Source organism: Gorilla gorilla, chromosome 14, assembly GCF_029281585.2.
Source record: "Gorilla gorilla gorilla isolate KB3781 chromosome 14, NHGRI_mGorGor1-v2.1_pri, whole genome shotgun sequence".
NCBI lineage: Eukaryota > Metazoa > Chordata > Mammalia > Primates > Hominidae > Gorilla > Gorilla gorilla.
This window is the reverse complement of record NC_073238.2, coordinates 97,618,936-97,763,114: the sequence shown is the minus strand read 5'-3', so window position 1 is coordinate 97,763,114 and position 144,179 is coordinate 97,618,936. Positions and strand designations below refer to the sequence as shown.

At 34.7% G+C, this 144,179-nt stretch overlaps 1 long non-coding RNA gene across 1 annotated transcript; it reads right to left on the bottom strand.

Moving 5' to 3' along the window:
* Positions 1-42,766: 42,766 nt before the first annotated feature.
* Positions 42,767-45,414, bottom strand: LOC134757085 (uncharacterized). Its single transcript, XR_010130690.1, has 3 exons — positions 45,332-45,414; positions 44,937-44,964; positions 42,767-42,790 (listed from the first exon to the last, which is right to left on the bottom strand). It is a non-coding gene; the product is annotated as an uncharacterized lncRNA (long non-coding RNA).
* Between the last annotated feature and the right edge of the window lie 98,765 nt (positions 45,415-144,179).

Here is a 144,179-nt window from a genome sequence, read left to right as displayed (position 1 = left end):
ATTTAAATAACTGTATGCCATTTTCTTAAAAGAGTCATGTTTGGAAAGAAGAAATGGCATGACATTTATAAATACATTGTTTTTTAAAGTAGATGATGAGACACAAGAAATATATTGAATGGTAAATTACCCAAAACACAAGTTATAACATACTCTTTTTCTCATGAATATGTAAAGATGAATTCTGATGAATATTTTTGGTAGCAATCACATTTTTTTTGTAAACTCAATGCTATCCAATTGACATTCCATCAAATAAAAATAAAACATAGTACATAAACAGCATTTTAAAAGCTGTATTACTGTATGTGACTCTGCACAGTATGGTAGCCATTCTGTAAGGTCATTTTGAACTAAATGAAAAGGTGACCTGAAATGAGATTTGATGTTGCTCTTAACAGTATGATGCCACCAATTATATTGCAATAGATGCATCATTTTAAAGGTTTTAAATTACTTTATTTGCCTTTTTTGTCAAAAGAGCATACAGAATAAAAATGGCTTTGTAAAAACAATGTGAACACTTTTTAAATAACCAGTTCCACAGAAATAAACCATATCACAGAACACATTAAGTCTTTGCAGCTGAAATCAGCCCACTCATTTTTTGTGTCATTTAAATTCTATACATTACCCGTGAAATCATTGAAGTTATCAGATTTTCTGCACACTAGGATGTATCAATAACTAGATGGTTAGACAGATAGATGCATAGGTAGACAATATGGATAATTACATATAGATGTATAATAATAGATATATAGACATCATATACAAGCATACACATACATGCATATGTACATAGTGGAATGGTGCCAATTAAGGAGACCAGAGAGAATAACCTTTTTCATCTTTGAACAGAATGAATCTTACTTCATTCTGTTTTCTGAAGTGCTTTGCACTTATTGTATGGCTTAAGTAAATATTTCTTGATTAATTTGTCAAAGAAAATTTGAAAATTTGAGCAGTTTAACAGGCTTACTATTTAGGACCAAAAATTATTAAATAGAAAATTCTGCTTTAAATTTCTCTATCATCTAGAACTTGCATTCACTTATTTTCTTCAACAATACTTAATTTTAGATCTCCTATCCTTTCTCTTTTCTATTAATAAATTCTGTTCTTATATATGCAATTATTTGCTTACTATCAGACTCTTGGGCCTCAATGGAAATACAAAAACAAAATATTTAAATTAATTCATGGGACACCCATCAATTTAATCTGCTGATCTTCTGTCATTGATACACATACCTGGAAAACTTAGTTGAAATCTCAACAAAGAGTAGTCTTCTGTCGGAAACTCATAACAAATATTTGGGAGTAACTGCTATCTCTCTTTCTCCACACAATCACCTTTTATTTCTTTATTCCATCCATGAATTATTTTTCAAATTTGTCTGTTTTTCATATAGAGTGACATGATACTGGTTTGAGCCACTATCCTCTCACTTAAACCTCTGTAATATGCTGTAAACCTATCTGCCCTGTCCTTTCTTATGACTTTTCGTTTGATTCATCACTGAATATCAGAACAATCTTTACAACTATGATTTAGGTAAGAGTATGGTCTTGCTGTAAACTTTACAATGGCATCCTCTTTTCATTACAAAACCTTGTATTAAATGGCTACAAATTTTATCTTCGAATCCACTTCATTCTGTTTTAAAAGGCTTTCATTTCCTAACATATACAGGCTTCGTATTTCCAGAATTTCAAATCCTCCTCTGCCAATCATGCTTTTTCTCTTCTCCCCATGGACTAATTTTTCTTTACCTTTACTCTTTAAAAATCCCTTCACAAGAAGTCATTCTTAAACTCCATACTAGTGTAGGTCACCTCGTTATATGTACAATCTAATGACATGTATTTTAACATGAATTGTTTGCATACATTTTTAAAAATATGCCTCTCTTACGAGATTCCCAACGTCTTCAAGCCAAGGACAAAATCTGTCTTGTTACACTTAATTCCAGCACCCAAGTTGACCACCTTGTAATGGGAAAATACTCATAATGTTTGTGGAATAAATGAGTCCATCAGTCAATCCCTTATTAGTAAGGAATACAAGTGAGAAAATAAATCAAATAAAATTTGACAAAATGGGAATGTATATAGAGTTCCTCTAGCACTCCCACAATTGTAATGGCTACTGTTTAAAAATTGTCTTTTCACTCAATTCTACTTACTTTTCTGAGAACGCTTATGTTAAACACTAGCAACAGGGAAAACAAAGCTCTCTTGTTGATTTCATAAGACACAGATGCACTGATATTAGGGAAAATAATTTAAACCAAGGCAAATACCATTTCTTCCCACCAGTTCTAAGCTTAATGTTATTTCATTCTGAGAACCTCTGCAGGTTCTGGGATAAAGAAGTATAAGCAGTGTTGACAAATTAATGGAAATTTCAAACACAGAAAATCAATTCTGTGGGCATTTTGTTGAACAGCTGGATAGGCAAAGCCCTGTGACAGTATGTGTGGAGGTACACTGGCAAATAAAGAGCGCATACAGCTGATTGTCAAAGTGATTGTAATTAGGTCCTCCGATTTCATCTGCAGTACTTCGCTTTTATTTGTTGTATGTTGATTCTTTCAAAACCTCTCCCAAAATTGGTATACTTGACTATGCCATGGTAAGTATTCTTATGAGGGGCGATTATGGAGTAATGGAGATGCTACAGTATAAAAACAGAGTCCTGTTGTGTCTGGAGTTTTCACATGCAGCCTTTATGATTTCTAAGTTTAGTTTGCTCAATATGTAAAATGAAGAATGCTGTTTCTCTTTAAGGCCACATTTAGCAGTATAATAAAAAGTTTTAATGCTGTTGATGTTACACATTAAGCCGTCTTTCACCATTTAATCATAACAAGTTTGTTCCTAAAAGTATGCCTGAAATTTAGAGATTTAGAGGGAAAGAAAGGCTAATATTTTGCGTTGGCCAATTCTACTCCAAATCCTATAGATTTAGAACAAACCTGAAATAGCGTGGACATTGGAACTGTCTAAAGGTCAGCTATGGCCTCATAAGTAACAGTAAAGGACACTATATTTTTATCTTGGATGGCATGACATCCAATCTCTTACTTTTTTATGTTTTGCTTTCTCTTTAGAATCCTCACCTACATTTTTCAGAAACTCCATTGCCCTGAATTAATTATTTCCAGTTCTCTGTTATACTATTTTGTGCCTCCTTTTGACGCAATATATTTCAATTAGGTAGCTGAAACAAGATCTTATCTTCATAATCACAGAAAGTTTACTGTACTTACCACATAATTTATGGAATTATCTTTGCACTATATTATACTTTCAAATTTCTGCCTAGCGTCTATAAGTGTCATTTTTACTTTGTAATCTTTGTTCCGTTTTCTTCAGAGGTAGCTACGCCAAGAAGATTACTCTGTTCTCTGAAATAATAATAATGCCAATATGGTAGTTCCTCCTATAAATAAAGTGGATACAATTACTCCAGTATAGTACTATGCACTTCACATGCATAAATGTGTTGTATACTCACAAGAAATGTTAGTGTAAGGGCAAAGTCCATTGATATTTTACAAGAGGGGACTCAGAAATTAAGAAACTTGTCTAATGTCATAGAGCTAGTAAGTGGTAGTGGGTTCAATCTGAGACTAATTCTAGTGACAAGTGTCTGAATTATTATACAGTAAGTACATTAATACTATTGCTTGGAAAGACTATTTGCATAATTTATAAAGTGAGACTACTCTTCTTGGATGATTTACTCAATTACATATGTAAAATTACAGTAAATGTACATTCAACTAAAATGCAATTAAATTGAATTATTAGCCTTATAATAGTGATTTTCTTAAAAAAGTGACCAGCTTAAGTAATGAGGGCAAACCAAAAGGCAATTACAAATTAAGAGAAGCTTGCTTGAAACATTTTTCAACCTTCTTTCCAGTGCTCTTATCATGACTTCATACAACACTCTTTCCCAGATGATTGTCACAATCATTTTTGAGTACTCACCACTCTCTGGACATGCCTGGATCCTCTGAGAAATTTCCTGTGTCAGACTTTCTTTTTATTGTCCCCATTTTTAAAATTTGTTTTCAGTTTAGGTCCACATTGGCAGATAAAATGATGCCTGAAGAATGTTAACATATTTATGTAAGGCACCAGTTGGCTGAATTGTGTTCATTTTAAACAAAATATGCATTCTTTAAAAATGAGTTAATTTAATGCAATTATGTATGATGAGTGGTCAGTAAATGCTTAATAATTAATTAATTTAAAGTAGAATTTCCAGGATAAGCAATTGGAAACACAGATAGATTTTTGTCCAAGTTCCATTCTCACCTCCAAGATCCCCACTGATATGGTTTGATATGGTTTTTCCCCACCCAACTTTTATGTTGAATTGTAATCCCATAATTTCCATGTCTAAGGGAGGTACCTCATGGGAGGTGATTGGATTATGGGGGTGGTTTCCCCCATGCTTGTGATGGTGAGTGAGTTCTCCTGAGATCAGATGGTTTTGTAAGTGTTTGCTCTTCCTTCATGCACTTGTCTCTCTTGCCACCATTTGAAGAAGGTCCTTGCTTCTGCTTTGCCTTCCACCATGATTGTAAGTTTCCTAAGGATTCGCCAGCCATGTGGAACTGTAAGTCAATTAAACCTCTTTCCTTTACGTATTATGCAGTCTCAGCTAGTATCTTTTAGCAGTGCAAGAACAGACTAATACACCCACCATTCATTCATACCATACAATCAATTGTCTTTTCCACTGTTGGGAAGTAAGTATCCATGGTGTCTTTAACATTTCAGTAACTCCTACAAATAAAAACACAAACAGCCTTTTTCCCTCCTCTGTCTTCATTACTTTTCAAGGATGTTATATAATGAACAGCATTGGAAGATAAAAGCAGTGTTTTCTTCCAGGGCTAAGGGCAGGATTATTTACTACTCAATTTAATAAAGATAAGTTGTCCATCTAGGAAACAGATGGGGAAGGTTTATTTGCAGTTTGTTACAAAAGACTGGATTTTCTAATATTGAGGTATACCATCTGTGACACAAACCCACTGTGTGTGCTGAGTACACCTCAACATACGTGCATCATATGCTGAGGATCTGGGTTGTAGTAGAGATGCAGGAGTGGAAGAATTGATGTAATTATGAAGTTTGTCCATCTTGCTATTCAGAAATTTAAAAAAAAATCCTTTGTCTCTGATATGGAGTGCCTCACACGTTCTCTAAGCAAACCATAAAACTATGGAAGGATAACTTGTTAGCTTGAAAGTAGGGTAAATGTTAGAGCCTTCACCCTTCTTGACACCATCCTATTTACAAGTGAATCCCATGGTGATCATGAAATAAGCCTAGGAGAATGGCTATACTTGCAGTATCCGTCTGTGCATTTCTCTTATTTTAGCTTTCTGTATATCTAAGACTTGTATAGCATGAAATTCTGGTTATTTAAAAAAAATTTAATAATTTAAAAAGAAATGTAATAGGTGATGGTGGAAAATTCATACAGGTAAAGGAAATATTGCCAAATTTAAACTGAGGAATTGATATTGCATGATGTATATATTTCTTTTCATATTTTGAAGGCAAGAGTTCAAATAAGCTAGTATAATCTATATTCATGATTTTCATATTATTCTTTATATTTGCCAGGGTACTTTGATGATACTTATAGGTTAGTAGAAAAAGTGGAAATCTAAATATAGTACGGGAACAAATTAATCTCCATTTAGATACACTTTGCCATTATTTCCACTGAAATGGAAGGTAAGGGTGGAGGGTAAAGTATTTTTCCCCTATTAACATTCCGGAGATCCTCAAAATTTCTTCCAGTGGGATTCATACAGTAAGATATTGAAAGGATGCAGAAAGATCTGACGATCTCCACACTTCCTTTTTGATGGTGCAATATATCATAAAAGTCACTGAAAGAGACAGTGGCAGAATCCATTCTCTTCCTGGATTTGGCAAAACAGAGGAAAGATAATCAAGTGATATTGACTTTTTTCCTCCGACAAGCAATAACATTTGCAAACATTAGTGGAATTTTGAGACCCCAGGATCTTCTCTGAGCAGTGGTGGCCACATAACATTCAGCTTATAAAGCAAAGTTTTGCCTCTGATACATATGCTCCCAAGGAGAGACTATCAGCCATTACATTGCATTACAGAGATTGACCTGTAGCCAGTTTCCTGAGATGGTCAGATATTACCAAAGTCTCAATGTCAACGTATTTTAGAACTTCTTAATTTATCCTTTTTTTTGATTCTAAACCCCTTTTGGTAATAATTTTTTCATTTATGAGTCTTTCTACCCTCTTACATTCCTGTGTCTTCTTAAGGAAACTAAAATGTTTATCCTCTTACCAGGCTCAATTATACTGAAATTGTCACTGGAATGAACCAGTGTGATTTTCTGTGGAATATTATGCTGAATATCAAAGAAAAAAATTAATAGCGAGATTGGAACTGAAATCCATGTATCTGTCTTTACAAGCCCATATGTTTAACAAATTAGAGTATTTCTTAATGTATTTGTAATATTTAAAAAGCTGTAGTTTGAAATACTTCATTTAATTATGATTTTTAAATTTATTTCATTAATATTTTGAAAAAAAAACTGAAGTAGGCCTGAGGGTCAAGAAAGAGATAGTATAGAAAAATGCATCTGTTTTCAATGAGCGCATGTCTAAAAGAAACAGACAAGAACTGATATAGGGATGCTAACACAAGCATTTCTATAATCATTCAAATTCATGTTAAATATTTGTTATCTGAAAGTAATTAGAGAGACTTTGAAAGTCTTTTCAAAATGTGAACAGATGTTTATTTTTAAAATATCATTTTTCATTGCAATGTCAAAAATGGATACTCCTTATGCAGATGGCATAGCAATTCATTTGAAAATTGACAGCATTTTAAGCATAGGTATAAACAGTAGTTAATAAAGGATTACAGAAATATTTAAAATTAAAATAAAATAAACTTTATATATTTTTAAAATGAGAAGGTGAGTTCATGAGAAAGAAGGAGAGATTAAGAATGACTTCTAAATCTGAAATACTATCAAAGGAAACTAGTTTGATTAAGGTTTCATCACATGCAGGCAAACTTTGGGGGAAAATAGTTTAATTTTGTTTATATTGACATTGTGGTATATAAGAGGTATGAAGTAGAGACATAAAATGAGAATTTTAAAATATGGGTATGAAATCAGTATATCAAAGAGATGCTTGCTCTTTCATGTTTATTGCAGCACTATTCACAATAGCCAATATATGGAATCAACCTAAATGTCCACTAAAGGATGAATGGATAAAGATATATTTCTAATTATTACTATAGAACAACTCCTTTTCTATCTTTTATCCAGCTGAATAGTTTCAATACATTTGCTATTTTAAATTATTTTTCTTATTAATATATACACATATTTAATATATTATGAAAGCTTTTCACATATGGCTATGTTTCTATTCCAACCCAAACTTGCACAGCTAACACTAGTAAATTAAATCCAAAGAAATATAAATCAGAAGGCGTTTCCAAGATGGTCAATGTTATGTTTAAGAACTCTACAGTGGAACCACAGGCTACAGAACTCAGGTTGAATTGGAAAACTAGCAACTAACTACAAGAAGAATGTCTAATTAAATAATATTACTTATTTGATTCACTCAGTTCTATGATTCATTCCTTAATTGTGAATTTCTGGCCAGAAGGCAATAGGACTTTGCTATAGCATCATGTAATCACAGAAAAAATTGATCTAGCTTAGCATTAATTTATTAATCCATCCTTAAGTATATTAAAAACAATTCAGTTTAATAGTTCAATAGGTGATTGACTTCATGGTATTAATGTGACCAGAATTTTAAATTTCTTTTTAAGTACTTCATTGTTAATGCACAGAAACAAACTGGTTTGTGTACAGTGATTGTGTGTCTTGTAATTTTAATTTATTAGTGCTAACAGCTTTTTGTGGTGTCTTCAGTGTTTTCTATATATAAAATCATGCCACTCTCAAACAAAAATAATTTTACTCCTTCATGTCCAATTTCAATGCATTTTACTTCTTTGTCTTGCCTAGTTGTTCTAGCTAGGTCTTGCAGTACTATTTTGAACAGAAATGGCACATCTGCATCCTTTGCCTTCTTCCTAACTTTAGAAGAAAAGATTTCTCTTTTTCAATATTGAGTGTGATGTTAGCTGTGGGCTTGTGATATATGGCCTTTATTATGTTGAGGTAAACTTCTTTTTTGCCTACTTTTATTTTAGGTTTGGGGGTACATGTGCAAGTTGTTGCATGGGTAAATTGTGTGTCATTGAGATTTGGTGTATACGTGATCCTGTCACCAAGGTAGTGAACGTAGTGCCTGATAGGTAGCCAGTACATTCCTTCTATACCTAGTTTATTCGGTTTTTAATCATAAAAGTGTGTTAATTTTTGTCAAATTGCTTTTCTACATCTATTGAAATGATCAAGTAATTTTTATCATTTATTTTGTTAATACAGCATATCACTCAATTTGTGTTTGTTGAACTATACTTGCATCCCAGGGATAAATTCCACTTAGTCATGGTATATGATCCTTTTAATGTGTTGTTGAATTTAGGTTGTTAGTATTTTGAGAAAGATGTTTGCATTCATATTTATCATGGATACTGACTTATAGGTTTCTTCTCTTGTAGTCTTTGTGTGGCTTTCATACCACGGTAATGATGACCTCATAAGATGAGTTTGGAATTGTTATTACCTCTTCAATTAGAATTGGTATTAATGCTTCTGTTAAGTGTTTGGTAGAATTACCAGTGAAGCCATTTGTTCCTGGTTTTTCTTTGTTGAGAGGTTTGGATTACTAATTCAGTCTCTTTACATATTATTCATTTGTTCAGAATCAAGTTTACAATAGCTTCATAAAAGTATAAAGTACTTAGGAATAAGATTAACCAAGAAAGTGAAATACTAATATACTGAAAACTGCAAAACATTGATGAAAAAAATTGAAGTCACAAATAAATAGAAAAACATTCCGTGTCCATGAATTGGAAGATTTAAACTTGTATAAATATCCATATTACACAAAATTGTCTACTAATTAAATGTTATTCCTATCAAAATCTCCAATGACATTTTTAAGGAAATAGAAAAGCTACAATTATAAAAGTACAGTATTATAATAAAGACAGACATATAGACTAATGAAACAGATTAAAAGGTTCAAAAATATATCTGTGCATATATATACAACTGTCCTCTGACAAGGGGGCAAACAATACCCAATGGGGAAGAAATAGTCCCTTCAACAGAAGATGTTGGAAAAATTGGATATCCATATGCAGAAAAAAAATTGAAAATTTATCTTACACCATACGAAAAAATCAACTCAAACAAAAGATTTAAACATAAGACTCGAAACTCTACAATTTCTAGAAGATAACAGAGGAAAAGCTTCTTGACACTGGTTTGAGCAATGATATCTTGGCTGTGACAGCAGAAGTACAGATTATAAAAACAAAATTAGACAAGTGGGACTACATCAAACTGAAAAGCTTCTACACAACAACAACAACAAAAAAATCCAGAATGAAAAGGCAACCTAGGGAATGGAAGAAAACATTTGCAAAACATGTATATGAAAAGGGGTTAATTTTCAAAGTAAGTAGGGAGTTTCTACCACTTAAGAGCAAAAAAAAAAAAAAAAAAAGCCAAATAAAAAATAGTAAAAAGACTTGAATAGATATTTCTCCAAAAAAGACATTAATATGGCCAACAGGTATATGAAAATATGCTCAATATCACTAATCAGGGAAATACAAATCAAAACCACAATGAGATATCACTTCACACCTATTACTATGGCTATTTCCAAACAATAAATAAAACAAATAAATAAATAATATGTGTTGAGGATATGGAGAAACTGGAAGCTTTGCACACTGTTGGTGGAAATGTAAATAGTCCAGACACTATAGAAAAGAATATGAAGGTTCCACAACAAATTAAGAATCGAACTACCATATGATTCAGCAGTCCTAATTTCCAGTATACATCAAAAAAAGTTTAAATCAGTACCTCAAAGAGATATTTACAGTCCCATGTTCATTGCAACATTATTCACATTAATCAAGCTATGGAAACAGCCTAAATTTTTTTTTTACATTTTTCTATTTTATTTATTTATTTTTTTGAGACAGAATCTAGCTCTGTCATCCAGGCTGGAGTGCGGTGGCGCTATCCCCGCTCACTGTAAGCTCCGCCTCCCGGGTTCACGCCATTCTCCTGCCTCAGCCTCCCGAGTAGCTGGGACTACAGGCGCCCGCCACCACGCCCGGCTAATTTTTTGTATTTTTAGTAGAGACGGGGTTTCACCGTGTTAGCCAGGATGGTCTCGATCTCCTGACCTCGTGATCCACCCTCCTCAGCCTCCCAAAGTGCTGGGATTACAGGCGTGAGCCACCGTGCCCAGCGGAAACAGCCTAAATTTTTTACTCATCTATAGATGAATGGATAAATAAAATATGGTATGTACATATAATGAAATACTGTTTACTATTTTAGTAGGAAAAAAACTTCTCCATATTTAACAACATAGATGAACCTGGGGAAAATTATGCTAAGTGAAATAAACCAGGCCCAGAAGGATAAATATCACATTATTCCACTTATGTGAGATATCTTAAATAGTCTAGTAGAATCAGAGAGTAGAATGTTGTTGCAGAGATTTGTTTAGTGGTCATAAAGTTTCAGTTTTGCTAGATTAATACATTTTAGATATCCATAGTACAATACAATACCTGTAACTAACAATATCATATTTATCATTTAAAAATCTTGAGTGTAAATTTCATAATAAGTCTTCTTGCCAAAAAACAAAAACATAGGCAAAAACAATAAATGAAAGGGCAAGAGGAAACTGTTGGGGGTCCTGGATGTATTTATTCACTTGATTGTATAGTTGGTCTTATGGGTGTATGTCTGTGTCCAAACTCATCAAATTGTATGCATTATATATATGCAGTACATTTTTTTATATACCAAATGTACTTCAGTAAAGTTGTTGAAGATAAAAAAGATATTATTTCTTGGCAAAGTTTTGGTCATATGCAGCAAAATATAAATTTAAATTACTACTCTTTTATATCTGATTCATGTACTGGTAAAGATTCCCAGGATAAATAATTTAAAGACAATTATCATTAAAATTGGTAGTTAAATAATTTAAAAATTTGGTAGTCATTTTAATAAATATCTTCATAAAATGTTATCTTATACTAGGTGAAATGATAAATATACAAATAATTTCATATTTTAGGAGGTATTTAGGTTCATGTCTCACTGCATACTTCCAAAATAGAAATGTACTGTAAAGGGTTTAAAATGCAAAATTTTTAATTTCATATATTTCATAGATAAACTGGTTGTCATCAAATTTCTATTTTGAAGACATGTTTGATATCTTATCCAACATTTATTTTATATCATATATAAGTTTGATCAAATAATATATAAGAAAAATAAGCAAAACAAACAATATGGGATGCTTTATTGGAAATATCAACTAAATATTATAATAAATAATAAAAATTTAGGCTAAAATACATTTAACAGACCATTACAGAAGCATAATTCAAATGTGCAAAGAATTAGTTGAAAATAACTTCAGTAACTGTATCTGTGATAAATCATATCCATAGAAAATATTAGAGATAGAGAAGAAAGATAATGGAGCAAACTGAAATTAAAGCAACTATGAAAACAGTAATTTTATTCTAAATGATATTTCATTTTAGTCATTTTGAAACAGTCGAAACAATTTCAAGCATAAGAAAATTTAGATATAAATGAACTCAGAAAAGTCACTTAATGTGGTTATGGCTGTAAAATAATGATTTTTTAGAATAATTACCCTAACATTTGGCGTTAAAATTATTTTACTAATATTGAAACTATATTTTAAACGTCAATAAGACATTCTGAAGGATATTTTGGATAGATGATTAAAAAATCTAGTTTTTTAATATAATGTACAGTCACTCCTGGATGCTTGAAGACAATAAGAAAGCCATAGAATTCTGCTTTATTACAAAACTGAATCTGAAATTAATTTTGAAAGAATTGAATTAATTATACAAAAATATTTTTAAAATGTTAATAGGAATTTTTACTTAGGAATAGAGAAATACTGGGACAATTTAAAACACTCTGTTGATGTTATATTCAGTGCTCTATCCAAATAGTTTAGGTCTCACTACTTGCTTGTGCCTTTACACATCAGCATCTCTTGGCCTGTAGGCATTTTCCAAAGCCTCAAGTTCTCTGCCTACTTGCTCTGCAAACTAATACTACTGTTGGAAAATGCTTCCATATATTTACATTTTAATTGTGTTCCTGTAATGGTCTATTTGATCTATTTTAGCAAAAACTTTTATTTTTTATTATAATAAGTAATTATTTGACATCTCTGAGACCATCTTCTCTAGTGACTGGTAATAGTTTATATATATATATATATATACCAGCTCTCTTCAGAAAGAATAATTTAAAGGCATGTGCTTTCCACCATTTTTGAGAACTTACCTTTTAATTTAAATTCCAGACATTTATAATAGTAACTGGATAGATAGTGCATCCATTATTAACTTTAATTTCTCTCGTTACTAACTTTTCCATGCTCATATTGATGTTTTCTGCCAAATAAATGATTTTCACTTATTTTCTTCTCTCTGGATCTTGTTCTGGGAGAAGCCAAATCAAGATGCAAATAATAAAAGTATATCTGTGCTCAGTCACATAATTTCAATAATAAGGAGTCTATATTAAACATCAATAGACATGTCCAATTATATGTTCCTTAGGCAGCTGAAACTCAAAAGGTGTAATATGTCAATCATTACTCCAAATCCATACCACTTGCCCTTTTTTTCTTGTATGTGGAACATAAAGTTTTCCTAATAAAAACCTTAGATTTTATTCTTGATTTGGTTCTTTTCCTTACTCCCATGTAGAATTCATTGAAAAGCATGTACTTTTATTTTTAAAAGACTCTTGTTATCTGTACAATTTCCAACCCACCATGTCTCTCTGAGCATACTACCGTAATCTCTCATTAGGAATACCACCAGATTCTCCCAACTGACCTATGTGACTCACTCTTTTCTCTTCCAGTCTATTTTGCCTGAATTAATTTTTAATCAGGTGATGCTTGATTTAATAATAAAGTTAAATTTCAGCCTCTTATCTTGCCCCTGTAACACCAATTCCTGACTTCACATTCAAATTATTCTTTGTTATACATCTCTTCAATGCCATTGTTTGTGGGGTTTTTTTTAGAGTTATTCATTTTTAACCTCAGTTTTTTTTTTAACTTGTATTTTAAGTTCAGGGGTACAAGTGCAGTTTTGTTACATAGGTAAATTTGTGTCATGTTGTACAGGCCATTTCATCACCCAGGTATCAAGCCTAGTACCCATTAATTATTTTTCCCAATCCTCTCCTTTCTCCCACCACCTACTCTCTGAAAGACCCCAATGTGTGTTGTTTCCCTCTATGTGTCCATGTGTTCCCATCATTTAACTCCCACTTATAAATAAGAATAACATGTGGTATTTGTTTTCTGCTCCTGTATTAGTTTGCTAAGGATAATGGCCTCCAGCTTTATCCATTGTTTTTTATTGCTCTGTTTATACTGACAGATAAAATTGCATATATTTATCAAGTACAATGTGATGCTTTGAAATGTAACTTTTGGAACAACTAAATGTAGCAAATAACCTATGCATTGCCTAACATACGTGTCATTTTGTTGTGAGAATACATAGCTATCTTAACATTTTTAAAGAATACTATATGTTTTTAACTATAGTTACCATGTTGTAAAATAGATCTCTTGAACTTATTCTTCCTATCTAACTGAAATATTGTATCATTTGACCAACATCTTGCCACTTCACTCCCAACCACCCCAGTCCTTGGCAAACACCATACTACTGTCCAATTCTATGAGTTCAAGTTTTTTAGATCTAACATATAACTGAGATCATGCAGTATGTGTCTTTCGATGCCTGGCTTATTTCAATTAAAATAATGTCCTCCATGTTGTTGAAAGACAGAATTACCTTTTTGTTTTTTAAGACAGGGTCTCCCATAGCCCATGCTGGAGTGCAGTGGCACCATCTCGGCTCATTGCAGCCTCAGCCTCCTGGGCTCAAGTGATCTGCCCACCTCAGCTCCCCAGGTAGCGGGACTACAGGTGTGTGCCCCCATGCCTGACTAATTTTTGTATTTTTTGTAGAGAAAGGGTTTTGTCATGTTGCCCAGACTGGTGATCTGAGCTCAAGTGATCCACCCACCCTGGCTTCCCAAAGGCTGGGATTATAGGTGTGAGCCACTATATTTGGCCCACTTTCTTGTTAATAGCTGAATAGTACTCCATTGTGTGTATATACCTCTTTTTCCTTATCTATTTATCTGTTGATGTATACTGGTTGATTCCAAATCTTGTCTATTGTGAATAGTGCTGCAATAACATCAGAGTGCAGAGATCTCTTCAATGTGCTGATTTTATTTCTTTTAGATACATATACAGTAGTGGAATTTTTGGATCTTATGTTATTTCTGTTTTTCACTTCTTGAGGAACCTCCATAATATTTTCTAAAGGAGAATACTAATATACATTTATACCAACAGTATCTGAGGTTTTTGTTTTCTCCCCATCCTTCCCAATAGTTGATATCGTTTGTCTTTTGACAATAGCCATTCCAGCCGGTTTAGGTGATATTTGATTTTAATTTTCATTTCCCTGATGACACATGACATTGTGCATTTTTCCATGTATCTGTTCACCATTTGTATGTCTTCTTTTGAGAAATGTCTATTCAGATCTTTGTCCACTTTTAAATTATGTTATTTGTTTTCGTGCTATTCACTTGTTTGGATTGCTTTTATATTTTGGACATTAATTCCGTATCAAATACATAGTTTGCAAATATTTTTCCCATTCTGTAGATTGTTTTCTAGGTATTAAGTTTTACTTTATGTATTCTGGCTATTAAACCCATTTTAGATATTTTGTTTGCAAATACAGTCTTCTCTTTTGTAGTTTGTCTCTTTACTTGGTTGAATGTTTTCTTTGCTGTGAAAACAACTTGTTTGTTTGATATCATTCCATTTGTCTATTTTTGCATTTATTGCTTGTACCTTTTGTGGTCATATACAAAAAAAAATTGCCTAAACCAAATTTACAGAGATTTACACCTTTGTTTTCTTCTAGTAGCTTTTTAGTTTCAGATTTACCTTTAAGTCTTTAATTCATTTTTAGTTGACTTTCATATATGCTGTGAGATAAGGGTCTAGTTTTATTCTTCCATATGTGGCTATCCAACTTTCCCATGTGTTGAAGGGACTGTTCTTTCCCATTTTGGGTTATGGGAATTTGTCAAAAATCAGTTGACTGCAAGTGCATGGATTTATTTCTGGGATCTCAACTCTATTTTATTAGTCTAAGTGTCTGTTTTTATGCCAGTGCCATGATGTTTTAGTTACTATAGTTTTGTCATATTTTTTTAAAGTCAGGCCAGAAGTTTGATGATTCCAGCTTTGTTCTTTATGTTCAAAATTGCTTTGTCTATTGAAGATCTTTTGTGGTATCATACATGTTACAGATTTTTCTATTTCTGTGAAGAACATTATTGATATTTTTATAGTAATTGCATTGTCATTCATATATTGATAGTAAATCAATTGCATCAGTAGATTGCTTTGGTGTACATATTTTAATAATATTAATTTTTCCAATCCATAAACACAAGATATTTGTATATTTATTTTTGTCTTTTTCAATTTCTTTCATCACTGTTTTATAGTTTTCAGTATTAGGGCTTTCATTTGTTTAGTAATCTTATTTCTGCATATTATATTTTTATTTTAGGCAATTGAAATTATTTTCCTTGATTTCATTTAGATAGTTTGCTGTTAGTGTATATAGAAGCACTAGTACTTTTTGTATGTCAATTTTGTATCTTGAAACTTTACTGCATTTTTTATTAGTTCTAAGAGTTTTTTGCTGGAGTCTTTAGTGTTTTCTATATATAAGTTCACATCATCTGCAAACAAAAATGATTTTAGCTTTTTCTTTCCTATTTTGTTGCCTTTTATTTCTTTCTTTTGCGTAATTGCTCTGGCTATGACTTCTAGTACAATGTTGAATAAAAGTGTCAGGAGTGGGCATTCTTGTCTTGTTCCAGATTTTTGTTGTTCCAAAAAAGCTTTCAGTATTTCCCTGTGAAATGGGAATGGTCTTGATAATGGTGAATGGTCTTTTAATGAACTGTTTGATTTGGTTTAATAATATTTTGTTGAGAATTTTTGCATCTATTTTCGTATGGAATATTATCCTGTAGTTTTCTTTTTTTACAGTTTTCTTATATGGCCTTTGTATCAGGCCAATCTGGGTCTTTAAAATAAGTTTGGAAGTAGTTCTTCTTTCTCAGTTTTTTTGGAAGAGTTTTAGAATAAATGGTATTACTTTTTCTATGATTGTTTAATAAAATGTATCAGAGATGTCATTAGCTCTTAGGCTTTTCTTTGATAAAATATTTTTAGTGCAGATTTAATCCTATTTCTTGTTAATGTCCTATTTTGGCTTTCCATTTCTTCATAATTCAGTGTTTACAGGTTGTTTGTGTCAAGGAATATATCAATGTATTCTAAGTTTACAATTTTGTTGTTATATAATTTTTCATAGTAGCCTCTTCTGATTCTTTGTATTTCTGTAGTGTCGGTTGTAATGTCTGCTTTTTCTGGTTGTTTTGTAGATTCTTTGTTCTCTTTTCCTCTCTTGCTGTTTCATATATGGCTAAGTGATTTTCTTTAATGGAATGTTTTGATTCCCTTGTCTTTTTGTACCTCTGGTATTGGTTTCTGTTTTGTGGATACCATTAGGCTTAAAAGGAAATCTTATAATTACAGCAGGTTGTCTTAAACCTGCTGTTTAAGATATCTGATAACAACTTAACTTTGATTAGAAAATTTAAAAATCACTTGTGCAGTAATACTCCACTATCCCCACACATATTTTGAGGGTCTAATATCATAATTTACATCTTTTTTGTATTTTTCTTAATAAATTATAGTGGTTATGATTTTAATAGCTTTGTCCTTTAACATTTATAGAAAAAAGTATAAGTAATTTACACACCACCCTTAAAGTATTATTCTGTGTACTTGCTTTTACCAGTGTGTTTTACACTTTCCTTTTTTTCATGTTATTAGCATTTTTTAAATTTCAGCTTAAAAACCTCCCTTTAGTGTTTCTTGCAAGACAGACATAATAGTGATGAATTCCCTCAGTTTTTCTTTGTCTGGGAATGTCTTTATTTCTCCTTCAGGCTCAAGAATATCATTGATGAGTAAACTATTTTTGATTGACAGTTTTTAACTTTTACTTTTTTGTATTTTTCTCAGCACAATGTTTATATTATTCTACTCTTTCCTGGCTTCAAAAGTTCCTATAGAGCAGTCCGCTTCTAGCTATATTGAAACTCTTTTTTATGTTATTTTCTTATATGCTGTTGCAGCTTTCAGTATCCTCTTTGTCTCTAATTTTTGACATCTTGATTCTAATATATTTTAGGGTAGTCTTTTGTGAATTGAATCTGACTGTAGACCTTTGACTACATTTTACCTGGATGAGTACTTCTTTCATTAGGCTCGGAAAGTTTATTGCTACTATTTTTTTTAGAAAAGCATTTTATTCCTTTATTTTTCTCCTCTCCTTATTAACTCCTATTACTCATACATTTGCTCTTTTTAAGCTTTCCTATAAATCTCATAAGCATTCTTCAGTTTTTTTATTCTTTTCTATTTTTTCTCCTTTGATATATTGTCAAGTAATCTGTCTTTGAGTGAACAGATTCTTTCTTCTGCTAAATCAATTCTGCTGTTTATGCTCTCTATTGCATTTTAAAATATTATTTATTGTATTTCACAGCTCCAAAATTTGGTTTAATTTTTTGTCTCAATCTCCATATTAAATTGCTCATTTTGATCGCTTATTGTATTCTGATGTTGTTGAATTGATCCTCTTTATTTTCTTGGAGGTGGCTGAGCTTCCTCAAAAAAAGTTACTTTGAATTTTCTCTCAGGTAGTTCATAAATATTTATTTCTTTAGAGTTGGTTACTGATACTTTATTTTGCCCCCCTTTTGTTGATATCCTGTTTTCTTGGTTGTTCTTGATCCTTGTAGTCATGTGCTGTTGTCTGCACATTCAAATAAGTAGCTTTTTACTCTATCTTCTATATAGACTGTCTTTATCTGGGAAAGCTTATCAATTGTCAGCCTGTCCAGAGATTATGGACAAGCCATTTGGTGTGGTCTCAAAGCCTAAGGTCTCTGTGGTTATTATGGCTCTTGAGCAGACCAAAACCCTGGGGAAACTGTGGCCAGGGTGGCACTGGAGCACACCAGGAGTCCAGGGATTTACACGGCTTTTACAGCACTGAGTAGTGCCTGGATCCTGGGGCCACTGAAGCCTGCTTGTCACTGTTGTCTGTCAGGAGTTTGGGGCCACTACAGTTGGCCCAGTGGTGGTTCAGGCTGGAGACAGAGTCTGCCACTCAAGCCTAAAGCCTGGGGCTTTGTAATCCCACCTGGTACTGGGGTGGGCTTAGATGCTTAGTCTACAGTTATATTCCTAGAATATGGAGCTCTAGGGGTCTTCCTGGTGCTGGGTTTTACTGTGCGGGACTCACTGTTGAGGTCCAAGGCCAAGTCCTGTGCTCAATTCCTCATTTCTCCCTGGAGCAAATGTTATCTCTCTGTTTATTGTGCTGAATGTGCCTGGGGAATGGGTGACTCAATACTATAAAACTGTCCTTCCAACCTTCTTCAAAACATCTTTCTTTTTAATTGTGCTACAAAAAGGTATTGTCACTTTTCAACTTATTTCTTTAACTCTTGTAAAGATATTTTTGCACATGGATAGTTGTTCAAACTGGTATTTGTGTGGCAGATCATTATCACCGGACAGACCTATTCTGTTATCTTACTCCATCTCTCTCAACAAAATTGTTTTGAATGCCTACAATGTGTTAAAATTTACTGTAGATACTAAGAAAAAATACATTGATAAATAATACAAGTAAAATTTATGCTTTCCTTGGTCTCACACAAATGCATACAAAAAACTAAGTGATATCAGGCACTGTGATGAAAAAAATGAATTAGAGTAAGGTGAATAAATATCATGAAGAGATGAAGTGATAAGGCAAATGACTCTAATGAGATGGATTTCTAAATAGATATCTGCATGAACTGAGGGGATAAACCATACAATTATTTAGGAGAAGCAGTTTCCAAGACATGAGAATAGCCAGAATAAATCTGCCCTTAGGAAAAGCAGGGATCCCACTATCTTGACATTTTTGGTCTCTATTATATAACCCTCCTCTGAGCTCTTAAAAAATATACTTTCCCAATCATGTAAACTGATACACTTTTTATAACAGTCTGCTTGGTTGACTATTTTTTTCAACTGTTATGCAAGCACTTAGACAGCAGAGTCCTTGCCTAAATTTTTCCTGTTCTTGGTACACAGTGTCTATGTAAAAAAAGCTAACAATATATTTTGTCAAAAATGAAAATATAAGCATACATTCATCTATCAACACAAACACACAACATGCATAAATATATTCATTTAATGACATGGATACCTTATGTGGCCTGTGTCTTTTGGCAATTTCATTGGTGTGTGAACATCACAGAGTGTACTTACACAAACGTAGGTGGTGCAGCCTACTATACACCTAGGATAAATTGTGTAGTCTATTGCTCTTAGGCTACAAAACTGTACAGCATGTTACTGTACTCGATACTGTATGCAATTGTAACAAAATATTAAGGATTTATGTATCAAAACATATTTAAATATAGAAAAGGAACATTGAAATTATGATATAAAAGACAAAAGCTTTCATACTTATATAATGCATTTACCATAAATGGAGCTTGCAGGACTGGAGGTTGTTCTGGATAAGTCAGGGAGTTAATGGTGAATGACTGTGAAGGCCTAGGACATTACTATACAGTACTGTAGACTTTCTAAACACTGTACACCTGTGCTACACTAAGTTTATAAAGTGATCTCTTTACTTCAATAAGTTCACAGTAGCCTACTGCAATTTATTTTACCTTATATACTTTTAATTTAAAAAATGACTATTTTATAATAACACTTAACTAAAAACACAAACACATTGTACAGCTGTACAAATCTTCTTTATTTGTATTCTATAAGCATTTTTCTATGTAAACTTTTTTTTTAACTTTTGTTTTGTCTTGAGATGGAGTCTCACTCTGTCGCCCAGGCTGGAGTGCAGTGGCGCAATCTCAGCTCACTGCAACCTCCGCCTCCCGTGTTTAAGTAATTATCTGCCTCAGCCTCCTGAGTAGCTGGTATTACAGGCATGTGCCACAATGCCCAGCTAAATTTTTTTGTATTTTTAGTAGAGACGGGGTTTCAACATCTTGGCCAGGCTGGTCTTGAACTCCTGACCTCGTGATCCACCCACCTCGGCCTCCCAAAGTGCTGAGATTACAGGCATCAGCCACCTTGCCTGGACCTTTTTTTACTTTTTAAACTTTTTTGTTAAAAACTAAGACACACACACACGCACACACACACATTAGACTAGGCCTACACAGGGTCAGGATCATCAACATCACTGTCTTCCACCTTCACATCTTGTCCCACTTGAAGTTCTTTAAGAACAATCATATGTATGGAGCTGTCATCTCCTATGATAAGAATATATTCTCCTTAAATACTTCTTGAAGAACTTGCCTGAAGCTATTTTACGGTTAACTTTTTTAAGAAAAGCAGAAGGATTACAATCTAAACAAATACAACCTAAAAATATAGTATAGTAAATAAATAATTAACATTGTTGTTTATTTCATTATCAAGTATTATACATTGTACATGATTATATGTGATATACTTTTATACTACAGGCAGTGCAGTGTCTTTGCCTACATGAGCATCACCACAAATTCATGAATAAAGAGTTGCACCACCACATTATGACAGCTCTAACACCGTTAGTGATAGAAATTTTTTAGCTCCATTATAATCCTATGGTACCACCATTGTATATGTTGTCCATCATTGACTGAAGCATTGTTATCCAGTATAAGACTATATATATATATATATATATATATATATATATATATATATAAAATACACATACATACATACATTTATATATATACACACACATACACACCCCTATGGATATGTATTATGTTTTACACACACACCTACAACGTATTGGTTATGTTTCTCTCCCTGAAAAAAATCCTGAATGACATAGACTTTGATATTGAGAGTCGTTATAAATTATGTTTTCTGAATTGCTTCCAGGGTCTCTAGAATTGATTCTTTAATGTGATTAGATTTAAATTCATTAGTGACTGTTACCAGTGGTACAGATGGACAGTTTCCACTGGTAAAAATGGCACTGATGGCAGTATTGTGCTGTGGCAGTAGAGATAAGCAAAATATTATCATTAAATGCTCCTAATCAAAAGGTAAGTTTTGGGTGACCATACACTTGACACCTTACAACACATTTGTCAAAATAATAGGTATAATCAGATTGGCTAATTGCTAATAATTATCCTGGGAAATGTGGAGAAAAATTAAAGAATGTATTTAAATTTCTAGTTCCAACTGAACTTACACAACCTGAGAATTTCCATATCTGGCCTGAAATAAACCTTTATCTCCTATAGCCAGAGAAGAGGTTTCTGATAACTCAATCCAAATCTTACAAATGCTGTAATTAGCAAATCTTACAAATGGGTAAATTATGATCGAAACTGAATTCCCATCCATAAAAGGTACATTCTTTTAAAGTTACAGCATTGATTGAGTAGGAAGGGTATCCCGGAAATTGGAATGGGGGACCTGGGAAGGATCCTGATCAATCTAGGAATATTGAACCCCTAAATTCTACTGAGTTCTTGTCAGTAGATGCAGCCCTTCTATCCCTTTCTGAATTTGTTAACCCTCAATTGCCTGAAGAAGCTGTAATGACCTCTCCTAAGGTAGTTGCCTCAAGTATCAGGTGACCAAAAGATGAAATTTAAAGAATGACCCATAAGAGAATGCACACAATCCAAAAGAACTGAATGATTTTTTCTTCTTCATACTAACAGCAATGAATATTAACAGAATTAAACATTTGGGATAGTGGTTGAATGAATACAGCATTGGATCAGACCAAGTTTATTCATGTGAGCCAAATGGAGATTCTAGATTCAATGATATAGCTAAATTGGTTAGAAATGACTATAGCAGTTTATTTGGCTGGTTGTCTTGGACACAGAAAGACGTTACCCTATACTATATTTAATTGTAATGCCAGGAGTGCCTTGGTGTACTGTAGAGGAATGTGTAGTGTCACAGGTCTTCCAAGAGGCTAATAGGTGTGCATGTCTGATACCTAAACCCTGAAGGCTGGGCAGCGGGTCAAAACCATGGTGCCGAACCAAGGAGCAGGTGTCCCTGAGAACCCACACATACTAGAGAGTATTGGAGAACCTACCAAAAAAAAAAAGTATCATTGCTCAAGCCATAAAATTAGCTTAAAAGCAGGTTAGAGATGGGAGGTGGTGCAGATATCTAGACCGCTACTGCCGCCGTCCAGGAGTGCCTTGTATATAAGTCCTAATAAACTCATCTATCCATCAAATTGGACTTGCCTGAGTCATTCTTTGGTTTCATGGTTTCTTCTCAGTTTTAGGGGGATATTACAGTCTCAAGTTTTTTTCATAACACAAGGTATTAAAAATTTAAGGGAGATTGGAATGTTAAAGTGAATTTATCATGTAAGGCCTGCTCACCCAACCTAGGAGGATCCAAAGGATACATTCTTTGCCACAGTTGTGGGAAATATATTTATTAAGGATTCCCAGAGTCCTTGAAGAGCTCTGGGGTTGCTGTTCTTTGCAGGCCAGAAATTATAATGGAAACTGTTGTCACTGAACTGGGATATTTAAATACAGCAGTGATAATTTGATCCTGGGATAATAGGAGCTAACTTAATTACTGAAGATAACATTGAAGTAATTACCGTAATGAATACACGGAGTGGTTACCATAATGAACACACTTACAGAGACCTATAGTATTAAGTTGTTTATTGTGGTGTCCATAGAAGAGAAGTAGGTGAGAAATTGATTAAATTTTTTCTTGATCTGTATAAGTGGAAGAACTCTAGTTTAAGTTAACAATCGTGTTCCTTGATCATTAGAACGTAGAGCCACAACCTCAGATTTAATTTTAAGACTTGAGCAATAAAGTCATAAAGTCTATAAGATTATAAGACTTATAGACTCAGAACCCCTTGAGTGAAAAAACTAGGTCCCCTAGAAGAAAGACCACACAAGGCTCAAAATCTGTACTTGTTATCTTTTTCCCAGTTTTCTCAAAAAAGACTTAGGATTTACCATGGTCACTCTGCATTGAGGAAAAACAAATAGTTAGATTTGGGGAAGGTTATCAGACACTGGCTCTGAACTGACATGAATTTCAGGAGACCCAAAGTGTCACTGTTGTCCATCAGTCAGAGTTGAGGTTTATGGGGCTCAGGTGATCAGAAGAGTCTTAGTTCAAGTCCATCTCACGATAGATCCAATGGCTTTCTAAGCCCATCTTGTGGTTATTTCCCCAGTTCTGGAGTGCATAATTGGAATAGACATATGCAACAAGTGGCAGAGTCCCCAGACTGGTTCTCTGATTTGCAGAAAGAGAGCCGTTGCGGTTGAAAGTTCAAATTGGGACACTAGAACTGCTTCCACCTACACAAAGATAGTAAGCTAAAAGTGGTAACACATTTCTAGAAGAATTGTAGACATTAGTACCATCTTACGGAAATGAAAGCTACAAAGGTGGTATTACCATTGTCTCCCCATTCAGTCACCTATTTGGTCTGTGCACAACACAGAGGGACCTTAAAAAATAATAATGGATTATCTTAAATTTAACCAGGTAGTGACTCCAGTTGCTGCTGGTGTTCAAATGAGTTTTCACTTCTTGAACAAATTAACATACCTCCTGGTACCTGGTATGTGGCTATTCACCTAGCAAGTGTCTATTAGTAAAAGTCAACAAAAGCAGTTTTATTTCAGCCAATAAGATAGCAGTATACCTTCCCTCTCCTACTTAAGTGTTATGTAGACCTATGCTATAATTTAGTGTGCAGGGATCTATTATGTTGGTGCAAAAGTAATTATGGTTTTTGCTATTATGAGTAATTTACTCTTTTGCATCAACTTAATACTTTGCCTTTTCTGTTCACAAGACATTACACTAGTTCATTTCATTGATGACATTATGCTGTTAGGACCTAGTGAGCAAGAAATAACAACCACCTTAGACTTATTAGTAAGACAATTGTGTGTCAGAATACAGGAAATAAATCTCAGAAAGATGCAGGAGCCTTCTACCTTAGTGAAATTTCTAAGGATACAGTGTTTTGTGGCAGATGGAAAGATACCATCTATGTGAAGGATAAGTTGTTGAATCTGGCCTCTTCTTTTTTTTTCATTTTTATTAATTTTATTCTTCCTTCGAATCTTGGTAACACTTCTGAAATATAAATATTTTCTATTTCACCTGAATCACAGGGTTCACAGCAATATCTTTATGCCTGATCCATATAACTTTCTCTCAATTTCTTCACACCTGGATGGTATGAATGTCTCTACCCATTTCTGATATGAAATAACAGTATCAAGTGTTTTATTTGTTTTTATTTTTATTTTTTTGTTATACCTTAGAATCTGGCCTCTTCTACAATCAAAATAGAGGCACAGATCTCAGTGTGTCTGATTTTTGAAGGCAACATGTTTCTCATTTTGGTGTGCTATTCTGCCCCATTTACCAAGTGACACAAAAAGATTCTTGTTGGCCCCACAATAAAACAAAGTTTTGCATAAAGTTCAGGGTGCAGTGCAAGCTACTCTGCCTCTTGGGTCATATTAGCCAATCTATCCAATGGTTCTTGATGTGTCAGTGGCAGATAGAGATGGTGTTCTAAGCCTTTTACAGGCTGATATAGCAGAAGCCCCTAGGATTTTAAAGGAAATTGCTGCCATCTTCTGCAGACAAGAACTTTGTTTTGAGAAGCAGATTTGGACTTGCCACAGGGCCTTAGTAGATAATGAATGTTTAATCACTGGTCATGAACTTACCATACAACCTAATCTGGTTATCATGAAGTGAAAGTTTCCTCAACCCTCAGTCCATTGAATCAGACATGTGCATCAGCATTCCATAATCAAAAAGAAGTGGTATATATGGAATTATTCTTGAGCAGGTCCTTAAGGCAAAAGCCATTTACATGAAAAATTGGTGTAAATGTTCATGGTTTCCACTTCTGTTACATTACCTTCTCAGTTCCAATTCACACCAACAGTGTTATGCATATTCCCTATAATCAACTGACTCAGGAAGAAATAATTGGGGCCTTGTTTACAGTTGATTCTCCATGACATGCATAAACTACTTGAATGTAAACTGCTACAGTACTGCAATCACACTCTGAGATAACTCTGAAGGACAGTGGTGAAAGGAAATCCTTTCAATGGACAAAATTTTGAGCAGTGCACTTGGTTGTTTATTTTTCTTGGAATAAGAAATAATCAAATGGACAATTGTATACAGATTCATGAACTGTGGCCATTGATTTGTCTGACTTGTCAGGGACTTGGAAGTAACATGATCGGAATATTGGAGACAAGGATGTCTGGAAAAGAGAAATGTATATAGATCACTTCAAATGGGCAAAATGTGAAAATAATATGTGTGTTCTATGTAAATGATCACCAAAGGGTTTCCTGAGCAAGGAGGATTCCAGCAATAAAGTGAGTTATAATGACCCTCTCTCTGGATGCCAGTCAGTCTCTTTCCCCAGATATGTCTCACATTGTTCAGTCGGTTCATGAACAACGTGGTCATTGTTGAAAGGATGGAGGTAAGGCATGGGCTAAGAAACATGGGCTTCTATGACATGACAGATGACATGATCTGCCAACAGCAGAAATTAAAACTGATTCTCCGATATGGCACCATTCTCCAGAGTGATTAGATTATCTTGGTGGCAGTTTGATTGCATTGAATGGCTTCCATCCTGGAAGTGGCAGCATTTTGTTCTTACTAGAATAGACACTCACTCTGGATATGGATTTACCTTCCTTATATGCAGTTAGCAAAAACTTCCATGCATGTACTTACAGAATGACTTATTCACTACCATTGTGTTCTGTACAGCTGTACAGTTCTAGCTTGCTTCTTTGAAGTAACTCACTGCATGGCAAAGAAAATATGGCTATGAGCCCACGCTCATGGATTTCAATGGTTTTGCCACTTCACTTATCTTCCTGAAGCAGCTGGCTTGGAAGAACAATGGAATGATTTTTGAAGACTCACCACAGCACCAGCTTGGTGGCAATACCTTGTAGATATGGGACAATATTCAGCAAAGTTTCTATGTGCTTTAAATCAGCATGTCGTGTATGGTAACGTTTTACCCTGTAATCAGAATTCATGAGTTCAGAAATCAAGGGATGGATTTGGAAGTGGCTCCACTCACTATTTCTCCTAGCAATGTGCTAGAAAAACTTTTGCTTTCTCTTCCCACTGCATTAACCTGCATTAGTCATCTGAGAGGTCTTAGTTTCAAAAGCCTTCCACAAGGAGGTACAACATTCATTTCACTGACCTGGAAGTTAAAACTGCTACCAGGAACGGTGGGCTCTTTATGCCTTTGAATCAACTGGAAAAAAGAAAGTGACTATCCTGGCTCAAGTGATTGATCCTGATTATTAAGAAAAAATCGGACAGCTGCAGCGCAGTGGAGATAAGGAACAATATGTCTGGAATACAGAAGATCCTGTAGGGCATGTCTTAGCATTCCCATGCCCCGTGATTAAAGTCATTGGTAAATTACAACCACCCAGTTCAGGCAGCAAGACTAGTAGTGGCCCAGACTATTCAAGAATAAACATTTGGTCACCCCACCAGGTAAATTAAATGGCCAAGGTACTTGCTGAGGGCAGGAAGAATGTGGACTAAGTAGTGGAATGTGGTAGCAGCCATGAGCACGTGACCAGTCACATAAATGAGGGCAGCTAATTGTTATGAGATTTATTTCTTATTTTGTTATAAGTAATATGTTTCTCCCCCACTTTTTTTTATTACATAACATAAAACATATTAATAATAATTAACTTTACATCACAGTATTTAATTTACAGGATATTAAGGAGAAGGGTAACCATCACCCAAGGACTTCACATCCTCTTTTGGGAAAAAGGTTAATGTGTCTTCTATTGTATGCAGAATTATTGTGTCATGTCAGGTAAATATATGACTTCGTTTCGGTCTTCATTTGGATATTTAGTATGGTTTAAGTAGATGGATACAGATGTTAAGTTGACAAAGGGAGGACTATAATGACAAATTTCATGCCAACCTGAGTAGGCAATTATACACAGTTATTCAGTGAAACATTAATATAGGTGTCACTGTGAAGATATTTTGTACATTGGTTAACATCTAAAATCAATTGACTTTAAAGGATATTATCCTGCATAATGTGTGTGACCCTCATCTAATTATTAAAAGGCCTTAGGCTGGGTTTATTGGCTCACACCTGTAGTTCCAGCATTTTAGAAGGCCTAGGCAGGAGGATCATCCCATTCCAGGAGTTGGAGGCTGCGGTGAGCCATGAGTGCACCATTGTACTCCTGCCTCACCAGACCGAGACTCTATCTCAAAAAAAAGAACAAAAAGTCCGGTCGCAGCTGCTCATGCCTGTAATCCCAACACTTTGGGAGACCAAGGCCAGTGGATCACGAGGTTAGGAGATCGAGACCATTCTAGCTAACACGGTGAAACCCTGTCTCTACTAAAAATACAAAAAATTAGCAGGGCATGATGGCAGGTCCCAGCTACTCGGGAGGCTGAGGCAGGAGAATGGTGTGAACCCGAGAGATGGAGCTTGCAATGAGCTGAGATCATGCCACTGCACTCCGGCCTGGGCAACAGATTGAGACTCAGTCTCAAAAAAAAAAAAAAAAAAAAGAGAAAAATGTAAGATTTTCTACAAAATAAAAAAAAATTCTGCTCCCCTGACTGCAGCCTCAACTTCTGCCTGATTTTTCAGCCTGTTTCTGACCTCCCTACGGATAATCAACTTGACAGACCCAACAATCATGTGAGATCTGATCTAATTCTTTTAAACTCTCTTTCTCTTCTTTCAGTATACCCTATTCGTGGTTACTTTTCTCTAGGGGACCCTCTTCGATATGATGATGTAAATACATATGATATTTCTTCAGAGAAAAAGCAATTTAAAAAGGAGCAAACACCCCTAAAACTGCAGTGGAAAGCATTATCGTTAATGGGAATGTTCAGACTCTATGTTATCTGCTCATCAATATTTATGACATTGATTTTCTTTTATCTCTTACTATAAGCTTTATTCATAGGGCTTTTCCTCTTAAAGTTGCAGATGCACTATCCTCTAAACAAACCTTGTGCTTGTTTACATTACTGGCATCGTTTCTGTCATTTGAAATCTCCTCCCATGGTTCAGTGCCTATTCAAATGTTATGTACACTTCAGGGTCCATATCAAATACCTCCTTTGCCAGAATGCCTCTCCAGTCAGTCTAGTGATAAAGCAATACTTATGTTTAAGCCATTATATAGCCATAGTACTTACTGCTAGGACAGGCATCGAATCCTTTTTCTGGCTTTTAAAAAAATCTCTATATTTCTTGGGTATTAGTACTTGTACTTTCTGTAGCTATCTATTTACTCAAAAGTCTTTAGGTTAAGTGGGAAAATATGTAAATATAACAAGCTACAGATATACCCTGTCTATAGCTGATGACTGTCATAATGCTGGAACTACAGGCAATCTCACTTATCTTCAAGTAAATCAAATCGCCTATTTTCAGCATGCAATACTTTTTGCTCTAATCCACCCTATTTTGCTGGTACTATTCACACTATAAGACATCTACATTTTGAAATGTTCTTCCTCGTAGAATCTTTATAATTCAACGCACTCTTTCCCATTAGTATCTTCCCTCTAGGTAATCTTATATAATGGCCTGTCCAGATAACTGTAATATGACCCTCTGTACCTCTGATTTTTCCACTGAGCTCCAATAAGACATTTGATAGACCTCTCAAAATTGCCACAGTAAAACAGGAACAATGATGCCTTCTACTGCTTAAGTAGAATATGTTGCCATCTTCTATCTTTTTTATCTCAGTCGACGGGGCCAACATGAACCCAGTTATCCTCCTAAAATCCTAAAAAAAAAAAAATTCTTTTTTCTGCATTATTTTCCATACCATATCAAGCTTATATTGTTGATTTTCTTTCCCAAATTATTGTCTTATCTATTGAATTACTATAGTCTTCAGTGCCAATGTCCCAGTGTAAACCACTATCACCTTCTATCTAGGCTACTAAAATAGAGAGTGGTCATATTTGTTTTCAACCTACAATGCTACGATGACTCAAAATTATATTTTTGTAGTACAAAACAAATAATATCATTCTCTTTCTTAAGCCCTCAAATGGGTTTGCAATGCACTTAAAAGAAAATTTGACCAACTTTATCTGGTACTGCTTTTCAGTCTCTGAGTTCTTTATTCGTTGGTCCATGTTCAATTTTCTGAACACATCAAGCTCTCCCTTGGCTAGAGGTTTTAAAATTGCATAATCCAAGTTCTTTCTATAACTGACTACTTTCTGCTGTCCATGTCTTAGAATCAAATCTAAATTAGATAGATATTTCCTCTACTTTTTTTGTCACTTCTTCCAGCTATATTTCTAAAAAGCTATGATTATCATAAATAAAAGCACATTTAATATAAATTTGCTGTCTGTATCTCTCCCACAAAACTGCAATATCCAAATTTAAAATTCATGAGAGGAAGATTTCATCTGTCCAACTGAATCACTAACAAATGAAATAGATCTGCCAGGCACAGTGGCTCACATTTGTAATCCAGCATTTTGGGAGGCTGAAGTGGGTAGATTGCTTGAACCCAGAAATTCAAGATTGACCTGAGAATCATAGAGAAACCCCCTCTATACAAAAAACAAAAACAAAACAAAACAACAACAAAAATTAGCTGGATGTGATGGTGTGCACCTGTGGTCCTAGCTATTTGGGAGGCTGAATTGGGAGGATCACTTGAGCCTGGGAGTCTGAGGCTGCAGTGAGCCATGATCATGCCACTGCACTCCAGCCTGGGTAACAGAACAAGACCCTGTCTCAAATAAAATAAAATAAAATAAAATAAAATAAAATAAAATAAAATAAAATAAAATAAGCTGGGCGCGGTGGCTCAAGCCTGTAATCCCAGCACTTCGGGAGGCTGAGGCAGGTGGATCACGAGGTCAGGAGATCGAGACCAACTTGGCTAACACGGTGAAACCCCGTCTCTACTAAAAATACAAAAAATTAGCGAGGTGTGGTGGCGGGCGCCTGTAGTCCCAGCTACTCGGGAGGCTGAGGCAGGAGAATGGCGTGAACCCAGGAGGCGGAGCTTGCAGTGAGCCGAGATTGTGCCACTGCACTCCAGCCTGGGCGACAGAGCGAGACTCCATCTAAAAAAATAAATAAATAAATAAAAATTAATTAATTAATTAAATAAAATGGATCTTGATACATGTATCTATTCAGTACATGTATATTTAAACAAGTAAAAATGAAGTTCCAAGTTATGCATATAAGATAACACTATTCTACAGTAGACATAATTCATAGTAGCTTCTGAAAATTATTTATTGTAATGTTTTCAAACTAAGCATGGCATACTAAAAATATTACATAAATATTCACATTCACAAATTACATACCTGAACTATGTAATTAATGTATGTGAATTCTTTGAGTTGTAGAGAATAACATATTTCAGAAATTAAATTAAATTATTAAAAAAATCTTCAGTAGCTACTTCACAAACATAACATTGGCAACTATACATGTAGTGTCATTGGCAAAAGCTTGCAGAGGTCAGCTGTTTACAAACTTTCATTAGAGGAAAATATTGGTTTCTATATGTAAATGGGTAGATTTAAGTAGTTGTTATTTTGTTCTTTTATACAATTTTATTCATATTTTTAGCATAGGTTCAGATATCTATCTTCTTCAGAGCTCTAACAACTTTTTGAAGCTTCAATAATTACATCTTTAAGATAAAGTATAATGCTTCAAAAAGCTATAAGAGGGATTTAGGAATAATTATGTCTATTTTTTTAAAGGGGATCTGGTAACAGACAAAACAAGCAACAATAACAAAAGAAAATAACAACAGAATCAATCAAATGTTCACCAACAGAGAAAACAGAAATATTGCCTAACACCAACTTTCTTTATTAAGATATAACAAAAAATAACACGAAGTTTACCACCTTCAAATGACCTGATAATGGAGGGATTCAGAGCACTGGGATTGAAGGGTTGCTGGGTACTAACCTGGGTAGAACCAAGGGTGTAGACAAAGGAAAGTGGTTTTTATTTATGTCTGTATGTCTGTGTTTAATAAATAAAGGGATTAAATGAAGCTACAGGTTTGAGAACTATTGATTCTCTTACGTTGGCCAAGTATTGTAAACAATGTAACTGGCTATAATATTACTTATGTCTTCTAAAGACCACCATAGGGCCAGGTGCAATGGCTCACACCTGTAATCCCAGCACTTTCGGAGGCTGAGGCAGGTGGATCACCTGAGGTCAGGAGTTTGAGACCAGCCTGGCGAACATGGTGAAACCCTGTCTCTACTGAAAATATAAAAATTAGCCAGGCATGGTGGCGTGTGCCTGTAATCCCAGCTACTCAGGAGGCTGAGGCAGGAAGAGGCAGAGGTGGCAGTGAGCCAAGACTGCACCACTGCACTCCAGCTTGGGCGACAGAGCGAGACTTCTTCTCAAACATAAATAAATGGCCGGGTGCGGTGGTTCACGCCTGTAATCCCAGCACTTTGGGAGGCTGAGGTGGGTGGATCAGAAGGTCAGGAGATCGAGACCATCCTGGCCAACATGGTGGAACCCTGTCTCTACTAAAAATACAAAAATTTGCTGAGCATGGTGATGCACACCTGTAGTCCCAGCTACTCTGGAGGCTGAGGCAGAAGAATCGCTTGAACCAGAGAATCGGAGGTTGCAGTGAGCCAAGTTCGCACCACTGCACTCCAGCCTGGCGACAGAACGAGACTCCATATCAAAAATAAATTAGTAAATAAAAAATAATAAATAAATATTAAAATTAAAATAAAAAAATAAAGACCACAATAGAAAACATGAACTGGGGACATGCCAAAATATCATTCACATTGTATGTGCTTTCTGGTCAAAGATGGGCAAGCAGTAGCTTAAAACATGTACTTTTTTTTTTAAGTAAAACTTTTCAAGTTCTTTCTAAAGTAAAATACGTATTTATTAAAATATGTTCAAGGTCTTATTGAGGACTAGAAGCTAAGCCCAACATATGTATTCTAGTCACATATTCAATTCTGAATCAAGGCAGGTGAAGATACACTTCCATCACGTCCTTTCGGTTTATTAGAGCCTCCAAATGAAAATGGAAAAACATGATCTAGGACAACACGTAATGCTTTCTTAGTATCACCCACAACAGCCATAGGAGGAGGTTATGGAGTAATACCTGAACAACAAAATAATGACATGGTCAACTTTTGTATTGATTTATAAACTATGGAATGATTGACTTATGATGCTATTATTAAAATACTACTTATCAAATTTGGTGGGTGATGGTTACAAAGAAACTTGTTTGAGATATTTTTAACCAGTGGCATATTCACTTTAAGTTAAAGGTTCTTCAACAGGTTCATATATATATTTGGATATATGTGTGGGTATGCATACGTGTGTGTATGTAGAAATAATGTGAATATAAAGACGATGACACAGTTAAAGTAACTATTTCATCACTGTAATTCTACTGCATCATAAATGTTTTGAATACAACAGTGCCACGTACAGTGGAAACAGATACTTTGTTGACTGATGACATGATTTGGATTCTAGAATTTTTAAAAATACAGTACATATTGATTTTATTATTAAGAAATTGTTTGTATGATAATTATCTGGATAAATATTGACACAGTAAATCTCTGGTGATCTTGTAGCCCTGAGTATGGAATTTTAGTGGCACTCAATTATGATATTGTTAACCATAGATGGCTTATTTAAATTTCTATTGAGATGCTGAGTTTAGTCTCAGCTTTTTTTTTTCTGTCCAAAATAGAAAATGAAAAAAAAAATCACTTAGGCAGACTTTTCTAAATAAGAAACAATTCCGTGGAAGTGAATTAGATTCTCTATCCCACTTGTGCACAGAAACAATCTATTACTATACATTTATCCAATTTTTATTTTAAAAAATTTACCTTATCTCAAAGAATCCATAGTCAATAAACTTACGTTGTATGATTTTTGTATACAGAAAATCTTAAATAGTAACTGTATGTTTACTCTTGTTACATCATCAAAACTAAAACAGAATGTGATGAGAAAAAAAAATAAGTAACTTAAAAGCTGTATTGACTACTGTTTGTCCAGAGCAGTGTGTTAAAAATAGTCCTGTCATGCAACATGACTGGAACTGGAGAACATTATATTAAGTGAAATAAGCCAGGCACAGAGAGGCAAGTACCCTGGTTTATTATTAATATGTGGAACAACGACAACAAAAAGCTCATGACATAGAAAATGGAATGATGGTAGCCAGAAGCTGTGAAGGGTAGTAGGGAGGGGAGGGATAAAGTGGGGATGGTTAATAGGTACAAAAATACAATTAGAATGAACAAGATGATGTATTTGAGAGCACGAGATGACTAGAGTAAACAATAATATATTTTATATTTTAATATAACTGTAAGAGTGGAATTGGAATGTTTCTAACATAAATGATAAGGGCCTGAGGTGATGAATACCCACATTACCCTGAGTCAGCCACTGCACCTTGTATGCCTGTATTAAAATATTACATGTTCCCCATAAATATATACAATTATTATGTATCAAAATATTTTTTTAAAAAAGGGTATTCTTACTCTATGTGTGAGATATTCCTAAATGTGGAAGGTATCAATCATATTATAACTATAATAATTTAGCACTGTGGAAAGATCACATACCTCCAAAGGTGGTCTTCAAATACTAATAGAAAAAAAGAGTTGTGAAAGTGTACACTTGAGTATTCAGTTGAGACCTAGTATATGGTTATCTCATCTCTGTAAATGATCAGATAGATTAGGCTTCCTTATGCAAACCAATCAACTAATTGACAAAATTGAAGAGGATGACAACGAAACAACAAAACCTTGTTAATTATTCACCATAAGAATTATGTCCAATGAGAAGAGATAGATAGCAATGACCTCTAAAAGAAAAGTATATTCAATTGCTTTTGAGAAAGTAAGTTTTTCTTTGGTTATCTCTACTATCCCTGTGTATAGAAGTCTCCTCTTCCAAGACAGACTTAACATGTAAAGGAAAGAAATGAGAAAAAAGTTCTAGTGTCTCTGCCCATAAAATGTTTCTATTAAACACTAAAATTCAACATATGTCTTTTGATATTTCTGATTGTTTTTATTTTGAGGAAATAGCTAAGAGTAAAACTGCAGCAAATGATATACATTTTAAAACAAATATCATTTATTCAATACTCAGTTGATACAGAGAAAAGATACAAATTGTTTTACTTTCAATATAGTTTAATTCATCAAGGAATCATTGATTTTTTTCTTCTGTGCAAGGTTTGGTCCTTGGTATTATATGAGGTAGAAAAATGAATGACATGTAATCCCTAGTTACAATGAGCTCATAGTCAATAGAATAATACAGATTCATAAACTGGCACACAAAATATTAAGTAGTGATATCCTAAAAAAGAGCAATGCCCTCAAACTTAAGCAGGCATTAGAATTACCAGGAGGAATTATTAAAACATAGATTGATTGATTCCACCCCCAGAAGTTATGATTTGGTAGGTATAATGTAGGACCCAGATAATTTGAATTTCTAACCAGTTCTCATATTATGCTTATGCTGCTGGTTGTGGAATGACACTTTAAAAATTATTGCTTAAAATGATGACAGAGGGAGATATTTATTTTGACTTAGCTGTGAAAGTAATAATTCCCAAGGGATGTGAACTTACTGTTTGATAAATTATTAGAATTTGACAGGAAGATGAGAAAGTAGAGACTAATATAGAAAGAAAATAAGTCAATCACATATACCAATGAAACAGAATGTTATAATTGTGTGTAGAATGTGTGGTTGGAGTATGAATGAGTTGATTTGATTAATAAAATGAAAACCTAGAAAATTGTGCAATAAATATTTACTAAACATTTATATATGACTATCACAATACAACTTATATTTAGTGAGGCAGTGCATCACACCAGTATGGCTAGAGTTACATCAAATAACAATATCAAGTTCTGACGATAATCAGTTGTAACTAAAACTTTATCCATTTCTGGTTGATGTGTAAAATATCACACCATTTTTCAAAAATTCTTTGTCAGACTTTTATAATGTTAAACGGACCCTTAGCCTATGACTCAGACATAGGCTGCATTTTATCCCTAGATAAGTTGCCAAGAGTAATAAAAAAGTCAACAAAAAGACAAATGCATAAATGTTCAAAGAAGGTTAATCATATCAGATCTTAATTTCAAATTGTAATCAACAAAAGTTCATCAAAGGGTGAATGGGGAAAGAATGCACAAATATGAGTAAATCTCAAAATTATTATGCTGGGACTACAATGGAGTATAAAATGTATAATTCCATTTTTAAAAACTTTTAGAACAGGTAAAGTTAATCTATGATGATTGAAATCACATTACTGGTTTTCTAGGATAGCGAGTGGGGATACATAAATAGAAATCTACATGACAAAAATTTCTGGGTTATGGAAAGCTTCCATTATTTGATAGAGGTGGTCACATGGAGTAATCTTACTAAAATGAAATTAATAGAATTTATTAAAAGAATAGCTGTTGTTCATAATGGTGAAAAAAGAAAAATTTAGGATGACTTATGTTTTAAGCCTACATAGTGAATGTATGTTATTAGTAAGTAAAGTAGAAAAACCAAAATCCAAAAGTAAAAGTAGTATTTGTAGATATCTTGGATTTCTATTGTTGTATGATAACTTACAATAAATGTAGTGGCTTAGACAACACACCTTTACTATTTCATCACTTCTGCAGTTCAAGAGTCCAAGCAAGACTTAGCTGGGCTGTTTCAGGACTCCCAAGGCTGATGTCAAGGCATTATTTAGGCTGCACTCTCATCTTAAGGCTTGCCTGGGAAATAATTGACTTCTGTGCTCTCTCAGGTTGTTGTCAGCATTTATTGCCTTGTAGCTATAGGACATGTGATAACTTGCTTCCTCAAAACCAGCAATGAAAAGAGAAAAGGAGAAGAACCCAGTGAGAAAGAGCATGCCTGTATGAAAGAGGAAGAGAGAAAGATGCTTGCCAAATAGGTTTTACAATCTTATCAATCTTCTGTAATCATGTCAATACTATCACATATTTCTCATCACCTTTGTCATGTTTCATTGGTTAGCAGTAAATCATATGTCTTTACACAACCAAGGGAGGGATTATCCAAGAATGTAAAGACCAGAAACCAGGAATCATTAGGTCACCTAAAAGTCTATTCTCCATCTTCCATACCAGAGGAAATAAAAGTACAATTTTGGACTTGAATTTCTGTGTCTTTTCTGTACCTCTATCAAGAAGATAGTAGAAAATACTATCTTGATTGGAGATTTGTGATTAAGACTACAAATATTACAAAATACGTAAATAGCATGCTGATTACTGTTCACATTTCACATTGATTTCATGTTGTTCTAATTACTTTCTGGATTATAAAAGAGACTAAAATATAAAAGTATAAAATGCACAAATAAAATGTTACATAAATTTCTATTTTTATAATAAAATACGTTCATTTTTAGTACAATGCAAACAAGGAGAGGAATAAATTTGCCTACTTATATCAATTGAGGCATGGAATTTAAAATTATTTTTTCCTGGAAATGATGAGAGACAAAGACATGCACTGCTATAAAACAAGAGCAAGAGAGCAAAGATGGATGTCCATTCTGAGCCAGTAGAGTCATTGAACATATGTTCTCGTTTCTGAGTGCAGAAATAAGGTAAATCATTGTCACAGCGCTGATAATGAGGCTGTCTGTCAATTCTCTGGAGTACTGGCCCAAATCCATCCTAAAGGTTATTATTTAAAAAAAAATTATGACCACTTGATCCAAGATTAACTAGTTAGAAAAATAACACTTAGCTCTGGACTTTGTAAACTCTCTGGCAGTTTGGATAATATGAGAAAATAAACTTTGCCTTGGGTCATGAAATTTGTGGAATTTTGGTTGGCATATTTCGGTCATAGTCATTTACCAGAAGGAGGTTAATAAAAGAGCAGATTTTTGGTGGAGTAACTGGATTCTACTTATATAAATAACGCAACTCTAGGTAGGTTCTTTCTAAGGTTGTGAGTATGAGTAAAAATGTAACACTCAAGAAGATAATCATTAAAAAATTGAAAATATTTAATGACAGTTTAAGAATAAACTTAGCTAAAGCAGATATAACAGCCTGGTTAAGATTTTGTAGAACAACAGTTTTAATAGAAAATCTTATTGAAGTGATCTGCAACAGTGAAGAAGTTACAATTTCAAGTAGAATTTCACTCACTTTTTCTGAAAAGTGTCATTGTCTTTGGAAATACAATATTATAGAAAAAGTGTCTCTGAACTTATGGGAGGAGTTATAAGAGGTAGAACCAGATTAGTATGAAACTATTACCTTCATTTACTCATGTAGTTGAGAATATTAAGCAGTAACATTAGAAGAAAACAGGAACTAATATTGGGGCAGAGAGGAGCTGTACTCTTTTATTAATTCAAGATGGAGAGAAGTTGCTGTTGGGAGTAGAATGGTATTAAATAATATGCACCTCACAGCAAAGAGTTTCATCAACCATCTGAAATTTAAATAGACATTCAACTGTCTATGTATGGGTACATTTTTCAGAGAATAATTTCAGAAATGTACAGAAAGTGCTCATTGGGATACATTACCCCTAACAAGTGTGAATGAGGACACACACTTTCAGTTGTAAGATGAAAAAGTCTTGAAGATATAATGTACACCATGGAAATTTTACACTGGAAATTTGCTAAGACGGTAGCTTTTAGCTATTCTTACCATGCATACACACACATACACACATGCACACAAATGGTAATCATGTGAGTTCATGGGTGTGTTAATTAGCTTAATTATTATAGTAATTTCACAATGTGTATTCATATCAGCTCATCATATTGTACATCTTAAATATGTACAATTTTTGTTAGTTAAACTTCAATAAAGCTGAAAAAAATGATGAGACTTTTCAAACAAAACGATGAAAAAAATCAAGTGTAAGATCTGAAACTGTATTAAAAGTTACATTTTGTTAGAGAAACCTTCTCTTTTTAAGTACAGGGAGGACCAAAGACATCTGATGGGCCCACATGAAGAAGATCCAAACTCTAGCCCTTGTCATATACTTGTCAAGGAGAAACCCAGGAAAATTGTCATATACTAGTCAAGGAAGAAACCTAGAACAATTGTCACATGTAGACTGATGTATCAGAATACAAGTGGTGACTTTCTTCTGCAGATGTCTATTTTTTTTTTCTTGGCTAGAGAATAAAAACTAAGGGATGACTGGCTACAGCTCCTGAAAATAAAATACATAAATAAAAATAATTAAACTTCTAACTATTAGCAAGTTCTCAGGCAATCTGAAAAGCCCCAAATTACCACGCTCAAATATAGTCAGACTATGAAGTTAAGGTTTTGTAGAAACAGACTCTCCAGAGATTGTTCTATATAGTGGTTTTAGACAAAGACTTGGTAAAGAAAATTACACTGAATGAAGTTAAACAGGCAAAGATGACATTTGTCTAAGATTATTGCAAAGGAGTAAAAGATTGTAGAAGTAGGGTAGAGAAATTGAATTCAACTCCCCTGAACAAAAGACAGAAGGAATTTTAAATGCTGGTGGATTAGTGGGAAAGTATTAGGGGATGTTAGGGGAAAGGAAGGTTCGTTATTGTGCTTAGTCCATCTATGTTTGCTAGCTGGTGCTTATCTAAGTTAGGTTCTGACACTTCAATCAAGATTGACAGGTTGGAATGCTACTATTTCTTGATGATAACATTTCAAAGTGATGAGTCCCAGGTCCTTGAGAAACCCATCCGTCGGTTTACACAACTGGAAAGAAGCTGAGAGAAGATTTACTTCTCAAAAGAGGAGAGACAATGATATAATTGCAACTTTCTGAAGTAATCTATGAGAAGGGAGGTGCTGTGATCTAAATGTATGTGTCCCTGCCAAATTCACATATTAAAACCTAAAAACCAATGTGATAGTATTTAGAAGTGGAGACTTTTGGGAAATGATTAATTCGTGAGGATTACACCCTCATGAATAGGGACAACCATATAAAAACATTTGAGGAAAGCATCGTAGTTTCTTCCTCTCTTTCTGCCATGTGAGGACACAGCAAGAAGGCACCATCTTTGAAGCAGAGAGCAAGCCCTCGCCAAACAATGAGTCTGCCAATACTTTGATTTTGAACTTTCTGGTTCCAGAGCTGTGTGCAATAAATTTTTGTTGTTTATAAGTTACCCAGTTTAATATATTTTGTTACAGCAGCTCAAATGGACTAAGCCAAGAGGTCAGAGGTCTATAGTCAGGGAAAAAGCTATCTAAAGTTTAGTTGAGCTGAGGGGAACTACAGAACGTCTTGGTCAGACTCCTGTTTTTCAACACCTTCTCTGTATGAAAGCTATATACCCAACTGAAATAGCTTCAACCCTTATGTGGAAATTTAAAATTAGTATTGTCTTCTTTTAAACAAATCCCATGGAAGAATTTAGACTTGGAGCTACCATACTAAACACGGTTACTGTAAATAGAGGGCACCTTGTGTTTGTACTTGCCACTTTCAATTTATTAAAAGATTCAGTTTTCTCTGAAGAAAAAAATGTATATATATACACATATGTACAAATGTATATATATACATATAAATATATATATATACACACACACACATACACATACATATTTGAAGGGCTTGTTTTAACACATATGCAGACTGTGAAAATATTTCCACTAGACTTTCAAAGCTTTTGCTGAATTGGCTGAATGTTGTACTTTGCAGTAAAGCTAACTATTCTTTTGCCTACACTGCTGTAAATTTTGCTTATTGTCATGTATAATGTATGAAGAAGCACAAATATACATTGTATCTTCTGCAGGAAGATTATGAACTAAATCAAAAGTATTTCCAATATAAATAATAAAATAGAAAAGACAATTTACAATAGAGCTAGAAAAGCTTAGGCAAACAAATATAATTTCCAGAGCCACTTCTGAAAACAAATTATCTAAGGCAGACTTGTGGGGACAGTGTTGTTATTAGAATTTATTGGATCTATTTTTCAGTTGATATGTACAATTTAATGTTAAAACTTACCTTAATTTATGATGAAAGTTAATCACTCAATTTTTTGGCCTCACACTAACATTTAATATCTGATTGAAGGAAAATAATAACATATTATCCACTGAGGAAAGGAAAGGGTATTTGCGAGTGAGAAAAGCTTTCTAAACCATAACAAGTAACACTTAATACTCAAACTGCAAGAAGGAAAAGCCATTCAAATATGCATCTGGGAGAGTGCCTTGTTAGACACTGGGTAAGGCCAATATGACGTTATGTTTAGCATGTTATGGAAAATGACAAAGGAGCAAATGACTCTGAATAAAACTGACTTTTAACATAACTTCTCTCAATTTAATATTGAAGTAATCTTGAAATATAACCAATTCTGAACTGCACTTTTGGAAGCGTTATTTCTCAGTGTAGTAACATTGTTGTCTGTGTAATCTGGACAACGGGTACTTAAGCAGCAATCCAAATTGTCGTGCTGCATTTGCTAAATGATGGATGGTGTCCAGTTCTCTCTTGGCTAATATTGATTAGAAATATTGAAAATACTTTAATGGTATTTCAGAAAGAGAAGCTTTAGTCATGAATCTCAATGGTACTCTTTCAAATTAAATATAAACGAACCAATTGTCCTTGAGAAGGGCAATCTGAATAACAGCCAAATTAACATTTTACGAGTGAAACAGGCTAGTATCAAACGAATGTTTCTGGAACATTGTACTGTACTAAGAGACTGAAAGATATGTGTGTGTGTGTGTGTGTGTGTCTATATACATATATGCATAAATATTTATAGTTTTTATTCTGTTTTCTTTTTTACATATATTAAATTTTTTCTTGGAATGCATGCATTAAAATTTCAGTATTATTATTCTTCTGTTTTACTGCCTCTATACTTTGCTACTTACTTATAGTCATTTAATGTTTGAGTCTGTAACAAAGATGACGTCGGTATTTCCTTCCACTTTTAAATATCTTGACTTCTGCCTAAATTCCCCCTTTTTTCCCTTCCAAACATTTGTGGGCGCTTCATTTCCTTTCTTCATAGATGCTCCAGGAATTCATGTTTCATTTTATATGATTATGTGGAGAAATTTACCTCCTCTCATTTGTTTATGATAATCAGGCTTATCCTTCTTAAATTAGCTTTATGAAAAATAAGCTTCTCAATATTTTTCTCAATGTATTTTCCCTAGTAATAGAATTATATACTTGGATACCATTATCCACTTTTGAAAAAGAAGAAATCAATGACATTTACAATTTTGTATTAAAGACGAACTTGGCAATTTTTTTCATATTTTATGATGTTAGTTCCCTTAATATATTCTTATGATCTGATATCTATATGTTTTATTTATTAACATTCACTATTTATTTCCTTATAAATTTTACAGATATTATTTCTTCCAAAAGAAATAACAATCATAATTACAAACAAGTGAGAACTTTATACATATGCATATAAAGAAGGGATTCTTTTATTTAAAGAGTTTTAAATGTTGAGGTTACCAGTGGAACAAAGTTGAAATTATTTTCACGAAGCCCACAATGTATTTAAGTTTGACATAAAGCCTATGTTGTTAAGACAAAAAGAAAACTATTGACTATTAAACAAGATATATTCTACTGGATTTTCAGATTTATGTCCATCTTTTCATTGGTTCTCAGAATTCAACTAACATTGCTCACATTCTACTTATTATAAGTGTAGGTGACATTTTAAAAACATGAGAAAGGAAGGGAATACTTTGAAATTCAGCTGAGGGAAATAATGCAGCAGAAGAAATTGGTAGGGGAAAAAAAATTACTAAAAAAGGGTCGGGCATGGTGGCCCATGCCTGTAATGCCAGCACTTTGGGAGGTCGAGGTGGGCAGATCACCTGAGGTCAGGAATTCAAGACCAGCCCGGCCAACATGGTGAAACCCAGTCTCTACTAAAAATACAAACAAATTACCTGGACGTGGTGATGTGCGCCTGTAATCCCAGCTACTCATGAGGCTGAGGCAGGAGAATTGCTTGAATCCAGGAGGCGGAGGTTGCTGTGAATCAAGACCACACCACTGCACTCCCGCCTGGGTGACACAGCAAGGCAAGACCCTGGCTCAAAAATAAATAAATAAATAAATAAATGAAGAAGAAGGAAAGTCAATGTCAATGTCTTGAATAGTAAATCTGAATAATCCGTGCCGTGAGTTGTGACATTATAATGGTTGGATACTGTTTTCATCAGTGCTGTATGTTTAATTATTTGTAGTAAGAGAACAAGTAATATAGAATTTGATACAATGTTGATGCATAATCTGAAATTAGATCTTGGGATAATATCATATTCTGCCACTGAGGCTAATCTTCTAGCATTCTCTTTTTTTTTTTAATTTGAATTTAAGTATATTATACAGTTCCTGAAAATATTTGATACCTTAAGCAACTGAAATTACTATGTTTGTTTACAAAACACATTTTTACTTTTCAGTCATGGAGTAGAAAAGAGTTTAATATGATGTGGATACAAAACATTTCACTAAGCTTTAATCTATCACTGAATTATAAACTTTCCTTTTTATACCTTAATTTTTATCTGCAAAGTAAATTATACCTTGTGCATTAAACCACTGAATCTATATGTCTTTTGGTGAAACTAGTGGGCATAAGACACCAAAATATTATATGTATTTGTATGAAATTTTAAAAATAAAATAACTATTATATTGGAGAATAATATGTTAAGAATTTATATATTTAATAATAGATATTTTTCTGATTCTAAACATATTGCATAAAACTTCTATGGAATTTTCAAAATTCAAAGTGTGAAAGGAAATATTAAAAAATATAAGCAAAACAATAACACCGCTGATATGGTTTGGCTGTGTCCCCACCCAAATCTCATCTTTAACTGTAGCTCCCATAATCCTCATGTGTCGTGGGAGGGACATGGTGGGAGGTAATTGAATTATGGATGTGGGTTTTTCATGTTCTCTTCTTGTGATAGTGAATATGTCTTGAGATCTAATGGTTTTATTAAAGCAGTTCCCCTGCACACACTCTCTTGCTTTCTGCCATGTAAGACATGCATTTGCTCCTTCCTCACCTTCCACCGTGATTGTGAGGCCTCCCCAGAAACGTGAAACTGTGACTACATTAAACCTCTCTTTCTTTATAAATTACCCAGTCTCAGGTATTTCTTCATAGGAGTATGAAAATGGACTAATACAACCACAACGCACTACTCAGTTGTTCAAAGACTTATGACTCCATGACCTTATGCATATTAAGTGTTGTTTACTATAGTCACATAAGGATGTACAGGTATGTACATGTATTATGTAAGTTGTAAGAGCACTTGGATTGCCAGAAGAGGATGAATTACCGCCTCTTGACTCCACTTTTAACTTAGGAAGCAGGTCACAGAAACATTAGAATTTTCTACCTGGCAGAAGATTAGTAGCCGTGGTATGAAATTGTTCCCTCTATATGCAATAGAGAAGGGAATGGTATATACAGCATGCTCCTTCCAACCCACACACCATAACCAACTAAAGAGAAATGCTCCACAGAAATCTCAGTAAGCTTGAGAATGTCTACAAGGTGAAAAGGGATCATTTTCAGTCTTGAAAGAATGACAGTGAATGAATAAAATAGTCCCCTGGCTATCTGAGCGGCAAAAATTAAAATAAATAAAGCTTATTTATATACATATATGCTTATGCATATACATACAAATATACATATATACATACACATATATACACACATCTATATACATATACATGTATACACATATCCATATACAAGACCTGAGAAGTTCTATAGTTACTCTATCAAAGAGGGCTACTGACATTTTCAGTAAACCTTAGCAGTTAATGAATAATTTGAGTCAGAGGTTCAAAGTGATGGAATTTTCACTTCATGGAACCAGGCAACACCAAGGCCACCGAGGACTCTGTTAAGTACTCACACTTATACCCCCTAAAACAGCAGTGCCTGGCTAAGCAGCCATTAACAGAGAAATAGCCACCCAGAAGAGTGATGTGGGAGAGGGCTGCTGTTTTTCCAGTTACTGTTTTCAATTTGCTACTGAGAAAATTTACTTTTAAACATAGGGACAGACAAGGAGAAAAGGAATGGATTATTTTGCTCTCCAAACTCCAAGTCCCTAAAGCCACAAGTTTGGACAATCATGATAGAAATGGAAAGCTTTGAGTTTTGATATCACAAAAAATATGAAAACAATTATACATACCTTAAGTGACAGAGGAAAAATGGCAAAGCTGAAATCAGGGGTCAGAGAAAAAAAGTTGATAATTTATTACTAATGTAGTTGAAACAAACAAATCCCTGCAAATGTAAAACTGAATATGTTGAAAAAATATTAGAATTGTTGTCATGCAATTGTTTCACTTACAATTAATTGAAATTTATTACATATTCTTGATACTAAAATTTTAAAGTCAAGTTTCTATGATATACATAAAGATAAATATTTACAATATTTCTTATTCTTTGATATGTAAGTAGTTTCAAATATTTTGCCATTATATATAACACAGCCACGAACACTGTATTAGTTTGCTAGGGTGGCCACAACAAAGTATCACAAGCCGGAATGCTAAAGCTAATAGAAATATATTGTCTCACCGTTCTGGACACTAGAAGTCTGAAATGAAGATGTCTGCAGGTCCATACTCCTCTCAAACCTTTAGAGAAATACTTCTTTGCTTCTTCCTGACTTCTGATGGTTTGCTGCCAATCTTTGTATTCTTGGTTTGTAGCTGCATAACTCCAATCTCTGCTTCCTAGTCACAGAGTATTCCCTCTGCATGTCTGTCTCATATGGCCATCTTCTTTTAAGGCTACCCAGTCATATTAGAGCAAGGTCTTACCCTACTCTAGTACGACCTTATCTAAGAGAATTGAAGTTAGTATGTCAACATAGCTTTTTGGCAGGGAAAGCAATTCAACACATAACAAATACCTTTGCAAATTTTGCATATATTAGTGCTCACATTTCTGATGAGATTCCTCAAAACAATCCTAGAACTGCAATGCAGTTATAACTAATGGGTTGATTTATCAGATTGGCTTTCAAAAGAGATGTAGCTTTCTAACATATTAGCAGGGTATTAAATGTCATACCGTTAATAGAAGTTGGCTATAATTTGTTATATTTATCAATGAAATAGAAATGAGATCCTATGTCAGTTCAATATTATTTTTGATTCTTCAACTTTCTTGTCAGATAATTGCATTTTTAAGATTTTTTGCATAATTACATTGATGTCAGTTATGTATTTCTTATGAAAAACAAATATGCCCTCCAGCTATTTTATCTTTTAGGTTAGCTGCTTTAGGATTCTGGTCTGCTAAATATTTTCATTATGATTACTTTCTTCCATTTTTGTAAATTTTTCTCACTCAGTATCACATATTCTCCTCTTTTTTTAACATTTAACTATTTAATCTATATTATATATATGGTGTATGTGTATATTAAGCATACCTATATTTAAGTATATTTTTTCATGCAGGTGACAAAATGAACTAGCATCATTTAAGTAAATTTACCACTTTTTTCAAAATAGCAATGATGTGACAAGTTATGCATAGCACAATTGTATAGGAAAATGCATATGCATATACATATCATAGATTGGTTCTGAAATTTCTGTTCTCTTTTATTATTTGACGATCTGTTCTTGAGCAATTGCTACACTGCTGCACTATAAAATAAGGTATGTTTTTGAAATAAAATTTGGTGCAATTATTGCTGACAGAATTATTTTTCCCTCAAATTTTGGGGTCACTTATTTCAATTTATCAGACTTTAAAATTACCTTAATAAAGTAATTAAATGTTAATAAAACATGGTTAATTACTAGAATATTAACTTTACATTATTGAGTGTTCTGATCTAGGAACATATTGTGTATATAATTATCAGGTCTATATTTTTAGTTCTTTAATATTATAATATTTCATAATTTCTTTTATAAGAAACCACATTTTATGCAAATTTTAAACCTAGACATTTTATATTTTATGTTTTAGTGAATTTTGGACAATTTTTATTGCAATTCTAATGAGAAATTGATATTATATGTAAGAGCAACTACTGATAGAATTTGTATTTGGTAATCATAATAAACTCTTAAAACATATTTTGGCGGTTTTCTTGGTTTCCATGGCACTTATTTATATTAATCAAAAATGTGTGTCTATGCCATTGCAATTGGAGATATTTTATTTATTATATTTTTACATGTTGCAAAAAGCATGTATAACAAATCTACATAGTATTATTGATACTTCATCTCTCATTCTGTGTTTCTGTCTAGTGAAATTATCTTAATTGTATTATTAAATATAATGTAGGCATTTTATTTCATATTTATTTTATCTTCTTAGTAATTTGTTTTTATAATTCTACTTTTCCAAGAATATATATTTTAAATTGATTATGTAATTTATTTATATCATACATTGGGATGATCACAAGATTTCTTCTTTTAGTTTTCAATGTGATGGAATAGATTTTAGAAAAAATGATTATGGTGTATGATTATTTTATAGGTTGCTAAATTTTATGGAATGGAAATTATTTAGCAGCATTACATCTATAAGATTGACTTGATTTAAATTATAATGTTTTAAATATTTAGATATATAAGGGTACATCAGTTTCAATGGATATTAAATTAAACATATATTTTTAAAATTATTACATTAAATTGTGAGACACCGGGTCACAAATGTGAATTTCCAAGAAAATAGCAATTCGTGCACTATTTATTTGAATACAAAGATATTTGGTTGTCTCTTGTGTTTCATCCGATTTGGGAATTAACATAAATTCATCAGATGAATCGAGAAGTTTCCTTCCTTTATGAATCATATAATGCTCAAAAATTGGGAGTTCTACATTTTACAGTGTTATAGACATTTTCATTTTCTGGTGATAATTCCTCAGATAATTTTCTTACATTTTTGTATTACCGTGTTTTCTGTGTTCTGTTTACAGTTTGGACAATCAAATGGAGCAAATTGCATTATTAACCACATTATTTAATATTTTCTTTAATAATTCCTTCTTTTTTCTCTTGAATTTTAATTTACTTCAATCTACTTTTTCATATGTAAATTTGTAGAATTAAATAGTTCGTTACTTAGTTCTTTTTAAAAAATGATTAAACTGCCTAAAGCTCTGAATAAACACTCAAGCCAATCCACAATCATTTTTTATTCATTAAATTTCTAATAAAATTATTAAAGCATAACTTATATGTAGTAAACTTGACCCATTTGGTGAGTTTTCAAAGATGTCTCATGAAAATTGCACCACGATCACAATGAGAAATATTTTGATCTTCCAGAAAAAATTTGCTCATGCGCATTTGCAGTCAATCTATTTCCAAACCCTTAGCCATATGAATATGCCTTATCACTATGTAATTTTGTTTGTATTTTCTAGAATTTTATATGAATGAAATCATACAGTAAATATTATTTTGTGTCAGATTGCCTATATTTTCTTTTGTCAGTTTCAGCAACTTACAATTTCTATGTCATTCCTGTATTTTATGTAATTGGCATTAAGTTGTTTATAATGTTACCTTTCTATCATTATAGTGTCTAAAAGATCTTAAGTGGTGCCTTTTCTATAATTGCTAATAAAATGATTTGTCCCTTGCCTCCTTTTTTCTCGATCAATTAAAAATAAGTTTTATCAATTTTATGGACTTTTCAAGTAACAAACTTTTAGTGTTATTCATTTTTATCTTAAACAGTTGTCACATTTAGCAAAGGAAAAATACAGAAACCTGTTTAAAGTTTAATTCAGATAAAGAATATACATAAAGTTTGAATGTTTAATGCATACATGTGTCCTTTATGATATTTGGGATTTCTTATTTTTGAAGATAAATACAATTTTAGATGAAACTCAAAATTTCAATTTTTTTTTGCATGTGTAATTATGTCCTGTAGAATATTTATGACATACTTAGACAAAAAAACAGTTAAGCTGAAATTCAGACTTAAGTGTTCTTTTACTGAGCAGTTCTACTTTATTTTTGCTTGCTTTTTATTGTGTTGACTTGTTCTCCTTATTTTTATTACACCCTTCCTTCCGCACACTCTATTTTTTATTTGCTGGTTTTTTTCTAGTTTCTTGTGTTTGAAGGCTTACATCATTGATTTAAGACATTTCTTTTTGTCTTATATTTGCATTTAACATAGAAAATGCTCCTTTATACACATCTTTAGCAGCTTCACATACATTTTGGTATACCATTTTTATTATCATTTCATTAACGTATTTTATAATTCCCTTTTGATTTTTGTGTTGACCTAGTGGCTGGTTAAAATGAGTTGTTTAATATTTGCAGCGTTACTACTTGTATTTTTTTATTTCTCATTTAATTATTCTGTAATCAGGGAACATAATTGTAAAGAGATTTTTTATTTTATTTTATTGGAACTCGTTCTGTGGATCAATATGTGGTCAGTCTTGGTGAACATTCCATATATGATTGAAATAATGTTTATCCTGCAGTTGTTATCTATAGCATTCTACAAATAACAATAAGGTTATGATGGTTGACACTGTCATTCATGTCTTCTATATTATGTTTTTTGTCTGGTTGTTCTGTACATTAATGTGAGGTGTATCTTAAAGTATTCCACTATGTAGATTTAACAATTTTGCCAGAAGATCCTGATTATGCCTTATTTATACACTTTACAGTGTATTTAAATAATTATTTTTATGTTTTATGTTGTATTAATATTTTCTAATTGCTATGTATAGGAAGAGAATCGTTCACACAACCACAGCGCTTTTTGCTATTGTGGGTATGATGTCAGCTTAAATGGGTTTAACAAATGTGCAGTTTTCAATCAAAGGCAGTTATAATTAGTGCTTGATGGATGTTTTCTTGGATTTTAAAATGGGATTCTCATTATGTAAATGTAAAATCTATATTTTTTGTATTGATTTTATTTTGAAACAAATACTCTGAATTCTTGTTAAGAATTTTGTTATAATGTTAGGTTTAAGGCATTATGATTATGAAATTTTGACTTGTGGAACATATTAATTTTGTGGAACATAATAATTTATGACTTGTGGAACATATTAATGATTTAGTTATTGAATTCATTACTCCCCAGTTGAATCTTAGCCTCCTAGCTCATATTCATATGATTTTTTTACTAGTGTTTGCTTCACAAACTTTTCCAATAGAGAAACAATTAAGGTGGTATGTAGATGAGAGTTTTCTGCTTACTGATAGACATGAGCTAACACACTTCCGTATTAATCTTCTCCCATTCCTTTCATCAATATAGAAAAGAACCATATCATTTATTCATTTAGGTGATTTATCTCATCTTCTTAAGTAAATTAATCAAGGCAAAATGGGGAGACAAAATAGGTTCTCTTTACAGTCAAAACCTTAGGATTGTGTGCATGAAAGTGAGCATGTGTGCTTTATATACTCAGCAACAAAGGCAGTCTTTATATAGGATGCAAATAATACATATATTTTGAATATTTAATGGATAATCTACATATGTCCTATGAGGTATTTTGGATTTCCTGCATTTTGGAGATGAATATAATTTTAGATAAAATCCAAAATTCCAAGTACTTTGAAAGTCAAGTCTTTTTCATTATTTTTCACTAATTTCTCATGTCCTCCATGGCACCCACATTAGCAAGTTCTATGACTGGTTCTTCTTGTCTTTTATATTATAGTCTCACTATTTTTAAATCAAAAAAGAAGCTTAGCTAATTCCTTGACCACATTATAGAGCACATAGACATCCACTATTCATTTTGCTAATACTACTTGATCTCTCTTTTGGCTTCTCAAGTTAGTTTCATAATGATTTCTTGTTTAATTTCCTTCTTGGGGGTTAACATTTTCTGCTTTCTTATTTAGAGAAATTCAGTTTCCTCTCTAGGGGCTTCCTCATTTTTCAGGACAAAATCATTAGTATTCTAAACAGCAACTTTTTTTTATATGCCAACAAGAAATATATTTATATATCTCCATATATGTTTCAGAATTACCATCACTGAAATAAAATTTGAAAGATAATATGCAGGAATTACTAAAAATGTGATTTTTTTTCTTTTTCTATGTTATAGCATATGACAAAAATTCAATCTAAAGGAAGTAATATTTATATTACATACAATTTTAATTTATGCTCTCTCTAAAAATTATGTTGCTTTACATAATGTATTGGTCATTGTATTAGTCAGCTCAGGTTTCCAAAACAAAATACTACAGACTGGATGGCTTAAACAATAGAAATTTGTTTTCTCACAGTCAGGAGGCTGAAAGCCTGAGATCGGTGTGTCCACATGTTCAGGGTGGTGAGGGCTCTCTCACTGGCTTGCAGATGGCTGCCTTCTTACTGTGTCCTCACCTGGTGTGGAGAGGGAGAGAAAGAAAGAGAGATCTTTTTGTTCTTATAAGGCCGTAGTCTTTTGTAACCTCTGTCTCCGATACAGTCACACTGGAGGTTAAGGCTTCAACTTACGAATTTGGGAAGAGTACTGTTCAGTTCATAGCAGTCATTTCTGAATAGTTACTACCAAAATAGTAACGTATTGGCCCTTGATGAATATTTATTCTCTGTATAGTTAACATTTATTGTTACAGTTTTCCTTCATTTTGTATTTTAATGTTTTGAAATATTTGTAACTGTTTGCTCTGAAAATGTAAGAATACTTTTTATGGATCAATGTCATGAAAATGTGTGCAAAAAATTATTTATATTATTTAAATAACAGAAAAATATTTAAATTATTTTTAGTTTTTCATATTAAACTCCTTTTGGATATACATTCTAGTAAATAAATTTGTTAATAGTTAATAAAAGTCAGTTTTTACATAAAGTAATGATGACTCCTAAACATTCTTACTTTAAAATGTCCATCAGTTTTTCTTCATTTACTTACTTCTTCTGAAGCATCTATTAGTAAAGTGACACGGTCTGTGAAAAAAATCACCTAGGGAAAGAGCAATGTTAAGTGATGTTAGGATGTAGTCACCTATGGTCCAGTCAACAAAGAATATCTGCAAAACTAAATGTGCACATCAACTACTCAGAAAGCATTTACAAATGCTTCCTAAAGTCCATTCTTTCAGGATTCTCAATAGCCAATATCTACATAGGCAAATTAACAAATAAATTTGATATTTTTATTTTAAGATTGTATTACAATTGTAAAGAGAAACTCAGTGCTTCTGGATCTTTATAAACTTCAAATTATTTTATTTCATTAAGGCAAGTACACTTTGTGAAGAAAATATGTAAACATTCAGGTTAAACAAAATTTGAAAAACACATGCATGATCATTTTATAGAGAGATTTTCTTACATAAATTATTCAGATATGATAGCATCACAAAGAGGAAATATGTTTATATTTGGTATTTTCTGGGTAAGAGAGCTAGTGGCATTTAGTCACTAATTCTAACTTGTAGAGTTTTCTGTTTTCTAATACCTTCAAGACAAACAAATTAGATTTTAAAAAAGAAAATAGCTTTTCTTGCACATGTCTGTTCTCACATACTAACTTTCCATTTGTCTTCTTTTTCTTTATTTTTAAAACAAATATGATTATTTGCTCAGCTATTTTCTCCAAAATGAAAGTTTACCTTGCAATAAATTTTAAATGTGCTGTATTTTAATTTTTCTTCTTTTAAAAATAAATAGATAGACTATTGGGGACTTTCTTTTAAAATCTTGACATTATGAAGTGTCTATAAAATTGCTAATACCACAAAAGCTTTTGAATTTCATGAAAGCATTTTATCAAATGCCTATGAGAGACTGTGCCACCATTGGTAAATAAGGATATAACAATGTCAAGAATTAAGAATTTCTTATTCTTAATGAGAAAAAAAGGATATTCATGAGCACATGAGTTATTATAGTTGAAGATAAATTATGTGTAACTTATAAATGGTATAATAAATTGTGTAATGCTATTTTAAAATGGCACACTTTGTCTTTTTGCAGAAAACATAATATTAAATTTATGATACTAAATAAATAAACAAGTAACATTTGAGATAAATCCAAACAATATAAGGTTATTGTGAGAATTGCCTACGTACAATACAGTATTGACACTAACTTGTGTTCAGTGGACCAATTTATTTGGAAAGCCATGTGCGAATTCAGAGGTTATCTATTCAAGAATGAATGCTATGTGTAACAGTAATTATTTAGTCATCTAAGGGAAAGCGGATTGCATGATCTCCAGTTTCCTTATCTTTCATATCAATTGTATCTCTCATAATCAACTCACATCTTATATGGGAGAAACATAGGATCATATTTAATATCACATGAGAATAAATATTTAACTTAAAGGCATTGACACGAATTACTAAGGAAGGTGTAACTCCTTAAATAGGAAGAACAAGAAGTTTCAGAAAAATATGTTACCATGGAATCTGCTTAATGCATTCAGCATTCTATAAAGAAAAAGAAACTGAAGAAAATATACACACACGGTTTCAGATGGAAGCATGGAGGGTGTCGGAATTATATTGCAAATGGGAACTTTGAAAATACAGAGAAATTCTGAAAATCTGCAGAATTTTTTTAAAGAAATATGAAGAAAAATGTTAAAAAGCTTGAGAAAAAGAGAAAAGGCAGATATTACTGATCTGTTTGTTTCATCACAAAAATCATTACTTGAGACAAATGAACAAATAAGATGCAAGCACTTGTAGAAAAAATGTTGTTTTAGGATCACACATCCCAAATATGAATGCAGGTATCATGGCCATGTCTGGATTATTGGGACTTAGATTGTCACTGAAAATAAAATGTATCAAAGGTTCATGTTTGCCCTAACTTAAATTCAATAAATATGAGATTTGATGTGGTCTTTCAAAGGGGAGAGAAATTCTTCATTTTACTCTATATCTTTTATGGTATCCCAAATACAAACTTGGAGCAGAAAATTTTGACCCACTTCATCGTAAAGATAAGTCCTTTGTGATAGCTGTTTCAGTGGCAATCTATTGTGTTTCTAGCAATGTACTTTATGCATTCTTTATCTAAATAATGTTTCCTCAATTCAAATGACATAGAAATATCTAGATATTTTGTATTAGTATTATTTCAGTCTTTGAGATGGCTGGCAGGAACCTGAGGCAGCCAGAGTGCCTCATGTGTTTAACCCATTGGGACATAAATATACTATCCTGTTCTCTGTGTGCAGGAAAGTGAAAAGTTAGAAAATAATGATATAATTCTCTCAACTGTCCTATCGAGTAGTTATTGTTGTTATCTTCATCTTGTTTATATATGTGCTGAAAGCAGTTTGGTTATATATATATATGTGTGTGTGTGTGTGTGTGTGTGTGTGTATATATATATATATATATATAGTTGTTGTTGTTGTTGAGACAGGGTCTTGCTCTGTTGCCCAGGCTGGAGTGCAGTGGCACGATCTTGGCTCACTGCAACCTCTGCCTGCTGGGTTCAGGTGACTCTCATGCCTCAGCCTCCCTAACAGCTGGGATTACAGGTGCCCACCGCGACACCCGGCTAATTTTTGTATTTTTAGTAGAGTCGGGGTTTCACCATGTTGATTAGGCTGGTCTCGAATTCCTGACCTCAGGTGATCTGCTCACCTCGGCCTCCCAAAGTGCTGGGATTACAGGCTTGAGGCACTGTTCCCGGCCAGTAATTTTGTTTAAAGAAGTTAAGTAGCATTATCTAAGTCACGTGGTTAGTGAATCGTGTACACTCTGATTCTATCTGACTTAATCTTGGCCTTCCAAGGACTGGTTATAGGCTATGAGTACAGAAAACAGAGCCTCTCTAAGTACATTTGTCCTCTATTTCCAAGTTTATTTGTATCTACTCTCCCATTTCTCAATTCTTATTAGATAAATGTAGTTATGGATGTTTTCATAATTCATATCCACTACTTTATTTGTAATTCTTGTTTCATAAAGTGAAATGTAGAAAAATGATCATAGACTTCAGAATCAAAAAAAAAAATTTGGGTTGCAGCCCAAATTGTAAATGAGGATTACTGCAAAACTTTTATGTGGATTAAATTTATACCTACAAATTTTGTAGAACTGTAGTTCACCCTAATTAATGGAACTTGCAAAATTTCACACTATAGTGGATAGTCTAGTTTAAATATGATATGTCAATAAAGATGGCTCAGAACAGAGTTATCAGACAGAAATCCCTATAAGAATCTTCATTGGCATCCATTGTCCCTGATCAACCCTGTAACTCCACCAAGAGCCAGTCTTCTCCCCTACCACTATGATTTGAACTTACTATTGTTTTCAGCTACATGACCACAGGTCCTGCTCTTTCTAAGTGAACATAGTTGCTCTCAATTTTTATTTGGCTGATGTCTTCTCCAATTCTATATGAAACAAGCCCTACTCTGTTTTCTTCTTGTTTGAATTCCCTTTTGTTTTCCTTGAAATGAATTTATTTTTGAGGCTATCCTCTCTTTGTCTGTATGTTTTGCCACCAAACTGAGCCTTTGAAGGTATTCAATTATTGTTCCCCAACAGCTAATATTACATCTGCCTTACAGTGGATTCCAAAAGAAATAACTGCTTCACAAATCAAAAAAAATAAAGAAGGCATGCAAAGTTGAATGCATGGAGTCAAATATTGGAGAGCCAGAAATTTGTAACACAATATCTTTTAAAAATGCATTAAAGGCCAGGCGCGGTAGCTGACGCCTGTAATCCCAGCATTTGGGGAGGCCAAGGCAGGCGGATCACGAGGTCAGGAGATCGAGACCATCCTGGCTAACACAATGAAACCCCGTCTCTAATAAAAATACAAAAAATTAACTGGGTGTGGTGGCAGGCACCTGTAGTCCCAGCTACTGGGGAGGCTGAGGCAGAAGAATGGCGTAAACCTGGGAGGAGGAGCTTCCAGTGAGCTGAGATAGCACCACTGCACTCCAGCCTGGGCAACAGAGTGAGACTCTGTCTCAAAAAAAAAAAAAATGCATTAAAATATATCCTAGGGAATTTAAATTGGTTAAACACCGTTACTGTGTGGCCTGAAAGTGATTTTGTACCCTGGCAGTAGACTACCTGGTAGTAGATACTGCAACCAATTCCATTATTCACTGATGTGCTGAGGTCATGTATTTTGAATTATAAGCACTGTATCCAGATTGTATGAAGAGTTACATTAGGTAGGAAAATGGATGACTGTCAAAATCATATTACTAGTTTCCATGCAAAGATATTATGAATGGTTTTCTGAATTTATTGAAGAACATGCATTAGAAAGATAATCAAATAATAACTTTCACTCAGATAACTCTCCTTGTATTTGACCCCAGTCAGTGCATACGTTACATTATTCTATAATATGAAAGAGAGTATTCACTAGTTCTTATCGAAATTTTCCACATAAGTTGCTGGGTAATAGTGAACTCTGAAATCTAGGAAAGGTGTGGAAGTAAAATGCATATTTTCTATAAGGCACACAAAAGCATTTTTTGTGGATCATAGTTTCTCCAAATTGACAAATCAACAACAATGACCTCTTGGACAAGAATGGTCTACAGTAGGATATGCAGCTGCTGCGACACTATTATAATAACAAAATTAAGCAACACCCTTGAATCTTACACAGCTCATTCATTTAGGCAGGTATCCTCTAATTTCAGACTTAGAAAAACATTGTACTCACAGGATTTTTCTTTTCTTTGAGTAGGAAATAATTTATAATAGCTTTTATTTCAGATACCAGTACAGTAATACAGTTTCCTTGTCTGGCATTTTACTAGCTTTCTAGACATGCCTCTGGCAAGGCATCACATAAAGGGATGAAGTCTGTAAACTCAGTGTTTGAGAGACTGGTAAACCCTGGTTATAACATTGTTTATGTGGCTTCTGAAGCCCTCTGAGAACTAGTCTCAGTTTTAGTATATTCTGCCCGCTCGTGATATCTATGACCACTAGGATGAGGGTCCTCCCTCTTGAAAGATCCAGAAAATCATGCCAGCATACATTCAATAAATATTTGTCAAGTGTCTGCTATGCCACAGTTTTGAAATAAAACAGCAAAAAGTGAAGACAAAGATCTATAACACCCATGAGCTTAACTGTAGTTGGAAAAGGCAGAAAGCAAACTATTTTTTTAAAGGAGATTTCTTCTGATTTTCAGTCCAATATGTAAAGAGTTGGGAAGCCATACTCCTATATTCACTACTGGAAAAAAATCTGAACAAACTGATATTCAACAACTCTTCTTAGGTTTATGAAATAATTGGAGTCACCAGGCAAACCATTGCCATGAAAACTGAAGAGAAAGGCCAGTACGAAGAATCACAGCTTACTGAGAGTAGATGTCCAGAAGCAGAAACCAGCCAATGGCATCAGTGCTGTAGGAATACTTCAACTGAGAGGGCAAATTGCTGAAGGCTCATTGTGAACTAGCTTGGGAATTAAAAACTCAGTGACCCAGTCACAAGGGCTCACTAGTTTTAGTTCCAAGAACCCCATCATGTTTCTAAGATGAACACCAGAGAAAAATCTCATGCTTCGGGTATTTTGAAATTGCTCAGTATATTTTTTCTCTTTAACAAAGGGCTTCCCTCAGAAGAAACAATTTTATCAAAATCTAGTCAATATGTGTTTTATCAGAACCTAATTGAGTAGAGGAAGGAAAATAACTCAACTCCAGATCCTTCTAGTCTTCATTTTCACATAAAGATGGAAAACAAAATGAAAAGCTGAGAAGGACATTTGAAAATCACAGCCAGAGGCTCACTAAGTCAGAGACCTAATCACAGGATTGCAGAGTATCACTCTTCCGTACACACCTTACCACCACACCAACTATCACAGAGAAAAAGAGACAAGGTGAGTTAGATAGGCAGTAATAAATATGATAGAGTTTGATATCCTATATAGAATGGTTAGAAATGGTAATGGATGACCTTCATTAAATAAAAAATAATAAGCTAACAAGAAAGTTGAAGAAATTGAGAAGTGAGCCATGTGGCTGCCAGAAAGCAAATGTTACCAGCATAAAAAAAAAAAAAAGTGTAAATTATCTGAGGATTGAGTTGCTTGGTGTGTTCAAGGAAGAACAAATATGACACTATCACTATAATGAAGAGAATATGGTAAAAGTTAAGATCAGAGCCATGATTAGAGGCAATCATGAAAGATGTTGTAGGCCATCATAAGGAATTCAGCTTTTAATTGCAATGAGCTAAAAAGTTATAAAATGACTTTTAATAGAGCAGTTATATGACCTTACCACTCTGGATACAGTACAGAAATTAATTCATAGGGGCAAGCTGAAACAAAAATCTAGTCGAAAGATCATACAATATATATCTTTTACTACTTAGATCAGATGTTAAGGAGTTTTTTTTTTTCTGAGAAACACCATCATTTATTCAAGTGCTTATAGAGAATAAATAAATAAATAAAATGTATTATTGTCATTAATATATATGCATACTTACATGTACATGCGTATCTAGCAAGAAAAACACAAACCTGACAACATTTATCACTAAATAGATATGAAAAATTTCTCACAAAATGTTCTTGTGTGCTATAAAGACCTCCTCTAAAATGATTAGGATATAAGATGATTATTATGTTTGCTTTCCATTATCTTTCCTATTAAGGGATTCTGCTTTTTTTCTAACACAAACTCTAATGGCAGACAATTTACTAGTTTGCTTTGATCATAAAATTTCAGATTGCTATAGGACCTTAAATATCATCTAGTGTTTGTCACACTTCATTGATCATTGGAGTCACCTGGAACAAATAAAAGCACAAACTTCCCAACTCCTGGAGTTTGTGACAGTAGTTGAGGGTAAAGACTGAATCCCCCTTTTTAAATGTGCCTTAAGATGATAGCAATGATCACTCAGATTTGACAACCATTCATTACAGAGTTGAGTACTCTCTGCTTCATCTGTGCTGATTGTTATTTGATTTGTGATTGAATTATTTACACAGTGATTGAATACTTTTGGTGATAGAGAGATTTTATCTTAATAAGATGCTTTTTCTTTTGGGATATCTCTTTTGTGTGTGTTTGTTTTTAATTTTAAATATTAAACCCTTTGCAGAATATTTATCAGTTTAGTCATTTTTTATATATCTCTTGCCACTTCTCATATTCAATAAAACTTAAATTCCAAATTGATTCTAAGCTATATTTTGAATTTGTCAAATATGCTTTATTTCCTCTGCTCCACCCTATATCCGGCCCACATCTTTGCCTCGTGTACCACAATATTACCCTTATATTTTCTTTTAAAATGTTACATCTATAATCCCATATTCACATTTACTCAATTCATTCTCCATACAACATTTGAAATGATCTATCAGTGATCCAAATAGTTGTGTGCATTATTCAGACTCCTCTCTACTGCAAGCATGCTTTCTCTCTCCATACCTATCTGCTACTATTTTCATTCATTTCTTCTGTCTCTGGCTTATGTTGATTATCTTGGCAAATAATATTTTCTCAGCTAAGATCACTCTCCTCTTCCTTTTAACTTGTTTTGCAAGCATTATATCTTCAATATTAATGTTAATACCTTAGGGAATTATTTCTTTATTATAAAGGGTAGTGGAGTTCCCCTCATACTCTGGTTTCTCTTCAGATCGTATAAATCTTTCGCCTTTTGGAGTTCCCCTTATTACTTAATGTTCTAAATGTTCTTGTTGTTCTTTTTTCTTCTGCTCCTTCTCCTTGTTGTTGTTTCTCTTCCTCCTCTTCATTTTTCTCTTCTCCTCTTTCTTCTTCTCCTCCTCCACTATACCTAAAGCTAAATAAGGAGTGAAACTGCATAATTTTGCATTATTACAGATTTCCTCAAAACACTAGGAACAGTCCTTGCCACATATTTTGTATTTAATAACAAATTGGTATGTCCCAAGAGATTCTAGAGAAAAAAACCTTAAGGGAGAAGATGCTGTATTATTCATGGTCCAGTCATACAATAAAAAACACATAATGATTAGAACATTAAATTTTTAATCTAAAATTTATTTACTAGTTAATAGCAGATTAAATATTAGGGAAAATGAAGTCATAAAACAAGTGTAGTGTATATTGAGAAAAATTATTGCCTTTATTGCTGAGGCAGAGTACAAAGGAAAGAACAAATTTGGAAGATCCCCAATCCAAGGTTGAAATTTAGATGTGACAATAGTATACGAGAATGTCTTCTACTGCATGGCAGAGAAATCGTGTATGACATCGCAAGTCAGGATTGGCAAAGGACAAATGTCTATGTAGATGTTAAAACACTTGCTGATAAACTGACTGAGGTGAGAGGAGGAACTCACTGAGAAACTTCCGCTGGGGGTACTATAGAAACTTGCTGGATATCCTCATTCTAGAGCACCTGCAAAACTCACTTGGAAGCTGTCCAAGTAGAATCTGCTACAACTTGGTTAGCATATATAAATAAAAATATATATTACAACAAAAAATAATTATAACCAAGCTTAGGCAGGTCCAGAACTTACTGTAAGTTTCATGTTCAAGTGGCTCAGTTGCTTTCAACACTGATTGCTATCGTATTAGATCCTTTCCCACAATTTATGCCTACAGTTCCCTGGGATGTTCCTTATGACTAATTGGCTAAAAAAAACCCACTCAAAATGGCTGCTTTACATATATGTTAACCTGATATGCTGCTACCACCCAAAAGTGGACAACAGTGGCACTACAGCCTCACACAAGAATGTCCCTAAAGAATAACGGAAAGACAAAATTATCCCAGTGGGCAGAACTTGAAGCAGTGCATTTAGTTGTCCAATACGTCTAGAATGACAGAGGCCAACAGTACAGATCTACATTATTTATGAAAAGTTGATAATGATTTGATTGAATGTTCAGGACTTTGGAAAAAATGGGATTGGAAGATTGGTGACATAGAAATCTGTAAAAGTATATGGATGGATATTTTATAATTGGCACAAACTGTGAATATATTTGCTCCAGTGTGAGTATCCACCAAAGGACATTCCCAGGAGATAAGATTCTAAAGTATCAGGTGGGTAAAATAAAATGCTCTATGGATATTAGTTGGCTTCTTTTCCAAGCCCATCCAATGCTATCTCAATAGGCCCATGAACAAAATGATCATTGTGGTAAAAATAGAGGCTACACATTAACTCAACAACATGAAATTTCTGTTAGTAAAGCTGACTTGACTAACAATAATTCTGAGTGCCTAATACCTTATTATGGAGGCTAACAGTCAGGACTAGATTTAACATCATTGCCTTGGTAGGCTAAATATCCTCATAGCTGTTGATTAGATTGGACCTCTTCCATCATGGAAGGGCAGAGATTTGCTCTTATTTAAATAGGTATATTTGGGATATGAATTGCCTTCTTCCCACATAATACTTCACCAACACCACCTGTTTTTAGTTGGTTCAGGCTGCTATTACAAAGTACTATAGACTAGGTAGCTCACAAACAACAGAAATTTATTTCTCACAGTTACGGAGGCTGGGAAATTCAGAATCAAGTTGCTGGCAGATGTGATGCTTGGTAAGGGCCCATTTCCTGGTTTGTATATAGCACCTTCTTACTGTGTCCTTACATGGCAGAAAGGGTAAATTAACTCCTTTGAGTCTGTTTTAAAAGGGCACTACGTCCATTCATGAGTGCTCTGCCCTTGTGACCTAAGTACCTCTCCTAAGCTCCACAAGCTCCACTGCCTAATACTGTCACATTGTGGATTAGAATTTCAAAGTATGAATTGGGGGTTGGAGGAAAGGGACAAAAACATTCAGATCATAGCATCATCATTCATGATCCTCCAGAATACCTTACCCATATTTACGATATTCCTCATGAGAACATTGATGAAGAAACCCATTTCTCAGCAAAGGAAGAGCAGAGATTGGTTCATGCTCATGAAATTAACTTCTTATAACATGTAGCCCAACACACTTTTGGATGAGTATTGGCTGAGTTAATTTAAAAATAAAATGGTTTATTGAAGATTTAGTAATGGTACCCACTGGGAGATAACATTCTAAAGGGATATAATATGTGACTCGAATTATTTTAATCAGAAGACATTATAGTTGTTTGTCTTCCCAGAAGTCACTATGCATGAGTTCAGAAGTCAAGTAGTGGAAGTAAGGGAGACTATGCTCACTCTTATTTCTAAATATCTTCTCTGAATATTTGCATTCTCTCTTGGAAACCTTGGGCTTTGCCTGTTTTTAGAGGTGTTAGTTCCTAAGGCATGGATGCTTCAGCTAGGAGATGCAACACTCATTCAATTGTAGAATGAGACTGCCTTTAGGCAATTTGGGAATCCTTTTGCCATTGAACAAACAGGCAGAAAAGAAGGGTTACTCTGCTAGCTGAAGTTATTAATTCCAATTACCAAGGAGATATTTTGTTGCTGCTACACTGTGAAGGCAAGGAGGACTAAATCTAAAATCTCCAGGTGCTTTTTAATACTTCTGCACACAGTAGTACAGGTTAATGAAAAACTGTGACAATCAAAATAATGACTAAATTAAAATAAATAAAAAGATGGTTGTAAACTTAGACCCTCAATAAGAGTTTTACATCGCAAGTTTTACATTACTAAACAAGACAAAAACTTTCAGCTGAGGTACCGGCTACATGCAGGGAATATACAGAATACATAGTGGAAGAAGAAAGCTGTAGATATCAGCTACTACATTGTGACCAATTAGAGAGATAATAACCATAATAGCCGTGCATATTTTCTCTTCTCTCCCCCGCCCCACTCTGTGTGTGTGTGTGTGTGTCTGTGTGTGTGTTTGTGTGTGTGTATCTCTTTTATATACATGAAGGAAGAGGGTAGCAAGGAAGGAAGCAAAGGTAAACAATAAATATTTATCTTCTTCCTTCCTAAAATTGTTAGAACTACACATCTGCTTTTGAGGAGGTAAAAAAGGGGTTTCTTCCTCTTCTACCCATTGTGCCTCAATCTCTAGTCTCCTTTAGGTCAAAGCTTTCTTCAGTGCTAGTGCCCTTCATAGCACAATTAATCCCATGCTAGCCTCCTTTCTGGGTGATGTTTTGTCAGTGACACACTACTTTAGGGTATGGCTTCATCCAATTCCAGCTCCTGCAGAGGGTAAGTTCTCTGGTTCCTGGTTTCTGAAGCACTTAGTTTTAGTAGTATCCTTAGGACATCCTACAATGGCTTCACAGTAGCATGTCACCAGTGAGGCCCCTTCCTCCCTGCAAATGTTCCCTTTTGGCTGTTTTATAGGTGGTATTGTAATGCATTCTAAGGTGACAATCACCCCTGTGAATGGCTTCCCCCGTTACCAGAGATAATATATTTTCAGAGACATCCCTAACATTTTCAACATCCAGCAAGCCACAGAAATACCTCCCTTCAGCCTTTGGTTGGTGTGGCAGGGAGGGGGAGCACTTCTTTAAGCAACCTGTTACAGTTCTATTGTTAATGGCTGCCTCTTACATCTTCTTTTTTTAAATCTATCTATCTATCTATCTATCTATCTATCTATCTATCTATCTATCTATCTATCTATCATCTATCTATCTATCTAATCTCCCTATATCTGTCTTAGTTAATTTTGTGCTGCTATAACAGAATTTCTGTGACTGGGCAATTTATAAAGAACAAATGTATTTCTCACAGTTCTGGAGGCTGAGAAGTCCAAGATCAAAGTGCAGGCAGGGTTGGGTGTCTGGTGAGGGCCTGGTCTCTAGTTCCACAAATAACACCTTGAATGCTGCATCCTCTGGGAGGGAGAAACACTGTTTCTCACATGGCAGAACCCACCACTCCCATTAGTTCATTTTCATAGTGGCATCAGTCTATTCATGAAGGCAGAACCCCCATAGCCTAGTCACCTCTTAAAGGTCCCACCCTTCAGAACTACTAACATAGCAATGAAATTTCAATGTCAGTTTTGGAGGGAACAAGCTTTCAACCTAATATTGTACTATCTATCTCTCTTTTTAGTTTTCTTTAAGTCTTACCAAATCTTGTGTCATCAATCCCTCATTAATAATTCTTTACATCAAAGGTTATGTACTCAAATTATTGTGTCATTTATGTCAACTGATTTGAAGGCTTTCATTCAAGAGACTTTGGATCTTTGAATTATCTTAGGTCTAGAAATAGAGGAGATATGGTGACTCTCTACTGTGGCAACAGGGTTTTTATTACCAGATTGAAACTATTTTTTTTGTTATTTTCTAATGTTAATCAAGCTGTATTCCAGTAAGACATCCATCTATTTCTATCTTAGGAACACCATAATCAATTAATTAAGCAGGACCACAGTTCCTTACTGGGTAAGTCTTTATGCATACCAGTACATCCTTGAGCTGCCCCTTATGATTAATACATCAACCTTGTCTTGGCAGTTAAGTGCTACGACTTGGCCTCTGGTACCTCTGGATCCAATCTTCCATATTGAAATCAGAAAGAACATATCAGTTGCAGTATCTCCCATAGTCACAAATAACCTACAAAGGAAAGCAATCACGGGGCTTTTCATGGATTCAGGTGTTTCCCTCATGAGTACATTTCTCACTACCTTAATAAAGGGGGTGACTGCTAGACTTTCTCTTAAACATACAAATTGGGACTACATGTTTCACATGCTCATTGTACTTCAACATACCTATCTACTAAAGCCCCAGGATTCCCTCTTCCACATCGTACCAGGGAAGCTCTAACATATAAATTCTCATGAAACACTGTTTTTTCCAAGTTTTTCTTAAATAAAAAATCCATGGTTAAATGTAGCTCCAGGTCCACAATCTACCTACCACATTATATCCAGAATCTGTAGTAAGTATGCCTGTATTAATGAATTCAGTCCAATTTTGTGTTTGTATCCCAATGTCCTTTGTCTGAAACCCTTAGAATCAAGTTCAAGAATGGGCTAGGCATGGTAAATCCTTAGAATTGGTAGGCTTGAACAATATGAGTAAGCTCTCGGCTATATAGGTATTCCCAGTTGTCTAATACTTATCCCTGGAATAATTTAGAGCAGATACAGTATTGATTTGGTGTGTGAGAGTTAAATAAAGGAGGTGGTTGCGGGTATAGACTTTGGATTTCTTGGTTTGCATGTAAAAGATGTGCTGGTAGACAAGTTGATTACTGTCTCTAGGAACTAGCTAACCACGAGAGGAACAGTATTTCTAGCATTAGCAAGACCCTGAGATGTCAAAGCATCATAAATTACAGAAAATCACAAATAATTCATACAATAGACAGGGACTGAAAAGCAGAAAACTTCCCACTGGGATGCCAAAGGAATGCACTGATTCTGGCTGGTCTCCAATTGAACCCACTGAAAAGCCACCTTTGTGGTGCTGTTGAAACTAATTATGAAGCCACCTTCTGACATGCTGGTGGGACTCCCTGGGAAGCCATCCATGGAAGTATAACTGAAACATGCTGAGAAACTACCTGCTAAGATGCTTGCAAAACTTGTAGGAAGGCCAGCTGTAGTTCTAACAAAATGCCAGGAAATTGTCTGGGGCTAGGTCACTGAAGAGCCATCTGGAAGGTCAGCTTCACTGGATATCTCCCAGGAACTGGTCTCCACACACTGCAGGAGCAAAGAAGACAGAGAAACCAATCAGACCAGCACTCTTTACTGACCCAGCTTGATATTATGTCAGCTGGCAAAAGAGAAATGTTTACAAGGTCCGTTTCCAGTATCACAAAGCAGTAAAAGACAGGTGGGTTTCATCTATGAGGGAATAATTTCCTACATGCTAATCTGGCATGTGATGTTGTAAGCACATTAATATTAGGAGTGATAAGTTAAACGTCAGCCAAGTATTTACTCTGTGATACAAAACCTGCTACATACCCAACACACATGTACCCACACACACACACACACACACATAATTCCTGATAGATTCTCACACAAGCTGAAGTGTGTGTATTTTAGTTCTCTTTTTCTCTAATTCTTTGCACTTGTAGTTTAACAACCTATCCAGTTTGAACTAGAGAATTTGGAGTCATCTAAGATTCCTTACTTTTTCTTTTATGCCTCATCCAATTTGTTACCAATCCTGGCCAATGCTAGCTCTCCTCATATTTATCAAATGATTTGAATAGCATAGAGTATAAAATAGAGTACAGTAGCAGCTTTGTTCAATGAAATGTTTGAAGTGGCATGAATCAATTCCACTGTAGTTTTACAAAGCCTGAGAATAAATGATCACATCTTTTCCTTCTGCTAAGGTGATCTTGGAAGCAAATGCTAAAATAAAGCTACTGTCAGCTGGAATCTGAGAATAACTATAATGATCTAAATATGCTGCTCATATGACAGATTCATAGTGTGAATGGGAAATAAACTTATGTAGTGCTAAGCCATGAGATGTTAAGATTGCTTATTACTATATCATACCCTGAGATATACAATGGCCAATTCCTCATTGTGTTAACTCTATGAACATTAAGAGTAGGATTGAGATGTATTAACAACTTCCAAACAACCCATCATTTCTCCCAGTCTGTGTCTGCTTATCTTCAGGGGCATTCTAGTGTTTTCATGTATTATTACCCTTCCAGCACTTTCTTTTAATAAAGGCATCTCTTTCTCTTCTTTAATATTTTTTTTCTTCATCTTGTCTTCTCTGCCTTACATCTTAACCACTTTTCCCAGATTATTCACAATTCAGGTTCATTTGCTATTTTATGCAGTGTGCATGACTAACTTAGGGGAGCTTCAGTCTTTTGTTGTATTGTTACCTTCAACTGATTGGATGAGGCCAACTATGGAGAGCAATGTGCTTTACTCAGTCTACCTATTTAATTGTCATTCTCATCCAAAACCACTCCCATAAAAACACCCAGAATAATGTTAGACCAAATATATGGGCACCCAGTGACCCAGTCATGTTGCCGCTTAAAATTAAGCAACACAAAGTATAATTACTTTTATATCACTACCTTCTTTGTTATTTGGAAAATATACTTTCAATTATCTCCTGTATCTAAAAGTCAAGTTTTATGTCAAAAATACTTCATTTTCACTATTTCAAAGGGATAATGCAAGATTAATGTGACAGTTTTATAATATACATTGAGTTCCTCTCAAGAAATAAACAAATAATTTACATTTTAACATACTATATTATAGTTTTTTAATATAGTCAACAGAGATTCTGTCATTCACTATATGACATGAATAATGAAAAATGTAGGAAAAAAAGAAAAACAATCTCTAAAATCTTTTGAATAGTTTCTGAATAGATATGTACACATCCTCTGTTTTATAATACCAGATACAGTATTGTAAGAGATGATAAAAGGAAAAAAACAGATATATTCTAGTCCAATTTGATTGTAATGTTTTTACTGTAAATGTTACCTTGATGTATTTGTCAATATTTACTTTATCAGGGGAAATAAGATTAAGGCTCAAAAGATCTAATTTCTAATCCAGGAACTTTGACACTGTTGTCAAATTAAATTCATTTAGAATATTCACTTACAAAATTGTTAGAAGGGAGCTATAAACCATAAAAAGAATCCTTAAGATTCTATAATTCTATACCATAGGTGGCAGACCAGTTTCCTACAGTTTTAAAAAGAAGAATAAGACATTTGTTTACAAAACAGAAGATATTACATAAAAAATCAACTGGCTATATATATATTTTAATTAAGTATAGCAATTCCACCCTATATTTGCCCATATCATTTTATATCAAAGGTATGATTTTGCCATACTATTTGTCATTCACTATTTCAACAAATATGTATTAAGTACAGGCGTTAACCATTCCCATATTGCTATTAGCTTGCCTTTTCTACGTTGATACCAAGCAAAATTGCAACTCATGTTCTAAAAAATGCTAAAAATATTTTTAATGAATTTTTGTATAGTTTTGCCTAAAGTGATAAATCAGCATATGAAACTATATACATATCATATTGCAAGATGCATTAAGCCCCTAGATATTACCAAGTATTATAATATTGTCTTCTTTTAAGAACAACATGGGTATTCTGTTTCTTCCTTCCGTTGCTATGCAGAAATAACTCAATTAAGGAAATTTTTAATAAATAATCATAATTTACCCCTAATGAAAATACTACTATTACTACTTTTTTTTTACTCAATATATAAATTTCCATTACTTGTTGTGTTAGTGACACAAAAATAAAAAGGAACAAGTTAGTTATTTTATACTAAGAAACTGTTTACCATAATCTATTAATGAGAGGAAAATAAGTACAAATGAGTTTAAATACTTGATGTACCTGAACCTACATAAGTAATCTGATGCTATTAACTATTAATTTAAAAAGCAATGAATATATACTACTAATATATAATAGTATGTATATATTTAATATATATGAGTAGTATTAGTACATACATATTAGATTATATATTATACTAGTAAATACTAATACTATTATTATACTATATATTATACTACTACTAATACCATATTTCCTTTGCATTTTATATATATGTAAAACACATTATATATTATACTACTAATACTAATGCCAGTGTTAGTATTATTAGTATTTGTACCAGTAGTGTTAGTATTAGTAGTATAATATATAACCTAATATATAGTTGTATATATATATATATATATATATATAAAATGCAAAGGTAAAGGCACTTATCTTGCTACTCCACTTATTACCAAGAGGTGTCACTACCATATCTCCTACATTCATAAATTAATAAGAATTATTTAATATTGATTTAATGTATTATTTTTCTCTGTTTGAAAATTATCAATACAAATGTGTGCTTATGTTATTCCCACAGAACATCATCAATGTGTATAATTATTAGAGTATATTCTTTGTAGTCCATTATTAATCTTCCTTACAGAAATTATCTAGGGTGATTTCTATTATGAAGAGTGTTCTTTCATGGTTGCTAGCACAATTCATGTCAAGCTGTCTCACCCTAATACTCAGTTCTTACATGCTTGAGGAATGACAGGTATATTACAAAGGTAAATAAAACAAAGTCTATTGTAATGCAGTGGCCTGCATGGGTATTGGCTCAAAATATATAATATTTGTATAAAATGAAGAAAATTTGATTTGAATAATGCAGACCCTTGTTTACCAAAGTGTGATCCACATCAGTCACTATATTAGTCACCAGGGAGCTCATTATGAATGAAGAGTCTTAGGACCAACACAAACCTACGTGATCTGATGTGCATTTTACCAAGATCCCCAAGTGATATGTGGGCACATTAAATTGTGAGAAGCATTCGTCTGCACTGACGACTACAAAAATTAGCACTGATATTCACAACTGGCCTCAAAGAGCCTCACTGGCTACCATGGAGAGAAAGAGAAATCCTACACTTGAGCAATTCCACCCTCGTCTGGTTTTTATACAGTTGAGTTGTCATTTAATGCAGTGAAAAGCAAAATTACTATTAACTTATACTGAATACTTGTAAAAAGTCACTTATACTGAATACTTCTCACTTATACTGAATACTTGTGTTGCGAACCATGAGAAAAATAATTGCATTCAAATCATCCCTAAAGTATTTTGGACCAGGCAGTTTTTATTTTTGAAATAGATCATTGGTTTTGGATTGAGAACCACATGAACTAATTAAGTTACCTTTATACACTATTATAAATAGAATATGTCTTTATATATTGAAGTTAGACATGGCTCTGTACAAAAGGTAAAAGAGAATAACTTGGCTAATGAAAACAAACAAATATAGGTACATATCTCTCCTCACCTGTTTTCAAGAAACACTGGTTCTGACTCCAATGACAGCAAAAATTACAAACCACAATGATCATCCAGTTATTTTTTCTTTTTCATTTTTTTTCTCAACCAGTATTTGTTAATGTAAGGTTAAAGTATCAACATGGTAGAGTTCTACTTCGAGATTCTCTTTAAGCTCTTTACTAAAATATGGGAGGCTGAGCATATTACTTGAAGTAGATTAACAGGTAATCCACCTCTTTTATTCATGTTATATTTTCACCTAAGTTGGTATCAATTGTTATCCATGCAAAATGTAATTTCATACTGATAACAGGGTGTTTTAAGTCACAAAAGAGAGGATTTGAGGACAATAGAGAAAAGGGGCACATATAGTATGGGATCTATTACTATCAGAATCAGGTCTTAACTTAGTTCATTTTCCAAATTAATAGATGAGCGAGGGCTCAGAATCTTCTGCAATCCACGTGAGAAGGTTTTTTGAGACATGGATTTGTGATTGCAGGTATTACTAATTCACAGTTCATGTATTTAAAAAAAAAGTCTTCACCTACAAAATCAACCCAGCAATGTACTATCCACAAGATAAGAGTATACAGATTCAAAGTGTTGTTTGTTGGTAATTAGGTAAACATTAGCATCTTCATGATGTGGAAAGTGACTGAAATGTTTGACACCAGTTTGGCAGATGGTCAGCAGGTACAGAGAAAGGGCAGTGATCTTGCATGGAGACTGCTGCTAATGGACCATTTTGTGGGCACAGGTAAAGTAGCCCTTTGGGAACTCATAAATAATGGGAGAGGGGTGAACGTTGAATGAGCTAGTCTCTATCAGGCTGCTAGGAATTCCATTAACTATAATGTGATCATAAATAGCAATGAATGCAGTGGTGCGATCTCAGCTCACTGAAGCCTCCACTTCCCAGGTTCAAGCAATTCTCCTACGTCAACCTCCCCAGTAGCTGGGATTACAGGGGTGCCACAACACCCAGATAATTTTTGCATTTTTTGGTAGAGATGGGGTTTCACCATGTTGACCACGCTGGTCTTGAACTCCTGACCTCAGGTGATCCACCTGCCTTGACCTCCTAAAGTGTTGGGATTACAGGCATGAGCATTGCAGCCTGAGTGACAGAGAGAGACTCCGTCTCAAAAAAAAAAAAAAAAAAAACTTATGAATGAAGGGGAGGTTGGGTCCCCTTAAGGAAGGACCCCACTACATTACCAACAATTTATGCATTGAATCTTTCTCCCATCCTTCTCCAAGGAGACCTCCAAACTGTTACCAGGGTAACTGTGCACTGCGGAAAGGGAAATGATCAGACATTTCGGGGACTACTGGACACTGGCTGTGAGATGACATTGATTGCTGGGGACCCAAAACATCACTGTGATCCTCCAGTTAAAGTAGGAGCTTACAGAAGTGAGATAATTACGGAGTTTTAGCTCTGGTTTGACTTACGCTGTGTCCAGTGGGTCCCTGGACTCATCCTTTAGTCATTTCCCCAGTGCCAGAATGCATAATTGGCACAGGCATACTTAGCAGCTGGCAGAACCACCACATTGGCCCCCTGACTGGTAGGGTGAGGGCTATTATGGTGGGAAAGGCCAAATGGAAGCCATTAGAGCTGCCTCTACATAGAAGAATAGTAAATCAAAAACAATGTCACAGCCTTGGAGAGATTGCAGAGATTAGTGCCACCATCAAGGACTTGAAAGACACAGGGGTAGTGATTCCCACCACACCCCCGTTCAACTTTCCCATTTGGCCTGTGCAGAAGACACATGGATCTTGGAGAATGACAGTGTATTATCATAAGCTTAACCAAATGGTGACTCCAATTGCAGCTGCTGTACCGATGTGGTTTCATTGTTTGAGCAATTAACATGTTCCCTGGTGTCTGGTATGCAGTCATTGACTTGGCAAATGCCTTTTTCTCCATTCCTGTCCATAAGGCCCACAGAAGCAATTTGCCTTCAGCTGACGAGGCCAGCAATATACCTTTACTGTCCTACCTCAGGGGTATATCAGCTCTCGGCTTTGTGTCATAGTTTATTCAGAGAGAACTTGATCACTTTTTGCTTCCACAGGATATCGCGTTGGTCCATTACATTGAAGACATTATGCTGATTGGATCCAGTGAGCAGGAAGTGGCAAACACACTGGACATATTGGTGAAACATTTGCATGCCAGAGGATGGGAAATTAGTCTGACTAAAATTCAGGGACCTTCTACCTCAGTAAAATTTCTAGGGTTTTAGTGGTGTGGGGCATGTTGAAATATTCCTTCTAAGGTGAAGGATAAATTGCTGCATTTGGCCCCTCCTACAATCAAGAAAGAGGCACAATGCCTAGTGAGCCTGTTTGGATTTTGGAGGCAAGACATTCCTCATTTGGATATGTTTGTTACTCTGGCCCATTTATCAAGTAACATGAAAGGCTGGGAGTTTTGAGTGGGGTCCAGAACAGGAGAAGGCTCTGCAACAGGTCCAGTCTACTGTGCAAACTGCTCTGCCGCTTGGGCTATATAACCCAGCAGATCCAATGGTGCTTGAGGTGTCAGTGGCAGATAGGGATGCTGTTTGGAGCTTTTGGCAGGCCTCCACAGGTGAATCACAGTGGAGACCTCTAGGATTTTGGAGCAAGATCCTGCCATCTTCTTCAGATTAACTACCCCCAGTTTGAGAGACAGCTCTTGGCGTGTTACTGGGCTTTCGTGGAAACTGAACATTTGACTATGGGTCATCAAGTCACCATGCAACCTGAACTTCCTGTCATTAATTGGGTGCTTTCTTACCTATCTAGCCATAAAGTGGGTTGTGCACAGTAGCATTCCATCATCATATAGAAATGGTATATATATATGAGCAGGCTCGAGCAGTTCCTGAAGACACAAGTAAGTTACATGATGAAGTGACTTAAATGCCCATGGTCCCTACTTCTGCCACCTGCCTTCTCTTCCCCAGCCTGCACCGATGGCCTCATGGGGAGTTCTATATGATCAGTTGACAGAGAAAGAGAAGACTAGGGCCTGCTTCACAGATGGTTCTCCACGATATGCAAGCACCACCTGAAAGTGGACAGCTGCAGCACTATAGCCCCTTTCAAGGAAAATCCCTGAAGAACAGGGGGGAAGGGAAATCTTCTCAGTGGGCAGAACTTTAAGCAGTGAACCTGGTTGTGCACTTTGCATGGAAGGAGAAATGGCTAGGTTTGTGATTATATACTGATTCATAGGCTGTAGTCAATGTTTTGGCTGGATGGTCAGGGCCTTGGAAGAAACATGATTGCAAAATTGGTGACAAAGAAATTTGGGGAAGGGGTATGTGGATGGACATCTCTGGTGGTCAAAAACTGTGAAGATATTTGTATCCCATGTGAATGCTCACCAATAGGTACCCTCAGCAGAGGAGGATTGTAATAATCAAGTGGATAGGATGACCCGTTCTGTGGACACCACTCAGCCTCTTTCCCCAGCCACCCCTGTAATCGCCCAATGGTCCCATGAACAAAGTGACCATGGTGGCAGGGACAGAGGTTACACATGGGCTTAGCAACATGGACTTCCACTCACCAAGGCTGACCTGGATATGGCCACTGCTGAGTGCCCAATTTTCTAGCAGCAGAGACGAACACTGAGCCCTTGATATGGCACCATTCCTTGGGGTGATCAGCCAGCTACCTGGTGGCAGATTGATTGTATTGGACCTCTTCCATCATGGAAAGGGCTGAGGTTTGTCCTCACTGGAATAGACACTCCGAATATGGGTTTGCCTATCCTGCACAAAATGCTTCTGCCAAGACTACCATCGGTGGATTCACAGAATGCCTTATCCACGGTCGTGGTATTCCACACAGCATTGCCTCTGACCAAGGCACTCATTTTATGGCTAAAGAAGTGTGGCAGTGGGCTCGTGCTCATGGAATTCACTGGTCTTACCATGTTCCCTAAGATCCTGAAGCAGGTGGATTGATAGAATGGTGGAATGGCCTTTTGAAGTCACAATTATGCCAACTCTGTAACAATACTTTGCAGGGCTGGGGCAAAGCTCTCCAGAAGGACATATAAGCTGTGAATTAGCATCCAATATATGATACTGTTTCTCCCATAGCCAGGATTTATGGGTCCAGGAATCAAGGGGTGGAAGTGGAAGTGGCACCACTCACCATCACCCCTAGTGATCCAGTAGCAAAATTTTTGCTTCCTGTTTCTCCAACATTATGTTCTGCTGGCCTAGAGGTCTTAGTTCCAGATGGATGAATGCCGTCAAGAGACACAACAACAATTCCATTAAACTGGAAGTTAAGATTGCCACCTGGACCCTTCGGGCTCCTCCTATCTTTAAGTAAGCAGGCTAAGAAGGGAGTTACAGTGTTGGCTGGGGTGATTAACCTGTACCATCAAGATGAAATCAGTCTACTACTCCATAATGGAGGTAAGGAAGAGTATGCATAGAATACAGGAGATCCATTGGGGTGTCTCTTAGTATTACCATGCCCTGTGATTAACGTCAAAGGGAAACTACAACAGCCCAATCCAGGCAAGACTACAAATGGCCCAGACCCCTCAGGAATGAAGTTTTGGGTCACTCCACCAGGAAAAAAAACATGACCTGCTGAGGTGCTTACTGAAGGCAAAGGGAATACAGAATAAGCAGTAGAAAAGGGGAGTCATCAATACCAGCTACAACCACGTGACCAGTTGCAGAAACCAGGACTATAACTGTCATGAGTGTTTTCTCCTTCTTTTGTTAAAAACATATTTGTGCATGTATAAACTGTAATAAGAAAATGTCTTAATTTTATTTCCTTTACCCTTATCATGTGACATAAGATTTATTGACTTTGCCTGAGCATTTATGTATTATTAACTTTATGTAATAGTATTTGAGTTGGGGATTGGTGTGTTTCCAGTTGTACACTTGTATTCAGTTATATTATATTGGGAATAATTATGACTTTATTATTATCTTTATTTCAATATTATATATGATCTCAGGAGATGTATATGGGTTCAGGTTGACAAGAGGTAGACTTGTGATAGTTAACACTGAGTATCAACGTGATTGGATTGAAGGATACAAAGTATTGATTCTTGGTGTGTCTGTGAGGGTGTTGCCAAAAGAGATTAACATTTGAGTCAGTGGGCTGGGGAAGGCAGATCCACCCTTAATCTGGTGGGCACAATCTAATCAGCTGCCAGCAAATATAAAGCAGGCAGAAAAAAACATGAAAAGGAGAGACTGGTCTAGCCTCCCAGGCTTCATCTTTCTCCCATGCTGGATGTTTCCTGCCCTTGAAACTTGACTTCAACTTCTTCAGTTTTGGGACTGGGACTGGCTCTCTTTGCTCCTCAGCTTGCAGTCAGCCTAGGACCTTATGATCATGTAAGTTAACACTTAAACTCCCAAATTTATGTGTGTGTGTGTATATATACATATATATATATATATATAAATACACATATATATGTGTATTATCTATATATACACACACATATATATACACACACAGATATATATATATACACACACACACTCTAGGGATCTCTAGAGTGACAGAACTAATAGGAGATATATATATGTGTGTGTGTGTGTATATAGATAATACACATATATATGTGTATAAATCCCAAATAATGTGTGTGTATATACAGATATTTGGGAGTTTATATATATATATATATATACACACACACACACATTATTTGGGAGTTATACACATATATGTATGTGTATTATCTATGTGTACACACATATATATTATATATATATATATATCTCCTATTAGTTCTGCCACTCTAGAGATCCCTAATACAACAATAATAAAATTTTTTCTAATAATCTTTTCATATTCAATAAAATTTTCTTAGACCATCTAATTTCATTTTTCTTTTAGAGAACATAAAAATATGAAAAGAAAACATGGTTCTGTAACTCAATCCAGCCGTAGAATAGTTTGAAAATACATCAGTACTGACAAACCAGGGAAATAATAGGCCTGAAATAGTGTATGAAACACAAGTGAAGTTATGTGATAAGAAAAATAAACAATTATCAAGTCATAATAGCTAACCTCAGGGAAATTAAGACAATATTTTGCCAGAATATATGAATCAACTTAAAATATTAATAGCTTTAACATACCTAAATGATAAACTTAAATATTAAAATTTTTTCTGAGAAAATGAACTAAATGAATAACTTTAAAGATTATACAAAATAGGGCTGGGTGCAGTGACTCACACCTGTTATCCTAGCACTTTGTGGGGCCGAGGCAGATGGATCACTTTAGTTCAGAAGTTTGAGACCAGCCTGGCCAACATGGTGAAACCCCGTCTCTACTAAAAATACAAAAATTAGCTGGAAATGGCTTGAATCCGGGAGGCAGAGGTTGCAGTGAGCCGAGATCATGCCACTGCACTCCAGCCTGGGTGACAGAAAGACTCTGTCTCAAAAAAAAAATAATAATAATAAAATAAAATGTTTCAGGTATTATCTCACAATTCAGAGCTAAACAAAAACATTAAAGTTAAAAATACATTTTTCTTCCATTTTTGGGTCAAATGCATTTAAATGTATTTGAGCTCATGCTCTGCATATTCTCTACAAGTGATTGTGTCTTTTCTCATTTGAACCTACAGTATAAACATTTTCAATTGCTGTCTTATTCAACTTGAACTGTTATAACAAACTACTATAGACTGGTGGCTTAAACAGAAATTTATTTCTCAAAGTTTTGGAGGCTGGAAATTTGATGCCAGGATGCCAGCATGGTTGGGTTCTGGCGATGGCCCTATCTTGGGTACCAGCCTGCAGATTTCTTGCATCCTCCTTATGTAGCAGAGAGAGAGCAAGAGAGCCTGTTGGGGTCCCTTTTACAAAGGCACTAATCTTATTCATAAGGTCTCCACCCTCATGATTGCCCCCAAAGACTCCACCTCCTAAAACCATTGCATTAGAAGTTAGCATTTCAATATATGAATTCTGGGAGGACTTATTCAATTCCGAACAACTGCATTTAAAAATAATTTGGATATAAAGGTTTTATGTATTTGTTTAGTTTTTAAATAGACTGCTGATTTTGTTGCAGTGAAGAGGGAAAAACTGAGGAAATACCCCCAGCGCCAGTAGGTACAGGGGAGGGAGGGCATTGATGATATCTTAGACAGGCATTCCTACTTTAGCCTTCCTTTAAAACAAAATGCCATTTCATTGTTTTCAAAAAGTTTTGCAATGGCTTTCAATTTAACTAGCTGTAGGATTTGTCATCCCCATCAGACAGTTTGTACCATGATTTGATAGTTACTTTCCATAACTTTAATAGTACTTCTATTAAAAACAGTAGGAGTTGGCCCTAGCTTCTGCATCTTTCATGAAAAACACCCACAGATATCACTGGATATCTTCCCACACACATTCCCATAGTTATCACTCAGTGATTCAGTGATGTGGATATATATATATATATACACATACACACACATATACATACACACACACACACAAACACACACACACACATAAATGTTGTCTGGAATGGGTTGGAACCTTCTGCCTGCCTAGCTAGGATGAAAATTAATACTAGTTGTTACAAAGGGGTGGACCTGAAGCTATCACATTAACAAGATCTAAACCAGGAAGAGTTAGTAACAACTAGGACAAAATTTTGCCACCAGTATTTGAACCTATTGTTGTCCAGTGTACATCCTGCAATCTCAGCCCAAATTCTCCCATATTAATATGTAATAAAGAAGATTGTCTAGTACACATCCTACAATCTCATTCGAGAGTTGTCCATACTAACAGGAAATAAAGAAGATAATTTCTTCCCCAGTAGATCATAACATTTTAGACATGTTCATGACCAATTCCCAAGGAATTTCATCAAGTCCCATTAATCAGCCCCCAAAGAGCCAATATTCTTCCCTTTTCATAAATGTTTATCTATGTCAGTATTCCATCTTCATAGCTAAAATTGTCAAGATCTGGGAAAGATTTGTGATTTTATTCGACTTGCAAGCTAACAGTTTAGGTGGCTACGGTTTTATAGATGCTGGCAGAACACACATGAGACTCATGGTTCAGAGACATGGAATTTTATTGCTTTATGATAATGCAAGCAGCATGAGCATCCGTGTATTTACTCAGTCCCCTTTGCCACTAAGTCTCTTGAGAGCAACCCAGCTGGACCCAGATGGATGCCTGTAAATGTAACTGTTTACACATTATATGGAAGAAATCATTCATTTAGGAAACTAATATTTTATAATGGGTAGTAAGTCAGCCTACTCCATGGTTAGACACTTTGTCTTCCTAACTACTAAACAAACTTCGTTAAAAAGACAGTCTAGAACAAAAGCAGTCAATGTTTCTGCAAAATGACAAGAAACCAGAGAGATTCATAAATAGTTGCCTCTCAATGTTGGCTTATTAGATTTATCTACTCTTCTATTTTTCCATCTTCCCTCATGTCCCTCCTTCCCTTTGTATCCCATGCCTCCCTCTCCTTCCCCTTTCTTCTTTCCTTCCTTCCTTCCTCCTTTTCTTCCTTTCTTCTTTCTCTTTTTCCAGATGAAGTTTTGAACTTGGCTTTAATTCACTGCACAAAGAGAAGACGAATACACATTGAAAATTCAGATTCTCAGAGCATTTCTGTACAAATTATATTCAATAGGCCTAAGATGATACCTCAGATATTCTATTTTTAAGATGGGGACATGGGAAGTAAATATATTGAAGATATATGAAAGCAAATGAAATAAACCTGTATGTGGGTCTACCAATGAGAAATACAAGTTCAGCCTAAATTAACCTGCTTAAATAATGAAGTTAAGGAAATAAAATAGTAGACAATTGGCTGGGCACTATGGCTCATGCCTGTAATCCCAACACTTTGGGAGGCGGAAGCGGGTGGATCATGAGGTCAGGAGTTTGAGACCAGCCTAGCCAACATGGTGAAACCCCGCTTCTACTAAAAATACAAAAATTAGCAGGATCTGGTGGCCACGCCTGTACTCCCAGTTACTTGGGAGGCTGAGGCAGGAGAATAGCTTCAACCCGGGAGGAGGAGTTTGCAGTGAGCTGAGATTGTGCCACTGCACTCCAGCCTGAACCATAGAGTGAGACTCTGTCTCAAAAAATAAAAATAAAAATAAATAAACAAAGTAGACTATCAGAGGATAGATATCTAGCAATTAAGAAACATTTTGCTGTTTAAATATTTTAGAGAATCAACAGGAGGACTTAGTCTTTTCCACTCTTTGTTTCAAAAGATGAAGATGTAAATATATGCTGATTATCATAACTTATGTTTCTTAACGATGACAGCCTAGTGTATATAGATGTAACTGTGTTTTGATCAGTATGATTTATCATCTCATAACATTCAAAATATTCAGCTATTCAGAAAGGAATTTTTTCTTATTAATTACACTGAAGTGGTATTGTCTCAGTATTTCTGAAGTAGTAATTAAAGGACAAATTTTGTCTTTAGAGAAGTGTTGGAGACAGCACAGATTTTATTTTATTGTGTTCTTGGTTTGTATAACTATATCTGATTGCTTTCAAAGTAAATGGAAAAGGCCATTGTTCCAGCATATTATGATTAAATGAAAATATTACTTTATATTATTTCATAAAAACTGTGGATCTCACACCATAAATCCAATGTGTGAATTCTCACAGAATTTTCCTTAGAATATTAGATTTTTTAAATATTGTCTGAAGTGTTACCCAAAAAATACAAGCTGCAAAGTTTAGTCACTTATGTTACAGTGATATCAAACATATAATTTTTAGTTTTCATAAATGTTGTGTAGGTCACTTAGCAGAGTAAAATGGTGTCGAAAATAATGATTCCTTTCAAGTATAAAATATAAAAGAATATATCATTTTTATGAAAATATTATTTAAGCTTTTACTTGTGAAGAATGTTAATAAAACACATTATACTATGTCAAATGTATAGGTAACTATTTGTAAGCTATCAGAATTTCAGAAGGAACTGTACTGTTAGTAATCAAATAATTTATGATAGCCCTATTACACACAAATCTAAAACTATACTTGTTAGATCTTTATTAATATTTGGGATAGTCTCTTTAGTAAGAGAAAACTCACAAAATTAAACCACTTAAATTTTTGAAATTTATTTTTAGATTTCCCTTTCAGCTCCAGTCTTGACTTTTAAATTTATATAATTAAAGAGCCATTGCATTTCATTTATGATGAATATGACACATAATAAGGGACAACAGCTGACCGGAAGAGCATTGTTATCAAGAAAATTTGTTTTAATTCAGATGAATAAATGTAGAAAAGTATTTCACTTTAATACAATTTTATAAAGAGGTTAAGTTTATGTTGTGTTTTAATCACAAAGAAAACAGAGTTTCCCCCTTATTCTATCTATTTGATAACTAACCATTGGTTATTGAATGAAATTAAGTGGAACTGATTTCTCCTTTCTCAAAATATTCTTAGAGTACATATGGGGTTTTAAGAAGTAAGATGTGTCTGTGTGTGTGTGTGTGTGTGTGTGTGTGTGTAATATTTTTAACTTAAGTGAAGAATGCAAACATGAAAAACTAGAATTATTTCTTGTGTAAAAAGAAGGGAAACAGCAAAGCTAATAAATCCAACATACTCTCAAATCTAAATTTTGCAAGTTTTATTGCAGGAGCTTAAGGACAACCCTAGCAAAAATGATTTCATATTTTAAACACCTATTTTTTGGGGGGCAGGGGGGCACAGAATCTCACTCTATCACACAGACTGGAGTGCAGTGGTGTGCCCTCCACTCACTGCAACCTCCACCTCCCTAGATCAAGTGATTCTTCTGCCTCAGCCTCCCAAGTAGCTGGGATTACAGGTGCCTGCCACCATGCCTGACTAATTTTTGTATTTTTAGTAGATGGGGGGTTTCACCACATTCGCCAGGCTGGTCTGGAACTCCTGACCTCAAGTAATCTTCCTCCCTTGGCCTCCAAAAGTGCTGAGATTACAGTCATGAGCCACCACCAGGCCTACCCTTTTTTAATCAAATGGGAGTAACAAAAGAATAGTCCACCACTTGTGATATAGATCAAGAATGTAGTAAAAAAAAATTAGTCTTATAGACCTATCTTCAATTAATTGATTAGAGATTAATCAATTTGATTGATTAGAGTGTTAAAGCTTTTGATTTCTATTTCCTTGTCAGTTCAAAGCACGGTGATTTAGAAAATATCATCCTATCTTTAGATCCAGAGAAAGTATTCTCTATAAAGATTCTTCATCATAGATATTTTCTTTTGACTTAAATGGTGTTAAAAAAAGGTTTTATTGCACAAAGCAAAATTCACTTATAAGTATGTGTATTTTGACATGATATGGAAGATGGGATTGGTTTTGAAAAGACAGAATTGAGAAGACATCATAGCTCAAGAAACAGAATGATCTATGGTAACTTACCTTAGGGCTATACTCTATTTTTTATGAAATTGTTAAAATGCTAAAGGAGAAAAAGTAGAATGCATAGATAAACTTGGATATAATACAGTAAGCTAGGAATTGGTCATAACAATTCTTTAATATTTGTATACATAGAGTTACTTTAACACTTAACTATTTTAGCCATATGTAAATATACCCTAAAAGTCTAAACACACACACACACAGCATCTAAATTTTTATGCTTTGGTTTAGGAAAATACCTTAATGTACCATAAGGGCTAAATAAAGGAAGGCATAATGATAAAGGCATTGAAATCCTTTGCATAATTTAAAGATAGTCATGTATTATTTTCATTGGGTAGGGGTTGTTGCTATGGAAACGGGAAGAAGAAAATAAAGCCAGTTTGTCAATTATACCTTAATAAAACTGAAAAATAAAAAAAAAATAGAAAGGAAAAGAAAACAAAGCAAGGTCCTGAAAGAATAATGAGTAATATGGTGATAGAGTGATACGGCTTTTGAAAAATGTCAGATAATGGGGTTCTTTAGATGACGTCAGCACAATGTTTTTTTAAATTACACGTGTCTTTAAAAACACGTTTTTCGTCATGATAGTGTGGTGAACGCGTTCTTAAAATAACATTGATGTCAACTTTGTGTACGAATAGCACTCTTATTAATATCTTATATGTATATCTTTAAACAGTTTTTTGACATGCAGAACATTGTAGTCAACACATCCATTCACCACAATAACACTGTTCTCAACTTTCCACTCAAGTAGCATTCCAGGAAATATTTTGTACAGGCATACATATATTAATACATTTTAAAGCTATTTGAAATGTTGCAATATATGTTTCTGTCATTCCAAAGCCTTATTTATGCTAAAGGAATGAGTTCTCTCTTGATTGTTATTTTTGTGACTGTTTTGAAAAATAGACAAAGAGATCAGTAGTACTTTGTCAGAGTATACATTATAGACAACATAAAACAAATGTCATGAAAATCAGAAAACAACTAATTTAGTTTAAGAGCGCATAATCTGCCAGATCCTATAAATTCACAGAAATATGGGGAAGCCTTCAATATTCTTCAAATTTTCCAATGAGGTTTCAGATGCTCTTACCACACTTTAAAATACTGCGTCATATCTTGGGTTACATATCAATTAGATTTTTTTAAATTCAAACAACATTTTTAAAAATTATTTCACTGTGTTGCATCCCTTTGTGTCATTATCCCTTTCTTTAGTCTAAGCACTTGGATTTATATTTATACTTAGTATTAAAAAGAAACACACACACATCCTGAGCCATCTCTAAGTGCACTTGTAGAATCAGGATACTATTCTATCTGTGACTAATGTTCAGTTTCTGCTTAAAGTCACTTTTCTCTTAGTTTCACCACCTGAACTATTGTTTTCCAGTAGACTTTAATCAAATGTTAGCTTGGTAGTCCAAATTGAAAAATGATCACTACGATGCAGCTATGTCGTTTTCAAAACAGGAAATAGGAGGGAAAAAACCATTTTCTTTTACCAAATCAGATTTAGTGGTTGGGGCTGCAAATGACCTGACAAAAGATAGATAGACAGAAGAAATGACAAAGTTTACTCATGCACGTGGGAGGTGCACCAACAAGCAGCTCACTGAACAGCTAGAGTTAGTGGTTTATATATCATCCTTATAAGAAGGGGGTTAAGACTTCAAGGGAAAACAAATGGTGGGAAACTAATGAGAAACAAGTTCAGGGAAACAAGAGGAAGTTACAAAAGGTTTTCATAGGGCTTTGCCTGTGTAATTTCTCATCCAAGTATAAATGTTCTCTCTCCTTTCTGACTGTAAACCTCCCAAAGAGGGCATTTATGGTGGCTTCAATTTGGGGAAAATTTACTTAAGTCAGCAAAAGAAGTTAAACTTAGTTATTTTGGGTTTTGTGGGTTTTTTTTTTCCTTAGAGCTGATGTTTATTCAGAAGTTTTCATCTTAAAATAATCTTCACGTCACATTAGTGGGTTCAAGTGAATCCTGTCACAAGTGATGTACTCTCAAACTCGTTGAGACAATAGAATGGTGTTTATTAGAGATGAGCAAAAACACATTTGATTTATTTGGTTATGTCTTACTTACATTAGCATGATTTAGATACTCATTGGAGCATTGTAACTGAGAACAAGCAATTTCAACCACCCCTGCCTTCACCACTCACATAATTTGTGAATGTAGGGATGTTTTCTAACTTTGCTGTGTTTCAGTTACTTATCAGGAAAATAAAATTGAATATATGTTAAATAACCAAATAATAAGGATTTAAATGGACTATGAAATAAATTAGTATTTTAATTTCCAAATAAAATAATAATTAAAAAGGTAGGTTTTATACCAACTAATATGTGCCAAATATTTTTAAAGTACATAATTTTGCATGTGTGTTTTTTTATCAGAAACACATATGGTTGTATTTATTATAATTTTATCATCATGAAAGCTTTACATGGGAGAGTTTCACTTTTAAAATGCTTTGTGAAGAGCTACAGGGAACTACTCCCCGAAGAAACAAACATAATTCGTGAAAATTATATTTTAAAATGTGATAACAAATAAATTTCTGGAAATTGATCTAAGGGTATGCTGAAACTAAAGAAGGTTTTATTTTATAAATATCTTCTAAAGCCAGTAAAATAAAACAGTGGCATTAAACCAAATCTGTTCCTTCTCTCTGGCCTCTTCACACAGCATGATTGAAATTCCACTGTGGGTGGGTAGAGTCAGGAACACAGGGATTCTTCCAGCTTGCAAGTGAAAGATATGGTATCTCCAAGGGAGGCTCAGGCAGCTAGCACTTCTCATCCCACCCAGCTATGTGTTTCAGAGGCTCAATTATAGGTGAGTGTAGCCAAGAGGTGTAGTATCCCATCTTCTACCCAGCTCTCACTTGTAAAGCTAAGGTTCTACCATAAGTTTGGCAGGCTAAGGATATTGTGGCACTGGAGGCTATCATAGCACCTTACTCAGTGGGCAAACGTTCCATTTCAAAGGAGGAAAACCAAGAAGACAACAGTCTATCAATCCCATCTAGTGTCTCGTTTGTAATAAAAGAGACACTACCAAAAGAAGTAGGCCCCTCTCTTATCCCCCACTTCCAGAACAGCAGCTCAGACATTTTGCACGGGGGGAGTGATAATCTACAAGAATATTGAGCTCTAAAGCTGTAATTACCACTCTAACGTAATATAGTATGAGGCTGAGCAGGGCACTTTCTTGCATCAAAATCCGTGGACACCTTATGGCCATCATGGGCTATCCAGATACTCCAGAAGACATGGGAGTAGATTGCTAAAGCCTCTGCAACAAAGAAGGCTTGCAAGAAGAGGCAAAGAGCACAAATAGGATGCATGCTATATTGCAACTGAGCCAGATTCCACAGCCTTTTGTTGTAGGGGCCTCATTTATGGTGGACTGATTTGCAAATAAATACATAAATGAGTTTAAATAAAACGTGTGTGAAGAATATGTTGCCTTATCTTGAAGTCAATTTTCATGTTTTATTCATAAATAAATGACTCTAGCCATTATTATCTTCACAAATTAATTATAGCTTAATTACTATAATTCCAGTCAAAAATAGAAACTCTGTACTTATTATGACAAATCAAGATGCAATCACTTTCAAAAGTTAAAAATTGGATATATACCTGAAGAAAGTTCAGCTCTGACTTTAAAATTAGGTTGATAGTTCATGCCTTTCTGCTTTCATATATATTGTTCATAATAAATTCTGTTTATTTGGGACAGATTTTATTATTTGTTTAAAGAAGCTTGCACATAAAATATTTGTTCTTCAAAATATTTTTATTTGATACTGTTAAAATATTTTAAATGCCAACATTTAAGAAACTATAAACTACATTACTTAAAAATTCTTTTTTCATATGTAACACATGGTCAAATAGTATAGTGTGTCCTAACTTGTATAGTCTTCCAAAAAATATTAATGCCTAACTTAATTCGTAAAAGCTCTAGGTAATTCTCACATTTTCACATGCTCCAAGGAGTCCCACTATTCTTTATGTATACATCAATGTATCATTATCATGCAATAGTTTGATCTGACTCTTCAGAGATATCAACATATTCTCATGTCTGGACCTTGTTTTTTCCCTTGTTTAATTGATTACAACATATCAAATATGTCATCAGATATATCTTAATGAATCGAGTTCTGGTGACCCAACACAAACATTAAAAAGGCAACTGTTTTATCTTAATCAGCTCCAGAGTAAGCAAACAGCAGATACACAGAAAAAAATCAATGGATTAATGGAGACTGGACTCCCAATACTAAGCTGACTGCTGGAATTTGCTCAGTTGTCCCTACCCAGCATCTTCCCTTCCCATGTGTGTTGTTGATGTTGATATTGTTGTTGCTAAGACTAATGAGTCCATAAATTATTTGAAATTATTTTGCTTCTGGAGTTCATGGACCATAATTCATAAGACTATTTCTCAACCTATCTGAAAGCAGAATCTCAAAATTTTAAAATAAGAAAGAATGTCTTCATCTGAAGATGTAATGAAGAAGAATACTGAATATGATACTCTAAACTATCACTTTGGTTGTACTAACCTGCACCAAATGCAGGTTAAATGGTTAGTTAAATGTACTAACCATTTAACTAACCTGCACATTGTGCACATGTACCCTAAAACTTGAAGTATAATAATAATTTAAAAAAAGAAATAGAAAAATATACAAAAAAAAAGAAAGCAGAAGAGAAAATGGCATTTTGAAATTCCTTTATGGATGGAAGCAATATGAAGAGATATTTAATAGAGGTTAAGTCAATACTGGCTCAAACAGGAATAAAAGATATTTCAATTGTTATAGATACAATTGAACTGTCAAATAATTTCAAACATAGTCAAACTCAATCACTATTTTTTTAAATTTTACTTCAGTTCTGGGATACATGTACAGAACGTGCGTGTTTGTTACATAGGTATACATGTGCCATGGTGGTTTGCTGTACCTATCAACCCATTATCTAGGTTTTAAGCCCCACATGCATTAGGTATTTGTCCTAATGCTCTCTGTCCCCTTGCCCCCCAGCCCCTGACAGGCCCCAGTGTGTGGTGTTCCCCTCCCTGTGTCCATGCGTTCTCATTGTTCAACTCCCATTTATGAGTGAGCATGTGCAGTGTTTGGTTTTCTGTTCCTGTGTTAGCTTGCTGAGAATGGTGGCTTTCAGCCTCATCCATGTCCCTGCAAAGGACATGATTTCATTCTTTTTTATGGCTTCATAGTACTCCACGGTGTATATGTGCCACATTTTATTTATCTAGTCTATCATTGATGGACATTGGGTTGGTTCCAAGTCTTTGCTATTGTAAATAGTACTGCAGTAAACATATGTGTTCATGTGTCTTTATAGTAGAATGATTTATGATCCTTTGGGTATATACCCAGTAATGGGATTCCTGGATCAAATGGAATTTCTGGTTATAGATCTTTGAGGAATTGCCACACTGTCTTCCACAATGGTTGAACTAATTTAAACTCCCACCAACAGTGTAAAAGCGTTCCTATTTCTCCACTGCCTCATCAGCATTTATTGTTTCCTGACTTTTTCATAATTGGCATCCTAACTGCTATGAGATGGTATCTCATTGTGGTTTTGATTTGCATTTCTCTAATGATCAGTGATGATGGCTTTTTTTATATATTTGTTGGCCTCATAAATTTCCTTTTTTGAAAAGTGTCTGTTCATATCCTTTGCCCACTTTTTGATGGGGTTGTTTGTTTTGTTCTTGTAAATTTGTTTAAGTTGCTTGTAGATTCTGGATATTAGACCTTTGTCAGATGGGTAGATTGCAAAAATTTTCTCCAATTCTGTAGGTTGCGTGTTCACTCTGATGCTAATTTCCTTTGCTGTGATCTTTACTTTAGTTAGATACCATTTGTCAATTTTGGCTTCTATTGCAATTCTTTTTGGTGTTTTAGTCATGAAGTCTTTGCCCATGCCTACGTCCTGAATGGTATTGCCTAGGTTTTCTTCTAGAAGTTTTATGGTTTTGGGTTTTACATTTGAATCTCTAATCCATCTTGAGTTAATTTTTGTCTAAGGTGTAAGAAAGGGGTCCAGTTTCAGTTTTCTGCATACGGGTAGCCAGTTTTCCCAGAACAATGTATTACATTGGGAATCCTTTCTGCATTGCTTGTTTTTGTCAGGTTTGTCAAAGATCAGATGGTTGTAGATGTGTGGTGTCATTTTGGAGCTCTAGGTTCTGTTCCATTGGTCTATATATCTGTTTCAGTATGACTACCATGCTGTTTTGGTTACTGTAGGCTTGTAGTACAGTTTGAAGTCAGGTAGTATGATGCTTCCAGCTTTGTTCTTTTTGCTTAGGATTGTCTTGGCTATACAATATTTTTTTTTGGTTCTATATGAAATTTAAAGTAGTTTTTTCTAATTCTACAAAGAAAGTCAATGGTAGCTTGATTGGAATAGCATTAAATCTATAAATTACTTTGGGCAGTATGGCCATTTTCACAATATAGATTCTTCCTATCCATTGTTGGGAATAGGCCCCCAAAATCTGGCCATAAATTTGCCCCAAAACTGGCCATAAACAAAATCTCTGCAGCACTGTGACATGTTCATGATGGCCATGATGTCCACGCTGGAAGGTTGTGGGTTTACCAGAATAAGGGCAAGGAACACTTGGCCAACCCAGGGTGGAAAACCGCTTAAAAGCATACTTAAACCACAAACAATAGCGCGAGTGACATGTGCCTTAAGGACATGCTCGTGCTGCAGATAACTAGCCAGACCCATCCCTTTATTTCGGCCTATCACTTTGTTTCCCGTAAGGAATACTTTTAGTTAATCTATAATCTATAGAAACAATGCTTATCACTGGCTTGCTGTTAATAAATACGTGGGTAAATCTCTGTTTGAGGCTTTCAGCTCTGAAGGCTGTGAGACCCCTGATTTCCCACTCTACACCTCTATATTTCTGTGTGTGTGTCTTTAATTCCTCTAGCACCACTGGGTTACGGTCTCCCTGACTGAGCTGGTCTTGGCAATCCATGAGCATGAAATGCTTTTCCTTTTGTTTGTGTCCTCTCTTATTTCCTTGAGCAGTGGTTTGTAGTTCTCATTGAAGAGTTCCTTCACGTCCCTTGTAAGCTGTGTTCCTAGGTATTTAATTCTCTTAGTAGAAATTGTGAATGGGAGTTCATTCATGATGTGGCTCTCTGCTTGTCTATTGTTGGTGTATAGGAATGCTTGTAATTTTTGCACATTGATTTTGTATCTTGAGACATTGCTGAAGTTGCTTATCAGCTTAAGGAGTTTTTGGGTTGAGATAATGGGGTTTTCTAAATATAGAATTATGTCATCTGCAGACAGAGACAGTTTGACTTCCTCTCTTCCTATTTGAATACTATTTCTTTCTTTCTTTTACCTGATTTCCCTGGCCAGAACGTCCAATACTATGTTGAATAGGAGTGGTGAGAGAGGGCATCCTTGTCTTGTGCTGGTTTTCAAAGGGAATGCCTCCAGCATTTGCCCATTAAATATGACATTAGCTATGGGTTTGTCATAAATGGCTCTTATTATTTTGAGATATGTTTCATCAATGTCTAGTTTATTGAAAATTTTTAGTATGAAGGGATGTTGAATTTTATCGAAGGCCTTTTCTGCATCTATTGAGATAATCATGTGGTTTTTGTCATTGGTTCTGTTTATGTGATGTATTACATTTATTGATTTGTGTATGTTGAACCAGCCTTGCATCCCAGGAATGAAGCCGGCTTGATTGTGGTGGATAAGCTTTTTGATGACTGCTGGATTTGGTTTGCCAGTATTTTATTGAGGATTTTCACATTGATGTTCATCAGGGATATTGGCCTGAAGTTTTTCTGTTGTTGTTGTGTCTCTGCCAGGTTTTGGTGTCAGGATGATGCTGGCCTCATAAAATGAGTTAAGGAGGAGACCTTCCTTTTCTGTTGTTTGGAATCATTTCAGAAGGAATAATCCACCTCCTCTTAGTACATCTGGTAGAATTTGGCTGAGAATCCATCTGGTCCTCAGCTTTTATTGGTTGGTAGGCTATTAATTACTGCCTCAATTTCATAAATTGTTATTGGTCTATTCAGGGATTTGACTTCTTCCTGGTTTAGTCTTCGGAGGGTGTATGTGTCTAGGAATTTATCCATTTCTTCTAAATTTTCTAGTTTATTTGCATAGAGGTGTTTATAATATTCTCTGATGGCAGTTTGTATTTCTGTGGGATCGGTGGTGATATCCCATTTATCATTTTTATTGTCTATTTGATTCTTCTCTCTTTTCTTCTTTATTAGTCTAGCTAGTAGTCTGTCTATTTTGTCAGTTTAAAAAAAACAGCCCCTGTATTCATTTATTTTTTGAAGGGTTGTTCATGTCTCTATCTCCTTCAGTTCTGCTCTGATCTTTGTTATTTCTTCTCTTCTCCTTTTGAATTTATTTGCTCTTGCTTCTCTAGTTCTTTTAATTGTGATGTTAGGGGGTCAATTTGAGATCTTTCCAGCTTTCTCATGTGGCCATTTAGTGCTCTAAGTTTCCCTCTTAACACTACTTTAGCTGTGTCCCAGAGATTCTGGTACACTGTCTCTTTGTTCTCATTGGTTTCAAAGAACTTCGTTATTTCTGCCTCAATTTTGTTATTTACCTAGGGGTCATTCAGGAGCAGGTTGTTCGATTCGCATGTAGTTGTGTGGTTTTGAGTGAGTTTCTTAATTCTGAGTTCTAATTTCATTGCACTGTGGTCTGTCAGACTGTTTGTTACGGTTTCTGTTCTTTGCGTTTGCTGAAGAGGGTTTTACTTCCAATTATGTGGTCAATTTTAGAATAAGTGCCATGTGGCACTGAGAAGAATGTATATTCTGTTGATTTGGGGTGAAGAGTTCTGTAGATATCTATTTGGTCCAATTGATCCAGGGCTGAATTCAAGTCCTGAATATTCTTGTTAATTTTCTGTCTCATTGATCTGTCTAATATTGACAGTGGGGTATTAAAGTCTGCCAATATTACTGTGTGGAAGTCTAAGTCTCTTTATAGGTCTCTAAGAACTTGTTTTATGAATCTGGGTCCATATATATTGCATATAATGGTCCTATATTGCGTCCATATATGTTTAGGATAGTTAGCTCTACTTGTTGAATTTTTCCTTTTACCATTATGTAATGCCCTTCTTCATCTTTGTTGTTTTAAAGTCTGTTTAATCAGAGACTAAGATTGCAACCCCTGCTTTATTTTTGCTTTCCATTTGCTTGGTAAATATTCATCCATCCCTTTATTATGAGCCTACGTGTGTTTTTGCACATGAGATGGGTCTCCTGAATACAGCACACTGATGGGTCTTGGATCTTTATCCAGTTTGCCAGTCTCTGTCTTTTAATGGGCATTTAGCCCATTTACATGTAAGGTTAATATTGTTATGTGTGAATTTGATCCTGTCATTATGATGCTAGCTGATTATTTTTCACATTAGTTGATGCAGTTTCTTTATAGTTTCATTGGTCTTTATATTTTGGTGTGATTTTGCAGTGGCTGGTACCAATTTTTCCTTTCTATATTTAGTGCTTCGTTCAGGAGCTCTTGCAAGACAGGCCTGGTGGTGACAAAATCTCTCAGCATTTTCTTGTCTGGAAAGGATTTCATTTCTCTTCACTTATGAAACTTCGTTTGCCTTGATATTAAATTCTGGGTTGAAAATTATTTTCTTTAAGAATGTTTACTATTGTCACCCCCACACTGCCCCTTTGACTTGTAGGGTTTCTGTAGAGAGATCCACTGTTAGTCTCATTGGCTTCCCTTTGTAGGCAACCTGACCTTTCTCTTTGGCTGCCCTTAACATTTTTTCCTTCATTTCAACCTGGGAGAATCTGATGATTATGTGTCTTGGGGTTGATATTCTCATGGAGTAACTTAGTGGTGTTCTCTGTATTTCCTGAATTTTAATGTTGGCCTGTCTTGCTAGGTTGAGGAAATTCTCCTGGATAATATCCTGAAGTGTGTTTTCCAACTTGGTTCCATTCTCCCTGTCACTTTCAGGTATACCAGTCAATCTTAGATTTGTTTTTTTCACATAGTCCCATGTTTCTTGGATGCTTTGTTCATCCCTTTTTATTCTTATTTCTCTAATATTGTCTTTACACCTTATTTCATTGAGGTGATTTTCAATCTCTGATATCCTTTCTTCCACTTGATCAATTTGGCTATTGATACTTGTGTATGCTTCATGAAGTTCTTGTGCTGTGTTTTTCAGCTTCATCAGGTCATTTATGTTCCTCTGTAAACTGGTTATTCTATTTAACAGTTCCTGTAACCTTCTATCAAGGTTCTTAGCTTCCTTGCATTGGGTTAGGAAATGCTCCTTTAGCTGAGAGGAGTTTGTTATTACCCACCTTCAGGATATTATCCAAGATATAATCCCATTTTATAAACCTACTTCTGTAAATTCATCAATCTCATTCTCCATCCAGTTTTGCACCTGTGTTGGAGAGGTATCGCCTATCATTTCGAGGAGAAGAGACATTCTGGCTTTTGGAATTTTCAGCACTTTTGCACTAGTTTTTCCTCATCTTCCTGGATTTATCTACCTTTGATCTTTGAGGCTGATGACCTTCGCATGGGGTTTTTGTATGAGGGTCTTTTTTGTGATGTTGTTGTTGCTTTCTGTTTGTTAGTTTTTCTTCTAATGGTCAGGTCTCTCTTTTGCAGGTTTTCTGCAGTTGCTAGAAGTCCACTCCAGACCCTGTTTGCCTGGGTATCACCAGTAAAGGCTGCAGAACAGTAAAGATTGGTGCCTGTTCCTTCCTCTGGAAGCTGCATCCCAGAGGGGCACTGGCCTAGTGCTAGCTGGAGCTCTCCTGCTTGAGGTGTCTGTTGACCCCTGTTGGGAGGTGCCTCCCAGTCAGGAGGCACGGGGTTCAGGGACCCACTTGAGGAGGTAGTCTGTCTCTTAGCAAAGCTGGTGTGCTATGCTGGAAGAATCCTCCTTTTCAGATCAGCTTCTCTCTTCAGAGCCAGCAGGCAGGAAAGATTAAGTCTGCTGAAGCTGTGACACATCCACTTCTCCCCAACAAGTGCTCTGTCCCAGCGAGATGAGAATTTTATCTGTTAGCCCCTGACTGGGGCTGCTGCATTTCCTTCAGAGATGCCCTTCCCAATGAGAAGGAATCTAGAGAAGCAGTCTGGCCATAGACACTTTGTCACACTCTTGTGAATTCCGTCCAGTCCAAACCTCCCAGTCTCTTTAGCATTGTCAGGGGAAAACTGCCTACTAAAGCCTCAGTAATGGTGGATGCCCCTCACTTCACCACGCTCGATCATCCCAGCTTGACTCCAGACTGCTGTGCTGGTGGTGAGAATTTCAAGCCGGACGTTCTTAGTTTCCTGAGCTCCATAGGAGTGGGACCCGCTGAATGAGACCACTTGGATCCATGGCTTCAGCCCCCTTTCCAGGGGAGTGGATGCTTCTCTTGGCTTGTTGGGGTTCCAGGTGCCACTGGGGTATGAAAAAACTGCAGCTAGCTCAGTGCCTGCCCAAACAGCCACCCAGTTTTGTGCTTGAAACCCAGGGCTCTGGTGGTGTAGGCTCACGAGGAGATCTCCTGATCTGCAGATTGCAAAAATCCGTGGGAAAAACACAGTACCCTGGAGTGGGTAGCACAGTCCCTTACCACTTCCATTGCCTGGGGGAGGGAGGCCTCCCGGCTCCTTGCACTTCCTGGGTGAAGCAATGCCCCACCCTGCTTCTACTCTGTCTCCATGGGTCGCACCCACTGTCTAACCAGTCCCAGTGAGATGAACTGGTTACCTCAGTTGGAAATGCAGAAATCACTCACCTTCTGTGTTGGTCTTGCTGGAAGCTGCAGACCAGAGCTGTTTCTATTTGGCCATTTTGGCCCCTCCATCAAACTCAACCATTCTTAATAAACACAGTGCAATACTCATATAGATATAAACATTTGAAACAGTTTATGAAAATACACATATTTGATCCTAAATACTCAAATCGATTGTTTTTGGTACTATTGTAATATGCAATATGACAAATAAAACAATTAGGAATGCATTAATTTTTCCCAAGGCTCTGAAAACTGTGTAATATATATTGAAAATATAATGGTATAGGACTTTAGGGAATAAGACAATTTTCTTTCTCTATCAACAACATAATGAATTTTTCTTATTTCAAATAAAATTCTGCATACTATATTTTTACTGAAAACATTAAAATATAGAATTTTAGAAGTCAGTAAATTAATGATAATGAATGAATAATAAATTAATTTAGTTCACAGAATAATCAAATTTCAAGTTTCAATAGAGTATTTATTGTAGTTCAAAAATGTATATAATTATATTTGTTTAATTTGCCATATTCCTTTATATTGAGAATATTATTTAACTGAACATCCTGCTTAAAAGCAATCATTTTTCCTTTTAAAGGACATTAGAATAAAAAGCAAGCAGTATAGCTTCTCATTTTTAATAGACAAACTTACAAATAACTACATTCTTTTTATTGTTAAAAAGAAAGCACAGCACTTGTAAATGCAATGTTTCAGAAGAAAACAGATAATGTAGTAGAAGATTGCAAGAAACTTTTTTCATCTTTAAGCACAAATGAGTCACATAATTTTACAGGTAACAGTGTCTCCTGAAGAAATAGTTTCCAAGGTGGCTTTACAGAATGCCAGGGGTATACAACTCAATTCATTTCGTTACAAGGGTTAAAACAACATGCAAATTGTAAACAGCATTTTGTGATTTATCTTAGTGGTAATTGTTGTAATTTGTTAATATTATAATAATGTAGTAGAACACAAATAAAATGTATCAATCAATAAATAAGTATTGAAGTTATATTTTCCGATTAATTTACTGCAGATGCATATTATTAAAAATGTTTGGAGTTTTTTGCTCTGAGGAGTTTAAGAACAGAGGAGATGTTAGAAGTGTCTTTGATCTCAATAGTTTTTTAGAAGAGGATGTTCAATGTTTTAGCCCCTTCATAATTTCATGAAATGAATATTTCACTGAATTTGTGTGTTATTCCAGATTCTTAATTCTCCAAGTCAGTAGATAGAGTGAAAAGTTATTCCTTTTGAATTAGATATGTTAAAATATCCAAAAATATTTTACTATCTCGTTTTCAATATTTGAGAATTTAAGCTTTTAATCTCTTTTCCAATTACTGGTCAAACTTTTCTACTTAAAAAAAAATAGCCATTAGCCTTTAGTTTGAATATTTTTTTCCCCTGAAAAACCCTGCTGCTAAGTGAACATCTGGTAAGTAACTTAAGAAATAATAATTATATTGATTATAATGGGAAAATTATATTTTATTCCTTCCCAAAATACGCCATTATCACAAAAGAAACACATTAATTGAAAAACAAAACTATTTTACATATTATACATATCTTGAAATTAAACAAATGGAAGTTGTACATAATCTGTAATGTAATGTAGCAAACAATGTAAGAGGAAATGAAGATTTGATTGTGGTGGAGGATGGTGAAGGTGGGATCAAAGGAGTCATTCTTAGGAAGATAAATCCTTTCTGCACTATTTTTTTAATTCATTTTTCAACCTTTTGGAAGCTCATGGTTAGTGTACACTCAAACTTCATATAGAAATATGGTTATATCACAGTAAAGCAACATTAGAGCTAAATAGAGGCCCTCCAACCCCCCAAAAAAGAGTGTTTGTGAACATTCAGAAAGACCAAAACTAGTGGAGATACAAGATAAGCTGTAGAAGAGGCTGCATCTTCAATCTTCTCACTTGCTGTATGCAAGAAATGTTAAAGATAAAACTTGATTATATAAAAGTTTAGCTCAGATTAAATATTAATACCAGAAAGCAGGAAGGAAAGTTACAAACATTAAGGAAAGTAATTTTTTTAAGTGCCTTGGTTTTCTAAGCAGATATTTTACTAAACTTGGATTTTAGTTCATTCAAAACTGATAAAACAACCAGTCTTGCTGGTGTCGTCAATGTGTCTAAAATATTTATGAGTAAACACCAGGGAACAATGGAGAGTAAAATTATGTCTGTCATTTAATCAGTGTTATAAGTTTTGTAAACTTATAGATTGTTAGGTCATTCAATCATTCTTTCACTATAAATTAATCTGATTAAATGTCTCTACATTATCCAAATAAATTATGCAATTGTAAGATGGACATATTTGTCTTTGAACCTAACTGAAATGCTGAATCATGCCTCCCACCTAAAGCAAGTTACTGGGAAAAAATATTGACTGGGAATGCATACAATTTTCATTTCTTTTTCAAAAATTCTGAGTAGAAAACTTATTTTTTTCCCCGGAATAAGAAATTTTTTTTTCAAATTCAAAAATAAAGTCTGTAGAGATAAAAGTATTACCAACTTGCCAAACTGGATAGTAACTTTGTTCAATCAAAATGAAAAATTCAAACAGGAAACGACAAATGATGCCGATAATAAGTTTGTTTTAAGTCATAGTCTGTAAAAATTGTCCAGGGTCATATCATGGCATTTCAAATGCAAACTTTTTTCTCATATAGTCTATTTCACTTCTGCAGCATACAATTACATTAAACAAAATCATACTAACATTAATATCTATGTCTTAGGCTACATAAAATTTTATTTTTGGGAAAATAATAGAAAATCATTGAACACTAACACAAAATCTTTAGCCATATTTCTATCTGTGTGCACTATTTAGGTTACACCAAAATAAAGAAACTTCTCCCTAATTAATAAATAGAAAATAAAATAATAGGTGACTGTTTAATATAAATTTTATATATCAGGCATATATGACTTAGCAAAAGGTTTGAATTATAGAATAAGTTTAATATTCTATAAAATATGTTTAACATTCTGTAATTAGAATATGTTTAAATATATTAGGTTTTGTTACTTGTAGATGAATATTACAATACAGAGTAGGCTATCAAAATGCAAAAATAAAAAATAGAAACAAAACAAAAAATAAAATAGCCCTGCATATCTTCTCTGTTTTTTTGAGAAATTAGACTATGTCCACATATTTCTCATTTTTGTGTTTGCTTTTACACACTCTTATGGAACACCAAAAAACATTCAATTTGCTTGTGGCAGAGAAATAATTACTAATTAAAAAATAGATTTAAGAGAGACCTTTTTGATTAATTAGATTCAGATGCTAAGCTTATACTCAGAAAGCTGAGTTCTTTCCCAAGATCACTGAGCAAATTATTAGGCAAACCAGATATTTTACTCTAGGGATAGTGTGCTTTTCAGGATACTAGGAAAGATGGTGCACAGAACCATTTTTTTAGATGAACTAAATAAAAACTATTTGCATAAGATAAGCTTGCATTTTTGAACCCATAATATACTGGATTATTTGTCCCAAGTTCTCACTCTGTCTTTGTAAAAGTCATACTTCAGCATACTTAGTGACTCCTGTTAGAATAGGCAATATATTTTTTTGACAATGACTTGGGGATTGCAAATGTGAGTTACTTTGGCTAATGGAATATTGGAGAATATGACACAAGCAGAGGCTTTACTGTGTTTGCATAGTTGCCTTCTTGAGCTTCTGTCATCTACCATGAGTAAACCATGCTCTTCAGGGTGAGAAGGCATGTGCAGTAGACATAATGAAAACATTGCAAAGGTAATAACGCAAATGATTAGGGTGTTAAGCATCAGTGGATTTTGTACTTATTGAAATATAAACCTAGCTTGGCTAGAAGACCTTTTTTTTTTTTTTTTTTTTTTTTTTTTTTTGAGACGGAGTCTGGCTCTGTCGCCCAGGCTGGAGTGCAGTGGCGCAATCTCAGCTCACTGCAAGCTCCGCCTCCCAGGTTCACGCCATTCTCCTGCCTCAGCCTCCCGAGTAGCTGGGACTACAGGCGCCCGCCACCACGCCCGGCTAATTTTTTGTATTTTTAGTAGAGACGGGGTTTCACCATGTTAGCCAGGATGGTCTCGATCTCCTGACCTCGTGATCCGCCCGCCTCGGCCTCCCAAAGTGCTGGGATTACAGGCGTGAGCCACCGCGCCCGGCCGAAGACCTTTTAAAGTAACGGAGATTATGAATTTAAAGTAACAGAGAGTATGAACCCCAAGTTTGCACATAAGTATAAAATTTTCAAAATTCTAATATTGTGTGTGATTATTAATTTTAATAAACTTTTAATTTTAGGTCTAATGTTACAGAAATGCAAGTTTAGCATAGAATTCTCTTATATCTCATATTCATTTTCCCCAATTATTTATATCTTACATTAAGATGGTACATTTGCTACAATTAATGAAGCAATCATGATATGTTATTACCAAAAGTCCATGATTTATTAAAATTTCCTGTTTTCCCCTAACATGCTTTTTACAAATGTTTTTAAAGTTTTCTTCCTCGATTCCATGTTACATTTAGTAGCCATATCCCCTTACATTTCTTATTGTTTTTGATGACCTTGGGGATTTTGAAGATTATGGATAAGGCATTTTGTAGAATGTTCCTTAATTGTCATTTGTCTATTTTTTTCTCATGGTTAGACTGAGATTGTGTGTGTGTGTTTACTTTCTTTACAGTTTATTGAGGTAAAATTGATATATTAAGAACCACACATATTTGGTGTGTACATTATGATTCATTTGGACATTACAAGATCATGGTATCATCATCATAATCAAGGTAATAGATACATTCCATACCTCTCAAAGTTTTCTTGAGTCCCTTTGTGTGTTTGCTTTTTTGTGTGTGTGATAGGAAAACTTAACATGAGATCTACCCTCTTAAAAAATTTTGAAATGCACAATATTGCACAGTTAATTATAGCCACTATGCTGTACAACAGACATTTAGCACTAACATTCATCTAGCATAACTGAAACTTCATACCCATTGGACAACAACTCCCCATTTCTACCATCTCCCAGCCCCTGGAAACTGCTATTGTGTTGTTTGCTTCTATGAGTTTGACTATAATAGACACTTTATGTAAGCAGAATCATGCAGTGTATGTCTCTCTGTGACTAGTTTATTACACTTAGCATAATGCCCTTGGGTAATGTGTTTTTGAAAAAAAAAGACTGCAGAGATAAATTCCCATTCTCATTACATGTTGTTAAGGGAACGTAACATCAACATCACTGGTAATGTTAACCTTAAATATCTGGCTTGAAGTAGTGTTTATCAGATTTTTCTACTATAAGTTACTCTTTTTTTGTTTTGTTTTGTCTTTTTACTTCCTCATTCTTTCCTACACTGAAAAACCTCAAGGAATGAGGATTTATGTCGAGGTCATTAATGACAAAGTAACCTCATAAATTGTTTGGAATTCTTTCTTCTGCCTGGGATATTTGTCTATACCCCTCCATTTACTTATTTATACCATCATTTGTTTACATTAGCACAGACACATGAATTTTTACATTATATTTAGGGTTATAATCTAATAATCTTTAAATTCAAATCGTTCCAATTTACACCACTGGGAGCTTCTCTGGTTAGCTCCTATGTCTCTTTAACATGCTTGTATTTGTTTATTGGTCTTCAGATAAACTCAATTAATAGTCAACCAGAATATGTTTAAATTTACCTCTAGCTTGGAAGCCCCTGCTTTGAGCTGTCCTGCCTTTTTGACCCAAACCAATGTATTTCTTAAATGTATTTGATTGATGTCTCATGTCTCTCAAAAACATATAAAACCAATCTGCACCCTGACTACCTTGGGCACATGTTCTCAGGATCTCCTGTGGGCTGTGTCATGAGCCATGGTCACTCATTTTTGGCTCAGAATGAATCTCTTCAAATATTTTACAGAGTTTGACTCTTCATTGACAAGAGCTATACATGAATCTTTCTCAGTTCATTAATGTGAATTGCAAGAGATAAAGCCCATTAAATTATGTCCTACCCTCCCCCAGTACTTTAGCCTTCATGAGTTTCTCACTATCATGTTAGTCCACACTAAGCTTCCAGCAATTCATCAACATTACCAGTTAATGGTCTTACCAGTCTTTGGTTCCAACTGCTTTTGCTCTAGCTAAGTAGATCTCAGCTGAATTATGTCCCCAAATTTCAAAGTTTTTGCCTCATCTCAGATATTTTTGGTATATTGTGTCTGTATTTTTATTAATTTCAAATACTTTTTTATTTCTACCTTAATTTCATTGTTTACTCAAAAGTCACTCAAGAGTAAATTGTTTACTTTCCATGTGCTAGTGTGGTTTTGACAGACCTTCTTGGTATTCATTTTTACTTTCATTTTACTGTCTTTGATAGTATGGCTTGATATGGTTTTGCTTTTTTGAATTTATTAAGACTTTCTTTATGACTGAGCAAGTGGTTGATCTTAGTGTATCTTCCATGTGCAGTTGAAAAAAATGTATATTCTGTGGTTGTGGGTGGAGTATTCTGTAGCTGTCCATTTGGTCCAATAAAGTATTGAGTTTAGGTCCAGAATTTCTCTGCTAGTTTTTTGCCTTGATAAACTAATGCTTTCAGTGGGATATTGAATTCCCACACTGTTATTGTGGAGCTATATGTCTTTTTGTAGGTCTAGAAGTACTTGTTCTATGAATTCGAGCATTCCAATGTTGGATGCATACATATATTTTGGATATTTAAGTCTTCTTGTTGAACTAAACTCTTTATGATATAATGGCTTACTGGATCCTCTTTTACTGTTGTTAATTTAAAGTCTGTTTTATCTGATATAAGATTAGTGACCTCTGCTCTTTTTTGTTTTCCATTTGCATGGAAATGGAAACCAGATCTTTCTGGATCCCTTTACTTCATGCTTGGGGGTGTTGTTATATATGAGATTGGTCTCAAATACAGCAGATAGCTGAGTCTTGCTTTTTCTATCCAACTCGTCACTCTATGACTTTTTAATAGGGTGTTTAGACTATTTATATTTAAGGTTGGTATTATATTCGGGGTTGACAATAATATATTAAGTTTTGATGCTGTCATCATGTTGTTAGCTGATTGTTTTGTAGACTCTATTGTGTAGTTGCTTTATATGTCTGTAGAATATGTACTTAAGTGTGTTTCTTTTTTTGTAGTGGAAATCATTCTTTCATTTCCATGTTTAGCACTCTCCTAAAAACCTTTTGTAAGGCTGGTCTAATGGTAACAAATTCTCCTCTCATTTTATCATCTGGAAAAGATTTTATTTCTTCTTTGTTCATGAAATGTAGTTTGGCAGAATCTGACATTCTTGGTTGGAACTACTTTTCTTTAAGAATGCTGAAAATAGGCCTTCAATCCCTTCTGGCTTGTAAGGAAGGTTACTGCTGAAAATTCTGATGGTAGCCTGATGGGATTTTCTTCATGTGTGTCCTGGCCTTTTTCTCTACCTGTCTTTAAGATTTTTTTTTTCTTTTGTATTGGCCTTGGAAAGAGTGGTAACTATGGTAACTTTGTGTCTTGGAGGTGGTCATTTGTAGAGTATCTCACAGGGGTTCTGTAAATTTCTTGAATCTTGACCTCTCTAGTGAGATTGGACAATTTTTTGTGGACTATATCCACAAATATGTTTTTTGAAATTGCTATGTCTTTTCCCTTCTCTCTCTGGAATGCCAATGAGTTGTAGGTTTGTTCACTTTATGTAATCCCACATTTCATAGAGCTTTTGCTCATTTTTTAAAAATTCTTTTTTCTCTTTATTTTTTGTCTGATTTAATTGATTTAAAGAACTAGTCTTTGAGCTCTGAGATTATTCCTTCTGCTTGGTCTAGTCTATTGTTAAGGCTTCCAATTGTATTTTGAAATTTCTGTAGCAAAATTTTTAATACAAGAAGTTCAGTAGGGTTCTAAATTTAAAAAAAAATGTTTAACACATGTTCTTTGGACATTTTAACAAGTGACACACATGGAAATATCTTGAGTATCAATACTAACTTTTTTGTTAATTTTTTTTTAAATCTTGGGTTTATGGGGCAGCTACTGAAATTGAGGCATGAGAATAGTGTGTGGAGGCAGGGAACCTAAGACTGACTTGTGCTGACTTGCTAGAACTGAATCAAAAGGAAAACCCCACCTCTTCACACCCAAGTAAGAAAAGGATCAGAGGCTACTCTCTCTGCACTACATGCCAGAGGAAAAATGGAAAGTACCTCTGTTTGGTCCCCTCCCACAACCAATCAGACTGGTCGTGGGCCAAGTCTTCATGTGTAACTTTGTAACTTCACTTTAGCTTCTGATTTGACCCCTTTTAAAACCAATCAGATGTTTGCATAGGATGGAACTCTGTTACTTCACGTCAGCCTCAGATTGGTCATCTTCTGCAACCAATCAGACTGGTTGTTGGCCACTCCTTCATTTATATAGAGTTAAAACAAGTAACCAATGGGAAACCTCTGCAGAATATTTAAACCCCAGAAAACTCTGTGCTCTTGAGCCTCTTGCTTGAGCGTGCTACCACTCTGCGGAGTGAACTTTCATTTCAACAAATCTGTGCTTTTCTTTCATTGCTTTGTGTCTTGTCCAATACTTTGTTCAAAACACTAAGAATCTGGACACCCTCCATTGGAAACAAAACCACATTAATTTTTAGATCTGCTTCTTAAAGACCTACAACAATTTGCTATCTATAAATCACCTGCTAAAATAGGTCTGTATCATTCTACTGTTGATCTTTTGATTATATACTCATATTTCCATCCGCAGAGTAGTTGCTGCTTTATTTAATTACCCTCACTGAAAAAGTTACCCTGAAGCATGATAGGGATCCTCGACAGTAAAGGATGTAATGTAGAAAGGGACGTTTAAACACAGCTGACTGTCTCTTGTGATAATGAAAATGAGCACAGTGTTATAGCAATCTTTATTTTCCACACTCCCATGTGTGCAGGAAATTGAGAATGAAAATTTTCAAGTCATACAAAGTAAGAGAGAAAACTAAAAACACAATTTTAAGTACTGTGGTGTCAGGTTGAGCCACAGTACATTATGTCAATGATTTCATTTCCTCTGCAAGGCTCTGACAGGGAAGGCATATATCTTTACTAAACAAGAAAGAAAAGGTGGAATATATTTTATCTCATTAGAACATTTTGAACTAAAGGCACAATGGGGCCACTTAGAACATTAGATCCTGCTGCTGATTTCATATTTATTTCATTGAACTGACAACAAAGTAACTGATCTCTAACTCAGTGTGTATACAAAGAGTAGCAAAACAAATAAACCTACTGGGGAGAACATAAAGTGTATTGAGAGTTACAGAACACTGTATCCTTCTGTCCTTTTAGAAATTGTTAAGTAGTGAAAATAAAAATACATGTTTAATCACAAATTAACTGTTTTATGTTAAAAGCCCATAAAATCAGCTCTATTGCATTCTAAGTGATAAGATGTCTTCAGTAAATTTGGGTTCAAAATACAACCATCCTATGTTATCTTATGTTTATGTAATACTAATTTTTGCTTATCTTACCTTGAAGGAACACAAAATAATACATTGAGTAATATTTATTTGATTTATGTGCTTTCTACCATTTCAAAGACTCCTTCAAATATTTTCAGATTTTCCCAGGGTGTGTTTTATATAAGCCCCCACAACATATTACCACCTACATCACTAGGCCTACCAGGTGCCACTATTGGTTCTCCCCCGTCTTTTGCCATCCTTAACTCTCATACACACTGCTGCTTTTCATCAGCAACCCTGAATACCACTAGCAGTGAACTGGAATCTTGAAATCCAAAAATAATATATTTTCCTGAGTTTTTGTGATGTATTATCTACTTGGAGAAATATCAAAACTAGTCCTCATCCTACTAGCATCTTAGAGAGCTGAAGTAAAACAGCTTTCTCTAATTTTATTTATAGTTCTTTCTTTGGGATCTGTTCACTAGTTTAAGGAGGTAGGCTGGAATATTTTTGAGTGGCATGTATCACTTTGTGTGAAAATGTTTCTTCTGTGAGGGCTATGGCATTGTTACTGGATTAAATTATATGTGCTTAATTTTTGCTTTAATATAAGCTTTGTCCTAGGAACCTTGTCAGTAAATCTCATACATGGTATTATGAGGCTAGCTGTGAAATTTCACCAGACAGGCATATACTATTATGTGTCATAATGAAGACCCAATTAAGCTCAATCTTGTATCAAAAAAATCCATAAATGTCTTATGTTTTTCAGCAAATGGGAGCCCCAGAGTCAACATAAAATACCTGCATGTAAAATTTTGGTGATATAATACTCTTTATAAGTTACAAGCCAGTATTTTACTCAGAAGTCTTTTTTAATATAAGAAAATATTAGTTACTTTAATTTTTGAATCCATTGCTCTAATTTCATGAATATCATCACATGTGTACACTCTCAATTATTAGGAAGCTGTCATGTAACTGTGTGAACTTCTGTGAAACAAAATGAATGTTACAATTATTCCTAAGGAAAATTTCATGTGTGAAATGAGTCATAGTCTTAAAGAGTAGCTTATTTTTACCTATAATACCTTAATCAAGGATTCTGTGTTTTCTACAGATTGGATGAATATTTTTGTTTGTTTTTCACTAAATTAATTATGAACTAAAAATTTCTTCTGACTTATACTGATTTATAAATACACAAATTAAACCTATAAACTTCTGCGTTTTTTATTTCTTTGTTTTTATTACTAGCTTAAGGATGAAAAAAAATTTTCCCCAAAAAAATATATTTTCAGAAACAATGTGAGCCCTGGGTTTCAATTGTAGTAGGTACATGACATCCAAATTGTATACATTAAAAATAATTATGTCTATTTGTGTTTGTGTTACAAATAATTCAATATTTTAAGTTTAAATAGAAAACATCTTTCTATAAAAAACATAATTAGCACCATTGTAGTCAGAATGAAGATTTTTAGATGAAGATTTGCTGTTCTATGATAAAAATTCCCAGAGGCTAGCTACATAACCTTTCGAAAAATATAGTATCTTACCAAATTCCTAACAGACCAATGGGAAGATACTTAATCAGATTTGGGGGTTGTCTATTTATAATATTTGTTTTACATAAAATGTCTTTTTTAAAACTGTTGAGACAATGACTGCAAAAGAGCAGATATTCAAAATTCTAAATGAATTTTATAAATGTGAATGCCTGAAATGTAGAAAGAACAAAGGAAGATCAGGTATATATCTTCTACTATTTTTATCCCTAGATCTAGAATTATAAATTTTGATATAGAAGTCAAATTAGTGAAAGGAGGAAAGAAGTAAACTGAAAAATAATCTGCCCTCAGGGCTTTATGTAACAAAGCACATGTTTTATATCTGGGCAGTCCATAGAGTAGTCTCAAGCTCCATGTAGATTCTGAGCACATGAACTGTGGCTAGTATAATTGAGAAACTGAGTTCTAATAATATTTTAGTTTTTAATAAACTTTATTTTAAAATGGTTGTAGACTTTCAGAAAGAAAAAGTAAGGATAGTTCAGAGTTCTCATATACCTTACACTCAGTTTTCCTTAGTAATAACATCTCACTTTGGTAAGGTAAATTTATTATATTTAATGAGGTTATACTACTATATTATTATTAACTCAAGTTCACAATTTATTCATGTTTCCTAATTGTTTACCTAATGTCTTTTGCTAGTTCAAGAATTCTATACAAGGTACCACATTATACTGTTGTGTTTTCTTACGTTCCACTTGGCTGTGACAGTTTCTCAGACTTTTCTTGTTTTTGACTGATTACCTGAACAGTTTGAGGAGTACTGGTAATCTGGTATTTCATAGCATGTTCCTCTATTAGGATTTTTCTGATGCTTACACAAATTTGAATGAGGTTATGAATTGTGAAAAGAAAGACCCCTGAGGTAATATACCATTCTCATCACAACATATTAAGGGTACCTACCATCAACATGACTTAGCATTGTTCATGTTAAACATTATGAGCTGGCTGAGGCAGTTTGTTAGATTTCGCCAATGGAAAATTACTCTTTTTTCCTGTATTTAGATACAGTACTCTTTGGAAGACTGTCACTATGTACAACACTCACTTAAGAAATATGGATTTGCACTCAACTTCCTTGAGGGGGAAGTAGCTAAACAAATTATCTGTAATTTTTCTGCATGGTAGATTTGTGTATTATCCCCCATTCATTTATTTAATTGTTTATTTGTATCAGTATAGACCTATGGATATTTATTTTATACTGTGGGTTATAATCCAAAAATATTTAGTTTATTTTGTTGCTAACATTTTTCTAATTTCAGACTTGGGAGAACTTTCAGTTGAATTATGTGTCCCTTTGACATAGCCCAGTCGTTTTCTTTCTACACTTCCTGTACCAGCCTTAGCCTCAGCTATTTATTCAAGAAGCTCTGGTTTCTCTTATTGGAGAACAGTGTTAAGGCTTAAAATACAGAAAATAGGTATTCTCATTGTCACTGAGGTGTTGTTGCTTCTAGGCAAAATTGTTTTTAATTTTAATTCAATTTTAAATTCATATAGTTCCATGTGGCTTGTCACTCTATTGTATTAAACAAATTCAATTGACAGATAAAAACACATTTATGTGGCTCTTGAGTAAGAATATAAGGCTTAAAATTTAAGATCTGCCACTTACTAACTACAAAATTTGCCCAAGTTAATTCAAACTCTGCTTTATAATTCAAACACAAAGGGATTCATTATTTTATTTTCTTTAAAATATTTTACAGAATTCATAAGAATATTTATTGAAGAAGAGATTAGCATATTCTAAATTCTGGGAAACACAGCTCAGCTTCAGTGTTCTAAGGAACTGGCCTTGCACTCAAATCTAGCCTGAGAGTTTCTCTTATTGAACATAATTAATCTCATAGAACAACATCAGATAAATTGATACCAAGGCAAGATTTTTAAAAAATTTCAGTCTTTAATCTTGTTTGAGAAGAAAGGACAAGGTCTATACGTATACCATACAAATGATCAACTATTCATTTGTCTTTGACTAATATGCACAACTCTTGCTTTCTTATCAATTATAGATTAAGCCTTTCTTCTAGATAAGATTCATATAGACACTATCGGAAGAATTAGCTGTTTCTTGACAGCAACACATCCAGAACAAAGCTCTACTCCCTGAACCTTCTGTAAAATCACCTAACACAAGCCTAATCACCTAACTCATGTCTCACATGAGAGATATCCTTCTCTGAGATGACAAAAATCCAACTTTGTCTACTGACTACTGGTACATACCCAGTAGTCTAGCTGGAGGTCATCAACACAGTGGTAGTATTATTTCTAGAAAGGGCAGCCGAAGCTGTTGCTAGTTACTGTGGCTCTCATTCACGGATTCCATTGACTAACTGTTCATCAGACTCAGAAAATATATTATCTGCTATTTAATGTAGATTAACTAATACCTACTGACAGGATCCTTTCAGTGCCGTTTTACCAGCAGGGTCTCTGCTCAACTTTTGCTCTAAGACCACTGGGCTGGCTCTACATACTTGGCCTGGAAGGCTGTGCTCGGCTTGCACTACCAGCCCAGATCTCATGCCTATCACATGCGAGCTGGGCATGGAGCGTCAAGGGGTGTGTGAGTGAGCACACATGAGGTTCAGCCACAGCACACAGCCAGGCATGCTGGCTTCTCAGAGGGTAGGGAAACTCCAGGTGCCAGCACAGACACAAGCTCCATGTAAGGCTGTGGCTGGACCATGCATACCTTAAGCGGATTCCGCTGTGGGCGATGGCATATGGACAAGGGGAACACCACAGCACTTGAAAATTCAGAGATGCCAGAAACCGTGGAGTCCCAAAGGGGATGCTACAGCTCTGGCTCAGGGACCCCCAAGGTCTGGGCCCCCAGGAAGTGTTATGGTTCATTTGTGTTACAGCTCATTTATTCCCTCCTGTCCACACACTTTGGAGAAAGGGGGTATGTTCCAGCTTGTTTGTTCCTGTTGCCTCGCTCTGGCCTGTGGCTCCTGGGCTAGCCTGGCCCCACTGTCATTTCCCATTATGTGAGGAGGCCACCCAGTGTGGGTGGAAGACAAGAGGGCTACAGTATTACAACTCCTTTCACACCCACTGTTCAGGTCCCATGTTCTTGTTTTGCATCCAAGAAGAATGAGGTTAGGCAGACAACCAGAGAGGGAGCAAGGTGGAGAGGAGTTTTATTGAGTGATAGAAAAGCTCTCAGTGGAGAGGGGATCTGAAGTGGGTAGCCCCTACCTGAAGGCGGGTAGTCCCCAGTTGTGGCTGAGTCCAAGGTTTTTACGTGCTCAGAACGGGAACGTGCATGCTGATTGGTCCATTGGCAGGCCTGGAAAAAGCATCATTTGATTGGCTAAAAGGCATGAAGGAAGTATGTGTACTGGCTATTTTGTTTTCGGTTTTTTTTTTTTTTTTTTTTTTTTTTTTTTTTTTGAGATGGAGTCTTGCTCTGTCATCCAGGCTGGAGTGCAGTGGCGTGATCTCGGCTTACTGCAAGCTCCGCCTCCCGGGTTCACGCCATTCTCCTGCCTCAGCCTCCTGAGTAGCTGGAACTACAGGCCCCCGCCACCACGCCCGGCTAATTTTTTGTATTTTTAGTAGAGACGGGATTTCACCATGTTAGCCAGGATGGTCTCGATCTCCTGACCTCGTGATCCAACTGCCTCAGCCTCCCAAAGTGCTGGTATTACAGGCGTGAGCCACCTCACCCGGCCATGGTTTTCAGGGTTTAAAACTGCCTTTGGCTTGAAGGTTTCACTGGGAACCCACCCCTTTCTGCCTAGGAATTTGTCTGCCTCCTGCTGCTATCATTACTAAGGTTGAAGTGATATCCTCATCAATCGTCATAAAATACTGAACACGACTTTTTCTTTCTATCAGGGGCTAAGGAACTAGTAAAAATGACTGACACCAAAACCTATCAATTTAATGAATATAAAAAGTGCTATGCAGCACTATGATGTTTGGAGGTGATTCAGTGCAGGATGAGAAATTTAGTCTGGGGATGGGTTGGGGAGGAGTGGTGAAAGTGGTCTAGATTCCTTATAAAAAACAAAATTAATTATTTTTGCATTTTCTGGTTGAACTTTATTTGTTATCTCAGCTTTTAAAAAAGATTGTGAAATATAAACCTCTGGTGCATTGTAAGAGGGTTTTTTCCTCCGTTGGTCAGAGATGGGCCATAGATCAGCCTTAGATCTTTTGATATTTGTTTTTCAAATCTAGTTTCAATTGACACTTTTCAGTTTGTATTTTATATTACAATAAATTACTCATGATAATATAAAACTTATTAAACATTTATATACTCCTATGATTTCAGAAAAATAAAATGTGTATATTATTTATCTTTTCATAAAAATTCTGCCTTTATAAATGTTATGATAATTTGTAATTCAGAAAGAAAAGTGTAAAATAAGAACTACATATTGCAGTAACATACTATACATGCTCTGAAATAAAGTAGGGTCAATACATCAATCAAGGAACACAACATAAATCTAAACAGCAGTGATATTCCCCAAATGAAAGATGAATGCAGGAGGGCTATAGCTAAGGTTATCTACCTTCCCAGGAGGAGTTCTGCAATGCCCAGTTAACCCTTTTCTTTCTTCCCTATCTCTTTCCTCTAACATCTCTGCAGCATTCCCTCACTTCCCACCTTTGCCTTATGTGCTAAGCAGTTATTCTGTGGAATGGCCAAGGCAGAGGCAGAGGCAGAAGCTGGAGGCATAGAGAACAGATGAAAGGCATCCATGCCAGCTAAATGTTTAAGCACGTGATTCTGAAGCACGAAGATTTTAAACTGAACACAGCCGTTTATTTTATAACTGCAAGCAAGGTTAACAATATATTTGAAGAGGTAACACACTGATTTCCAATCATGCTCATTTGTTAACAATCATTTCATGTCTTTTCTCCCAAGAAGAATTTGATAGGTGGTGAGGTGAAAACTGCTAAGACAGACTTTTAATTCACATCTTTGCCTGGAACCATCCTAAAGAACATGAGGAGTGTAATTCAGACAGTTATTTACTTACCTGTTAGTGAAAAGTCTTATATTGTCTGAATTGCCAAAACAATCTTTGTCATACTAAAGCTTAATGTTAGCACATAACATTTGTCCAATTAAGTGAAGTGCTCCACAGCCACCTGTATTTCTGTTGGTGTATGTGTCCCTGGGGTACGGTTAGTAGCATATAATAATTCAGAAATGATTGCCTGAAAAATTTTATTGGACTCACTCAGTTAACTCAGATAAAATACAAAGAAAAAGAAAATCTTCCAACAGACGTGCTGCCTTTCAGTCTCATGTGTTTGTTTTCTGCCTAGATATGCCTTGCACAGTTAATGGGAAGAAGTATAGGTAGAATTTGCTTAATAATTTGTCTAATATCAAAGTTCAGTAAGTTAATTTTTTTCAGGAAAAAAAAGCAGCCTGGCCCTTCAAATAAGGGCTCTTTTAAATATCCAACTTTGACTAGTTGCTCTTTGTGAAAAAACAAGTAACCTGTGTATTCAGCTGGGGGAGAGAGCACATTCAAACTCATATTGAGCACTAATTAGATAAAAAATAAAAATAAGTAAATGAGTTTTTTTTTGTTAATTAAGATTTCACCTCATTGAGACCATACTGCTTGATGGAGGCACAGAAATGCTAGAAGAAGTTTTCCATATAACCACCTGGGTGACATGACAAGCAGATATTAGTAGTAGTGATAGTGGATTACTTAGGCCACTAAAGGTGAAGATGGCAACCACTTGTATAATAGTAGTTTCAAAAGGATCTGTGCCATTTGAATTAGCCCCTTCCTCAAGGGGTGAAGGTTTTGATCTGTTCCCTAAGAAATGTGCCTCTCCAGACTCCTAGAACTCATTTCTTATGAAGATGCTAAGGTTTAGGCTATAGAGATTTACATCAGAAATCAGCCTATTGCTATTCTCTCTTGTTCTCTTTCAGTCTCTCTATCTCTGTCTCTCTCTATGTGTCTCTCTCTCTCCCCACTCTGCGTCTCTTTCTTTCCCTATACTCTCTCAGTCCCCATAGAATTACTATTTTTTTCTCTCCAAAATGCTGCCTTAAATATAATATTTAGGCAATATTTTAGACTAATTTAGACTAATAATTCTATCAATAACTAATTATGTTTACCTTTGTATTTATTTTCTAATCCCTCCCATTCGACCTAACTCCTACATGGGTGTGGTGTTAAATTTAGTAAGAGAGAGGTCACAGAAAAGAGATGAAGAAAGAGACACTGAAAATTGTTATATTGCTAAGATATATATACCCTGCCAAAAAGTCTCAAAAAAGGATGAAAAATTCATGTCATTTGTTGGGATTTATGAGACATTTTTAAGAAGAGAATCTCAAGGCACAATTTACATACAGCTAGAGATTTCCTTTCTGATAATAAATATTTAGTTCCATTTAGAAGTAGGTGGAATTGAAATAGGTGTTTTGTTTTACTGCCCTGAATTTGAAAATTGAGAAAAGTTATTTTTTTGCCTACTGAATATGGAAAACTTTAACTCAGATTCTTAGAATGTAGGATATTTTGTCTATGAACATTAGGAAATTTAAAAATAATAATACCCTGCACATTAGCACTTTGTTAATAAGGATGGTGAAAGGCTTAAGAAAATGAACTCTGAAGTCATGCAATTCTCTGTTTGAATTATCTCCGCCATTTAGTGAAATAAATGATATGAGACATACTAAAGCTCCTCAAGATATGTTTTCACTTGTGATCTGATGCTTGATAATAATAAATGACTCACAGAATTTTTTTGGAGAATTAAATTAGCTAATTTGTAGTGTCTGGTAAAGTGTAAGAACTCCATAATTGCTACTGGCTAAGAGAATGTCACCATAAGGCGGGTGAATTGACCTTATAAACACCCTTAGTCATGTCATTTTAGAAGACCTATAAAACTTAAAATCTGCACTAAATATTTTAATACTTCTGTTTGAATCATAGTCAAGTGTTTCGTGTATAATTTTTGTTTCCGTGAATACTGGGATTACACGTTTCTTTTTTACACAGTGTAGGTAGGCCATGATGAATATTTGCTGAATTGATGCTAACAAAAAAATTGTCACTTATAAAATTGAAAGTGGCTGTTATGCCTCAAATAATTCATATTTGCCTGCCTTAACCTATTACTGCTACAAGTAGTTTCTATCGGTATTAAGTGCGTATCAGTATTACGTGAATATAAAATATAAGTTTATAGTGCTATAGAATGCTGCTACAATACGATGATGTAATGTAATGAAAGATACAATTTGTGACTTAGATGCCTGTAGGAGGTCCATGACTTATGAAAAATAATGCAAGTTGTACAGAACACAATCACAGGATTAAGGAAAGCAATTGTCACTTGCCCTGTGTGGTTATAACAAGAGCCAGAATGTGCCAGATGCACAGCTTGTCTGCAGCTGTTGTTATTTGAATCTTTTTTGCAAGATCCATTTTATCCTATAACTGTGTGGGATTTATTAGGTGCTGAGAGTTTATCAGAACTACTTTTGTATAGAGAACACTGGTATAATGGTTCTTAGATTTAAACCAGGCATGGGAAAATATAATCCAGAAATAATTTTATAATACTGCTTAAGCCAGCACAGATGCCTGTGTTGGATTAAGTTGGATATAAATTTAAAGTACTAATTAGGTCATGTTACGGACATTGCCAATTTGAGCAGGAACCATATGAATTGCTAAAAAGCCACTTGATATAAGCATATGTTTTAAATGCAGTCTTCACCTGTATATTAGCAGATCAACCTTCACCTAACAAATGTGTATTTTCCTGTTTACATTAGATTTTCTGCTTTTAATGGAAGATATTAGCTGAATAATACAATTGAGGAGTATATAAATGCACTATCTACATAACACATTTCAGAACCAGAGGGTGTAAAAGTGACTATAATTTCATGGGTGTATTCCTTGCTTTCATGTTTAAAGATACATCATCTGTGTTGACTAAAAAATTGACTTTAAATTTCTGACTAAAATGATCACTTCCATAGATAAGCAACTCATCTAACTCAACTATTTTGCCCCCTGTCTAGAAAAGTAGCTTGAGAGGATATTATAAGCAATAATTTTTGGTTTGGTCAACTTTGATAGACTCTTTCTCAAACTAAAGCAACTCCAAATCTTTCATTTAGATTAAGTTTACCTCTAAAGATACTTAGCGTCTTCTAAATGTTGTCTTCCTTATTTACTGTTAGGATCCCAGGGTTCTTTCATTGCTATTATTATTACCTGTCACAGATAAATCCCAGAATACTGATTCCTGCTATTTGATTCTTATTGCCAGAATTGCTTAATTTATGAGCGTGAACTAATAGTTTGCCTTTTCTGTTCTCATAGACTCAGGGATAAAGCCACATTATACCCTCTGATTCATAGACCACCTCCAATAATACTGGCAATTATATATAACGAAAAGCTATAAATCCATTTGTATTTATGTAGCCCCTCTTTTACGGGCTGAGTTAGTATGAGAGGGTGTGGATGTTGGTAGGAGAACAAGGGAAAGAATCTTGGTGGAAGTATGGATTAAAAAATAATCTTTGTTCTTGAATGCATAAGAGTTTGTGATTTGTCACATGATGGACCACATACATTATATATTTTCAATTCTAATAACTTTCCTAATTCACCCAAGTGAGTTGACTTTTAAAAATCACTCTCCCACTGTATACTGGTCCAACAAAAATCCAGTAGTTCTCTGAATTTCTAAAACTACCTTTGACAAATAGATTATTTGAAATCTTCAAAATAGATTTTAATCTATTCTATTAGTCCATGTTCACGCTGCTGATAAAGACATACTAGAGGCACTGGGCAATTTACAAAAGAAAGAGGTTTAATTGGTCTCAGTTCCACATGGCTGGGGAGGCCTCACAATCATGGCAGAAGGCAAGGATGAGCAAGTCATATCTCATGTGGATGGCAGCAGGCAAAGAGAGTTTATGCAGACAAACTCCAGTTTGTAAAGCCATTAGATCTCATGAGGCCCATCCACCAACACGAGAACAGCATGGGAAGGAACCGCCCCCAGATTCAATATCTCCTGCCAGGTCCCTCCCACAACACATGAGAATTATGGGCTTTACAAGATGAGATTTGGGTGGGGACACAGAGCCAAACCATATCATCTATAAAATTTGAAAACACAATTTCTGTCATGCATCACATCATATCTGCTTGTCGATACACATGGTTAGCTGAAAGGAATGATACATAACTTAAGAATCTTTGCTTTTGCCATGCAAGATAATGTTAGAGATAAGAGTTTGTTCCATCTCAGTTTTTATTCAAGTTACAGGTGACCTACAGCTTCAGATGTGGTCATATGTCCATCTGTTCTGATTCACTGTGCCTAGATGAATTAGGATATGACATATAATTATGATTGGCATGGGTATCTGTGGATGGTAGCACATTTTTCAGTGAAGAGGAAACATTGGGAACTATCTCGATAACTCAAAAAATATATAATAAAAAGAAGAATGCACTTTTCATTAAAGATCACTAGTATATATTACCTTTATTGTCATAACATAGAACATATCAAGCACATATATGTGCTTGATAACTGTAGGTTATCTTATAATCAAAGTAATTATATAGTATAAAATCTGGCACCTCTTTTGAGAAATGTAAACATTGATTATGTTGGTAGTTGGCTGCAGTAACAGATGTCAAAAATATGGGACCTGAAATTTAGAGACAAGGACAATGGTGCTCCCAAGGAATAAATAATTTTTGCATGTATGTGTGTGTATGTGTAACCCTCTAATCAGTGTGATTCCAAGAAGAGTGAATCTGTTGGTCACATTTATAAATTACTATGTTTTGTTTGAACACAACTATTTTCAATAATGCCTTGTTATATGAAATTCAAATAAAGTATTCCTCCCTGGAATACCACCAAATTTCAAAGTCACTCTCGTTAGTTTCCAGACATATCTTTGATTTATTCACATCCAACTAAAAAGGAAGTAAAAAACAAGGTAATTTAATTTGTGACTATGTTTTTAATTAATTGATTTTTTTCTTCATCAATTTTTCTGATAATTTTTAAATAATTCCATAATAATGATTCCTTTCACATTTTGTTAAGGGTCTTGCAGGTTAATATTGCTTTTTATTGTATGTTCTTTGATAGAAAATTTAGATACATTAGGCTGGGCATGGTGGCTCACGCCTGTAATCCCAGCATTGTGGGAGGCCGAGGCGGGCGGATCACAAGGTCAGGAGTTCGAGACCAGCCTGGCCAAAATAGTGAAACCCCATTTCTACTAAAAATACAAAAAAATTATTTTGGCATGGTGGGAGGCACCTGTAATCCCAGCTATTCGGGAGGCTGAGACAGGTGAATCACTTGAACCAGGGAGGCGGAGGTTGCAGTGAGCCGAGATGGAGCCACTGCACTCCAGCCTGGGTGACAGTGCGAGACTCCATCTCAAAAAAAAAAAAAAAAGAAAAGAAAAGAAAAGAAACTTTAGATACATTATCTCAACAGAAAAAACAAATCCACAGGTCATTCATGTCATATTTATTTAAGTGACTGTCAGGTTTCCACACTAAACTTTTTCCAATGTTTTCAGAACCTCCCTTGAAGAATAATAGCATGGTTTTATAAGAGTGGCAATTTGCATGTATAAATAGCCAACGATTTGGTTATTTTGTAACTCACTTTTTGAACTATAACCCTTTGCCCTAAGACTACAAAACTATTGACCAAGAATTAAGCTAAGGAATCAAGATTAATAAATGATTAATAAATGTTGTCTTTAATTTTGGAACATAGACTGATGGAAACACTCAAAGTGCCTTTATAATGGGTACAGTGGTCTCTTTTATATCATGAGGATAAAATAATAATGATTAATCCAGTCATTTACTCAAGAAATATTTTGAGCATCCACTGTTTAGGAATTTTGCTAGATACAAGGAAAGAATAATAACTAAGAGAAAAGTATTTGCTTTGAATAAACATATCTAATATTAATTATATTTCATAGAATTATTAAATATAACAATTGATAATAGAGTTTTTCCTTTCAATTAAATGTAATATTAGTTTAAAATATATTTACGATGTTTAAACATGCACATATTTGTTACTTCTGTTGACAACATAGGCAAGGTAATGAAAATAGTATTGTTGATTCATTGGTAAAAAAATTTACAGTATTTTAACCTTTAATTTATTACATTCAGAGTTCAAGAAAAATGAGAAATATCAGTGAAACTTTGGTATGAGGCTCAGGCAATAAAATTACTAAATTCATATGTACAATATTTTAAAAATTCTTTACATCGCTTTGGTACAAGCTTAAATTGTGAGAAAGAAGGCGTATACACTTTGTCACGTTTTATAATAGCTTTAATACACTGTGAATAAGAAGTAACATATTATGAAAAAGTTGTAAGCAAACAGTTTTTTATTTAAATAACTACATAGTTCTTAAAATGCCATTGACATTCTCTGTGAATGTAATTCATAGTAATGTAATCTTAATTTTCCATTGAATTAGAACTTCTTAATTTTGCAAGTAACAAATTTTTAAAATAAGCATTAACTAAACTCTGAAACTAATCAAAATTAGCTATTTAGTAATTGTTTTCATTTTGTATGTGTAAAATGTTAATAGCCTTTTAGAACTAGAGTACAAAAGTTTTATAAAACATTTGCTTAAATTAGACCTATTCAGGGATAAATATTTAATTATACATCAAAGAAATGTTCTGTTTTACAAAGAAATTATACCACCACTAGACATATTTTAATTAGTTAACGTTAATAAAATTTCTAAATATAAAATATCTTTTAAAATATTGATGACAATTTACATGTAAGCTTACTGACCTTATCTTCATCAAGCATTTCTTTTTTTTTTTTTTTGAGACGGAGTCTTGCTCTGTTGCCCTGGCTGTAGTGCAGTGGCGTGATCTAGGCTCACTGCAAGCTCCACCTCCCAGGTTCACGCTATTCTCCTGCCTCAGCCTCCCGAGTAGCTGGGACTACAGGCGCGCGCCACCATGCCGGGCTAATTTTTTGTATTTTTAGTAGAGACGGGGTTTCACCGTGTTAGCCAGGATGTTCTTGATCTCCTGACCTTGTGATCCACCCGTCTTGGCATCCCAAAGTGCTGGGATTACAGGCGTGAGCCATCGCGCGCAGCAAGTATTTCAAAATATTTGTTCAAATAAATATTTTGGTTCAGAGTGTTTTCATATGTATCAAACACAGAATCATAATGTGTTCATCCAAAAAATATCTTATGCATGATTTGATCCAATCTCTTTATTTAACAGATGAAGAAACTAACATCCAGAAAGTTCATGAAATATTTACATATAGAAACCAGGTGTTTTTACTTCCTGTCACATGTATCTTTTGTTATACATTTTGCAGCTTTGTGAGTTATCAATTGTCATCAAAATAAAATGCTGTAAAGTCTCAATATTAGAAATACTTAGTCATTCTATTACATTTGATTAATGATTTAGGTAACACATAAATATATCATTTAAATATAACATATAACTTTTTTCTCCTGTCTTTACAATTTTCTGTACCTTTATGATGTTTAGTACTTAAAGTTAAAACTACATATTTCTTCTTATATCTTTGACTACTTTAGGATGGTATTTAGAATTCTTGCAGTAGCATTACACAATTGCTCTTAAAGTGGTAAAAGCGGTGACCTACATACCTAGCTTGAAAGATTTGTCTACATGATATCAGCCCGTATTTCCCATTCTCATACAAATAATAGGGTTATACTAGTAATTCTCTCTGTATTGTAGTATGTATTTCTCCTAAGGGATGCCTTTTTATGAACAATGAAGATAACAGTAACTTTTCTCATGGAATTATTAAGAAAACTGTATGAAATCATATAAAGAGTAATGCATAACTTATCTTGAGAAGGTAAAAACATTCAGTGTCTCTGTCACTGGTCATAATAGACAAACCAGAGAAGCACGAGGAAATTTGTAAGATTCTGTTGGCCCAAAATGTGGCCAGTGATGAATTCCCCAAATAGATTTCAAACATTTCTCATCTAGGTCACAATACATCCAATGTTTTCCGTCAGTAATAGAATATTGCATCCCAAATTAAAATGCCCTCTACACTCTGAAGCAGCTATCCTGAAATGAAAGGGAATTCTTATAACTTCAGTATAAGTGAAGTATGTTTTCAATGATTTTGAGGAACTTTCTTCTATAGAGTGTTTGGCAACTTAGGATCTTCAGCATCCTGAACGTCACCAAAGGACTCTTTCCCATAACAAGCACAATTAAAGTTGAGGTATACCAACTTTTTAAATTTATGTGTCAACATGTACTCCAGTATAAGAAGATACAACAGTACTTTAATATTGTTAAAGCATCACCTAATTATTAAAAAGGAAAATAACTTACGCTGAAACAGAATTTTTATACTTAGAGTAAAATGTTGGTATTACTTCTTAATTTTCATTCCTATTTCCCTGATAAAGATAATAGAGGCCATGCTGCTGCTTTGCTGTGAGTAACATAATTCTATGTCTCTGCCCAGGAAGTCTCTTGTATTTTGCCAGCACCTCTAAAATAAGATGCTGATGAGGAACATTCTCCCAACTTTCCTAAAATCTTAACTTCTTTAGGACCTCTGGAAACCATTAGGCAATAACAATAAAATAAGGTAAAATATCAGACCTTTGTTCTGTTTCAGACCTTTTCAAAAGGACCCTCCTTAGGCATGTAACTTATCTAATAAAGATAAGTGGACAGAAATTCTAGAGATTATGCTAACATCATATCTACAGAAACAGATTTATAGAAAGGAAACAAAGAATGAACATAGTATCTTAAGGAATCGTTAATAATTTGATCAGCGTCAGATTTCATTGTTTAATGAGATCTTCCAATATGAATGTGATCTATCACAGAGTTGATTAGCAAATGACAAGAAAATAAATGTCAAACTTACTAGTAATGTATACACAGAAATACTCAATTGAAGATGAAAGGCTCTCTTTTGACATCCTGAGCTCTGAAGACTTCTCATACCCATATCTAGCAGGGAATGAAACAATCAGCTACATGAATTTAGACATTGTTTTTTATACATTTTTACAAATCTGGTGGCCAAGCTGATAATTATACAATACATACAATGGTAACATTAGATAGTATATAAATTTCTCCCTAACTTGTATTATCCATTTGCATTCTCCGCTGAAGATTTTGGGGAGGTAAGAGACATAATTAGGTTTTTCACATTCAATTCTTACTAGCAAAAGTTGGTGGAGGAAGAAAAGAAAAAAAAGTAAGAGAAGTAGAAAGGAGGAATGGTCCACTAGTGGTGAGAATAATTCCAGCTAAGTGCAACTTGAAGACGAGAATAAGGTTTATGTATCCCATATCCCCCTAAGTATTAGACTCTTGCTAGAGCAGAAATTTGGACACCATCTCACACCATGTGTTCAGCCCAAGGTGTCATTTTCTGTTACTGGTTCATACCTCATGTGTGTGCACAACGTGTTATCTATTTTTCCTCTACTTCTTAAGCTAAATAGGAACTACATTTTCAGATTAAAAGTGAAAGAACCAAATTAATGAATTGTCTAACATGGGGTTGAAGACTCTCTAGAGATAAAGATGCTAACTGGAAGTACTCTACCCAGAACTGAGAGTTTCTCTGTGTACACTTTATTAGTAACATTGAAATAGCCTTTCTCACTTGCCAAAAATATCTATGATAGGCCGGGAGCGGCGGCTCATGCCTGTAATCCCAGCACTTTGGGAGGCCAAGAGGGGTGGATCACGAGGTCAGGAGATCTAGACCATCCTGGCTAACATGGTGAAACCCCGTCTCTACTAAAAATACAGAAAAATTAGCCAGGCATGGTGGCGGGCGCCTGTAGTCCCAGCTACTCGGGAGGCTGAGGCAGGAGAATGGCGTGAACCCAGGAGCTTGCAGTGAGCTGAGATCGCGCCACTGTACTCCAGCCTGGACGACAGAGTGAGACTCTGTCTCCAAAAAAAAAAAAAAAAAAAAAAAAAAAAAAAAAAAAAAATCTATGATAGATAACATCTAGGACTGAACTTTTATTTTATACCAAAATCTGACCAACTCTTATCCTTTGAATGATATATTAAGAGTTTTGATGATGCTCATATGTAATCATGCTGTAAAAGTTCTGTTTTACTCATCATACCTCAGATGGAGATTACGTTGTAAATAGAATTTTAACTACTTCAGTGAAAGAAACCAGTAATGAATCAAATGCTAATCATATATTCTATCTCTACTTGCATCCTGATTTAGCAACTTGATGGGCATTTTAGAGTACATTACTTAAATCAGTGTTTCCCAAACATGCCTAGTTGCAGAGTACTAGTGGGAAGCATGGAATCCCGGGCCGCAACTTAGAAGCATTGAATCAGTATCTCCCGGGGAGGAGTCTGAAAAAACTGAGTTGTAAATACGAATCCATATGTTTTTGTTTTTGTTTTTGTTTTTGTTTTAGACGGAGTCTCGCTGTGTCACACCCAGGCTGGAGTGCGGTGGCGCAATCTCGACTCACTGCAAACTCTGCCTCCCGGGTTCACGCCATTCTCTTGCCTCAGCCTCCCGAGTAGCTGGGACTACAGGTGCCCGCCACCACGCCCAGCTAATTTTTTTTGTATTTTTAGTAGAGACGAGGTTTCACTGTGTTAGCCAGGATGGTCTTAGTCTCCTGACCTCGTGATCCACCCACCTCGGCCTCCCAAGGTGTTGGGATTACAGGCATGAGCCACAGCACCCGGCCCTGAACCCATATAGGTCTTAAGAACAGACATTTTTGAAAATTAATTGCTTTTCTTTTCTTTTATTCTTTTATTTATTTAGCTTTTCTATTATTTTGCAAGCTGTGCAATGTGACATTGTAGTGCTTCAAAGATTGTTACTGAATAACAATATTTCCTCATGTGCTTTGCTTAAGTTTTGAAAGAGGGTAAATAAGGAAATGAGAACGGCCGTAAAAGGAAAAAGAATGACAGATGTGTGGTTTGAATGAGGTATGAGAGACAAAGATAAATGGTAAATGGCAGATTGGACAATAACTGTCCCCAGATTCCCAAGTGAGTAACAAGGACACTTTTTTTTTTTCTAAAAGAAAGTATCAATCTAGGTTATGAATGGCAGTAATAAATATCACTGAGTCGAGAAGGAATCACTAAAGACATCTTTTATTTCTCCTCTTCAGTTGACATAATCCATTAAAAACCAACAACCAGTTGTTCAGCCTTCTCAATAATTTTGGAGTCAAGGTCATATATTTCCAGGGTGTTTAACGTTATGGTTGGCAAGACAACATCAGGAGCCTTTCTAAAGTTGATATAGATTATGTGTATTGTATTGCTTTGATCGCTCATATCTGTCACTCTGTCTTAGGGAAAGGATAGGTTATTTTGACAGTGTTTCTTCTTTTAAATTCTGGCTAAATATGGTCAAGTAACATGTTTCAGGCAATTTGTGGTAAATAATTCACTGCGTATTTCTAAATAGAAAGATGCTGATAAGCTTACAGAATCATGCTTACGAAGCCATCTTTTGTGAAGCTATACTTTTACTTCCTAGTCTTAAAAATAGTGGCCATGACTTCCTACCTCTAGCATCTTGAAATAATCATTTTCAGAGTTGTTGCTTTTTGTAAATAAATGTGTTTCAGTCTTGACATCAACATTTTATTTCATTCATATTTTGAAGAATAAATAGGTTCTTAATTTCACTTGGTTTTAAGTTGTTTATCATACAAAGCAAGGTAAAAGCACAGTTTTGTGAGAGACTTCTCATTTAAATTGCATTTTGGTATGAAAAGGGAGAAAAAAAGTTGAACCTGTATTTGGAGGAGAATGTCTTGTATTTGGAGGAGAATATCATGATAATAGATTATATAGAAAAAGATCCCTCACTGTATGAGAGAATTAAGAATTTTGATAATTTGATAATTGGTAGAGTATTGTAGTAGGGTGTTATTCATCTATCATGTGTCCAGCAGACAGGTGATAAAACCAAAGCAGATGGAGAGCCAGGATCTGTGAAAAATGCCTGGAGTAGTTTCTAGGTGATAATTAATGAAAGTAATATTTAGAGAAAGTAAAGTAAAGGGTTTAAACTGACAGTGATATTCGTTATGGGCCATAAAAGTTTCTTTGTTTGAAAATTTGCTTTATAGACTATAAACTTTTAGTTTTTTCTTATTTTACAAAGAACAGGTAAAGCTACTCTTTTATGTTTTGATTTCTAAACAGTTGATTGATTTTATAAAACCATTAGTACTGCAAGTCTTCTTGAATCAAGCCACCTTTATCACCAACCAGGCAGGAACCCCCCAGAGGTAAAGGTACATGTTTGGGAAGAATATTAAAGCATCCCTATTGCTATCTCTGAAACAGAAACTTTATAAGAATTGAAAATACTATGCCTTTCTATTCAGCCTTAAGGTTATTTGTTTCTGTGTTAATGTGTTGTTCATTGATGTTACAATTATCACCTTTGCACTTAATAAAATGCATTCCTGTTTTCAGATAAATCCTATCAATTTTGTCTCTTCTTCAAACTTAGGCAAACCATTTCAGTTTGATCAAATCCTGGGATGTTAGAAGGAGTTAAATGTAATAAAATACAAATAAATGTTAGCAATACTTTTAAAGATAAGCATGCTAAGGCAGTCTTTACCCTGTCACACATATTAAAAATTATGAAAAAGGTAACTAAGTGAAATATTTGAAACTGTTTTCTTGGAGGTGATTTTTTTTTGGAGGTGAGGGGGAATGGAATTGCTTTGATTCTGTATAGTAACAAGGGTGGGGGAAAGACTGGCTTCGGCACTTAGGTATATACTGGCAAATATCCCCTTTTGCTTTCTGTGAGAGAATGAGACCATGTTTCTGCCTTTACTTCAACTTTCAGCTGATGCTCATGATCAACTGCAAGTACATAACTATACAATCACCATGGTCTGGTGAATTTCCCTTGCTAGTAGTGATATCGGACCCTTTGACAGCAATCGTAGGTGGGTTAGCTCAACAAGCTCTTTCAAGGTCTTTGAATCATATTCAAAAAAGAGGGAATGGTACCCTTTAACTGGGAAGCTTGGGACACTTTTATGGGCCCCAGAGATACAGGGAAATCTGGAAATTAAAGTTCGTTGTGTGTATGGATCATTCAAGAGTACCTGATCCCCAAGTCTCTGTGCTTTACTCCTTCCAAATGAAAATTCTGATCTTGAAAAAGTAGATTTGCTAGGGTTGAAAATTCCACCATCTGACTAGCTCTATTACCATTATAATTTAATTCTGGCTCTAATTTTCAACTTTTGCTGTCCTCCAGAATAGGGAATTAGAGTCTTTATATATGCTCCAAATACTAACTGACTCACATTTGGCTTTGTATTTCAGATAGCTCTGTAGAATCTCCATGAAGTATGCAGGACACATAAGTGCTTTTTTTTTTTTTCCTCTAAAGTAGATGAACTAAATTAAGTAGAGGAGGCAAGTTGGTAATTTGGTTCATTGCGTTTCACCACCAGCCATTGTCCCTCTTTTGTGATAATCTGATATCTCTCATTGCTGCTCTCATGTTTGTATTCTACTCTGAGTTTTGTGATTATCATTTTATTGCACTTTTTAATGTTATTTTTCTGTTATATTGCAACAATAAGAAAATAAAGGGTATATCACAAGTCATGGTCAACTGCAAGTACATAACCATAGGATCACCATGGACTGGTGAATTTCCTTTGCTAGTGATGTTGGAACTGTTGACAGCAATCATAGGTAGGTTAGCTCAACATACGCTTTACCAGGTCCCCAGAGATCCTGAATCAATGCCACCTAATTATCAGCTAGAAGTAGAAGTCACTGTTGCTTTTAGGAATTTGTAGCACGGGTTTAGCATGAAAGGTCTTAAGGAAATCACTGCTTGTCTCAGAGCTGAGGGTATTTATTCTTTCTTTACTTGGTGATTGACACAACATTGAGGAAGCTTAGTGGCTTGACTGCTCTTCATTATGACCAAATTCTGCAACATGGACCATGTCTTTCCACCTTTCTGCTTGTTCCCATGTAATTCTGAACTAAATTAGATTGCCCCAAGCATGGTTCCACTGCTTAATTTTTAAATTCTCATCCTTATTATATTTCCCAACATCATTCTGTCAAAAGTCTCTTTCCTTTAAAACCGTTACTCATAGAAAGTTTTGGAACACAAAAAACCCCACAAAACAAACAGAAGAACAACAACAAAACACGTTTTCTTCTTAGACTAATTATTTCTAAGCACATAATTGCAATAGGATACATGCAATTATAATTTTTATAATAAACTTTAGCCATAGATATTGATTCCTTCTGTCTTTATAATTGGTTATGTTAATAGTTGTGCATATTATCTCTTCATTATTGAGTTCTACCACATTTCAATATTGTGCATACTCTACAGTAAAAATTCTTATGCAATAGACCTTTTGTATTATACTGAATAATTTCCTTAAGGCAAATTCTCTATTGTGTATTAAAATTTGTGACAAGTTTTATAATTTTGATAGGTATTGCAATCCTTTATCTTTTATTTAATAATGTGTCCACATAATAAAAATTACTACAGATATTTTATTATAAAAAAAGCATTGCAGATCTCCAGTATTACTTCTAAGGGACAATAATTTTTTAACATTGTGTTTTAAATATGGTTGTTTCCTCTATTTAACTAATTATTATTATTATTAAGTTTTGAGATGGAGCCTCACTCTGTCACCCAGGCTGGAGTGTAGCGGCGCCATCTCGGCTCACTGCAACCTCCACCTTCCAGGTTCAAGAGATTCTCCTGCCTCAGCCTCCTGGGTAGCTGGGACTACAGGCACGTACCACCATGCCTGGCTAATTTTTTGTATTTTTAGTAGAGACAGGGTTTCACTGTATTAGCTAGGATGGTCTCAATCTCCTAACCTCGTGATTCACCCACGTTGGCCTCCCAAAGTGCTGGGATTACAGGCATGAACTACTGCTCCCAGCCCTATTTAACTAATAAATATGTTTTTACAGCTAATTATTCAGTTGGAATTTACTGTTTTATTTAAAAGATGAATTGCTTACTATCAAAGATGATTTTTAATTGACACAATTCCTATCTATCCCTTTAATAGTAAATTATTTTTCTGATTTTTGTTATTTGAATTTCATTATTTACTTATTTTTTTTTTTTATGCTTTGAAATGGAGCCTTTCTCCGTCACCCAGGCTGGAGTGCAGTGGTGCATTCTCGGCTCACTGCATCCTCCACCTCCCAGGTTCAAGCGATTCTTCCTGCCTCAGCCTCCAAGTAGCTGGGATTATAGGCACGCACCACCATGCCTGGCTAATTTTTGTATTTTTAGGCGAGACAGGGTTTCTCCAGGTTGACCAGGCTGGTCTCAAACTCCTGACCTCAGGCGATACGCCCGCCTAGTCCTCCCAAAGTGCTGAGATTATAGGCGTGAGCCACCACACCCTGCCTGTTATTTTAATTTTAATAATAGTTTAAATAATAATAATAAATTCAAATAATAGTTTAAATTTTTCTGAATATTAATTTCTGATTGTTCATTTTAAACTGTGCTTCGTGGATTCCCAATACATAGAACAAACACATTAGCTATTCTATCCCTCTCTCCATTTATTTATCTTCATTTCCTCTCTCAAATTCTGTCAGATTTAATTATAATTTGACATTTTTGAGCGGGTAATATTTAATTTCAGCTTAGTAACATTAGTAATAGTATCAATTTTATTCACAATTTGCCTACAAATTTATAGTAATAACTAAAAATAATTATAAAATATTTATTTAAATGTAAATCTGTGTATTTTTACTGTAAAGCCATAAAATGTTCTCAAATTACTTGCTTTCTCTGGAGATCAGTGTGATTTGATTCCTATGCTACTCTAAAAAGATTGGGTTCACTTTTTTTAACATGCAACCTCTTATTGAGAAACATGATATAGTGCAGATAATATGTATGTATTCTTTGTAAGTTGTCTGTTTATTTAATGATATTCTGAAATTTAGTTTGCATACACTTTTGCCATTGTTGGGGAAAAATTATATGCCTTTGGCCTTAATTTATTCTACTTTTAACTATTCTATCTAATTAATTTGGTTCATCTCCTTTAGGAGAAAAACCACACTTATGTGAACTGCATACTTAATGGAGATTCTGCAGATTCATCTGAAATATAAAGCTACATGTGAAAGTCTGTATATTTTGGGAACATATATAAAAACTCTAAATCCCTGTTCTGGAGGATGGCAAAAGTTGAAAATTGGAGCCAGAATTAAATTATAATGGTAACAGGACTAGTTAGATGGTGGAATTTTCAACCTGGCAAATCTGCTTTTTCGAGACCAGTCTTCATTTGGAAGGAGTAAGACACAGAGACTTGGGGATCAGGTACTCCTGAGTGATTCACACACACACAAAGCTTTAATTTCCGGATTTTGCTGCATCTCCGGGGCCCATAAAAGTATCCCAAGCTTCTCTGTTAAAGTGTAGCATTCCCTCTTTCTTGAATATGATTCAAAGACCTTGCAAGATGGCACCAAATCCATTATCTATACTCACCTTCCTTTCTTCTAACCTGAGCCATAAATAAGATTAGTCACAAAACATCCTACCAAGAAAAGTATTATGCCTATTAAAAGAAGAAAGGAACTATACCCGGAAGATGCTACAAGAGAATTACGGGCCTGGATCTTGACATACTGATCAAGAGGAGTAAAACAGAAGGTTTGATAACAAAGCGTTCATCCATATGTGAGCATACTCCCACAGTACAAGAGTTAGCACCTTGACAAGCAACCCAAGGAAAGGTGTTAATTGCTGTTAGAATAGCTTTTAGAACTTTGGATAATGTGATGGGCTACACTAGGAAATTAGAAATCTAGAATGACTAAGTAGGTGGTGAAAGGAGAAAAAAAAAGCTCAGAAAATTGAATGTGCTAGAATAGGTGTACTATATAAGGACTAAAATCAATCAAACAAACAACACCCGTCCACTATGTTCTGTGGTAGGGCTTGAAAGTCACTTTTTATCAAGGCAATAAAAAATGTGATGAGGGTGACCTTGATGCCATTTAAAGTGTCATATGGTGACTGTCTTCTGTAGACTAGAGCTGGTGGTAGGAGATGCTATTACAGATAAAAGATTCTTTACATCAAAGTATGTAATAAGATTCTGCAGTAATGGAGGACAGGGAGCAATGCTTAACCATCTTAAATAAGGTGGATACAATTATAAAATCAGTGACAAAAGTCAGAGTGGCAGCAAATTTGACTTGAACCTCAGAGAGTTATGGGATCGTTAATCAAAGATGATTTCTTAGGGTCAAGGTAGATTGGAAGCTATCAAGAATGCTCAATCCGTGGGAATCAAGAACAATCAAAGCTGAATCTGACAATCTTCGCCAGATTCTGGACTTCAGTCTACATTATTTCCAAGGATCTATTGATTAAAGGAAAAGTTAAGACTCCAAAAGGAACAAACCTGAAACATGCATCAATCTTAAAGTGACCTAGAGTCATTGACTTTGGCAATTGGTGAATATCCAGACATTTTGAGACCTGTTGCACCCCAAATTTAATTATGATCACTGTAGAAGTATGACTATCATGAGAACAGATAATAAATAAATTCCTAGACCAGATCTTATTATTCCCAACTGAGAAATCTATGATTAGAATTACATTCTTGGTAGTTGACAGAACATTTCCCCTGCTCCGCACACACAAACACACACACACAGAGACACACACACATACACAACATACACTGTTTCCTTGGAGAGTGAGTTAAGTCTATAATAGTGGGAAAAGTCAACTGGAAGGCTCTGAACTGATTCCCCCATCATGAATGTCATACGATAAAATTGTAAAATAAAAATATTACATCCAAGAGAGATGACAGACATTATTACCTACTTTAATAACCTAAAATATCAACAGTTAGTAGTACCCTAATTTCTCCATGTAATTCATCACTGTAACTTTTCCAAAATTGATACATTGTCTAGACGATGAAAGTAGAGTACCACAGACTCAAGCAAAGGGAAGCTTTAAGTGCAAATGTTGTGCAGCAAGCTATATTTGAGAAAGCACATTAACAGGATCTCTGGTACAATGTGTGCTGTTTGTAATCTGTCAAATGCCTTATTTTCCATCCCTATCAGGAATAAAGATAAGACAATTTAAACATTAAGTGGGACAGCTAACAGTTTACATTTACAGTTCTACTGTAGGGCTACCTATGTTAAATGTCCTGCCTTCAGTCATAATACACAGTCATGCTTCACTTAATTGCGGGATAGTTCCAAGAAATGTGTTTCAAAGCATTACCATCATTGTGCAATATTCATAGAGTGTACTTAGGCTAACCTAGATGGTATTGCCTACTATACACCTAGGCTATATGGTATAGCCTATTGCTCCTAGGCTACAGACCTGTGCAATATGTTACTGTACTAAATACTATAGGCTACTGTAACACAACAATAAATATTTGTATATCTAAACATAGAAAAGGTAAAGTAAAAATATTATATAAAAGATGAAAAATGCTAAACCTGTATAGGGCACTTACCATGAATGGAGCTTGCAGTACTGGAATTTTCTCTGGGTAAATCATTGAGTGACTGAATGGTGAGTGAATGTGAAGGCTTAGGACATTACTGAACCCTACTGTAGACTTTCAAAACACGTACTCTTAGGCTAAATTAAGTCGATGAAAAAAATTTGCTTTACCAATACATTAACTTTAGATTACTATAACTTTTAATCTTATAAACTAAGTCATTTCTTAACTTCGTGACTCTTTAAAAAACCACATCTTAAAGCACAAACACATTGTACAGCTGTACAAAAATATTTTCCTTCTTTGTATTCTTGTTTTATATGCTTTTTTCTTTTTTTTTAACTTTTAAAATATTTTGTTAAAACCTAAGACACAAGTGCACACACACATTAGCCTAGGTCAACATAGGGCAGTGTCATCAATATCACTATCTTCCATCTTTACTTTGTGTCCTACTGGAAGGTCTTCAGGGGAAATAACATACATGGAGCTGTCATCACCTATGCTAACAAAGCTTTCTTCTGGAATACCTCCTGAAGGACCTGCCTACAACCGTATCAGAATTAACTTTTTTGTGTAAATTGAAAATAATAATTTAAAAGTATGGTAAAATAAATATATAAACCAGTACCATAGTTATTTATTATCACTATCAAATATTATTTGCTGTACATAAATGTATGTGCTGTACTTTTATATGACTGGAAGCACAGTAGGTTTATTTACACCAGCATTTCCACAGATACATGAATAATGCATTGCACTACAGTGTTACAATAACTCTGATGTCACCTCATGCTAAAAATTTATCAGCTGCATTATAATATTATGGGATCAATGTAGTATATGTATATTGATTGGAAAACTATTTTGCAGTGCATGACTGCAGTTTGAAGGGACATATACCCATAATATGTATATTCCATAAAGTATCATCTTAACATGAATGACATTTTGTTAACTTGATTGGATGAGCAATAACTGGCAAATACATTGGAGAGCTTGTTAAAATGTGTGTTCTTCAGAGCTTGGGAGATAAATATGTATCTATGAAGATTCAGGAGCTCACCACCTGTAATGAAGAGTCTGTCTCCATTTGTTAATGTTTGGCTGCTGATAGATTTTAATTTTCATCCCTTTCCCTTCCCTATGCTGCGTTTCTGAACAAGTTGATAAGAAAACCTTAATGCTCTCTCCTTCGGTGCCAGTGAGCATTAAAACCACGTTCAGGGGATTGTCACTGGAACCTTACTCTGTAATCACCATAAAATCTTTAAGCAAGTCTCCTTGGATTCTCAAGATCTTCAGACCTGCCTAGGAGCCACCCTGCTTTCCTTGGAAAGTGACATAACGTAAATATTAAACTTTTTTGTATCTCATAGATTATGTGTATATGTGGCATCATCAATATGGTCAGATGTCTAAACTAAATTTAGGGTAGGAGTCCATTGTCCGCAGAATAATCACACAACACCGCATCAGTAAAGTTTTGGTAGTTTCATGTTAGAAACACATGGAGCCTTTTTAAAGCACAGGTGTGGTAACAACTTGATGATGAAAACCTTCAAGGGTGAGCTACCATTTACCGATGCATTATGTGGTGGTACATATTTCCGTTATCAACAAAATGCAAGTCCAAAAAATAAAGGGTGGAAATAAAAATATCCCAGTTTAGCATCTTTCCCAAGGACTTATCTGTCCACTCACCTCTAATCTCTACACATCTAGTGGTAGAATGCTCCTGCTAGAAGGCATAGCAAGACCCTCAACCTTTTTTTCTTTATTTTTTCAATTGACATGTAATAATCTCACATATTTATGGAGTACTATGTATTATTTTGATACATGTGCACTTTGTGTATAATCAAATCGGGGTAATCAGCATATTGATCACCTCCAACCTTCATCATTTCTTTGTGGCAAGAAAATACAAAATTCTCTCTGCTGCCCATTTTGAGATGTACACTACCTTATTGTTGACTACAGTCACCTTATTGTTCAATGAGACAACAGAACTTATTCTTTCTTTCTAACTTTGTAACTGTTGACCATTCTGTCCCCAGGCCCCCTTCTCCCTGCACTCCTTAATTTCTGATAACCATTGTTTCCTTCACTACCTCCACAAGATCAACTTTTTTAGATTCTGCATATGAGTGAGAACATTTGGTATTTTTCTTTCTGTGTCTGACTTATTTCACTTAACGTAATGTTCTGCAGGTTTATCCATGTTGTTGCAAATAATAGAATATGATTTTTTAAAATAATATTCCATTGTGTATATATCCCACATTTTCTTTATCCATTCATCTGCTGTTGGACACTTAGGCTGATTCCATATCTTGGCTATTGTGAATAGTGTTGCAGTAAATATAGGAGTACAGATATCTCTTTGACATACGAATTTCATTTCACCTGGATATATACTATAGAGGGATTGCCATTATACATGGTAATTTTCAAAAGTTTTTTGAGGAACCTCCATACTATTTTCCATAATGGCTGTTCTAATTTACATTCCCACCAATAGTGTGTAAAAGTTCAAGTTTTCCCACACCCTCACCAACATTTTTTTTTTCTTTTTTGTCTTTTTAATAATAGCAATTCTAACTGGAATGAAGTGATATCTCATCGTGGTTTTGATTTGCAATTCCTTGATGATTGGTGATGTTGAGCATTTTTTTCATATAGCTCTTGGTCATTTGTATGTCTCCTTTTGAAAAATGCTTATTAAGACCTTTTGACCATTCTAATTTAGATTTTTTTTTTCTGTTGAGTTGTTTGCGCTTCTTATATATTCTGGATGTTAACACTTTGTCAGGTGTATTGTTTGCAAATATTTTCTTTCATTCTGTAGGTTGTCTCTTCACTATGTTGATATTTCTTTTGCTGTGCAGAAGCTTTTTAGTTTGATGTAATCTGATTTGTCTATTTTTGCTTTTGTTGCCTATGCTTTTGAGGTCTTATCCAAAAAAATCTTTGCCTAATCCAATGTCGTGAATCATTTACCCTATGTTTTCTTCTAGAAGTTTTATAATTTCAGGTCTTACATTTAAGTCTTTAATCCATTCTGAGTTGATCTTTGTATATGGTGAAAGATAAGGGTCTAGTTTCATTATTTTGCATTTCAATATCCAATTTTCCCAGCACCATTTACTAAAGAGACTGTCCTTTTCTCAATGTGTGTTTCCTGAATCTTGGTCAAAAATCTGCGGGCTGTAAGTGGGTGAATTTATTTCTTGACTTTCTATTCTGTTTAATTGGTCCATGTGTCTGTTTTTATGACAATATCATGCCATTTGTTTACTATACCTTTGTCATATTTTTTGAAGTCAGGTAGTGTAATGGTTCCAGCTTTTTTTTTTTTTTTCAAGATTGTGTTGGTATTTGGGTCATTTGTGGTTTCATATAAATTTTTGGATTTTTTTTCTCTTTCTTTAAAGAATGTTATTACTGTTTTGATAGGGATTACATTGAATCTGTAGATCACTTTGAGTAGTTTACCTATTTTAGTAACATTAATTGTTCTAGTTAGTGAACATGAGGTATCTCTCCACTTATTTGTGCTCTCCTCAATTTTTTTTTCATCAGTGTTTTACAGTTTCAGTGCAGAGAACTTTTACCTATTGGGTTATATTTATTTCCAGGTATCCTATCGTTTTGGGAGCTACTCTAAATGGGATGGTTTTATTGATTTCTTTTTCAGACAGTTTACTATTAGCATATAGAAAACCTATTGACTTTCATATGTTAATGTTTTAGTCTGCCACTTTATTAAATTCATTTATTATTTCTAATGGTTTTTTGGTAGTCTTTAGGGTTTTCTAAATACAAAATTATTTCATCTGCAAGCAGGGACAATTTGACTTCCCCCTTTCATATTTAGGTGCCTTTTATTTCTTTCTCTTGCATGATTACTCTGGCTGAGACTGACATCCAGTACTGTGAAGGATAGAATTGGTGAAAGTAGCATCCTTATTTTGTTTCTGATTTTAGAGAAAAGCTTTCAATTTTTTTTCATTTGGTATCATGTTAGCTGTTGAAATGTCTTATATGGCTTTTGTTGTGTTGAGGTATGCATCTTTTCTATCTAATTTGTTCAGAGTTTTTGTCGTGAAAGAATGTTTGAAGTTTGTCAAATGCTTTTTCTGCATTACAGAGATAATCATATAGTTTTTGTCCTTTCTGTGAATTTGCTATGTTATATTTATTAATTTCCATGTGTTATACCATCATTGCATCCCTGGGATGAATCGCTCTTGGTAATAGGGAGTGATTTTTTTTTTTTTTTTGGAGGCAAGAACATTAGTCACCAACCTGCCAGGAGTTTTACATCTTTCACGTTAGGAAGTTTGTAGCTTTTTTTTTGTTGTTTATTTATTTATTATTATTATTATTATTATTATTATTATTATTATTTGAGAAGGAATCTCGCTCTGTCTGGAGCACAGTGGCGCAATCTTGGCTCACTGAAAGCTCCGCCTTCCAGGTTCACACCATTCTCCTGCCTCAGCCTCCCTAGTAGCTGGAACTACAGGTGCACGCCACCGCACCCAGCTAATTTTTTGTATTTTTAGTAGAGATGGGGTTTCACCGTGGTCTTGATCTCCTGACCTCGTGATCTGCTCGCCTAGGCCTCCCAAAGTGCTGGGATTACAGGCGTGAGCCACCGTGCCTGGCTTGTTGTTTATCTCAAACCTGGGGGAGTTAAGAATATATTTGTCATGTTGGCAATCCTTTAGTACATCTCTTGAAATAATCTTGCCTAATTTTGATGGAAAAAAATATAAATGTGTGATTTATGTCCTATGAAGTGCACGGTGACCAAAGAAACAGACAAATCAGTGATTAGTGGCAGAGTCACCCCACCTGATAAGCTGCCAAAGCCTGTAAAAGTGCTACTTATTAAAAGAGGTAATCTAGACTTTACAGTATAAGGATGAAAACCTGAGCTTAGTTTTGACCCCATAGCCAAATTCTGAGGCAGGGATTGTATCTTCTCTTACTAATATATTTTAGTATTTCCTAGGAAGGGAGGCCTGCCAGAATGCTGGAGAAAATTTTTGTAACTTATAAACTTATGAAATAAGTAAACTTTCATATACATTTACATTAAATTAGTGTATCTGAGCAGGATGAGGAGTATAGTATAGTACAGGTTATAGTTTGCTTCACTGATTTTCCTCTTCAAGACTGAGCTACCTCAGATGGAAGACATTGTTTTCTGATGGTGCAATGCTGATTGTCTCCCCTCAAATCATCTCCAGAATAAAGGTTTCATACCATCCAAACTTAAGCTACACTCTGTGATGAATGTTGTGGATGTTTGAGTAGAAAGGCCTGACCCCCTTTTTTTTCTTTTTCTTTTTTTAATTATATTTTAAGTTCCAGGATACATATGCAGAACGTGCAGTTTTGTTACATACGTATGCATGTGCCATGGTGGTTTGCTGCACCTATCAACCCATCATCTAAGTTTTAAGCCCCACATGCATTAGGTATTTGTCCTAGTGCTCTCTTTCCCCTTGCCCCCCACCCCGTGACAGGCCCCAGTTTGTGATGTTCCCCTCCCTGTGTCCATGTGTTCTCATTGTTCAGCTCCCACTTATGAGTTAGAATGTGCGGTGTTTGGTTTTCTGTTCCTATAAACCCCTTGTTTTTATTTGCAACATCTTTGAAGGGAGATTTCCACTTTAGAACACCGCGCAGGATCCTTGGACCACACTCTTGTATCTGCGTTAAAGTTCAGCCTTTTCTACTGTGTATTCATCCCTCTCACTTTTATTGAGGTATGGTTGAAAGATTGTTGAGGCATTCTGAGAAAACTGTCCAATTGATATCCTGATTTCAAGTTCTCATCTCAATGTCTATTTTCAGGAAACTTAACATGAGACACCAGTCTTAGCCACGTTCATGCAACACAACCCAGCATAAAGACTCTGAGCATAGTGTCATGAAACTTGCCATAGTATGTGGGTTGTAAACATATAAAAACATACGTGTCATTTTAGCACGATCAGTTAGAAGAGGCACCAAGACTGCTCTCCCCATGTATCTTTCCATTATTCAATAACATCTTATATTATTTACCCATCCAGCTGCATTTGTTGATAAACTGTAATATGATAATAGCATGCTACAATATAAGCTAGAACAAGATTCAATGTTAAAGAATTGCTCAGCTTAAAGTCTCTAGTTGTTTCTCTTATTATCATAAATCTATTTCAGAAAAGAATTAAAGTTATCATGCATATTCTATTTTTACTACTCTTTAGTGATTCTATTGCTACTTCAAGGTATCCTTAAATTTGTGAATAAACAGGTTAAAAATGTCTGCAAATTTATATTGCTCAATCTGTGGTATAGGATTCTCTTACTTTTACTCTGTAAAACCAAGTAAGTCATCTGTTTTGTTCATTGCCTTATCAATAGTAGTAGAGTACTGCACAGCTCACAGGTATTCTTCACAGTAAATGAAGAGACACTCAGTAAGAAAATACCACTATCCTGAACTGATATAAATTTATACTTAGGTAAATAATATAGCACATTGGAATGATGACATTCAATAGCATAAACAAAGGGTTTATGCTCAGTTAATTGAGTCTACATTTTAAAGTTTTTGTCAAGACTTTACATAGGAATGGTTAGAGTTTTACTTTTAAGTATTAAGCTTGATGTAAATAAATAGTTAAAAAGATCAGCCATAATATTTTAGGAAACATTTCAGAAAATGGAACCAGAAAAATTTGAGCTATTTCTCATAAATAAAAATATGTCTTTATTTGTATTTAATTACCATTATTCCATATATATTACAACAAAAGAGAAAGTAATTTTCCTAATAGCTAAGGTATACGTACTACATTAGTTTATATTAAGGAGGAGCATACTAACAATGATTTAAAGGTGCACATACCACTACCAATTTTGTAGATACTATAGAATGATATTTTCTATAAAATTAAACTTTATCATTCTTGTTAGGTTAGAATACATATTGTCGTATCTTTTTTTATTGTTAAAAATAACATGTTTCTAAAACCATACAAATGATCTGAAATCCATTGAGATTACTCAGAAGCATTACTGTTACTTATATGAAAAGTTTTCTTAAATTAAAATTCCCACAGCCAAAAAGCTATTTAAATGAGCTAAAGCATGTCTTAATAACTCACGAATCCACAAACAAAAGAACAATAACTTAAATAAATCAAGCTACTACAGCTCTTTAAATATTTAAAACCCATTAGAATTGAGTTGTTTCATTTAACTTTATATTTCCTGCCCTTTTAATTGATGATTAAAGAAACACTACAATAAGATAATTGAAAGGATAATAGGATAATTTTGCAGAATGGCTTAATAGAAGAAGTCTCAAGACAGCTATATTTTGAGGGGTCAACACTGGCTTGATTTAGAGTCTGTGATATCCAGATGGTTAACCTATTTAGCTATTTGCAACTAAATCAGCTGAAACAAAATTTTACTTGCATTACTAAAACTCAGTGAGGCCAAATACATGTATTAAGTCTAGTTTGTCAGCTGAGAGTAGAATATGTATCTAATGCAACATCTGGGAGCTGGCAAGTGCACAAAGTGCTCCCCTCTGGCATATGCATGACTGATAAGTAAATATACAGCCTGAATACAATTTATTAATATAGAGTCAGATTATAATACGTGGATGTGTGTAAAAATATGAAATTTCATCAAATTATCTCAGCCTAATAAATTTCTCTACATTTAAAGTTATATTTCAGTGTGAAAAACCAGAAACTTCTATTGGGAAATAAAATATCTTTTTCTATGATTTTATGCCATACAAATTGCATAGAAATTGAGATGTGTTTCAACAGCTTTATAACATACTGTCAGTATGTATTAACTGCCTAGTGAAGAAAGTGAATTTTAAAATCAAATACAAATACCCTCTTATTAGTAAAGACAGCATATCCTGCATTAAATTAAAAAATATTGCATATTAAGAAATTCTAGTTTTATTAGGATTATTGATTTTTTTCCAGGGAGTTATAGTGCTTGAATTAATCTCAATATTATAGTTTGTACTAATATTATTTTTGACGCTCATTCAAAGTAGGGAAATTTTAAAAGTTGTCTAGTTTTTAGTTTTTAATTTCTATAAGTTTTTCTTTTATATATGAAAGTCTTAAGGTCTAAGAAGTTATTCAACTTCTCACAGTGCAAATTAGTATGGAGAAAGTGGAGATGGGTTTGGCACAAGTAACTATGGCTCTTGGAAGTGTCTATTTTTCAGATAGATTTTCTTGCCATTATACCAAACAATGGTGACGAGCAAGGCATCAATACATGCAATAATTAAAATCACAGCCTTCTAGTTAATTATTAAAGTGTGGTGTTTTCTCTGTGAAACTCTAGGTTTAAAAAATATTTTCATTAATCTGTTCATCATTTTCCTGTGAATATTTCCTTTTATCAATCACTCAATTTTTATTATGCAATAGAATATGTAAATATAAAATCACAAAATCAGAGAATTTGCAGATTTACCTTACTCTTTTTTTTAAAAAAAAACATTTTAGTCCTGACTTCATTTACTAAACAGGAAATTCACAAATCACTACACCATTTTGTAGCAAGTCCTGTGGTTTGGCTTGCTCAGTATTCTTTTTAGTATCTTTCTGGTATGCTTTTCTTTTCACCGGTACTGAGAAGCAAAACACTACATGTATGAGACTCCTTAGCCCCAAAGTTGTAGGTATAGTTGAGTTCTGCAAATCAAGCACAAAACAGGAGATTTGAATTTTCTATTGGGTTAGCCCAATGGCAACTGATTCCTGAGCCCACAACCAGAATAGAGGTGTCTATATTTGATAGGCACTTTCTTGTCTGTAACATAGCAGTGCCTTCCTTCACAGTCCAGTTCTGTGAAATGAATTTAGGTGTCACAGTTTGTTATGGGTAGCCTTGTTTCCCTCTCAAAATGTATATGTTGAAGTCCTAACTTCCAATACCTCAGAATGTGACACTGTTTGGAGCTTTTTACTTAATGATTCTTGTAAAACCTCCATCTCCATAACAAATTGTGACACCTAAATTCATTTCACAGAACTGGACTGTGAAGGAAGTCACTTTATAATCTGATGCCAAGTGACAATGATGATGAGGAGGAGGAGGAGGGTACCTAAGTGCATTAACGAGTCTTATGTAAACTATAGACCAAAACTATATAAAGTTCTCCTAGTATATTGGCTTTCATCCCCAAGTGATTAAGGGGTCTTGATCTTCCTAATAGTCTGCACTGAGCCAGCATAATGAAGAAATAAAGTATGAGCCAGTCACACCTAATTCATTCAGAAACCTTTACCTGCTCAAATGCTTTCAGTGAGAAAGAGCCAATAATAGATGGAAAGTGGATGATCAAAATGTATTTTCATACATTTAGTAAAGTAAGGGAACCAATCTGTTGCTCCAGGTTTACTGAAACAAATTAAAACAAACAAACAAACAAAGATGGTGCATGATATGTAGCGACTAATTTGAACTTGTTAGCAAAGACCACTGAAAGCAGTTTAACTGGCAGGGCCAAGTATAAATCTCACTGTCCTATTTCAGGCTTATATTTACTGTCTAGTCCTCATTCACAGAATATTCTGTAGGAGTTTGATATCCTCTCAATCACACAGAGCATGGTGCTAGTCCATGAAATTCATCTTATGCTAATTGGAGTGGGTGTGAAAGAAGTAGAAAGCTATTCTACTTATTTGTAATGAGACAGAATAGGGATGGGACTAGGCCTCTATTCCCCACTGGGGAGCTTTACTACAAGCTGGTGGGTGGAGGTAGACCTGTGGCCAGCAAGGACCCCAGCCAGACCATCCAGACCTTGCACCATGAATCTTACTCAAAGTGCCATACCCACTGATTGCAGGACCTTGGAAACTAAAATAAGCAACATCCCAACATAAATATAACTCAGAGGAGTTAACCCTTTTGCCCGTTTGCACAAGTCAAGAAGAATGGCTTATCTTTAATCCCAGCCTCATTATGAGCGTAAAATCTTTCCCAGAGAGGGGCTTATCTGCCATTTTCTGACCATGCAGTGTAAGTGCTAGCATGATTTCTCTACCTGTGCACTCTGCACTCCACTCAGCACATATAATAATGCTCATCTGCTTCATGAATTATGTATGTTGCCCTCCTTAGGACACTGCAATACACTCCCCTCTGGAGTGCATAAGCTGCAGAATGTTTTTTTGGTTGTTGTTGTGTTGTTTTTGTTTGTTTGTTTGTTTTCCTGTGCTCTCTCTTTAATGTTCAGCCTTTTTGGGTATAAGTCTTAATAAACCTGCCTGGAAAAGTTTGCCTTATTTCAAGTTAACTTTTGTTACTTTGAGAGACAAGAACCTCTCATCAGTAACAGTAAGACACATACGTGTCATAAAGTGGAAAATAAATCTCAAAAAATGTAGGAGCTTCCTACCGCCATGCAAATTCCATGTATGAGGAGTCTGTGGCATATTAAAACATTGCATCAGAAGAGGACAAATTCACAGTGCTGTCTCTGGCACTACCCACCCCTAAGACAGAGGAAAACTATCCAGTAAACAGTTTTGTTTTTGAAGGTCCATACGTACATCACTGAAAGGCTTCCAGTTTTGAATGGAGTGCGAGAGCAAGAGAACAATATGCATTATGTCTGTGATGTCATATATGCTTTCCTGACAATTGGACCAGATGACTGAGGAGACACAATAGTGCTTGAAATGTAAGAGTCAGATAAGTTTTATATATGGAGCCTTTAGCAGGTCACTGTGGGTGAATCCAGTATAGACCTTTCAGGTTTTGAAGTAAACATATGCCATCCTTAGCCAATACAAGATAGCTCTCTCAAAAACATCTTTTGAGCCATTATAGAAACATAATATGAGACCATGGGCCACAATATGTCCTAGGAGTTTTTCTAATATTCTACACCTTCAGGTTGGATATATAGAGCACTAGTCTATCAACAAGTGAAAATGATACACACATACTAAATATGGCTTACAAACGTTCTGAAAGGATGAGTAATTTGCATAAACAAGTGGTTAAGAATGCATGTTTCCTGCTTCTCACTCCACACTGGTAACCTCTTGAGGAGATTATGACAACCAGAGGAATAAAATAATTCAATGCTGTTTTAAATATAAATATAGTTCTACATAATTTACAAACAACAGAAAATGGACAGCTGTTACATTTCATCCCCCACTCATGGGAAACCTTATGAACAGGAGTGGGTGGAAATCACCTCAGTGGCTGAAGACCTGCCTGTTATTTGGCCTGGAAAACAAAAGACTGAGATATGGATCTACACTGATTTATAGACAATGGCTAATGATTTGGATGGTTGGCCAAGACCTTAGAAAAATTTGATCAGAAAAGTGCTGGCAAGGAGGCTGTGGAAAGAATTGTGTGGATTAACATCTTTGAATGGCCTCAAAGAGTTACGTACTTGTTTACCCTGAAAATGCTTACTAAAGAGCATCTTCGGAAGAAAAATATTTTAATAATCATTTGGGCAAGATAATCCTTTCTGTGGATATCAGCTGGCCTCTCTCTCCAATAATCCCTGTTTTTCTCAGTAAAAATGCGGCTATGGAAACAAGGATATGGCTATAAAAGTTAGTCTAACTATCAGAAACATCTAGGCTGAAACATACAGGGTGATTTTAGCTATTGCTTTTTCCCCAGCCTGCCTATGGTAAAGTCAAAGAGCCCTTGATATAGCACTGTACATCAATAGCACAGAGCCTGTTATATAGAAACAGATTAAATATATTTGAAAACTTCCATTATCAATAGAGCCATGCCTTATTCTTTCTGGAATGGATGCTTAATCTGCATCTGCTTACATTTCCTGCATGAAATACTTCTAATATCACCACCTGTGACCTTAAGTGTGTTCACCATCATGTTCTACCACATAACACTTCTTCTGACCAGGAAAATAATTTTAAATTAATGAAGAGTGGAATTTGGCTTATTCTTATGGATTTTGCAGTTGAACCATATGCCCTATCATTTTGAAATAGCTACCCTGATAGAATATTAAAATGGTCTTTTAAATGGTAAATTACACTGCAGACTAAGTGGCACCTTGTAGTGTTGGGATCTCCAGGAGGCAAAATATGTTCTGAATTAGTGACTAGTATAAAGTGTTGTTTCTCCCACATTGTGCCAAGATAACAATATTTGGATTGTGCTGAAATGTACTGTGTCTCTTTGTTTGCAGCTGGATGTGTTTGGATTATTGGTTTCCTTGCAAAGTTTTACTTTCAACTTGATGAAACATTAGACAGATTTTATCCATATTCTCAGCCCCTGAACTCCCTGTTCTTATAGCACTATTTAGAAACTGTATAATTGCAAATTCTCTGTCACTTAGAGTTGTAAATCTTTATAAAAATTCTCTTGCCAGTCTTACAATCCAAAAGATGTTTTTCTCAAAGACCAGGGACATCCTTTTCAAGGGTAATTATCAAGGAATATAATAATGCTTCTATTTCCCAGTCTCTGTGGGAAGTTAGTAGCCCAACTTGATGGGTGCCAATTAGAAAATGAAATGACCTAATCTTATTTGCAAATTCAGGAATCACTCAACGTGTGTATTAGTCTGTTCTCATGCTGCCAATAAAGATATACCAGAGATTGGGTAATTTATAAACAAGGCTTTTAATTGACTCACAGTTCCACATGTCTGGGCAAAGGCCTAACAATTATGGTGGAAGGTGAATGAGGAGAAAAGTCACATCTTATATGGTGGCAAGCAAGAGGGCGTGTGCAGGGGAACTCCCCTTTATAAAACCATCAGATCTCATGAGATTTACTCACTATCATAAGAACAGTATGGGAAAAACCCATTTCCAGGATTTAATTACCTCCCACCAGTCCCTCCCAAACACATGGGAATTATTACAATTAGAGGTGAGATTTGGGAGGGAACACAGAAACAAGCCATATCAATGTACTTGACATATCCTGTGGATCAACCTTCCCCCAACATCCTCTAGTACTTTTCCAGTACCTCACCCCAGTACTAATAAGCTTTTTTGCCTTTGTTTCAGTGGAGTTGAGTTCAGAATGAGTTACAGTCTTTTGTCCATGCTACAATAGGCTTGAATAAATCTTCCTTTCCTGTTTAATTTTTTCAGGTATAATTTTTGCTTTTATACCACAAATTGAGCTGACATAGTAGAACTAATCCCATAAGCAGGGGATGGACATCCTACAGAAGAACCTTTGTCATGCATTTTTCATGCTCAGTGCAGTGGTCATCAATTTTACCACCTGTAGCCCCCCACAGCATTGCAGTCATCAAGAATAGTGGTGAAAGTTCTGAGTTGAGTAAATGAAACATCTCAACATGAGGGCAGCACATTTTCCAGAAACCCATCACCGTGGCATAGAGTGATAGCTATCCCTGCAAACTTGGAGAGAATGAAGGGATGGGAAAAAAAATGGAAATAAAAACAAAATTGAAAGACTAAATATCTACTTAAAATGCTAAGCTTACTTAAAGGTAAAGTAACAGTTACTCTTGGGTTTCTTGGGCTAGCCTCTGTTTATATATAATTTATTGTAATTGTAAATATTGCACACTTTCATCTCAAAAATATCTCAGTTTGGAAAATAAAGTATATGATTATACAACAAAAAGTGACCATTTAAATGAAAACAGCATGTTAACCTGATTTAATAATGGCATGCTCTCCTGAGTGCATACTCTGTTATTACTTTGGGGATAAGGGAATTAAGGAAAGTGTATTAGCCAAGGTTCTCAAGAGAAATGGAACTAATAGAAATGTGTGTGTGTGTGTGTGTGTGTGTGTGTTGTGAAAATTCCAGCAAGAGTTAATGTTGCGGTCTTGAATCTGAACTCACTCTGGAAGCAGAATTAGTTATATTTTAGGCAACCTCAAGCTTTTCTCCTAATTAAGGCCTTCAACTGATTGAATGAGACCCACCCATTTATAGAGGGTATTCTGCTTTCCTCAAAGCCTACTGATTTAAAGGTTAATCACACCTAAAAAACACCTTCATGGCAACATCTAAACTGGTATTTGATCGCCAATTGGGCACCATAGCCCAGGTGAGTTGACACATGAAATTAACTATTACATCAAGTAAAGGTCACATAAAATGTCATGAAAGTTTTATTTCTTCTGTGTATGAATCATAGTATGTAAATTGGACCTTATCAGCAAGAATAATTATAATATTAGCTAACATTTTTAGTGCAAACATTTTATATAGATTATAATTTACCTTTATATACACTAAGTGAAGTAGTTACTATCTTTATGCCAAGTTTAGAGAAAAGAACGTGAGTCTTTGACATACACATAGATGTGCAAGTTGCTCAAGTTAATTTACCTCATAGATGTGCAGTAGGGCTTTAACCCTGTGTTGTTCAATGTAATAGTCAGTAACCACATGTGAATATTTAACACATGCAATATAGCTAGTACAAGTATTGATGGTAAAAAGAATATACATTTTAATAATGTATTTTATTTGCCCCAATACATTCAAAATGTTATTTCAACATATAATCAATATATGATTAATGAGATATTTTACTACTTTTTCATGCCAACTCTTCAAAATCCAGGGTGGATTTAGAATGAGAAGAAAGAGGATATCCCATTAGTAATTTTATATTGATTATATTCTGTTTTTCCTACTAATTTTTAAATGTGGCTTCCAGAAAACTTAAGCTTACTTTTGTGGCTTTCATTATATTTTTGGAGGAAAACACTATTCTGAGTACTTAATCTTCCTTTGGGGAATTTCCCTCTTACAATGATGTCTTATTTGCAAGGTGTGGCTCATTATCACTCCAGAATAATTAGCATGTAATATTGAATTAGCGTACTTTATTATCACCTAAAGTAAGACAAGGCTATCATCTTTGCACTACAGAATGGAGTAAAGGTGTTCTTCGTTCTGGCCTAGATGGAAACAGAAATTGAGACACATAATTTGTTTTAGTTTTATCTGTTAAAAGGCTGTTATCTGGTACAAAAATTTATTTGATTCATCATGACATGTTCATTGAACATTATGGTAATTTGTTTATAAATTGAGACATACTGATTAAATCTTTATTAGATATTGCCTAACTACAACAGTAAGTTTAATTAGGTGCATGGGTCAATAATTGCCTTGAAAACTAGTTTAAAAAAAATCTAGAAACTTCTAAAAACTAGAATATTTTTAAAAACCCAGAAATTTTTATTTTAATAAAAACAATCACCATACTTGAACTTCAGGTATTTTTAAACTTGGAATGTCCAAGAGAATTTTGAATACCATAGATTACTATGTGCAACTCAACCTCTAAAATTCTGAATCAGAATTTTTGTACTTTCAATAATTATTAATTTCATGGTAAATCTCTGATAATACCTGTGTGATGGGAAGATTTGCAGCTCAATGAGCTTGGAGAAAAAGGCTAATAAAAATAACAGCAAAAAAAACTGTAAGATTTTACTAGGTACAAGTCAAAATTATTTATTCATTGGATTGAAGCAACTGACAATATTAGGAAAGCTAAATGTAAAAGTTATGAGTTTCTAAACATAAATGCACAGACTCTTACAATTCTGTTAAACTATATTTTTACTGACATTTTCAATAGATAACTGACACCAAATTAAGAGTGGCCTTTCTGAAATTCAATCTAAATTTTTTCTTTTGTACTTAAATTTAAATGTCTTCATTAACTTTGAACATATTTACATGTGAGCCAAGTTTAAACTATTTAGCATATCATTTTTTTAACTGTAATTGTCTATCACACATTTAGTTTACCCTTAAAGTAGCTTTCCCTAGAGCAGGGTCTGAACAAATATGGCACTTAGGACAAATCAGACTTTTTTTTTTAAAATAACACTGTATTATTAGAATGCTCTTATTTTTTTTAAAAAAAGCATTCTGCCTATGGTTATGTTATCTCTATAATGGGGTTCAGAACATGTTACCCCAAAATGTAGCACAGTGGCATATTTAATATTTTATGCTGACGAAATTTCAGCAAAATCACGGAGGCAGAAAGATAACTCTCACCTTTCTTTTCTACCTATGCCCTGTATCAGGCCGTAGAACAATTGAAGAGTGTTCTGACATTCCCAAAAGCAGGTCAGGAGACCCTTACATGAAAAGTACCTTCCCAATTGCAAGATAAAAGGAGCGTCCTTATATCCTTATGCCCAAAGACAAAAGGTCACAGAAAAGAATCTGAACAGACCTCACTAAGTTTTCCAATTTATTATCAGAAATATGATAGGCCAAAGGGCCTATCATATTTCTCCACATCTATCCAGTCTTCATCAAACCTACCATAAAAAACACATAGGTTTAACTATTTCTTTGGGTCTTCTTTTCCTTATGAAGGCTTCCATGTCACATACAACTTATATTAAGTACATTTGTGTGTCTTTACTTTGTTAAGCTGTTCCTTGTTATAGGGGCCTCAGCCATAAGCCTAGAGTGGGTAAGGAAAATATATCTTTCCTCCCCTACAGCTACAAAAGCAAAGTTGAGTAGTTCTGACAGATATTCTCCAGCCTGTAAAGCTTGAATTATTTCCTAACTGGCCTTT